Here is a 144,179-nt window from a genome sequence, read left to right as displayed (position 1 = left end):
TAGTCATGCATGGATGTGAGAGTTGGACTATAAAGAAAGCTGAGTGCCAAAGAATTGATGCTTTTGAACTGTGGTATTGGAGAAGACTCTTGCGACTCCTTTGGACTGCAAGGAGATCCAACCAGTCCATCCTAACGGAAATCAGTCCTGAATATTTGTTGGAAGAACTGATGCTGAAGCTGAAACTCCAATACTTTGGCTACCTGTCGTGAAGAACTGACTCATTGGAAAAGACCCTGATGCTGGGAAAGATCGAAGGTGGGAGGAGAAGGGGACGACAGAGGGTGAGATGGTTGGATGGCGTCACTGACTCAATGGACAAGAGTTTGAGTAAACTCTGGGAGTTGGTGATGGACAAGGTGGCCTGGCATGCTGCACTCCATGGGGTTGCAAAGAGTCAGACATGACTGAGTGACTGAACTGATACTGATATGTATTCACACATATATATGTATATAAATGTACACACACACACGCACACACATATGAGATACTGAGAGTGTTAAACAATTAACATCATCATCCCTGGCTAATCTATAATTATTCCTTGAGCATCTGTTGTATGTTTAGAACTAGTATATGAGTAGAACAAAAAAATGGCATATGCAGTTCTATTGTCTGGTAAAAATTCAAAGGGAAAAGATATTAAATGTTTTGACTGGTGACTTTTAATAAGTATTCTGACAGTTTTCATCAATACCACCCAATCCTCCACAGACAAACTTGTCATATTCAGAGAAAACCAGAGTCAGACAAAACTTTACCCCTCATCCTTCTGCTGGCCTTCCCAGGCTCCACATAATAAAGCCCACCAGCAATTCTGGAGCTTTCTCTGATGTTGTATTTTTCATAACTGAAAATTTTTGCTGGTTTTATTTCTCATGTTTCCTTACAGAAGGAAAGATATATTTGTGAAAGTTCTCTAGTCTCAGAGGGATAAACTTTTTTCCATATCTAGAGGAGTGGCCCCAAATAAGTGTTTTGTCAACATAGCATAAGGAATTTTACCCAGAGAATAATTGAATGTATCTTATGTGATAAGTGCTTTTTCTTATTCTCTGTGGGTAAGTGACCTCTTAACACAAGATTAGGATGTATTAAGAAAGATGGCACTTGCCACCATAGAGACTCACTCTACCTCAGGACAAGCCAGTAATAATTCTAAATTGTCACAGATTCCTAAATAAGATATATTTTCTTAACATAGGGTCTCTAGATGTAAAGGTGATGCACAATTATCAACAATTGGGAAAGATATGACTGCATTTCTAGAAAAACCAAGAGCTTCTGAAAAATTAAAGGTTATTTCAGATGAGAACAATATGAAAATTTTGAAGCCATAAAATGTTGATAAAATATATAAAAACTTATTAAAATAATACCATAAACAAGTCAAATGACAAGGGGCAACCTAGGAGAAGATATTTGGAAATGTATGAGGAAGACCTAACTGCAAAAGATATAGAATGTGACTATAAATCTATTAAAAGCAATTGAAACACGAATAAATAACATGGCCAGGTTTTATAGGAAAAAAATGATTTTTTAGCAAAAAACAAGACATCCAACTTTACACTTTTTAATATTAAATCAAAAACCACTTTTTTGTTTTGCCAGTTAGATTGACAAAGTTTTTAGTAATGAAATGGGTGAAAGTGTTGACAGGAGATTTACTGTTTTATTGATGGGAATGTGAGCTGGTTAAAACTCTGTGGAGAAATACTTGAAAATATCTATTAAAATTTAAAATGAATATATTCTTTTACCCAGCAATTCTGCTTTTGGATTTATTCTTACTATTTATATATCCAATGTGTGTGCAAATATCAACTTCATTAACTGAAGAATTTTTGATATAGTGAAAATTGGAAACCACTTCCCATGTAGATCATAAGTTAAATGCATTATGAAACACCATAATATGGAGTGCTAAGCCTCCATTAAATGGTAACAAAATAGTTCTATCTATGCTATATGGAATGAGCCTTAAAATATATGGTAAAATGAAAAGTTAGACCCAGAACAGGATGCATAATATACATGTTAGTATAGGATTATAGGTAGAAGCATACAGCAAAACTGATAACATTTATTGCACTTGGGAGCATGGAAAGGAAGAAAAGAAGACAAAAGACAGAGGATTTATTTTGTCTATTTTTTTTCATGCTCCCAGAATGTACGAGCTTGTGTGAATTAGAATTTATCAAACTTTGAATAGGTTATTATTTATAACACCATTATTATGTAATTTAGAAATCATATTAACAGAGAGATATTATCATGTCTGTTTTACAGATGAGGAATGAAAGGTTAGGAAAAATATGTTGCACGTGGTCAAAAAGCTTATGGAGGGAACTCTCCTACATTGTTGGTGGGAATGTGAATTGCTACAGCCACTGTGGAGAATAATATGAAGTTTTCATAAATAACTAAAAATAGAACTACCATATGAGCCAGAAATCCTACTCCTGGACATATATCCAGAGAACACCATACTGTGAGATGATATATGGACCCCAATGTCCACTGAAGCACTATTTACAATAGTCAAGGCATGGAAACAACCTAAATGTTCATCGACAGGTAAATGGTCACAGATGATGTGGTACATATATACAATGGACTGTTACTCTGCTATAAAAAAGAATGAAATAATGTCACTTGTAACAGATGGATGGACCTAGAAATCACCATACTAAATGAAGTTAAGTCAGAGAAAGACAAATATATATCACTTACATGTGGAGTCTAAAAAAGTGACACAAATGAACTTATTTACAAAACAGAAACAGATTCACAGACTTAGAAAGCACACCTCAACCCTGTCTGCATGGATAGGGTTGAGTCCTAGGGACATTGAGTTTACATTTATTTAATTTTGATTAATGAACAATGTTAATCCTGTTCTGATTTTGACTTTTACCTGTGTCAAGACTCTTAAGAACGTTTCTCTTTTCTATTCATAGCCGATTGATTCATTCGTTCATTTACCTAGTCATTTATTCACTCAGGTTCAGAACGTTTAACGTTGATGAAACGTTTCTCGATGATGAAAGGACAGTTTCTACCCTCATAATGTGGTGTTTCTGATCCTGTTGGGAATCAGTGATCATACTGACAATTATGATATGTTGATGTATATATAGAGTTATAGGCAGAGTAAAAATGTTGTGCAGAGAAATAGGAGGTCCAGTCAGCTGGGCAGAGTCCAGGAAGGTCTCCTGCAAAAGGTGAAAACTGAATCATAAAAGCAGATCATTTGTTTTTTAGCTGGTGATGGGGAAAGGCTATATACCAGGCAGAGGCACTGGCAAATGCCTGGAGATCTGTCCGGGAACAAAGGTGATTTAAAATTACTGTTGTTATTGCTGTTTTTCAGTCGCTAAGTCATTTTAAATTGCTTGAGTATTTAGGGCAGATGTGGAGCGGTGAAAAATGATGTCACGTAAATGTTAAGGACACAGGTAGTAAAGTGATCCTTTGTATAATAGGATCCGCAAAGAGTCGGACACGACTGAGCGACTGAACTGAACTGAACTTGTATAATAGTACAGAGTTTATTATGCAAAGCAATTGAAAAAGAAGGAGCAGGGTTAGATTTGTGTTAATGTAAATCACATCAATGATATTTTTCAATATGATAAATATAAGTAATTGTATATGAGTTTACATCTACATTCTTTATTCTAGTTGTCCATTTCTCTGTTTCATTCGAGTACTCTCCCTATCTTGTTTTTTTAAATTCAATACCCAGTTCAATTTAACATGATAGTGTCTCATAGCTCTTTAAAAGTAAGATAAGAAAACCCTTGAAACAGATTCCTAGAAGGGCATGGTAAGATGCCCTCATATGAGGGCATCTTTCCAATCAAGAAGCAGCAGTCCTATTTAAACTAAAGAAGCTAAAAACACATCTGCAATCCGTAGCTTGAGAAAAACAAATTTGGAAAAGGTATTCTCTACAGAAGAGTGGCCTTCTCTTTGTTCCAACAGAGCGTTTGGTTTCTCAGGGATCATCAAATAAAGGTCCAACTCCACTTTGCCTCTGGGCACAGGCTTTTTTTCTTCCAGGTTCTCCTGTCCTCATTACTGATGTAATTCCCTTTGGGAATCTTTGTATAAAGAAAGACATCTGTTTCCATTTTCTTCTTCCGAGAGAGAGAAACAAGCTCGTTCCATGTCAGGACACGGTTAATACCATGCATGTGAGCCACTCTCTGTGAGGCATAAGCTCAGAGATCAAGGGGACGCGAGCACCGGGAAGATGAAGTGCACTGTTTGACCACACCATAGATGTTTCATTGCTGCTGATGCTTAATGTGAAGGAATGCATATTTTTTCTTTTCCTCTCTCTTTCCTTCTCTCCTGGCCTCCTTTTCTTTCTTCCTTCCTTCCCTTTTCTTTTAATTTGCAGAGATAGTATAGAGACACAGAAGTATTCCACTTCCCTGCAAAGTGCAAATTTGCATTTACAGCTGGCTCTGCATCTGCTGATTGTGCATCCATGCCTTCAACAACCAGGGGTCAAAAATACTTTCAAAAAACTGTGGAACACTCCTCCAAACAAAACTTGAACTTGCTGCTTGCAGGGAACTGCATAGCATTTACACTGTGTTAAGTATTAAAAGAAATCTGGAGCTAATTTAAATTATATGGGAGGATATGTGGAAGCTATATGCAAATATTATACCATTTTATGTAAGGCACTTGAGCATCCTTGGTATTGGAGACTGAGGGACATTCTGAAGCCAATCCCCCATGGATGCTGAAGGACAACAATACATTCTAAATGAGAAAATTATGATACTTTTTTCTATAACATCTTGCAAGTAAAATGTGTCTAAAATGGTTTTACAACTCAGAAGAGAGTTATAAATCTAAAACTTTTAAAAATTATATAGGGAGAGACAGAATAATGCATGAGAAAAAAAGAGGTAGCATATTTGTATTGTAAGCCCCATGGGCTAAGTCAGGTTTTTTAGTGATTCACCTTGGGTGAAATATCTTTATGAATTATGAACATATTCAGTAATAAGGACTGATAAATTAGCTTACTATCACAAATGATTTAAATTCAAAAATATGCATAACTTCAGCTAGGTAGAAGTGATTTGCTCTTATGACATTTTTTTCTGCAAATTATTTAGTTCTATCAGCAGGCCTTGTGAAAGTTTCCTTTGTTCTACACATCAATCTAACTCTTAAATTTCATGAATATCAGGTAAGAAATATATGTTGCATAGATAATATTTAAATATTTATATAAACTATATAAATTATACATACTTATATATACAGTATATATACAATATATTCTTATATAAATTATATAAATATTAATATTTGTTGTGTTTTGAAGAGAATGTTTTTTTCTAAAAACCCATTTAGTTTGAAGCTGACAGTTAAAAGCAACAAGGAAACCAATATTTGTCAAAGGCACACAACACACTAGGCCCTATGTCTACAATATATTACCTGGTCCTTACACGGATTCTAAATTAGCTGTTGTCCCCTCCATCTTCACAGAGGAGGGTGCCCAGGCTGAGAGAGGTTCGGGGATTTGGCACTGTTTGTATCAAATCCAAATCTGGTGCTTGAAATAAGATTCAAACTTTTCTGGCTTCTATTCCATGCTCTTTGTAGAATATTGTATAAAAGTTTGAAGAGTAATGAATCTGTTGAGTAAATTAAATGTTTTGTGCTGAATTCAGATTACTTTTCATACTCCCAGAACTCATTTCCATAGTAGGCTTATCCTAAAGTATGATTCAGTTACTATCTTAAGTGGTCATTTCTTCAAGCTGAGGACTGTTTCATTTGCCCACCTGAAAACTGGTGAGAAGCCTAGAAGTTCCTGAAATAGAAGGATTTCAGGATATCTGAGTAGACCCTGGAGAAGGAAAGAGAACAGCACAACACTGTTAACTTTTATGATGGGTAGGGCCGGCCAGTGACAAAATAGCTATTTCCTCCTTTTCCAAGTCCTGAAATACTTGATGTTTGACTTGTCAACTGCTATCTGATTAGACACACCTTTACATTTTAACTAAGGTTTTCAGATGTGAGCTAAATGCTTTTGGTGCATAACTTCCAGAAAAGAATTATTAATCAATTCAGTGATTCAGGTACTGTTGCCTATGTATCTTACTAGAAGTAGCTATATAAAGGAGAAGGCAATGGCAACCCACTCCAGTACTCTTGCCTGGAAAATCCCATTCACGGAGGAGCCTGGTGGGCTGCAGTCCATGGGGTCGCGAAGAGTCGGACGCGACTGGGCAACTTCACTTTCATTTTTCACTTTCATGCATTGGAGAAGGAAATGGCAACCCACTCCAGTGTTCTTGTCTGGAGAATCCCAGGGACTGGGATTCTATGCGTCTATGGGGCTGCACAGAGTCAGACACGACTGAAGCGACTTAGCAGCAGCAGCAGCTATATAGAAATGAGAAATAACTCTTTGAATTCTAGGCTTTTTTTTTTTTTTCCTCAAAGAAATGAAGACATTTTTATTTAAAATTCCCACCTAATAATAAGTTTCACAGAAAGTCCTTTGTAAGACCCTCCCCTAGGCCTTGTTTCTTCATCTTGGCACTGGTGACATTTTGGGTGGAGTATTTCTTTTTTCCCCAGGATTTATTTATTGACTGGCTGCGCTGGGTCTTTGCTGCTGTGCATGGGCTTTCTCTAGTTGCGGTGTGTGGGCTTCTCCTTGTGGTGGCTGCTCTTGTTGCCGAGCAGAGGCTCTCAGCTGTGCCAGCCTCAGCAGTTGTGGCCTGGGGCCCTCCAGAGCTGCCACAGTAGCTGTGCTCTGTGTCTTTAGTTAATCTGCAGCACGTGGAATCTTCTGGAACCAGGGACCAAACCAGCATCCCTTGCATTGCATGTCAGATTCTTAACCACTGAGCCACCAAGGAAGCCCTAAACACTTTTTTTGTTGTGGGGGCTCTCCTGTGCATCGTAGGCTGTGAAGCAGACCCTTGGGTTCATAATGAGATGCCAGTAGCATCTTCAAGCTGTGACAGTCAGTTTCTAGGTCTTGGCACACACAAATGCCCCAAGGGGCAACTACATTGAGAAGCACTGCCATAGACCCCTTGAACTTGAGTTTTGGTCAGTTTGGGATAGGAAAGAGAAAAACAGTTCTGAAGATATAGAAGGGAGACTAAAAAAGAAAAGTGTTATAAATAAAATTAGATGCAAGACAGCAGGATTATTCCTAACATACTGAAATTGAAAAAAAGTCCAAATGTTCATCAGTTTGTTAATGGTTAAATAAGTTGTGGCACGTCCATACAACGGGAATTTAGCAATAAATAGGAAAATGAACTACTGTATAGTATTTTGTGCTATACAAAATGATTTTGGATTTTGAATGAATCTCAGAAACACCGTGCTTCATGAAAGAAATCAGATACAAAAGACTGTGTACTCTATGATTCCACTTATATGAAGTTCTAGGAAAGATAGAACTCTAGTGGGAGGAATCAGATCAGGAATGCCTGAAGCTGGGCCTGGTGAGTGCAAATGACCTCAGAAGGGTATGAGAAAATTCGTGGTGGTGAAAATGATCTATGTTTTGACTATCATGGTGGTTATGTGACAGTGTACATTGCCAATATACATGAAATGTAGGATTAAAATGGGTTAATTTTATTGTATGTAAATTATACCTCAAGAAAGCTGTTTGAAAAATAGATGTAAAGATAGTGAAGAGAATATACTATAGAGGGCAGGATGGGGAAGCTATTTCCAGACTCATTTTTGTAAACAATCTGTGACAACTGACCTCATAGAAGTGGATGTGAATACCCAGGGCTGGAGCTGATTGGCAGGTCTGACTTTGCTTCAGGAAAACCCCCTGGCATTCTCTCTTTTTGCACAGCAGCTTGTTCCTAGCGGGGCCAGTCAGAGTTGTCTCAAAGATTATCTGGCAGCCCCCAGATCCTTGGGACCTGTCATCTAGGAACTCAGAGGCTCCTTTGAGAAACTATGAATAAACGAGGTAGGAGGTTAGATCTACAACACAGAGTCAGCCAGCAATGTCTCCTTGGACTCTGAGGCGCCAAAAGCCAACTTTAGGAATGCCTTTTCGGTTCTCATTCACTAACTAAGCAGGTCTTCAACGTTTCTCTCCTCCTCAGTCTTTCTACATAAAATAACGTGAACTAACCATATGAGAACTTAATGCATGGTTAGCATAAACTTAGGAGAAGGGAATGGCAACCCATTCCAGTACTCTTGCCTGGAAAATCCCATGGATGGAGGAGCCTGGTGGGCTGCAGTCCATGGGGTCACTAAGAGTCAGACACGACTGAGCGACTTCACTTTCACTTTTCACTTTCATGCACTGGAGAAAGAAATGGCAACTCACTCCAGTGTTCTTGCCTGGAGAATCCCAGGGACGGGGGAGCCTAGTGCGCTGCCATCTACAGGGTTGCACAGAGTTGGACACGACTGAAGCAACTTAGCAGCAGCAGCATAAACTTGCTCACTTTTTTGCTAAGAAATGGTTCACAAATCGTAAGGAAAAAGCCAAAGAGAGACAGCTCCTGCTATGAAGTTAGAAGAAGGAAAGATGATTTCAAGAAAAGGTTGACTTAAAATCGACTTCTTAAAAAAAAGCCCTTAAAACTGGACAGATCTGTGTGTAAATCCTGGCTCACTCTCTCTAGCTCAGTCAATTACTTTTTTTTCAAGTCAGTTTCTTAGTATAGAAAATGGGACAGTATATTATTTACAGTTATTATGAGAATACTGAAAGTATTGTGTTTGTTTCCTATGGTTGTTGTAACAAATTACCATAAACTTGGTGGCTTAAAAAACAATATATTTTCTCAGAGTTCTGGAGACAAGAATTCCAAAATCAGTGTGTTGGCAAGGACACACTCCCTCTAGAGACCCTGGAGGAGAACACTTCCTTGCTTCTTCAGCTTTTGGTGGCTGCCAGGATTCCTGTGGCTTCATCTTTCCAATTTCTGTCTCTGTCTTCACATGGCCTTCTCCCATGTGTCTCTAACCTCCCTCTGCCTTTTATAAAATAAGGACACCTGTCATTGTACCTAGGGCCTTTCTTCATCCAAGATGATCGCATCTCAAAGTCCTTGATTATATCTTTGAAGACCCCTCTTCCAATGAAGATCAGATCCACGGGTCCTGAGTAGAATACATCTTTTGGGTGGGGTGGGTGAGGGCACAATTCACCTCACTGCAAGTCCTCCTGGAAAGCACACAGTGCCAGCTCAGTGCTTGGCAGCTATTTTTATGTTCATGATTTTACTTTTGTAATTTCACCAGAGCTAAAACAATAACTTTTGTAATAACTGTTTGAATGCCTCAAATTTCATGTAATTCTACTCCCTTAGGCACAATAATATATCAAAATAAATCATTTCTGAAATTAGTGAATATTCTATAATTAATTAGCCTTTTTTTCCAACACTGTGACTATGTTTTTGTCTTCTTTCAACCTTCTGTGTAGCCTCACGATCTCCCAGCAGGGGTGAGCGTTAGGATATACAGTCGTTATTTTTATTTTATATATTATTTTAATAACAAATATTTATTGGACAGTTATTATGGAACAGTGAATTGGAAGACAATATGCAGGGGCAGACTGGATAATCTGGGAGTTTATCTTCATGGAAGGGAAGGGAGCTAATCTGTTTAGGGTCTCTGTACACATTATCTTTTGTTTTCTTTTCCATTCTATATACATTATTTTATTTGCTCCTCTATGGAACTAGGGTGTACTATTTTTATACCACTTTATACACAGACTACTTACTCAAGGTCATATAAATTGTATGAGTGAGTTGACTGGCTTAAGGGACATCCCAACATATGGAGCTGTTACTATAACAATACACAGAATATATTAGCCCATTTCCCCACCCCCTCTTTCCAAATCAAAAAATTTAATTACCTGCCTCCAAAACTCAATAGCTTTTGAAGTTATGACTCAAATGAATCTCAGCTTTGCTTAGCAATAGGATTCTGCTCAGTAGCTTAAATAAATTCCAAAGAAGCTTTCCCCCTCTCTCCCTTTTCACAGGTTTAATAACCATCTTTTCTCCCTCACTGTCCCTTTGTAGTGATATACAGGTTCGGTATTTTCTGTAGATAACACAACACACGATCAAAATGTGCGGAAGGGATATAAACGGCGCGTGAGCATCATCTGTTGTCCGCAGGCAGCGCGTTGGCACCGATTCGTTTGCTTCACTGCGGGCTTGACAGGCATCCTGCTCCCTGACGGCGAAGCCAGCGCGCCTCGGCAGCGGCTGCAGAAGCTGCTTCGGGTGATTAAATCTCAGGCTTCTGTCAGGAAACTGCCCGTGGTGTCTTTTCTCACAACTGCCTGTGTCTCATTATAAGCCTCCTTTCTTCTCTGCAGATTCGGCTCTGGCATCGCAAAGAAAAAGTGCTCACGCGGCACGTCTTGTTTTCAGATCTGTTACCTTTATGTTTTCGGTGTCAGGATGCTTTATTTGCTCATTAATAAAGAAGCTGAAAACGGAGGAAAGTATTTCTGAAAATATTGAAGCTTGCACATGCATTTCTAATTTAAATGCTCAAGTTTTTTTTCTCCCGAGGAGATCATACATACACATTCTTGCTCTGTTTTCACTGATATTTTCTAAGCAAATATTATAGTACTTCAGTGAGTATCTTAGTGATTGTTATGTAGTGGGTTTATGCCATATATATATATGTTTTATATATACACATATGTATATGTATACACACATATGTAACAGATGAGTTTTACCAGCAAATTTAGATGTGGTCCAGCAAAAGAGTAGATTTATATTCACAGATAAATATTGTAAAAAATAGGTCTACAGTCAGTTTAATAAGAGCAGGCTTTTGGATGAAGGTGACTTGTAAAAAAAAAAAAACAAGTAAATAACCAAGAAGGTTATGAATAACGTGTGACTGAAGCATCGTCTTTGTGACTCAGTTCAGTTCAGTCGCTCAGTTGTGTCCGACTCTTGGTGACCCCATGAATTGCAGCATGCCAGGCCTCCCTGTCCATCACCAACTCCCGGAGTTCACTCAAATTCATGTCCATCGAGTCGGTGATGCCATCCAGCCATCTCATCCTCTGTCGTCCCCTTCTCCTCCTGCCTCCAATCCCTCCCAGCATCAGAGTCTTTTCCAATGAGTCAACTCTTCGCATGAGGTGGCCAAAGTACTGGAGTTTCAGCTTTAGCATCATTCCTTCCAGAGAACACCCAGGGCTGATCTCCTCTCCTTGCAGTCCAAGGGACTTTCAAGAGTCTTCTCTAACACCACACTTCAAAAGCATCAATTCTTCAGTGCTCAGCTTTCTTCAAAGTCCAACTCTCACATCCATACCTGACCACTGTAAAAACCATAGCCTTGACTAGATGGACCTTTGTTGGCAAAGTAATGTCTCTGCTTTTCAATATGCTATCTAGGTTGGTCATAACTTTTCTTCCAAGGAGTAAGTGCCTTTTAATTTCATGGCTGCAATCACCATCTGCAGTGATTTTGGAGCCCCCCAAAATAAAGTCTGACACTGTTTCCGCTGTTTCCCCATCTATTTCCCATGAAGTGATGGGACCAGATGCCATGATCTTCGTTTTCTGAATGTTGAGCTTTAAGCCAACTTTTTCACTCTCCTCTTTCACTTTCATCAAGGAATGGGTTTAATTATTTAAAGAAAAAAGATCAAAACAGTCACAGAAATTGAAGCATGCATCTCTCATCCTTTCTTCTATTTTTGCCTTCATTTCTTTATTTTAATTGACAAATGGAGATGATGTTTTTATTAAATGAGTCAGTTCAGGAATTATTGGAACTAAATGTCAGGTTGTTTTCAAAAAACCAGGTATAGTACTTTAAGTTTTGTTCCTAGAAGCAGAGCCTGAGATTCAGGCACAAGTGTTTTGTTGAGGGAGTGGTAGTGTTGAGGAAAACCTTTGAAAGGAGTGAATGAAGCAGAACAGAGGGGAGAGGTAAAGCCCAGTGTGGGCCTGGCCTACAGGGGGCGAGTTCAAGAGCGAACCTCATCCCCCAGCCCTCCTCTTGAGGCTGTGAAACTGGTGTGTCATTACTCATTGCTGTGGGTTTGCACGTGAGGCTGAATGGTGAGTGGGGACATAACCTTTCCTTAGTTCCCTTTCAATTCAGTTCAGTTCAGTCACGTCTGACTCTTTGCGACCCCATGAACCGCAGCACGCCAGGCCTCGCTATCCATCACCACCTCCCAGAATCCACCCAAACCCATGTCCATCAAGTTGGTGATGCTATCAAACCATCTCATCCTCTGTTGTTCCCTTCTTCTCCTGCCCTCAATCTTTCCCAGCATCAGAGTCTTTTCAAATGAGTCAGCTCTTTGCACCAGGTGGCCAAAGTATTGGAGTTTCAGCTTCAACATCAGTCCTTCCAATGAACACCCAGGACTGATCTCCTTTAGGATGGACTGGTTGGATCTCCTTGCGGTCCAAGGGACTCTCAAGAGTCTTCTCCAGAGGGCAATTCACTGCAGGAGCAATTCACAGCTCACAGCTGTGCAGCTGTGAGCCTTTAGGAGCCAGCATTTATCAGGGTGGCTAGAGATGAGGCCACTGGCTCAGAAAAGGGGGTTTGAACTGGCACTTCACTATCATCTACATCTAACTTACTAAGTCTGTTACTTTAAAATCGTGTGTGTATGTGTGTGTGTGGTAATTTAGCTGGAAAGGATCCCATATCTTCATATATATTGGTTAAAATTTTGCCTTTTACAATATTTCTATGTGCAAATGAACTTATCATTGTTTAAAATGCTGACTCCTTAGGATAGATAATATTGCAAACACTTTATCTCACTTTTGTATTAATTAATAGATTATTATTCTTTTAAGAGCTGGATAAACATAGTTGGAGGAAATGGATTTGAATAACAAATGAGAAATACGTTCAATTTGAACTTAAGATATTGGCATAAAAGGTAACCCAGTGGGAGTTTTGTGCAGTCAGAGGAGTGGAAACTGGCAAGGTAATATTGCTTTGGGACAGGTTGTCCTCTGCGTTTGACTTTGTGAAAATATCTGCACTGTCATTATACAGTCATAGGTCAACTTGTAGCTTATTATTCTTTTTTTTTTTTTCCAATTCCACAGAGCTGGTATTACATGCAATTAATTCAGGCTAGATTACGGTACTGTTAAAAAATTTATTTTTAATTGGAGGATAATTGCTTTACAGTGTTGTGTTGGTTTCTGCTCTACAACAACATGTATAAGCCATAAGTATACATATATCCCCTCTCTCTTGAACCTCTTTAATCGCTAAATATTAGAGAAATGCAAATCAAAACTGCAATGAAGTATCACCTCACACTAGCCAGAATGGCTATCATCAAAAAACCCACAAACAATAAATGCTGGAGAGGGGGTTGAGAGAAGAGAATCCTCCTACATTGTTGCTGCTGCTGCTGCTGCTAAGTTGCTTCAGTCGTGTCCGACTCTATGCGACCCCATAGATGGCACCCCACCAGGCTCTCCCGTCCCTGGGATTCTCCAGGCAAGATTACTGGAAGGGTTGCTTTTTCCTTCTCCAATGAAAGTGAAAAGTGAAAGTGAAGTTGCTCAGTTGTGTCCAACTCTTAGCGACCCCATGGACTGCAGCCCACCAGGCTCTCCATCCATGGGATTTTCCAGGCAAGAGTACTGGAGTGGGGTGCCATTGCCCTCTCTGCTGCGTTGTTGATGGGAATGTAAATTGGTACAGCCAGTATGGAGAAATTATGGAGATTCCTTAAAAAACTAAAAGGAGAGCTAGCATATGGCACTGCAATCTCACTCCTGGGCATATATCGCAAGAAAAACATGATCTGAAAGGATATATGCACCCCAGTGTTCCTTGCAGCACTGTTTACAATAGCCAAGATGTGGAAGCAAGCTAAATATCCATTAACAGAGGAATGGATAAAGAAAATGTGGTACATATATACAGTGGAATATTACTTAGCCATTACAAAGAATGAAATAACGCCATTTGCAGCAACATGGACCTAGAGAGTGTCATACTGAGTAAAGTAAGTCAGACAGAGAAGGAGAAATATCATATGACATTCCTTATACATGGGATCTAAAGAAATGATACAAAGGAATTTACAAAAAAGAGACAGACTCACAGACTTCTAGAACAAGCTTATGGTTGCTGAGTGGAAGAGTGGGGGAAGGGATAGTTATAGAGTTTGAGATGAACATTTACGTACTGCTATATTTAAAATGGATAACCCAGGAGAAAAACTATTAAAAAATCCAACATATGGAGGCTGAACAACACGCTGCTGAATAACCAACAAATCACAGAAGAAATCAAAAAAGAAATCAAAATTTGCATAGAAACGAATGAAAATGAAAACACAACAACCCAAAACCTGTGGGACACGGTAAAAGCAGTCCTAAGGGGAAAGTTCATAGCAATACAGGCACACCTCAAGAAACAAGAAAAAAGTCAAATAAATAACCTAACTCTACACCTAAAGCAACTAGAAAAGGAAGAAATGAAGAACCCCAGGGTTAGTAGAAGGAAAGAAATCTTAAAAATTAGAGCAGAAATAAATGCAAAAGAAACAAAAGAGACCATAGCAAAAATCAACAAAACCAAAAGCTGGTTTTTTGAAAGGATAAATAAAATTGACAAACCATTAGCCAGACTCATCAAGAAACAAAGGGAGAAAAATCAAATCAATAAAATTAGAAATGAAAATGGAGAGATCACAACAGACAACACAGAAATACAAAGGATCATAAGAGACTACTATCAACAATTATATGCCAATAAAATGGACAACGAGGAAGAAATGGACAAATTCTTAGAAAAGTACAACTTTCCAAAACTCGATCAGGAAGAAATAGAAAATCTTAACAGACCCATCACAAGCACGGAAATTGAAACTGTAATAAAAAATCTTCCAGCAAACAAAAGCCCAGGTCCAGATGGCTTCACAGCTGAATTCTACCTAAAATTTAGAGAAGAGCTAACACCTATCCTGCTCAAACTCTTCCAGAAAATTGCAGAGGATGGTAAACTTCCAAACTCATTCTATGAGGCCACCATCACCCTAATACCAAAACCTGACAAAGATCCCACAAAAAAAGAAAACTACAGGCCAATATCACTGATGAACATAGATGCAAAAATCCTTAACAAAATTCTAGCAATCAGAATCCAACAACACATTAAAAAGATCATACACCATGACCAAGTGGGCTTTATCCCAGGGATGCAAGGATTCTTCAATATCTGCAAATCAATCAATGTAATACACCACATTAACAAATTGAAAAATAAAAACCATATGATTATCTCAATAGATGCAGAGAAAGCCTTTGACAAAATTCAACATCCATTTATGATCAAAACTCTCCAGAAAGCAGGAATAGAAGGAACATACCTCAACATAATCAAAGCTATATATGACAAACCCACAGCAAACATTATCCTCAATGGTGAAAAATTGAAAGCATTTCCTCTAAAGTCAGGAACAAGACAAGGGTGCCCACTTTCACCATTACTATTCAACATAGTTTTGGAAGTTTTGGCCACAGCAATCAGAGCAGAAAAAGAAATAAAAGGAATCCAAATTGGAAAAGAAGAAGTAAAGCTCTCACTGTTTGCAGATGACATGATCCTCTACATAGAAAACCCTAAAGACTCCACCAGAAAATTACTAGAACTAATCAATGACTATAGTAAAGTTGCAGGATATAAAATCAACACACAGAAATCCCTTGCATTCCTATACACTAATAATGAGAAAACAGAAAGAGAAATTAAGGAAACAATTCCATTCACCATTGCAACGGAAAGAATAAAATACTTAGGAATATATCTACCTAAAGAAACTAAAGACCTATATATAGAAAACTATAAAACACTGGTGAAAGAAATCAAAGAGGACACTAACAGATGGAGAAATATACCATGTTCATGGATTGGAAGAATCAATGTAGTGAAAATGAGTATACTACCCAAAGCAATCTATAGATTCAATGCAATCCCTATCAAGCTACCAACAGCATTCTTCACAGAGCTAGAACAAATAATTTCACAATTTGTATGGAAAAACAAAAAACCTCGAATAGCCAAAGCGATCTTGAGAAAGAAGAATGGAACAGGAGGAATCAACCTACCTGACTTCAGGCTCTACTACAAAGCCACAGTTATCAAGACAGTATGGTACTGGCACAAAGACAGAAATATAGATCAATGGAACAAAATAGAAAGCCCAGAGATAAATCCACGCACATATGGACACCTTATCTTCGACAAAGGAGGCAAGAATATACAATGGATTAAAGACAATCTCTTTAACAAGTGGTGCTGGGAACTCTGGTCAACCACTTGTAAAAGAATGAAACTAGAACACTTTCTAACACCATACACAAAAATAAACTCAAAATGGATTAAAGATCTAAACATAAGACCAGAAACTATAAAACTCCTAGAGGAGAACATAGGCAAAACACTCTCTGACATACATCACAGCAGGATCCTCTATGACCCACCTCCCAGAATATTGGAAATAAAAGCAAAAATAAACAAATGGGACCTAATTAACCTTAAAAGCTTCTGCACATCAAAGGAAACTATTAGCAAGGTGAAAAGACAGCCTTCAGAATGGGAGAAGATAATAGCAAATGAAGCAACTGACAAACAACTAATCTCGAGAATATACAAGCAACTCCTACAGCTCAACTCCAGAAAAATAAATGACCCAATCAAAAAATGGGCCAAAGAACTAAATAGACATTTCTCCAAAGAAGACATACAGATGGCTAACAAACACATGAAAAGATGCTCAACATCACTCATTATCAGAGAAATGCAAATCAAAACCACTATGAGGTACCATTTCACACCAGTCAGAATGGCTGCAATCCAAAAGTCTACAAGTAATAAATGCTGGAGAGGGTGTGGAGAAAAGGGAACCCTCTTACACTGTTGGTGGGAATGCAAACTAGTACAGCCACTATGGAGAACAGTGTGGAGATTCCTTAAAAAACTGGAAATAGACATGCCTTATGACCCAGCAATCCCACTGCTGGGCATACACACTGAGAAAACCAGAAGGGAAAGAGACACGAGTACCCCAATGTTCATCGCAGCACTGTTTATAATAGCCAGGACATGGAAGCAACCTAGATGTCCATCAGCAGATGAATGGATAAGAAAGCTGTGGTACATATACACAATGGAGTATTATTCAGCCATTAAAAAGAATACATTTGAATCAGTTCTAATGAGGTGGATGAAACTGGAGCCTATTATACAGAGTGAAGTAAGCCAGAAAGAAAAACACCAATACAGTATACTAACGCATATATATGGAATTTAGAAAGATGGTAACAATAACCCTGTGTACGAGACAGCAAAAGAGACACTGATGTATAGAACAGTCTTATGGACTCTGTGGGAGAGGGAGAGGGTGGGAAGATTTGGGAGAATGGCATTGAAACATGTAAAATATCATGTATGAAATGAGTTGCCAGTCCAGGTTCGATGCACGATACTGGATGCTTGGGGCTGGTGCACTGGGACGACCCAGAGGGATGGAATGGGGAGGGAGGAGGGAGGAGGGTTCAGGATGGGGAACACATGTAAACCTGTGGCGGATTCATTTTGATATTTGGCAAATCTAATACAGTTATGTAAAGTTTAAAAATAAAATAAAATTAAAAAAAAAATAAATAAAAAAAAAAAATAAAATGGATAACCAACAAGGACCTACTGTATAGCATGTGAAACTCTGCTCAATGTTATGTGGCAGCCTGAATGGGAGGGGAGTTTGGGGGGAGAATGGATACATATATATGTGCGGCTGAATCCCTTTGGTGTTCACCCGAAACTATCACAGCCTTGTTAATCAGCTATACCCCAAAACAAAATAGAAAGTTTTTTTGTAAAGGTAATATATTTAGGTTGGTTCCAATTTTTATTTTTATTGTTAATAATAATGTTGTAAATGTACTTATACACCAACTTTTCCCCTTTATTTCTGATAATTGTATCCTCTTTGCTAAAGGGTATAGCAGTTAATTTTGTTTTCTATTTATTGTTTCAGGGCTTCTAGAAAAAAAATTGCAATGAAAAGATCATACCTTAATATTAACTGTTTATTTATAGTGAAATTCATTATTGTTGGTATGTGTGAATATGTATGTAGTATTAGGTTCAGTGAGAAAATAAATTAAGCAGTTTTCCATAATTTTCTAGGCTCCAGAAGTGATTACATTTTTTTTAGAATTTTCTACTACTCAAAAATTTAAAAGAACTTGTTTAAATTACTATTTATACTCAGAGCTTTGTTTGGAACTTTTAAGGTATGTTACTATATTTCACTTTTTTCCATAATTCATTTTTCCTCTACTTAGGTCAGTTTTAACAGTTTTATTCTTTCCTATCAAAATATCGGTTATATTAGAATTTTCAAGTTTGTTATCATGCCACTGTACATTATGTTCTTGTAAAAAAACAAAAAAGATAAATCTTTAACCAAACCAAAATTCTCATTTGTATCACCCATTCCCTTTCTTATTCTCAATTTTGTTTATTATTTCTCTCTCTCATGATTCTTTATTTACTTCCTTCTGCCTCAAGGATTTCAGGATTAAAACAAAATTAATGTTTAAATAAAAAATTACCAGGTTAGGTGCAAGTGTGGTTCTTTTTATAATCACAAAAATTTCCTGGAATCCAGTGAGATTTTTTGGTTTGAAGACTTATTTTAGGTGAGAAAAATTTTATTTTATTATATCTCTGAATATCATTCTTTTGTTTGAACACATAATTGCTAGCTTAAAATCATTTCTTATGTTTATTATTTTCTGTTTACATCCTGAGTTTTGTGTTTTTGTCTTCTCATTAGCAATTCAATTTTAGGCTATGTTTTTGTTTCTTTAGCCTTCAGTGGACATTTAAACTGTCACTAAATTTTAAATTCTCTCTTTTTTTTTTTTCATGCAATTCTACTTTTAGCTATGACTTTTTTTCTTATATAGTCCTTAAGGCCAAGCTTCTTGAATTTTATTAAAACCTGCTTTTAAAAAACATCAAGAATACCAGGTAAATCTTTCTTTAGAAAGATTTTTCCTATTTTTCTTGAAGAAAGTCATTTTCACAGACATGATTTTCATTTTCATCTGTGTCTTTAGGGCAGTGTTCCTTGCTGTTATGTTTAGCGTTTTTCACATTCCTTATTTCCCCGCCTCATTTCTCATCCTTGGGGTGAGAGGTACCCAGACTTAGCATTGATGATCAGCCCTGGCAAGGCAGATGAGGTGTCTTCACACATTAGCCCTCCAAGTAATAACTTGGTTAATGGCAGCCTTGCCTTCCTGTTCTAACTCTGAAAATCAGGTTGACAGCCTGTTCTTCAATATGCAATAGTTAGTAGGCATTTCTCTATTTTAGTATATTGAAACTGGGTTGTCCCCTCTTAGCAATTTGGTGGTTCTCTGACTTGTTTAGCGTGTTAGGGACTCTCACTTCTGCATTCTCCAGCCTGCTCTGCGCTCATTGCTTGTTCGTTCTTTTCCCTGGTTTACATCTTTCCTTGGGGTCTCTAAGTCTCAGAATTCTATAAAATTTTGTCCTTCTCCCCTTTGCTGGACAACTGAAAGCAAGTAATTTTTGTAGTATAAGTGATAACACTGATGAAATGACTTGAATTACTACAAACTCCTAGAATTAACCTGTGCTGCTAGAAAACAGTAACATAAGAAGTTCCTCTATCCTTTTGTGTTCTGGAAAATGTTTTTGGAAATAAAGAATGGTCCTTCCCCACACAACTTAGGTAAGCTTTGGGGATGTCCACTTAATTACCTAGGGCAAGGCCAGATACAGACCCTCCAAATTTTCATTCTTTATTTTGTTCACCTGAAAGAAATAGACTTACAGATGTTTCTCCAGCAAGGATGTGTTTATTTGGGATTAGCGGAGAACTGCAGTACAGAGTCCAAAACCATGGTGAGTCCTGTGCAAGTCTCCCAAGGAAAGGGAAGGAGGGTGCTGCTTTCAAAAGGAGGAAGAGGGAACTTGGGTGGACAATGGTAGAGAGAGGCAGTGCCAGGAAAGTTGGGTGGTGAATGGTAAAGAGAGGAAAAAGAGGAGTGTGTCTTCTTCCTTTGGGCTCTACTCTTGTTGCACGGTGGGCCAGTTCCCCCTCCTGGTTTCCCAACTCTGTTTAATTGAAAGAGAAAGTGTTAGTTGCTCAGTCCTGTCTGACCCGTTGTGACTCCGTGGACTGTTGCCTGCCAGGCGCCTGCGTCCATGGGATTCTCCAGGCAAGAAAACGAAGTGGGTTTCCATTTCCTTCTCCAGGGGATCTTTTGGACCCATGGATCAAGTTTGCATCTCCTGCATTGGCAGGCAGATTCTTTACTGTTTGAGCCACTGGGTAAACCCTATTTAATTGAAGTTTCTATTAATTAATTTTTAGCACCTTCATATATGATTAGCTGAATTATTTTATCCCTATCGATTAATCAGGATGAGATGCTTATTAACTAAATTTTGAAAAGTTTCTGTTCTTACGCTAGGCACTTGAACTTTGACCCACACTCAGCCTGAGCCATCCTCTTATGGATCTCTCTGGTGCATAGTCTGTCTTTAAGGTAAAACATTCTCTGATCTGTTGTCTGATCAGAGCAGCCTCGGTCATCCCACCCTCACACCTGATTTAGCCTTGTTAGTTTCTTGCTGTAAAGGAAAATCCCCTTTCTGCCTAACCATGAGCAAATCTGACTGAAATGTTCTACCTAATACAATAATGATTTTTTCTTGATTGAATTGTCTTGGTGCTCTTGTCAACAATTGTTGTTGTTCAGTTGCTAAGTCTTATCCAACTCTTTGCAACCTCAAGGACTGTAGCCCATCAGACTCCACTGTCCTCTACTATCTCCTGAAGTTTGCTCATATTCATGTCCATTAAGTCAGTGATGCTCTCTAACTATCTCATCCTCTGCCACCCACTTCTTTTGCCTTCAATCTTTCCCAGCATCAGAGTCTTTTCCAATAAGTCTATTCTTCCCATTAGGTGGCCAAAGTACTGGAACTTCAGCATCAGTCCTTCCAGTGAATATTCAGGTTTGATTTCCTTTAGGATTGACTGGTTTGATCTCCTTGTAGTCCAAGGGACTCTCAGGAGTGTGCTCCAGCACCACAATTCAAAAGCATCTATTCTTTGGTGCTCAGCCTCCTTTATGGTCCAACTCTCACATCTGTAGACTCTCACATCCACGACTACTGGAAAACCATAGTTTTGACTATATGGACCTTTGTCAGCAAAGTGAGGTCTCTGCTCTTTCATATGCTGTCTAGGTTTGTCATAGCTTTCCTTCCAAGGAGTAAATGTCTTTTAATTTTATGGCTGTAGTCACCATCCACAGTGATTTTGGAGCCCAGGATAAAATCTGTTACTGCTTCCACTTTGCCCTTCTATTTGCCATGAAATGATGTGACTGGATGCCATGATCTTAGTTTTTTGAATGTTGAGTTTTAAGCCAGCTTTTTCACTCTTCTCTTTCACCCTCATCAAGAGGTTCTTTAGTTCCTCCTCACTTTCTGCTATTAGATTGAGATCATCTGCATATATGAGGTTGTTATTTTTTCCAGCAGTCTTGATTCCAGCTTGTGATTCATCCAGCCTGGTATTTCACATGCTGTAACCTTGCAGGAGAACATGGCAACCCACTCCATATTTTTGCCTGGAGAATCCCATGGACAGAGGTGCCTGATGGGCTACAAAGGGTTGCAAAGAGTCAGACAAGACTGAAGAGACTTAGCACACATGCATGCAGTCTGCATATAAGTTAAATAAGAATGGTGACAATATACAGCTTTGTCATACTCCTTTCCCAATTTTGAACCAGTCAGTTGTTCCATGTCTAGTTCTAACTATTGCTTCATGACCTGCATCCATGTTTCTCAGAAGACAGATAAGGTGGTCTGGGATTCACATCTGTTTAAGACTTTCCCAAAAGTTGTTGTGATCCATACAGTCAATGCTTTTAGTGTAGTCAGTGAAGCAGAAGAAGATATTTTTCTGGAATTCCCTTGCTTTCTATATAATCCGACAAATGTTGGCAATTTGATTTCTGATTCCTCTGCCTCTTAGAAACCCAGCTTGTACATCTGGAAGTTCTCAGTTCACGTACTGCCCATAGATGTAAAGGTTTATTTCTGTGCTTAATTTTATTCTGTTGATTTATGTGTCTGTCCTTATGCCAGTACTACACTGTCTTGACTTCTGTAGCTTTGTAGTCAGTTTTGAAATCAGAAAGTATACATGCTCTAACTTTGTTCTTCTTTCTCAAAATTGTTTTCACTCTTCTGTGTCCCTTGCATTTCCATAAGGATTTTAGGATAAATTTTTCAATTTATGCAAAAAAGAAAGTCAGCCAGGGATTTGATAGGGATTGCATGACATGTATAGAAATTTGTAGATATATAGAAATGTATATAATTTGGGAAATAGTACAATCCTAACCATGTTAAGTCTTTCCAGTTACTCAATTTGAGGTTTGTTTCCATTTATTTAGAAATGTTTTCAATTCTTTCAACAATGTTTTGTAAGTTTTCAGTGTATAAGTCTTCTACCTCTTTTGTAAAATTATTCCTAAATTTTTTTGATGCAGTTATATATGAAATTTTGTTAATTTTAATTTCAAATTGTCCCCATTGTCCTTTTAACATGTATTTAGTGTGGGGTGTTTTTTTCCTACTGTGGTATGAAGGCTTCCCTGGTGGCTCATTGGTAAAGAATTTGCCTACCAAAAAAAAAAAAAAAAAAAAAGAATTTGCCTACCAATGCAGGAGATACAGGTTCCAACCCTGGGTGGGGAGGATCCCCTGGAGAAGGGCATGGCAACCCACTCTAGTATTTTTGCCTGGGAAATCCCATGTACAGAGGAGCCTGGAGGGCTATAGTTCACAGGGTTGCAGATGAGTTGAACATGACTTAGCAACTAAACAACAACAACAAAATGTATGAAAATTATTGCAGGCCCTGTATTAGTTTCCTAGAGCTGCCCTAACAAAGTATCACAGACCAAGTGCTGAGCATAACAAAAATTTGCTGTCTCATGGTTCTGGAGGTCAAAATCAAGGTTTTGGCAGGGCCATGCTTGCTCTGGAAACAGCAAGGGTATCCCCCTTCCTAGCTTCTGGTGGTTTGCTGGTAATTCTTAGCATTGTTGGCTTGTAGATCAGTTCAGTTCAGTTCAGTTGCTTGGTTGTGTCCATCTCTTCTCAATGCCATGGACTGCAGCACGCCAGGCTTCCTGTCTATTGCCAACTCCCAGAGCTTGCTCAAACTCATGTTCATCAAAGTCAGTGATGCCATCCAGCCATCTCATCCTCTGTCGTCCCCTTTTCCTTCTACCTTCAATCTTTCCCAGCATCAGGGGCTTTTCCAGTGAATCACTTCTTCACATCAGGTGGCCAAAATATTGGAGCTTCAGCATCAGTCTTTCCAATGAATATTCAGGACTGATTTCCTTTAGGATTGACTTGTTGGATCTTCTTGCAGTCCAAGGGACTGTCAAGGTTCTTCTCCAACACCACAGTTCAAAAGCATCAATTCTTTGGTGCTCAGCTTTCTTTGTGGTCCAACTCTTACATCCATACATGACTACTGGAGAAACCATAGCTTTGAACCTATGGACTTTTGTTGGTAAAGTAATGTCTTTGTTTTTTAATATGCTGTTTAGGTTTGTCATAGCTTTTCTTCCAAGGAACGAGTCTTTTAATTTCATGACTTGTAGATGCATTGCTCCAATCTCTGCTTCTGTCACCGCATGGCCATGGATCCTGTGTCTCTGTCTTCACGTGGCAGTTTCCTCTCCTTACAATGAAAGGACACTAGTCTTATTGGATTAGGGCCCATCCTGATGACCTCTTCATAACTTAATTACATCTTCAAAGTTCCTATTTCCAAATAAGGTCATGTTCATAGGATCCAGGATTTAGGGCTTCAGTCTATCTTTTGGGGACACAATTCAACCCATCACATTCCAGGAGGTTTCTAGGTTCTCTTAGGCAATGGGAAGTCCACTGGTTTCTTTAGATTACAAAACCAAGTTTTAATTTTAAAATAGAACACTCAGCCTATGTCAAAGTTATGGTGTGTAGAAGACATATATAATGTGGGTTTCCTGCCCCCCAGAGATAAGTATAAGGTAGGTTACTATTCTCTTTCTTCCTGGGCTATTTTCCTGCTTGTAAGGGGCTGTTTCTGACCTTCTATGTCCAGAAAGGAGGGAGAAATGGAAAAGGAGGGCAGAGACTCTGGACTTCGCTAGCCTGGGTTGTAAGCTGCTATCATTCTCTCTGCTGCTGCTAAGTCGCTTCAGTTGTGTCTGACTCTGTGCGACCCCATAGAAGGCAGCCCACCAGGCTCCCCCGTCCCGGGGATTCTCCAGGCAAGAACACTGGAGTGGGTTGCCATTTCCTTCTCCAATGCATTAAAGTGAAAAGTGAAAGTGAAGTCACTCAGTTATGTCTGACTCTTCACGACCTCATGGACTGCAGCCCACCAGGCTCCTCCGTCCATGGGATTTTCCAGGCAAAAGTACTGGAGTGGGGTGACATTGCCTTCTCTGTATCGTTCTCTCTAGGCCCAGGTAATACTTCAAATTGACCTTTTGTGGATTCTTTGGAGACTTCTCTGAGAGCCTCTTGACTGTCAATCTTTTGGAGTCTGTTCTGTGCTTCCTACTTGTCTGGCTGTTTGCTCCCTCTTCAGCTCCTGGTTTTCCAGTGGCAACTCCCAGCAGATGCCCCGTGTTGCAGACAATGACTCTTCTACGCTGGCAATTTTGTTGTGAAAACCTGCCTTGTGTCACCTTTCTGTACTGTGTGGTGCACAGCTGGTTAGACACACCAAAACACTTTTTTCTGAAGAGGTCAGCTTCCTCTCTCTGCAGAAAGGAACTAACTAGCTGTCACTGCTCAGTTAAGATTTCTCAGCTGGTCTGGTGCTTCTAAACTACAGAAAACACATTCCAACCTCCCAGCAATGCGGCCCTCTGTAGTCAAGAGGTGACATGGACTTTCTCCTAATCAAACTCTGGCCAGGCTCCTCTTGGCCATTTCCATTAGTGGTGCCTATAAAAGCTTGAACAAACATCAGTAGATCTTGTAACAGCTCAAGGCTGCATCACTATAATGACCCTAGTCTTCCTTCAAGTGTGTGCCTGAGAAAACTCAAGGATGCCAAAAGAATGTACTGTTTGTTCCAGTCAATACCTGAAGATAGAGCCTCTGACTCCCAGTCTTGTGGGCCTTTGTGGGAGGGAGAAGCCTAACTTCTACAAGCACCAGTTAGCAAATCTGGATGGTTTCACATGGATCAACTCCTTCCCACTCTATGGAGCCCTGGCTCAATTCCCTCCCTGCTCTTTCAGTCATCCTTTAAAGCACCCAGTAACTTCTGTAGAAATCAAAGTTGGGTTCAGTTCACACTGGACTTTTCTCTATTGCAATAGATGCTACAGATTCAAATGTGGCTTTAACGCTTCCCCTAGTGTCCAGCTTTGCTTATCTTTGCTACAGGGGATCAAACTTTTCCTCTCCTTTCCAGGAGGTAAGACTCATAGCACTCTGCTATATGCCTTCAAAGACTCTTCAAAGAGTTTCAGTGCTTTTATATACCTGCTCTGGATGAGAACTAAAAGTGAAAGTTGTTCAGTCGTGTCTGACTCTTTGCGACCCCATGGACTGTATCAGATCAGAGCAGATCAGTTGCTCAGTCGTGTCCGACTCTTTGCGACCCCATGAATTGCAGCACACCAGGCCTCCCTGTCCATCACCAACTCCCGGAGTTCACTCAGACTCACGTCCATCAAGTCAGTGATGCCATCCAGCCATCTCATCCTCTGTTGTCCCCTTCTCCTCCTGCCCCTAGTCCCTCCCAGCATCAGAGTCTTTTCCAATGAGTCAACTCTTCTCATGAGGTGGCCAAAGTACTGGAGTTTCAGCTTTAGCATCATTCCTTCCAAAGAAATCCCAGGGCTGATCTCCTTCAGAATGGACTGGTTGGATCTCCTTGTAGTCCAAGGGACTCTCAAGAGTCTTCTCCAACACCACAGTTCAAAAGCATCAATTCTTCGGTGCTCAGCCTTCTTCACAGTCCAACTCTCACATCCATACATGACCACAGGAAAAACCATAGCCTTGACTAGACGGACCTTTGTTGGCAAAGTAATGTCTATGCTTTTGAATATGCTATCTAGGTTGGTCATAACTTTCCTTCCAAGGAGTAAGTGCCTTTTAATTTCATGGCTGCAGTCACCATCTGTAGTAATTTTGGAGCCCAGAAAAATAAAGTCTGACACTGTTTCCACTGTTTCCCCATCTATTTCCCATGAAGTGATGTGACCAGATACCATGATCTTTGTTTTCTGAAAGTTGAGCTGTAAGCCAACTTTTTCACTCTCCACTTTCACCTTCATCAAGAGGCTTTTGAGTTCCTCTTCACTTTCTGCCATAAGGGTGGTGTCATCTGCATGTCTGAGGTTATTGATATTTCTCCCGGCAATCTTGATTCCAGCTTGTGTTTCTTCAAGTCCAGCATTTCTCATGATGTACTCTGCATATAAGTTAAATAAACAGGGTAACAATATACAGCCTTGATGAACTCCTTTTCCTATTTGGAACCAGTCTGTTGTTCCATGTCCAGTTCTAACTGTTGCTTCCTGATCTGCATACAAATTTCTCAAGAGGCAGATCAGGTGGTCTGCTATTCCCATCTCTTTCAGAATTTTCCACAGTATATTGGGATCCACACAGTCAAAGGCTTTGGCATAGTCAATAAAGCAGAAATAGATGTTTTTCTGGAACTCTCTTGCTTTTTTGATGATCCAGCAGGTGTTGGCAATGGGATCTCTGGTTCTTCTGCCTTTTCTAAAACCAGCTTGAACATCAGGAAGTTCATGGTTCACATATTGCTGAAGCCTGGCTTGGAGAATTTTGAGCATTACTTTACTAGTATGTGAGATGAGTGTGAGATAGGAGAGGAGGTGAGGAGATACCCCTCGTCCAAGGTAAGGAGCAATGGCTTGTGCTTTGCTGGAGCAGCTGTGAAGAGATACCCCACGCCCAAGGTAAGAGAAACCCAAGTAAGATGGTAGATGTTGCAAGAGGGCACCAGAGGGCAAACACACTGAAACCATACTCACAGAAAACTGGTCAATCTAATCACACTAGGACCACAGCCTTGTCTAACTCAATGAAACTAAGCCATGCCCGTGGGGCAACCCAAGACGGGCGGGTCATTGTGGAGAGATCTGACAGAATGTGGTCCACTGGAGAAGGGAATGGCAAACCACTTCAGTATTCTTGCCTTGAGAACCCCATGAACCGTATGAAAAGGCAAAATGATAGGATACTGAAAGAGAAACTCCCAATGTCAGTAGGTGCCCAATATGCTACTGGAGATCAGTGGAGAAATAACTCCAGAAAGAATGAAGGGATGGAGCCAAAGCAAAAAGAATACCCAGCTGTGGATGTGACTGGTGATAGAAGCAAGGTCCGATGCTGTAAAGAACAATATTGCCTAGGAACCTGGAATGTCAGGCCCATGAATCAAGGCAAATTGGAAGTGGTCAAACAAGAGATGGCAAGAGTGAATGTCGACCTTCTAGGAATCAGCGAACTGAAATGGTCTGGAATGGGTGAATTTAACTCAGATGACCATTATATCTACTACTGCGGGCAGGAACCCCTCAGAAGAAATGGAGTAGCCATCATGGTCAACAAAAGAATCCGAAATGCAGTACTTGGATGCAATCTCAAAAATGACAGAATGATCTCTGTTCGTTTCCAAGGCAAACCATTCAACATCACAGTAATCCAAGTCTATGCCCCAACCAGTAATGCTGAAGAAGCTGAAGTTGAACGGTTCTATGAAGACCTACAAGACCTTTTAGAACTAACATCCAAACAAGATGTCCTTTTCATTATAGGGGACTGGAATGAAAAAGTAGGAAGTCAAGAAACACCTGGAGTAACAGGCAAATTTGGCCTTGGAATACGGAATGAAGCAGGGCAAAGACTAATAGAGTTTTGCCAAGAAAATGCACTGGTCATAACAAACACCCTCTTCCAACAACACAAGAGAAGACTCTATATGTGGATATCTCCAGATGGTCAACACTGAAATCAGATTGATTATATTCTTTGCAGCCAAAGATGGAGAAGTCAGCAAAAATAATACCAGGAGCTGACTGTGGCTCAGACCATGAACTCCTTATTGCCAAATTCAGACTTAAATTGAAGAAAATAGGGAAAACCACTAGACCATTCCGGTATGACCTAAATCAAATCCCTTATGATTATACAGTGGAAGTGAGAAATAGATTTAAGGGCCTAGATCTGATAGATAGAGTGCCTGATGAACTATGGAATGAGGTTTGTGACATTGTATAGGAGACAGGGATCAAGACCATCCCCATGGAAAAGAAATGCAAAAAAGCAAAATGGCTGTCTGGGGAGGCCTTACAAATAGCTGTGAAAATAAGAGAAGCGAAAAGCAAAGGAGAAAAGGAATGATATAAACATCTGAATGCAGTGTTCCAAAGAATAGCAAGAAGAGATAAGAAAGCCTTCTTCAGCCATCAATGTAAAGAAATAGAGGAAAACAACAGAATGGGAAAGACTAGGGATCTCTTCAATAAAATCAGAGATACCAAAGGAATAGTTCATGCAAAGATGGGCTCGATAAAGGACAGAAATGGTATGGACCTAACAGAAGCAGAAGATATTAAGAAGAGATGGCAAGAATACACAGAAGAACTGTACAAAAAAGATCTTCACGACCCAGATAATCACAATGGTGTGATCACTGACCTAGAGCCAGACATGGACTGTATAGTCCCTGGAATTCTCCAGGCCAGAATACTGGAGTGGGTAGCCTTTCCCTTCCCCCGAGGATCTTCCCAACCCAGGGATCGCATGCAGGTCTCTTGCATTGCAGGTGGATTCTTTAGCAGCTGAGCCACAAGGGAAGCCTGAGAATACTGGAGTGGGTAGCCTATCCCTTCTTCAGTGGGTCTTCCCAACTCAAGAATCGAACTGTGGTCTCCTGCATTGCAGGTGGATTCTTTACCAACTGAGATATCAGGGAAGCCCCTAGGTGAGAAACTTGTGCTTAAAGGGCCCAGTAATCATGGAAATGAATATTAGAATTTAGATTCCCTCAGAAGCAGCCCCTGAGATAAGGATCTGAGTGCAAGGAGTGTATTTGGAAAGGGCAGAAAACATCAGCAGGGGAGTAGGGGAGTGAGAAAAGGAGGCAAAGCTTCTCTTCTAGAAAGAAGATACACTACTGAATCAGCTCTCATGGTGGAGACTTGAAGCTTAACCTCACAGCTCTGGGTGATAGTGTAAAATTCTTGCTTTAGAATGATCACAACCAGAGATGGTTGAAGGATGTCTCTAGCCTGAAAGAGAAAGAGAAAAGGTGTTGTTTTCCTGGTACTTCCAGCCTGCTATCCCTGTGAGAACTACTCTGCAGAGACTGAGACAAAGCCCTCAGACTCGCAGTGGCAGATCCCGGCGGTTGGAAGCTTTCCAGGTGACACCGAGAGAGAAGATTTGAAAAGTAATATGAATCTGTTGGCTACAGTCTACATCTCAGATTCCATGTATCAAGGCAGTGACTGGTCACAGTTTCTTAAAAAAACCTTACAATACAAAGATTGAAAGGCCACATTACAAGCTTAGTCTCTGCTAGGACTTTGGTCCCACGTTTGATTTATTATTTCACTGTTTTTCTCCCTTTTTTTCATCATTTCTCTTTTCCGTCACCAATTCTGGATTGTTCTACGCTCTCACTTATCATTTTTGCTGATCTCTACTGCTTGCCCAGTGCGGTAACCCAGATAGACTGTAGCAGATGCCTTATCCACATCTCCTTGGATCCTTTCACTATGTGTGTGTGTGTGTGTGTGTGTGTGTGTGTGTATACACTGAATTTCAGTGTTGTTTCATGTCCAACTGTTAGTACCCAAATCATTTTGGCACTGGGCTAGCATCAGGCTGCTGGAACCCACTTTGCCAACAGATAAGGAAACTCAGAATTGCATGGAGATTTCCATCCTCGAGGGGGCAACTCTTAACCAGAGACCAGTAGGATGTAGCTACTCTGATGCTCTTACTCCTTTTCAGTACCTCTGTGAGATGTCACCCACATGGTCCCCAGAGCTGTCCTGTGGGATGGAAACATTATTTCTCTGTGTTGCCCTCTGCTTGATATCATACTGTTGTTTGGCCTTCTTCCTTCTCAGTCTCATTTTGTCTACTATCCTGTTTGTTTTCCTAGGAACATTTCCCCAATAAATAATTTTTCAGATGAATCCTTGTTTCATACTCTGCTTCTGGTGAAACCAACCTTAGACACAGAGCTTGATGTGAGTGGTTGGAACCCCTGGTTACCATGCCTTTGTCATTTAGGGTTTAGAAGCACTAGTAAAATTAATAAAATTTCTGAGTTCCAGAAATATCATCCCTTCTCTGCTATGTAAGAATAGAACCATCTCCTCATTGTAACCAGGATCCATTTATCTTACTATTATAGTAAATCTGTTATTTTATTTGTTGGTTTTTACTTGCTGATATACTGGCATATAAACCCCCAATGTCCAGACAGTAGCTTAGTCCCAAGGTTAGTTTTAGTACCCTCTTAGCATGCCCTCTGTTGGTACCATTTCTCAAGTGGGTAACTGTGAGTAATGGTGAAAGTTGTTACTTCTAACGCTTTGACTTAGAATACTCTATTTTTCAGCATCATATAAAGTCTATTGGTTTAAAGTATTTATAGCATATTGACTGACAACATCCCAACAATGCATGATGTCATCTGCAACCCTAATGCCTTAGTTGAGCCTTTCAGAGGTCATTCTAAAGTTCTGGGAGGCAGTTGTTTATGGGTCCTGTGAAAAATTGTAGACCTGGAGGTCTGTGATCATGGATTCATAGTGGCAGCTCTTTAGCTGAAAAAAAAAATGGACCTCTTAGTCAGGATGATATATGCAGGATCCTAGGATGACAAATCAGACCCTAGATGATTTAAAATTCTTGAGCTAAATCAAGTTATTGCATGTGGGAAAGCTAAATCCAAATCTGGTGTAAACATTGATTCTTGTCAAAATGAATTGCTTGTTGTTTTTTACCAAGTGGCTGGTCTCCTTGAGGGGTAGTTTCATAGTGGTGGCTCAGCCTTGATCTCTATTTTTGATTGTTAGGCACTTGCAGTAGCTATGGCAGCCTTGGTGAGGTAGACCCTTACTGTTGAGCCCATCCATAACCTCCATATCTGCCACCGTGTCTGCTTAAGCATTCTCTTAGCCCATTCTTCATCTATTCTGGTTACATAGTATGAGCCCATCCAGTTTACCCGTGGCAACACTGAACTGTAACTCATCTATGGATCCCTGAGCATCAGGGTTCACTGATGCCATTCTGTCTCCGGTGCTTGTTGTGGTCTTTGTCAACTTTGCCACTAGTTACATGTTGCCAAATGGCTTCTGCTGTGGAAAAACCATGACCTCCATTGACCTTTGGAAACCCTGTTCCACTTGATTGAACTGATACATATAATCCTTTCTGATCCAGACATTACTTTGTTAATTTCATGTTTGTCTTAAATGTTTTAAATGGAGCATTTTGCTTCTTAAAAGAAAACTGTTAGTATTTTTTCCAGGTTGGATTATCCATAAACAAGTGGGCTAATAAAGTTCTTAGGTTTATCACTTTCTCTTCTTAAATATATCTAGCATTTTTGCAGCTTCTCATTTATGGAAAAAACACCAACCAAATTTAGCAGGGTAACAGAAAACTGAAAGATAAATGGAGTCTTCAGTTTGACTATTCCATTCTTCTGCTGCTGCTGCTGCTAAGTCGCTTCAGTCGTGTCCGACTCTGTGCGACCCCATAGACGGCAGCCCACTAGGCTCCCCTGTCCCTGGGATTCTTCAGGCAAGAACATTGGAGTGGGTTGCCATTTCCTTCTCCAATGCATTAAAGTGAAAAGTGAAAGTGAAGTCGCTCAGTCATGTCTGACTCTTAGCAACCCCATGGACTACAGCCCACCAGGCTCCTCTGCCCACGGGATTTTCCAGGCAAGAGTGCTGGAATGGGGTGCCATTGCCACTTTGCTTGTAGGTATCCCTTATTGGATGCCTTTCTCTGTCATAAAATGGCCAACTGTCTATGGGAAGTAAGGTTATGCCATTTTTATTTCTGTATTTCCTCTGCCAAAAAGAGCAGATATTCAATAAATGTCTATTGAGTGAATAATTACATGACTAACTGAGATTGATGTAGACAGTTGACTTTACCTTGTTTCTGATTCAGTAAACATCTTACATTCCTTTCATCTGGTTTTCTAGCCTTGAATAGAAGTTTTGGAGATTATAGATTGGAAGCAGCTTTCCTAAACATGCTCTACTCACTTTCTCACTGGCTCTTAAAAGTCTCGCTGTCTCACTTTTGTAACATATCTCATTGCCTTCCCAAATGAGCTATTTTATTTCTCTTTCACTTTTTCTTTATATTGTTAAAGCAGGACTCTTTTTTTCCCCCTCAGTTTCAACAGAGATATTAAAGACCAGGAAACATACAGTTGATGTGAAGTTGTCATGCAAAGGCACAATGCAAAGTAAGTTAACAAGGATGAATTAAGAGCCTGTGAATCAGGTTATACCAATATTACAAGTCCTCTATCTTGGCCCTGGGAAGGAGTAGACTTTGAGGAGTATCAGGAGAGGATTCCATTGGGGAGGATTTTTGGTGTGCATGATGTACCTGCACTTACCTCCTGCTCCTAACTATAGGAGAAGAGTGTATATGTGGGGCTCTTTAGCTTCACAGCTATATCATCAGAAAATGTGTTTGCTATTATTGTTATGTTTTCCACCACACTTCCTTCTCATTCCTTAGGCAGACCTGAGCTGAGTGAAGAGATGTGTTTATATTGAATTAAATGTAGAGGCATGATACTACATAAAATTGGACCGGGAATTTTAATTATTGAAGTGAGATGATACTACTCTGTGACGCAGATGAGCTATAAAGGCTAGAAGGAACTAGATTCCAGAGAGTTATTGAAGAGGCAAAGAGAGAAAGAATAAAGTAGCTCTTTGTACTGTACTGGACAAGCTCATTAACAGTTAGTTACCCATATAAGCCTTCCTATATAGCTGTGAACCCCATGCTGAAGTAATTTCTCATTCTATTGGTTCATGAGCATGCCTCTTGTTGTATTAGTTCAGTGTATTACGTGTCAGTGTGTGGGCCTAGGTTTAATAACTGGTTTTTCAGGGATAGATACCTAAGATAATATACTAAATGCAGGAATTCCCTGTTGGTAGAGACTCCAATATGATACAACACGCTTGAGATCATTTGTATAGTTAATAAGAACTATTGAACAATAATTGGATATCTTTTCAGCTTTCAGATACTTCACCGTTTTTTATTAACACCTTTATATGTTCATTGAATTCCTTACTATTATAAATATGGCAAATCAAATTCAATTTACAGGGTCTTTGAGGTAGAAGTTAAACAGAAGAAATGTTTTTGAAAACTTCTGTTAATCTTTTACTCCCTGAGCTTCATTTATTTCTAGACCAATGTCTTGTCTGAATCCTGTGCGCTAATTAACAGTTAAACTGGATGGAACAACATGGTCTCATAAGCAAAGGAAAACAAATTCCTGTTTGTTAGTTTCAGCTGTTAGGAAAACACAGTCATTGCCTCCGTACTCATTACTCTAAAAATACTGTACAAACTTATCAGTTTTATCAAATGTTTGGCTTCTGGATTTTGTTACTCTATTATTTAGTTTGTGAATCTTTGTATCTACATCAATGTTGGAGACTTATGTTTATTGTTATTAAAAAGTCTTTAGGCCATTAGTTATTTAAACTTGAATTCTGTTTTGTGTTGTATTGATAATGCCACAGTCCTCTTTTTTCTGGCATTTGTTTGATATATCTTTATCCATCCCTTTATTTTTAGCTATTGAAAAAAAATACTTTGTTTTAGACGTATTTTCTGTAAACAGCCTTTCTTTAAGTAACTCTTATGTTTTTCCAATCATGATTTTGATTAAGCATGTGCTGTATGTTGGTGAGACCCTTCTTATGTTTATCTTCCGGTATTCCAATTTGAAGTTTGCTTCTAAGTCAAACTGAGGGTCATGGATTTTGATAGCAGTGTCCAGGGTTCCTGGTTTGAAGGTACCCTTAATTATGCTTTTTTGTGCATCAGTTTATATTTATTCTTAATTTTACTTTGTTATTTTTTTCTTTCTTTACATATTTTAGTTTGACTAGGTTATATTTCACCTTCAGTAACTTTTCCCTACTTTATCCTTTTAAAATACTCTTTTGTGCCCTCCTTTCACTAAGAAGTGATGTTTTTTTCTTTCTTATTGGTTACCTTCCTGTTGTTAACTCTCAGATACATATCTGTATTTTCCAGGTCATTTTACTTACCACTTCCTCCCATCTACCCAGTAAGACTTTTAAATGTTTTTGCTTCTCTATTTCCTCACGTTACATACTTTCCTTCTGCCAACTCCTGGGTTTTCCTCAGATAATCTAGACTTCTAATTCTAAGCTATTATAACATTTTACCTTACAATATCTTTGGTTCTTAAAATCCTCACTTGTCACTTAAACATTAATTTCTACTCATATTATCATCAATTTAAATTTATTAAAAATGCAAGAGTCATTGCTCACCACTATTTTCTCTTGTATTTCTTATTCCCCCAGCTTGGGATCCCATAATTGAGTTCATTTTTATTTCATTGGAGTACCTCCTCAAGTACGCTCCATGGATAAGCACTTGGTTTTGTATGTAATCTGTAAGCCCTGAATGTCACATTGTCTTTTTTTTCTTGTAGAAGAATGATATGTTGACTGTGGAGTGTGGGATTCTTCAACCACATACTTTTCTCTCATTGCCTTAAAGTTATTTCAGTATTTTCTATGTTCCAGAGTTACAGATAAGAAATCCTATATTTGCAGACTGATCATTACTTTTCAAGTAATCTTTTGCATATATATTTTTTCATAAACTTTTTTTTAATAGCTTTAGGTTTATAACAAAACTAAACAGAAAGTACATAGGGGTTCTCATAAACCCCCATCACCACCTCAACCTCCTCTACTCTCAACATCCTATTTTAGAGTCCAGTATATTTTTAAGAGTTTTAATTCACATTTGAGAATGCTCATCAAGAGATGTCTCAGGATGCATTAAGAAATTAGTTATGCAAAAGAATTGGTGAGGTCTTTAAATGCAGGAAGTTTTCATCCATTATCATTTTGATTTCAATACTCTCTATCCTCATTCTCATTTTTGTTTTGACATTTCTATTACTTGATTATACTTTTGGTCTCCTATTTTATCTTTCAGGTATAGTATTTCATTCTTTTATTTTTCCATTTGTTTTCCCCTTTGAATTATGGTATATCTCTTCCTATTTGACTTTCCTGCATCTGTGGGAGCCATCTGCTCTGGATGTTCACTTTCTCTCATCTTCTTCAACCTACTATGTCTCCTTTAATGGTGTGTGGTTTTTATTTACCTGCTTCTGTCAACCAGGGTTTAATGTGACCCTTCAACAACCATGCCAGTCAGTGTTCAGTCTCTTTGGTAGCAGGGGACAAAAGGCAGTGAAAGTGGGAGTTGAGGTGGTGGTGGTGGTGGTGGTGTGTGTGAATGATCAGTAGGCAATCTGAGAGAGTTCTTTTGAATTATAGTGGGGAAGAACTCTGTTTTCAAGTAAAAGTGAGGGGGGCGCTTTCATAGTGAAGCACTGTTGTTTCCTGAGCGTGCAGCTTGTGTGGCGGAGAAGCAGGGCACGGAAGCAAGGAGGGCCAGGAAGGAGGCCATGCAATGTCTCTCTCTCCAGCCGCTTGGCTTATTCCTTCCACTGCTATACCGCTGCACTTCATTTCCAAAGGTGTCCAGTCTCAAAGCTCTCTCTACTAGTTACAGTGAAGTGGGGGTGTTGTAACAAAAAGACCAAAACCCAGAATGGCCTAACAAGCAAGTGTCTCTCTCTCATGTTGCTGAGATGAGTGATGTAGAGCAGGGGCCAGCTCTGCTCAACACAGATGCTTCTGTCCCTTGATGATTGTCATCAGAATGATCAAAGCTGAGTTACTGTGAGTTACACAGGGAGATTTTGGGGTATATGCATGATTCTAAGCCAGACCTGGAAGTGCTGCCCATCACCCCTTCAAACATGCTGTTCATCAGAACTCAGCCAATGGTGACGCATGGCACAGAGAATGAGGAAGTGTAGTCTCTGGCTGGCAGCCCTGAACTAGCTAAACTCTATTTCTATGGAGAAAGAAGGAATTGGACTTTTACTCCAGTGAGACACCTTGGCCATAGTATTCCAACTTTTCTAGAAATGAATCCAGTGATTCACTTGTTACTTTATTAGTTGCATCAATCACTCCAACAAGGAACTGGTAGGGAGAGAGGGTTGGTAGCACCTCACGTACGCAGAGCATTGGATGTGTGTCAGTCACTCAGTCGTGTCTGACTCTCTGCGACCCCATGGACTGTAGCCCTCCAGGCTCCCCGTCCATGGAATTCTCCAGGCAAGAATACTGGAGTGGATTGCCATTTCCTTCTCCCGAGAGCATTGGATAGTTTCTCACTAATGACTACATAAATGACCACTCACTAATGACCGCTACTTGACTATTAGTACTCTGTAGTGATGATGTGATTTATAGGCTATGTAGGACACCTTTGATAAGAAAAGGGCACTAGTCATAAGCATATACTTGAACACGGGGAAACTGCAGTGTTACCCATTAGGTTCTTTTTTTTAATATACATTTATTTATTTTAACTGGAGGTTAATTACTTTACAATATTGTATTGGTTTTGCCATACATCAATGTGAATCTGCCACAGGTGTACATGTGTTCCTCATCCTGAACCCCCCTCCCTCCTCCCTCCCTGTACCATCCCTATGGGTCTTGACTCTGAAGACTGAAAAATCATTGTTCTTATGGTGTTATTCTTTTGATGAAAAATTTAGGTTAAGAATGGGGAGATTGCTGTCAATCAAACAAGGGCCATTTCTGCAGATTTCCACTTTGCTCCTTCGTACTGACTACATGGTCTCTAGGACTAAATAGGAGAGTTCTGAACCACAGGCTTATGCACAATGGAAAGAACAAATCACGTTGCAGCTTTCAAGCTGTTTCACACACACTGTGACTTTTGACTGTCACACGAGTGCTATGTGGCGAGTGGTATTATTGTCTCTATTGAATTAATGAAGAAAAGACCCAGGCGGATTAAGATGATGAAATGGTAGAACCAGAGCCAGGCTTCACATCTTCTACTTCCAATGGCTGTGCTCTCTCACTGCAGCACACAGTTTGCTCACATTTGACATCAGACTTTCTTTTGAGTGGATTTATCAGCTAGAATGAAATTTATTCAGCTCCTTGAAGTATTAGCTGAAGAGCAGATGCTGAATGCTGGCAATATTGTTTTTGGAGTAAGAATCAAAGAGATAACCAGGTGCTCACCACTCTCCTTGCTCTCATTTTCCATTGTGGATAAATGTGTGAAATTGATTTCTAGGAAGAAATATTTCATTACCAATCCTTCTTTATTAATAGTAACTGGTCATGTCCCTTAAATAGATACTCTTTTTGTTATTCTTTTTCCTCAGAATTTTTTTTTCAAAAATTTAAACTCTTGGGAGAATATTTTGAGGCCATAATGTTATAGAATGTTGTTTAATATTTTGTGAACAGTTATAAATCAACCTGAGTATGTCACAAATACAAATATTCTGATTACATGGCTATTGGTTGTTTTTATATTCACAGTATCTAATACTATCTATTTTTTGTTCTGTTTATACAATTAGAAAATATAGCATCTGGGAGAAGATCTTAGAATAAAATAATTTATGTCCCCAAAGTCCAGTTTTATAGATGAAGGCAGTATATCCAGATTTCTTCTAAATAGGAACTGCTTCCCCACACACCCCTGAAACAAGCAAAAATCAGCTAAACCAGACCAAATAAGGATGCCCTATATTAAGTGAAAAACTGTAGCGATCATTAAATAATAATACATATTTAGTGTACTTTGTTGGAGAAGGAAATGGCAACCCACTCCAGTGTTCTTGCCTGGAGAATCCCAGGGATGGGGGAGCCTGGTGGGCTGCCATCTATGGGGTCGCACAGAGTCGGACACGACTGAAGCGACTTAGCAGCAGCAGCAGTGTACTTTGTTCATTCAGTTGATATCCAACTCTTATTTCAATTTTACTTGCTGATATTGGGGATATCCCAGATGTAGAATAATTTCTAGAAATTATGTTTTTATTTTAAATCATGTGATCACATCTCTTTTACAGCACCATCAATAGTTCTAATTTTTTCATGTCTTTAACTTTCTCAAAATGCTTACAAATTCGTATAATCCACATTACTACAAAAATAGTGTGTTAGAAAACCAGTCTTTATGTCTTGGAGACACTGTTAGTGCCTGTTCGTACCTCTTAGGCCTTCACCATTTCTGGGCACACCAGGGTCTTCGCATGCAGCTGCCCCTCTCATCCAGAGGACTTTCTCTGTTTGCAGAAATAAGCTTGAGTCCCTGAACAGGGAATGCCAGAGTTGCCAGGCAGTCAGTGGTCCTGGGAGCAGCTTTCAACTCGTTCTGGGCAGGAGTGTATACCACCCAGCTTGTTTTTGCTACTGAAAGTCCACAAACAGTGGCTCTGAGAGGAGTACGGCATGAAGGGAGATCACCTGTGCCAAGAAAATGTATGTAATCCTGTGAAGATGAAGCACTGCCTCCTACAGGAAGATTCAGTATAATCCGTCAGCTTGCCACAAGGTAGCTGGCTAGTCCTGTTAGAAATAATGTTTTAGGGGCTCAGCATTGCTCAGGCCTCTACTGTTGGCAGGTTGACCAGTCAGCTGTGATGGGATCATGTGGCTGAACTCATGTCCAGCCTCCATCCTTGAAGGCCTGCTGAATAAAGACAGGACGTAGCTGGGGGAGAGAGCTGTCTGACATCCTTAGGATGGATCAGACTGTGCTCCTGTTGTTGACAGCCTGCTCATTGATTGGGCCATCCAGAGGCATTCACTTCTCACATGGTCTTAGCATTCTGAAACCATTCTCCTCATCTACATGTCTTTCCTCAGACATCCTTGTCACAATTTTTCTACTTTTGTTTTTTTCCAAGTTCATAATTGCCCAAGTAGCCCAAAGTTTTCCTCTGCCGCCTTTCAGGGCTACCTCTGAATGTGGATGTAGCACCGTGGCTCAAAGGGTGAGTAGAGGAAGAAACAGCACAGCAAGACACTTACCAGGGACGTATGAGTCTTCTCTTCATGAGCATGCCAGTGTCTTCTCCTTTACCCCGTCAGTGAAACATTATGGAAAAACTACACTCTTCAAAAGGAACTGCCGAAAAATCATAATTTCCAAAATTTATGAACTTTCAGCAGTCCAGTTTTTATAAGTAGGCATAAACTTTCTACACATAAATATATCAAAACATAGCAAAATATGATCACTTTTTCCTAGGAAAGAACACCCACTTTAAGCAATTCAACAAATATTTATTAAGTGATTAATATATGCCTAATACTGGAGAGTGAAATAGAGGAGGGTGAAAAAGTTGGCTTAAAACTCAACATTCAGAAAACGAAGATCATGGCATCTGGTCCCATCACTTCATGGAAAATAGATGGGGAAACAGTGGAAACAGTGTCAGACTTTATTTTTCTGGGCTCCAAAATCACTGCAGATGGTGACTGCAGCCATGAAATTAAAAGACGCTTACTCCTTGGAAGAAAAGTTATGACCAACCTAGATAACATATTGAAAAGCATAGACATTACTTTGCCAACAAAGGTCCGTCTAGTCAAGGCTATGGTTTTTCCAGAGGTCATGTATGGATGCGAGAGTTGGACTGTGAAGAAAGCTGAGTGCTGAAGAATTGATGCTTTTGAAGTGTGGTGTTGGAGAAGACTCTTGAGAGTCCCTTGGACTGCAAGGAAATCCAACCAGTCCATTCTGAAGGAGATCAGCCCTGGGATTTCTTTGGAAGGAATGATGCTAAAGCTGAAACTCCAGTACTTTGGCCACCTCATCTGAAGAGTTGACTCATTGGAAAAGACTCTGATTCTGGGAGGGATTGGGGTCAGGAGGAGAAGGGGACGGCAGAGGATGAGATGGCTGGATGGCATCACTGACTCGATGGACGTGAGTCTGAGTGAACTCCGGGAGTTGGTGATGGACAGGAAGGCCTGGTGTGCTGCAATTCATGGGGTCGCAAAGAGTTGTACACAACTGAGTGACTGAACTGAACTGAACTGAATACTGGCTTAAAGCTCAACATTCAGAAAACGAAGATCATGGCATCTGGTCCCATCACTTCATGGCAAATAGATGGGGAAACAGTGGAAACAGTGTTAGACTTTATTTTTGGGGGCTCCAAAATCACTGCAGATAGTGATTGCAGCCATGAAATTAAAAGGCGCTTACTCCTTGGAAGGAAAGTTATGACCAACCTAGACAGCATATTCAAAAGCAGAGATGTTACTTTGCCAACAAAGGGCCATCTAGTCAAGGCTATGGTTTTTCCAGTGGTCATGTATGGTTGTGAAAGTTGGACTGTGAAGAAGGCTGAGCACTGAAAAATTGATGCTTTTGAACTGTGGTGTTGGAGAAGACTCTTGAGAGTCCCTTGGACTGCAAGGAGATCCAACCAGTCCATTCTAAGGGAGATCAGTCTTGGGTGTTCTTTGGAAGGAATGATGCTAAAGCTGAAACTCTAGTACTTTGGCCACCTCATGCGAAGAATTGACTCATTGGAAAAATCTCTCATGCTGGGAGGGATTGGGGGCAGGAGGAGAAGGGGACGACAGAGAATGAGATGGTTGGATGGCATCACCAACTCGATGGATGTGAGTTTGAGTGAACTCCGGGAGTTGGTTGAACTCTGGAGGCCTGGCGTGCTGCAATTCATGGGGTCACAAAGAGTCAGACATGACTGAGCAACTGAACTGAACTGAATACTCTATTGGTCTACTCTTTGAGTACAATACTGTGCAATGGAACTTTCTGCAGTGCTGCTAATGTTCTATATCTTGGCTGTCCATAATGAAAGCCACTAGCATAAGCGGCTATTGAACACTTGAAATGTGGCTGGGATGACTGAGGAATTGTATTCTAAATTTTATTTCATTTTAATGCAGTTAAAATTAAATGGTCACAAGTGGCTACTGTCTGTTATATTACAGAGCACATTCAATAGGTTAATGGTTTTAACCATTTTCCTAGTTTGCAAATATTTTTCCCATTCCTTAGGGTGTCTTTCACACTATTGATTATCTCTTTTGCTGTGCAGAAGCCTTCTAGTTCGGTATAGTACCACTTATCTTTTTCTTTCTTTCTTTCTTTTTTGCTTCTGTTGTCTGTTTTTGATGTTATCAAAGGCGGGAGGAGAAGGGGACGACAGAGGATGAGATGGTTGGATGGCATCACCGACTCAATGAACTTGAGTTTGAGTAAACTCCAGGAGTTGGTGATGGACAGGGAGGCCTGGCGTGCTGCGGTTCATGGGGTGGCAAAGAGTCGGACACGACTGAGCGACTGAACTGAATTTTGATGTTATAACCTTGAAATAGTTGTCAAGACTGATGTTATGAAGATTTCTCCTATATTTTCTTCTGAGAGTTCTAACCAAAATCCATCCATTATGAGTTGATCTTTGTGTGTGGAGTAAGAGAAGAGGACAGTTTTATTCTTTGGCATGTTGCTGTCCAGTTTTTCCAGCACTCTTTGTTAAAGTCACTGTCCTCTCCCCATTGTGTAGTACCACTTTTGTCAAAGATCTGTTGACCACATACATGTGGGTTTAATTCTGGGCTCTCTATTCTATTCTGTGACTGTCTTTACATCTATACATGGTATTTTGATTGCTATAGCTTTATAAATATATTTGGAAATAGGGAAGCTTGATGCCTATAGCGTGGTTCTTCTTTTTCAAGATTGTTTTGGCTGTTCAAAGTCTTATGTGATTCCATGTGAATTTTAGAATTGTCTTTTCTATTTCTGTAACAGTGCCATTGAGACTTAGATAGACATTGTCCATATCTTTGGGTAGTGTGTTGCTCAGTCATGTCTGATTCTTTGGGACCCCATGGACTGTGGCCCTCCAGGACCTTCTGTCCATGGGATTCTCCAGACAAGAGTACTGGAGTGGATTGCCATTCCCTTCTCCAATATCTTTGGGTAGTATGGACATTTTAATGATATTAGTTCTTCCAATTCATGAGCATGAGTTCCTGTTGCTTTTATATTATTTATTTTATCAATGTTTTGTCCTTTTCAGTGTATAAATTTTTCATTTTCTTAGTTAAGTTTATCCCTAAATAGTTTATTCTTTTTGATGTTATTGTAAATGGGATAGTTTTCCTAATTCCCCTTTTCAATAGTTTGTTAGTACTGTATAGCAACACAACTGATTTTTAAACACTGATTTTGTATCCTGTAACTTTCATGAAGATATCTGATAAGGGTTAGCTTCCAAAATATATAAGGTATTTCTACATCTCAATAGTGGGCTTTCCTGGTGGCTCAGCAGTAAAGAATCTGCCTGCCAATGCAGGAGATGTGAGTTCAGTCCCTGGGTAGGGAAGATCCCCTGGAGAATGAAGTGGCAACCCATTTGCAGTATTCTTGCCTGGAAAATCCCATGGACAGAGGAGCCTGGCAGGCTACAGCCCATGGGGTCACAAAGAATTGCACATGACTTAGCCACTAAACAACAATAACATCTCAATAAAAAGAAAACCTAATTATTCTACTAAAAATGAGCTAGAGATTTGAGTAGACATTTCTCCAAAGAAGACATACAAATGGCCAAAAAATGTATGAAAAGGTGCTTAATGCCACTAATCATCAGAAAATGCAAATCAAACTACAATAATATATCACCTCTCATCTGTTAGGACAGTTAAGGAAACAAAAAAAAAAAGCAAGTGTGGGTGAGAATGTAGAATAATTAGAACCTTCGTACACTGGTGGTGGGAATGCAAAATGGTGCAGCTACTATGGAAAACAATATGGAGGTTCCTCAGAAAATTAAAAATAGAGCCACCAACTGATCCAGCAAACCTGCTTCTAGGTATTTATCTTAAAGAACTGAAATTAGAATCCTGAAGAGATATTAGCACTCCCGCGTTCACTGCAGCATTATTCAGAATAGCCAAGATGTGGAACCAACTTACATGTTCATTGACAGATGAATGGATTGAAAATTTTGTACTATATACACACAATATACTATTATTCAGCCTTTAAAAAAAAGGAAATCCTGTCATATGCAACAATATTTATGAATCATGAGAACATTATGCGGAGTGAAATAAACTAGTCATAGAAGGACAGTTACTGTATGATTCCACTTACATTGCATCTAAATAGTCAAATTCATAGAAACAGTGCAATGGTGGTTGCCAGAGCTTGGAGGGAGGGGGGACTGGGGAGTAGCTGACCAGCTGGTACGAAATTTCAGTTATGCAGGATGAGTGATTTCTAAAGATCTGGTGTACAACCTTGTGCCTATAGATCACAATACGGCATTGTACACCTAAAAATCTGTTAAGGGGTAAATCTCATGTAGGTGTTCATATCACAATAAAAACTAAAAGAATATTTCCCATAGTAAAGGGAAAACTGAATAGCAGATTTAAAATACCCACTGTATTTCAGTGACTTAAAACTATTAATAAAGGTAAAAAGACAGGCATTTTCTGGTAAAACAATTGATTTTCTTTTTTAAAAGTTTTTAAAAAATAGACTTTACTTTTTAGAAAAGTTCTCAGTTTATGGAAAAATTAAGATAATAGTCTAAGCAAGTTACCATAAAACTGCCCTCCATTTCCCCATTTTACTAATACCAAACACTAATATGGTACATTTGTTACAATTAATGAACTGATACCAGTATATAATTATTAACCTAAGTCCATAATTTATTTATAGGCTTCCCAGGTAGAGCAGTGGTAAAGAATCTGCCTGCCAACGTAGGAGACCGAAAAGACATGGGTTCAATTCCTGGGTTGGGAAGATGCCCCAGAGTATGAAATGACAATCCACTTTAGTATTCTTGGCTGGAAAATTCCATGGGCAGAAGAGCCTGGTGGGCTACAGTCCATGGGCTTGCAAAGAATCAAACAGCACTGAGTGTCTGAGAATGCATGCATGCATACTTTATTCATATTTCCTTAGGTTTTAGTTACTATCCTTTTTCTGTTCCAGGACCCCATCCAGCACACCATATATCATTCAGATGTCATGATCCTGGAGGCTTCTCTTGGCTGTCTTTCCTTTCTCTGACTTTCCTTGATTTCTTGATATCTCTGTCTTTCCTTGTTTCAGATGACCTTGGCAGTTTTGAGGACTACTAGTCAGGTATTTTGGAGAAGGAAATGGCAACCCACTCCAGTGTTCTTGCCTGGAGAATCCCATGGACGGAGAAGCCTGGTAGGCTGCAGTCCATGGGGTCTCACAGAGTCGGACATGACTGAAGTGACTTGGCAGCAGCAGTCAGGTATTTTGCAGCTAGGCAGGTACTTTTCTTTCTTTTTTTTATTACAAAACTTTGTTTTTAATTGAAATAGAGTTGATTTACAATAGTTTCAGGTGTACAACTGCATAGTGATTCAGTACTTTTATAGATTATACTCCACTAACAGTTATTGCAACATAACAGCTATATTTACCTGTTCTGTACAATATATCCTTGCAGCACTGTTTAAGAAAACTGAGCTATGGAAGCAGTAACCCAAGTGTCCATCAACAGATAAATGAATAAAAAGAAGACGTGATACACATACACATACACACACACATTCATACAAACATGTACATACAAAGCATGTGTGCATGCTAAGTCGCTTCAGTCACGTCCGACTCTGCAACCTTATGGACTGTAGCCCGTCAGGCTCCAGGCAAGAATACTGGAGTGGGTTGCCATACTCTCCTCTATGGGATCTTCCTGACCCAGGGATCAAAATTGCGTCTCCTGCAACTCCTGCATTGCATGTTGGTTCTTTACCTCTGAGCCAGCAGGGAAAACTGTGCATACATGGAATAGTAGCAAAAGAGAAACAGACTCACAGATTTAGAAGACAAATTAGTGGTTACCAATAGGGGCTTCCCTGGTGGCTCAGATGGTAAAGAATTTGCCTGCAATGCAGGAAAACTGGGTTCAATATCTGGGTTGGGGAGATCCCCTAGAGAAGAAAATGGCACCCCACTCCAGTATTCTTGCCTAGAGAATTCTGTGGACAGAGGAGCCTGGCGGACTACAGTCCATGGGGTCCCAAAGAGTAGGACCCAACTAAGCAACTAACACTTTCACTTTTCAGTAGGGAGAAAGAAGTGGAGAGGGGCAAGATAGAGGTATGAAATTAAGAGATACAAACTACTAAATATAAAATAAACTCATTGATTTTCAAATGTGAAGAAAGCAACTTGCAAATATCCAAGGGAAAGAAAGAGAAGGCAACACATAGAAAGTGAGATGACTTTAGATTTCTCAGAAATTGTTGATGTCAGATAACAACAGAGAAACCTGTACAATGTATAAAAAAGAAATACATATAACAACATTCTTCTGACCAGTTGACTTGTCTCTACTGCAAAAACAAAATGAAGATGAATTTGATAGACCCAAAGATCAGGAAGTAAAGCATTTTATCTTCTCACTGGTAAAAGATATACTGTTGGATAATGTCCATTCAATAGAATTATATTTAAATAACCATGGAAAATCAAAATATAAAACAAAAAGGCTATAATTTTTAAAATAAAAATGCTTAACATGAATAATAATTTAAAAACAAAACAAAAATAATTCTTAACTATAACAAGATTTGGAAAAATGAGGAAGTAGCTAATAAGTGAAAAAATTAGAAAATGAATAAATATCAGATATAATAAACATTATCTCTTGTCTCTGGGCTGAGATAGAATAGTCTAGCAGCCACTCTACCACCCATCACTTCAGCTACCCACCTTAGGCTGAGACCCAGCCCTCCTTGGAGAGGGCAGGGCTCACCTCACTAAGTGATGGAGAAATCACTGAGGTTCTACACCAGTGAGACACGCTGGGGATCTGTCTAGAGTTCTGTGGACGCCATTGGCATGGATGTGCTATGGCTCAGGACCTGCTGTAAAGTCACTGGAGGAGATGCCATGACAAGCAGCTGATTAGTGGCCACTGCAGGCTGCATGGAGGTGGAGAAGTTGTCCTCTGCAGAAGCTGGGTGTCAGAGAAAGTCACCCCGTGCAGGTGCCCAGAGCTTGAGAAATAGTATTCTACAGGAACTTGGCTTTGGGCACAAGAAGTTCTGCAGGGGACAGCAGCAGGGAGAGCTGTGCCCTGCAGCATCCAGCACTGGAGAAACTCTGCTCTGTGGGACCTGAGTGCTTGCAGGGAGACCTAGAGGGATTCATGGCATCAGAAGCTTGCCTGCTGACAGAGCAGCACAAAAACAGGCAGGTGAGGTGTTCATGTCAGAAGGGACAAAAGGTGGTCACCAAGCTGGGCCTGAGACTATGATCTCACTGAGGGACTGTACCTTCTGGGAATGGTGTTGGAGCAGAGACACTGGTGGGCCTGATATATACAGCTGATGCCAGCAATGAAGTTGGTGCAAGAAACCCCAAAATAGCAGCACCCTGGACCTGGGAAATGTGAAATGCCAGGATGGAGGAAGCACAAGCTGGAATCAAGATTGCTAGGAGAAATATCAATAATCTCAGATATGCAGATGACACCACCCTAACTGCAGGAGCAAAGAGGAATTAAAGAGTCTGTTTATGAAGATGAAAGAGGAGAATGAAAAAGCTGGCTTAAAACTCGGCATTCAAAAAACTAAGATCATGGCATCTGGTTCCATCACTTCATGACAAATAGATGGGGGAGAAAATGGAAGTAGTAACAGGCTTTATTTTTTTGGGCTCCAAAATCACTGTGGGTGGTGACTGCAGCCATGAAATTAAAAGATGTTTGATCCTTGAAAGGAAAGCTATGACAGACCTAGATAGCATATTAAAAAGCAGAGACATCACTTTGCCAACAAAAATTCATATAGTTAAAGCTATGGTTTTTCCAGTGGTCAAGTATGGATGTGAGAGTTGGACCATAAAGAAGGCTGACCACCAAAGAATTGATGCTTTTGAATTGTGGTGATGGAGAAGCCTCTTGAGAGTCCCTTGGACAGGAAGGAGATCCAACCAGTCAGTCCTAGAGGAAATCAACCATGAATATTCATTGGAAAGACTGATGCTGAAGCTGAAGCTCCAATACTTTGGTTACCTGATGCAAAGAGCCTACTCATTGGAAAAGACCTTGATGCTGGGAAAGATTGAGGGCAAGAAGAGAAGGGGCAACAGAGGATGAAATTGTTGGATGGCATCATCAGCTCAATGGACCTGAGTTTGAGCAAACTCGGGGAGATAGTGAAGGACAGGGAAGCATGGTGTGCTGTAGTCTATGGGGTTGCGAAGAGTTGGACATGACTGAGTGATTGAACAACAGAACTGAGAAGGGCTTCTTCCTTTTGCAATATTCCTCCTGTTCCCCCTAATGATAATGTCTGATGTCATGCTTGCTGCAAAAGAAGGATGCATGAAAGACCTTTCATAGTATCCTATTTCACAGGACAACGATAAGTCCATTATCACAGAACAGATAATGAAGGGTAAATTTGGAGCTGGAAAGCAATAGATTGATAACTGGCATGCAGGTGTAGTTTAATTTTAGCATTAACATAAATCTTCAAATCATAAATCTTCAATAAATCCTCAAATCAATAAATCTTCAAATCATAAATCTTTAAATGTATCTAATGTTATCTAAATAGAATTGTGATTTTCTGTCATTTTCATCCTTTGGTAAATCATATGAACAAATGCTTCAATAGTCAGATATGTTGTTATTCTTTTTTCTTTTATTTAAGCTAGTGTTTCCACTTTGCTTCTGGATAACTTCACTTGATTTTATTCACAAAATACATTTGTGAATTGATGCAAGCTATTTAGAGTCCTTATCACCATGACAGCGAATATGAAACTCCGAGGCGCCTTGTATCAGGGATGTCACTCAGTTCTTTTCAGTCTTTCCTCATGAAATACTGAACACCACCTAGCAACTTATACACTATTTTTAATACTTTCCCACCTGACTACTTGCCTGGGTTCTTCTTCATTTTGTTAAAACAAAGAGCTGGAAATCACTACTTTTGCAAAAGAATGTGTAACCTAGTCATTAGAGTCGTTCACTTTCTCAATTTTGCTGAAGTATCCCAAAAGTCTTTACAATAGATAGCAAAAGGCCCCCGTTTTACCTGTCACTCTTTAACTTAGATTCTTATATTAAAAAACTGGGATAAAATCAATCCTATAAAAATTGAAATTGTATCTTCTTATGGACAAGCACATGTATAGTCATGTAAATTTTCAAACTTTCAAAGTGCCATAAAAAGGCATAACAAATGGGCAAAGAAGAGGCTCAAGAATTTTTACAAGATAAATTAATTATTTTATGGTTTTAAATATTTGAGATGATTAGGCATATGAAATAATCAGAACAGCATAATAATTGGGAAGTACAGCATACTACTTATGTTGTAGTGAAGGTGATTTTCTGAAGTGCCTCTACATTACAGATAGATCTTTGGAATATTGTGTGCCAGAACTGTACATAAATAGATGTTCTGACACCTATAGGTTCACATTTTGGTTCAGGTTTTCATAAATCTTGACCCTGAAGCTATTAGAGATAAAACTTTAGAAAGTCATAAAATCTTTCAGGTATTTTTGCCTGTATCAGAGATACCAGAAGAAAGGTAAGTTGTCTTACAGGTAGATCAATAAAACTTATCCTACTGAAAGATATAAAGAGAAGATGATTCAGGAAAAATAAACAGGGTTTCAGTGATCTGAGCAACATGTCAGAAGTCTTACATATGAGTAAAGTCCCCAAAATGAGATATTTGAAAAAGTAATAGCATACATTTTCCTAAGTTTGATGAAGAAATAAATTTGTAGATCCCATATGCTCAGCAAACCCTAACAGGATAAATCAACTAGGCATATCATAGTATATGATATATATATATATATATATATATTTCAATCATTATTGAAAACCAAAGATAAAGAGGAAGTGTTAAGAGCAGCCAGAGGAGAAAAGAAATATTACACAGTTGAACAATTTTGTAGACAGTATTTGACTTCATATCAGAAACAATGGAAAGAAAAGATGATAGAACCAATTTATTTAAAGTACTGCAAATAACCCATCTAGATTTCTCTATCCAGAAAAAATGTCTATCAAAACTGAGGAAAAATAAACTCATTTTTATACAAATGAAAGCAGGGAGAATTCAATTCCACTGGACTTGCACCACAAGAAATGTAAAAGGAAGTTAGTTTGCTGTGATCCACACAGTCAAAAGCTTTAGCATAGTCCTTGAAGCAGAAGTAGATGTTTTTTCTGGAATTCCCTTGCTTTCTCTATAATCCAACAAATGTTGGCAATTTGGTCTCTGGTTCCTCTGCCTTTTCTAAACCCAGCTTGTACATCAGGAAGTTCTCGGTTCATGTACTGCTGGAGGCTAGCTTGAAGGATTTTGAGCATAACTTTATGGTAGTTTGAACATTGTTTGGCATTGCCCTTCTTTTGGATTGGAATGAAAACTGATCTTTGTCAGTCCTGTGACCACAGAACTGAGCAAAAATAGCCAAGTTAAAAAAGTTGCTTAATGTATGATGGCACGCATATAAAGTTCTAGAATAGGCAAAACTATGTTGATAAAAGATCCATGGTTTTCTAGGGGTGAGAACGGGGAAATAGATTCAAATGGAGAAGAGAACCTTCTCAGCTAATAGAATTATTTTGTATTTCATTTGGGAAAGTTGGCACATGTGTGTATACATTTGTCAAAACTCATTAAACACTGCACTTAAAAATATATGCTTTTGAGTGTATTGGGCTTCCTTGCTGGCTCAGTTGGTAAAGAATCCACCTGTAGTGCAGGAGAGCCTGATTTGATTCCTGGGTTGGGAAGATCCTCTGGAGAAGGGATAGGCTCCCACTCCAGTATTCTGGCCTGGAGAATTCCATGGACTGTATAGTCCATGGGGTGGCAAAGAGTTGGACATGACTGAGCAACCCACTTTTGAATGTGTTAAGTGATACCCTAATAAAGCTGAAGAGTCAGGGGACTCTGCTTCAGTCTTGTTTCTGTAGGTCCATAACCACGGTCTGAGGGTGGGCTTGGGGCACAGCTGGCGAGTAAGGCTGGCAGTGGTAAGAAGAGCTGGACATGGATTTGGGAAAGGGAGAGAGGACAAGGGAGGACCTGTGGGACCAGTGCTCCTTTCTGTCATAAATGTAAGCGTAGCTCCTGCAGCGGTTAATGGCTGTTTTTCAAACCTTGTACAAGTTCCTCTAGCTCAGAGCCCTGCAGGGAATTCTGGGAAAGCAGGTTCCCAATTAACTAAGCTGACAAAGAACCCTCGGAAACCGTGAATCACTATAGTTCTATTTTTAGAAGTGAGAAAAATTCAAGCCTTACAATTTCACCCACCAAAGCTTGAGAAAATTGTGTGTGTGGCGGGGGGAATCTAAATGCATTGCAGTTCTGTAAAGGGTAAAATTTTTACTTGATATTGTTAGCTGTCAAATTAACTTTTCTTACTTCATTCACACACATGAAATTTATTCATAAAGACTGTGCATGGTACACTGAGCAGCAGGATATATCTAAAGTCTCTTTGAATTCACTACTCAGTTTTTTTCTCATTTTACTACTTTAGTGTTTACCATCCAGCTATTATTATGTATATCTTGTAAATATATAATTACACACCAGGTTTGCATATAGTGGAACAAACCTCTTTCAGCTGGAGAGGGAAATTTATAAGCCCAGCTGCTGTTGTTACTGTGTTACTCCCACCTAGGGAGGAGGCAAAGACAAACAAAAAACCCAAGTCCCCCTCTCAAAACGAAGCCAAAACTCCCAAAACGCCCACCCCCCCACCGCCAAAAAAAAAAAAAAAGCCCAAAAAAGGGCACACCTCTTTTCATAATTCTTCTGGAGCAATGAATTTATGACTGGAAAGCACAACTTTCTACCAGGTTTAGATACTGAGTACTTCTCTTAGGCCACTAATGAGCCGCTTTGCCACATGTGAGTGAACTGCTGAAAAGCTTAATATTTATACCCCTCCTGGTGTCCAGAAACTTTCATTCTTTCTAAATTGCTTTCACTTTTCAGCGTTCTCCTTTGCCATTAACCTAGATAGTATCTTGGTTTAGGAAACTTTTTAAAACATGAAATTTATTTTCTTTCTTCCTTTATTCAGTTATCAAATTCCATAGACCTTTATTCATTTTCTATTTCACATTTGTTAAACATTTGCTAGGTGCTGGGAAAGAAAATGAGCACAGAGGAGAGGTGAGCAAAAATGAATTTAATGTGGCCACAGCCCTCCCTTCCACCCATTCCCTTGGCTGCCAGCCTCCTCCATGCTCCATGAGGTCAAGTGTGGAGCGTGCTCTGAATGACTCATGAAAAGGGCTCCTATGCCAGTCAATCCTGCTCAAGCTCTGTTGCTTGCATCTTGAAGTGTCATTTCCCTCTCCTTCCCTCTCCTGGCCCTTGGCTTCCTCTGCAACACCTTACCTGCAAATTTATTTCCCATTACTCCCCCTCCCAAATTTATTTCACACTGTGTGTTCATGTCTGACTCTTTGTGACCTCATGGACTGTAGCCCACCAGGCTCCTCTATCCATGGAATTTTCCAGGCAAGAATACTGGAGTGGGTTGCCATTTCTTTCTCCAGGGGATCTTCCGAGCCCAGGGATTGAACCCCCGTCTCTTGCATCTCCTGCATTGGCAAGCAGATTCTTTACCACTAGTGCCATCTCATCCAAATTCAACCTCACTTCACCCTGTCACATCCCTTACTCTTCCTGGAGCATTATGTTTAAGCCCATCTCCCAGACTTTGCTTCTGCTATCCTACCCACCCGCCCCCCACCACCCCACCGGGGAGCTGTCTTCTCTTCTCTTTACATCTTCTCCATGCTTAATCCATTTTGAAAATTCTTTATCCTATATATGAATTTCCAATTAGGAAACATTTTGTGTTTATAGAATTACATTAATCTGTTTTTCTCACTCTTTGTTTTATTGGTATATATTTTCCTAACTCATTCATTAATTAAACCTTATCTGCTTTTTATGCTGTATCCCTGCTGGCAGGCCATTTAATTCACAGACCATTGCAGGGAGATGATCGGAGCCCAGATTCTGAAACCTCCCTCATCCTGGATTTATATCTCAGTCAGTTACTGTCTGGTCCCCTGCAAGTTTTAGTTTCTCTGTGTCTCAGTGCCTTCATCTGGAAAGAGTGGACGTTACCTTTCTCATAGGATTGATGCAAAGATTAAGTGATAAAACTACTGGCAAACTGCTTAGAAAGATGCCTGCAACACAGTAAACATTAGCTATGATTAGTGTTTGTCTGCTCAGTTGCTTCTGTTGTGTCTGATTCTTTGCAACCCTATAGTCTAGCCCATTAGGCTCCTCTGTCCATGGGCTTCTCCAGGCAAGAATACTGGAGTGGGTTGCCATGCCCTCCTCCAGGGGACCTTCCCAACCCAGGGACCCAACCCTTGTCTCTTTTGTCTCATGCATTGGCAGGTGGGTTATTTACCACTAGTGCCACCAGGGAAGTCCAGCTATTATTAGTGGTACTAAGTAAATATTTGTTATTTGAAAACAGAAAAGCGCATACACTGCTGCTGCTGCTGCTAAGTTGCTTCAGTAGTGTCGGACTCTGTGCGACCCCATAGACGGCCTCCTACCAGGCTCCCCCATCCCTGGGATTCTCCAGGCAAGAACACTGGAGTGGGTTGCCATTTCCTTCTCCAATGCATGAAAGTGAAAAGTGAAAGTGAAGGCTCTCAGTCGTGTCCGACTCTTAGCGACTTCATGGACTGCAGCTTACCAGGCTCCTTGGTCCATGGGATTTTCCAGGCAAGAGTACTGGAGTGGGGTGCCATTGCCTTCTCCAGCACATACACTACAATTAACAAAATACTTAATAAGAGCAAAAGAATGTATTGACTACTGGAGGAGCTACTTATTCTGTATATAGTAAAAAAATACATAATCTTCAACATTTCTCTTTTTGTCATACTTATCTGGTAACCCCCCCATCCTGGTCAAATTATATTCTCCACTGACTATAATCACATCTTCTCAACTGAATTTGTTTTGAGAAAACAGTCATGTTGACTTATTGTAGTTTAAATCCATGGGCACTAATATTTAGTTCACTATCAGTACTTCCTGGGAAATCCATGTTTTCTAATCTATTAATGCTTCCCAACTATCCGATACCCTCTCCTTGCTTCTTAATCCTTTACCAATTTCTCCCCTGTCCATATGCCTAGCTGAAAACTTAGCTTCCTAGTACAGTAAACAGAAGAGAGCTTGGGGTTCCCTGGTGGTCTAGTTAGTGGTTAAGAGAGAGAACAGCTTCTCAAGAAAGCATCTTCCTGCTCTCCTGATCCTGAATCAAAACCTCAGTCTTCCTACTATTTCTTTGATAAACAGTTAGTGCTCCTATATAAGATCAACCCATTAAATTGGGCACCAAATCTTATTCCTCTTGATTATTAAAGAAAATCCCTCCAGCATTATGCCTCTCTCTTGCCTGCAGAGTTAATATTTCCCTCTTTACTGGATCAGTCTCATCAATATACAAACATGACTTTTTTGTATCATCTAAAGTATCTTCCCTTTACCACAGTTTCTCCCTCCAGCTATCGTTCTCTGCCCCCTTTACCACAAAATTCTTCAAGGATTGTCTATATTCTCTGTCTCTATCTTCTCCTGTCCTGAACCTAATCTGATTAGTCCCCATGCTCCCAATACTCCACCCAAACTGTTATTGCCAAGGTCGTTTGTGACATATCAGTAATATTGGTGTAATTGATCACTCTCTCTTGACAAACTTTGTGGTTGTTTTCCTACCATATTGCCTACGGTTTCTCAGTCTCATTTGCTTGTTTCTTCTTATAAAATTTATCTTTAAAGATAAGACTGACTCCAGACCCAATCCTTCAGTTTAGTCCAGTCACTCAGTTGTGTCTGATTCTTTGTGACTCCATGGACTGTAGCATGCCAGGCCTCCCTGTCTATCACCAACTCTGAGAGCTTGCTCAAACTCATGTCCATTGAGTCGGTGATGTCATCCAACCATCTCATTCCCTTCTCCTCCTGCCTTCAATCTTTCCCAGCATCAGGGTCTTTTCCAATGAGTCAACTCTTCACATGAGGTGGCCAAAGTATCGGAGTTTCAGCTTTAGCATCAGGCCTTCCAATGAACACCCAGGACTGATCTCCTTTAGGATGGACTGGTTGGATCTCCTTGCAGTCCAAGGGACTCTCAAGAGTCTTCTCCAACACCACAGTTCAAAAGCATCAATTCTTTGAGGCTCAGCTTTCCTTATAGTCCAACTCTCACATCCATACATGACTACTGGAAAAACCATAGCTTTGACTAGATGGATTCTTGTCAGCAAAGCAATGTCTCTGCTTTTTAATATGCTGTCTATGTTGGTCATAGCTTTCCTTCCAAGGAGTAAGTGTCTTTTAATTTCATGGCTGCAGTCACCATCTGCAGTGAATTTGGAGCCCAAGAAAATAAAGTCTGTCACTGTTTCCATTGTTTCCCCATCTATTTGCCATGAAGTGATGGGACCAGATGCCATGATCTTAGTTTTATTTATTTATTTATTTTTTTTTTTAAATTTTTATTTTTTAAATTTTATTTTATTTTTAAACTTTACATAATTGTATTAGTTTTGAATGCTGAGTTTTAAGCTAGGTTTTTCACTCTCCTCTTTCACTTTCATGAAGGGCCTTTCTAAAGAACTGATTTGATCCTAAAAAACTGATCCTCTTTGCTTTCTGCCGTAAGGGTGGTGTCATCTGCATATCTGAGGTTATTGATCTCTCTCCCTGAAATCTTGATTCCAGCTTGTGCTTCATCCAACCCAGCATTTTGCATGATGTACTCTGTATATAAGTTATATAAGCAAGGTGATAATATACAGCCTTGACGTACTCCTTTCCCAATTTTGAACCAGTCCATTCTTCCATGCCCAGTTCTAAAGTGTTGCTTGTTAACCTACACACGGATTTCTCTGGAGGCGGGTAAGGTGGTCTGCTATTCCCTTCTCTTTATGAATTTCCCACAGTTTGTTGTGATCCACAGAGTCCAAGGCTTTAGCGTAGTCAATGAAGCACATGTTTTTCTGGAACTCTCTTGCTTTTTCGATGATCCAATGGATGTTGGCAATTTGTTCTCTTGTTCCTCTGCTTTTTCCATCTTGAACATCTGAAAGTTCTTGGTTCACGTACTGTTGAAGCCTAGCATGGAGAATTTTGAACATTAATTTGCTAGCATGTGAGATGAGTGCAATTGTGTGATAGGTTGAACTTTCTTTGGGATTGAAATGAAAACTGATCTTTTCCAGTCCTGTGGCCACTGCTGAGTTTTCCAAATTTGCTGACATATTGAGTGCAGTATTTAACAGCATCATCTATTAGACTTTTAAATAGCTCAATTCGAATTCCATCACCTCCACTAACTTTGCTCATAGTGATGCTTCCTCCCTTTATTTTTTTTTTAATTTAATTTTATTTTTAAACTTTACGTAACTGTATTAGTTTTGCCAAACTTCCTAAGGCCCACTTGACTTCAAACTCCAGGATGTCTGGCTCTAGATGAGTGATCACACCATCGTGGTTATCTGGGTCATTAAGAGCTTTTTTGTTTAGTTCTTACATGTATTTTTGCCATCTTTTCTTCATATCTTATGGTCCTGTTAGGTCCATACCATTTCTGTCCTTTGTCGAGCCCATCTTTGCATGAAATATTCCCTTGGTATCTCTAATTTTCTTAAAGAGATCTCTAGTCTTTCCCATTCTATTGTTATCCTCTATTTCTTTGCACTGATCACTGAGGGAGGCTATCTTACCTTTCCTTGCTATTCATTGGAACTCTGCATTCAGATGTATCTTTCCTTTTCTCCTTTGCCTTTTACTTCTTTTCTCAGCTATTTGTAAGGCCTCCTCAGACAACCATTTTTTCTTTTTGCATTTCTTTTTCTTGGGGATGGTTTTGATCAGTGCCACCTGTACAATGTTATGAACCTCTGTCCACAGTTCTTCAGACACTCTATCAGATCTAATCCCTTGAATCTATTTGTCACTTCCACTGTATAATCATAAGGGATTTGATTTAGGTAGTACCTAGATTTTTGTAGATCTAGTGGTTTTCCCTACTTTCTTCAATTTAAGTCTGAACTTTGCAATAAGGAGTTCATGATCTGAGCTACAGTCAGCTTCTGGTCCTTTTTTTGCTGACTGTATAAAGCTTCTCCATCTTTGGCTGCAATGAATATAATCAATCTGATTTTGGTATTGACCATCTGGTGATATCCATGTGTAGAGTCTTCTCTTGTGTTGTTGGAAGAGAGTGTTTGCTATGACCAGTGCATTCTCTTGGCAAAACTCTGTTAGCCTTTTCCCTGCTTCATTTTGTGCTCCAATGCCAAGCTTGCTTGTTACTCCAGGTATCTCTTGACTTCCTACTTTTGCATTCCAGTCCCCTATGATGAAAAGGACAACTTTTTTTTTTTTTTTTGGTGTTCATTCTAGAAGGTCTTGTAGGCCTTCATAGAAGTGTTCAACATCAGCTTCTTTGGCATTTGTGGTTGGGGCATAGGCTTGGATTACTGTGATATTGAATGATTTGCCTTGGAAAGGAACAGAGATCATTCTGTCACTTTTGAGACTGCATCCAAGACTGCATTTTGGAATCTTTTGTTGACTATGAGGGATACTCTATTCCTTCTAAGGAATTCTTGCCCACAGTAGTAGATGTAATTGTCATGTGAATTAAATTCACCCAGTCCAGTCCATTTTAGTTCACTGATTCCTAAAATGTCGATGTTCACACTTGCATCTCCTGTTTGACTGCTTCCAATTTACCCTGATTTATGGACCCAATCCTTTGACCTTTTATTTTCTATGGTTATACTATAATTCCTCAGTAATTTCATGTAGTTCCATGGCTTTAAGTAACATATTTATCAGTTAGAGTTCAAAGCAGAATCCACATGATATGGAATAAGGGATTTATTACAGGTATTAGATCTTTTGTGGTTGCTGCTGAACTTCTATGAAAGCCTGTTGGCTCTGCATCTGGTATGTTTTAAGGTCACTATAAATCAGCTAGGGGTGGCAGTCTAGAGTAAAATGTGGACATAAAGCCTGAGAGAGTGAGGACCACACAGATCCAGAGAGTAAGGGAAAACTGGAATCCGCTGGGACAAACTGGAACCTGCCTCCTGCTTGGACATCTGGAACAAGCTGCACCTATGCTGGCCCAGGACTTGGAGAAGCTAAAGGAAGAAATTCAGTGTGAGCTGGGGCAACTGCATGCCTGAGTGTGGCCTGTGCCATTAAGGTGCACAAGCAGACCGTGCACGAGTAGACAGCCTGGCCTGGTGCCCGCCCTTTGAAGCTTTAGGTCTGCTGGTATACTTCCACCTTCCAAATTGTCCATAAACATCTCATGTGGTAAACCCTAACAGAGAACTCACAGGGAAGGAGATTTGGGGAAACGCTTAAGTAGCTAATCTGCAGTGTTTCAAGATGACCACATCTTTCAATTACTGACAATTCCAAATTTTGTATCTATCACTTAGACTTCTCCCCTGAAGTCCACATTTTTGTATCTGCCACTGACTTTTCCACTCAGACATCTAGCAAACATCTCCAACTCAACATGCTCTCTCTGCAGTTATTTGCATCTCAGTAAATCCAAGATATTTCCGGTTGCTCAGACAACAGGAGTTATCCTTGCCTCCTCTCAACTGTCCATATCCGATCCATCAGAAAGCAGGGCTACCTTCAAAATAGAGGTAACCATTGGTAAGTGAACTCTCACTTTCCAAATCTCAATAACTTAATGGATTTGGACAAGCACTATCTTTTGTTATCTAAACAAAATCAGTGACTGTGATTTGAATGCAGGAACTAAATAGAATAGCCTACTGAGGCCTGTAAGTACATTCAGAATCTAATAGTTCTCACCATCTCCATCAATGAGGATAATGGTAACCTCCTTCAAAAGGTCCATACCTGCACTGCCACACTCAGTGCCCCCAACCCTGCAGCAGCCCATCGCTGACCCATGCCTCTGCCGGAGACTCCTAGACACTCATGGGCAAGTCTGGGTCAGTCTCTTGTGGGGTCACTGCTCCTTTCTCCTGGGTCCTGGTTCACACAGGGTTTTGTTTGTGCCCTGCAAGAGTCTGTTTCCCCAGTCCTGTGTAAGTTCTGGCAGCTCTATAGTGCTGGGGTTAATAGTGACCTCCTCCAAGAGGGCTTATGCCACACCCAGGGCTGTTGCACCCAGAGTCCCTGCCCCTGTGGCAGGCCAGTGCTGACCTGTACCTTTGCAGGAGACACTCAAACACTCATAGGCAGGTCTGGCTCAGTCTTTGTGGGGTCTTCTGGTGTGCACAAGGTTTTGTTTAAGTCCCCTGAGCATCTCTGGTGGGTATGGGGTTTGATTCTAAATGCGATTTCACCCCTCCTACCACCTTGCCCTTGGGCATAGGGTATCTTTTTTGGTGGGATCATTCTTCTGTCAATGGCTGTTCAGCAGAACTATACAGTAAAGATCTTCATGACCCAGATAACCACGATGCTGTGATCACTCATCTAGAGCCAGACATTCTGGAATGCGAAGTTAAGTGGGCCTTAGGAAGCATCATTACAAACAAAGCTAGTGGAGGTGATGGAATTCCAGTTGAGCTATTTAAAATCTTAAAAGATGATGCTGTGAAAGTGCTGCACTCAATATGCCAGCAAATTTGGAAAACTCAGCAGTGGCCACAAGACTGGAAAAGGTCAATTTTCATTCCAATCCCAAAGAAAGGCAATGTCAAAGAATGTTCAAACTGCTACACAATAGCACTCATTTCACAGGCTAGCAAAGTAACGCTCAAGATTCTCTAAGCCAGGCTTCAACAGTATGTGAATGGTGAACTTCCAAATATTCAAGAGGAATTTAGAAAAGGCAGAGGAACAGGAGATTAAGTTGCTGACATCCATTGGATCATCAGAAAAACAAGAGAGTTCCAGAAAAGCATCTGCTTTATTGACTATGCCAAATCCTTTGACTGTGTAGATCACAACAAACTGTGGAAAATTCTGAAAGAGATGGGAATACCAGACCACCTGACCTGCCTCCTGAGAAATCTATAAACAGGTCAAGAAGCAACAGTTAGAACTGGATGTGGAACCACAGATTGGTTCCAAATCAGGAAAGGAGTATGTCAAGGTTGTATATTGTCACCCTGCTTATTTAACTTATGTGCAGAGTACATCATGCAAAATGCCAGGCTTGATGAAGCACAAGCTGGAATCAGGATTTCAGGGAGAAATATCAGTAACCTCAGATGTGCAGATGACACCACCCTTATGGCAGAAAGCAAAGAGGAACTAAAGAGCCTCTTGATGAAAGTGAAAGAGGAAAGTGATAAAGTTGGCTTAAAACGCAACATTCAGAAAGTTAAGATCATGTCATCAGTCCCATCACTTCATGGCAAATAGATGGGAAAACAGTGGAAACAGTGAGAGACTTTATTTTTGGGGCTCCAAAATTACTGCAGATGGTGACTGCGACCATGAAATTAAATGACACTTGCTCCTTGGAGGAAAAGCTATGACCAACCTAGATGGCATACTAAAAAGCAGAAACATTACTTTGCCAACAAAGGTCCGTCTATTCAAAGCTGTGGTTTTTCCAGTAGTCATGTATGGATGTGAGAGTTTGACCATGAAGAAGCCTAAGTGTAGAAGAACTGATGCTTTTGAACTGTGGTGTTGAAGAAGACTCTTGAGAGTTCCTTGAACAGCAAGGAGATCCAACCAGTCCATCCTAAAGGAGATCAGTCCTGAGCATTCATTGGAAGGATTGATGCTGAAGCTGATACTCCAATAGTTTGGCCACCTGATGCAAAGAAGTGACTCATTGGAAAAGCCCCTGGTGCTTGGAAAGATTGAAGGCAGGAAGAGAAGTGGACAACAGAGGATAAGATGGTTGAATGGCATCACCGACTCGATGGACATGAGTTTGAGTAAGCTCTGGGAGCTGGTGATGGGCAGGGAATCTTGGTGTGCTGCAGTCCATGGGGTGGCAAAGAGTGAGACATGACAGGGACTGAACTGAACTGATCCTCTATCAAAACCACAGAAATCTCTCTCCTGGATTCCTTGCCCTTCCCCACACTTGTTTCTCTATAGTCTGTTTGCTTAACCTCACATTCAGAATGATCCTTAAAAATAACTCAAGTCATGTTATCCCTTTGATCACAACCCAGGTTAAAACCCAAAGTCTAAAATCCAAGATCCAGTCCCATAAAATAAATCTATCTTATGAATTTTGATTCTGGTAAGTATAAAACATTCAAGACAGGCCAGCATGCTGGAAATTCCTGTAGGAGCTGATGCTATAGTCTTGAATCCCAAGGCAGTCTGGATGGGATGGGGAGGGAGGTGGGAGGGGGCTTCAGGATGGGTGACACATGTACACTCATGGCTGATTCATGTCAATGTATGGCAAACACCACTAAAATATTGTAAAGTAATTGGCCTCAAATTAAAATGAATAAATATATTAAAACAAACAAACAAACAAAACTCAAGGCAGTCTGAAAGCAGAATTTCTTCCTTCTCAGGAGACTTCAGGTTTTTTCTCATATAAACTTCAATAGATTGAATGTTGCCTGACCATAATATGGAGAATCAGATCAGATCAGTCGCTCAGTTGTGTCCGACTCTTTGTGACTCCATGAATTGCAGCACGCCAGGCCTCCCTGTCCATCACCAACTCCCGGAGTTCACTCAGACTCACGTCCATCGAGTCGGTAATGCCATCCAGCCATCTCATCCTCTGTCGTCCCCTTCTCCTCTTGCCCCCAATCCCTCCCAGGATCAGAGTCTTTTCCAATGAATCAACTCTTCGCATGAGGTGGTCAAAGTACTGGAGTTTCAGCTTTAGCATCATTCCTTCCAAAGAAATCCCAGGGCTGATCTCCTTCAGAATGGACTGGTTGGATCTCCTTTCAATCCAAGGGACTCTCAAGAGTCTTCTCCAACACCACAGTTCAAAAGCATCAATTCTTCCGTGCTCAGCCTTCTTCACAGTCCAACTCTCACATCCATACATGACCACAGGAAAAACCATAGCCTTGACTAGACGAACCTTTGTTGGCAAAGTAATGTCTCTGCTTTTGAATATGCTCTCTAGGTTGGTTATAACTTTCCTTCCAAGGAGTAAGCGTCTTTTAATTTCATGGCTGCAGTCACCATCTGCAGTGATTTTGGAGCCCAGAAAAATAAAGTCTGACACTGTTTCCAATGTTTCCCCATCTATTTCCCATGAAGTGATGGGACTGGATGCCATGATCTTTGTTTTCTGAATGTTGAGCTTTAAGCCAACTTTTTCACTCTCCACTTTCACTTTCCTCAAGAGGCTTTTGAGTTCCTCTTCACTTTCTGCCATAAGGGTGGTGTCATCTGCATATCTGAGGTTATTGATATTTCTCCCAGCAATCTTGATTCCAGCTTGTGTTTCTTCCAGTCCAGCATTTCTCATGATGAACTCTGCATATAAGTTAAATAAACAGGGTGACAATATACAGCCTTGACGAACTCCTTTTCCTATTTGGAACCAGTTTGTTGTTCCATGTCCAGTTCTAACTGTTGCTTCCTGACCTGCATACAGGTTTCTCAAGAGGCAGGTCAGGTTGTCTGGTATTCCCATCTCTTTCAGAATTTTCCACAGTTTATTGTGATCCACACAGTCAAAGGCTTTGGCATAGTCAATAAAGCAGAAATAGATGCTTTTCTGGAACTCTCTTGCTTTTTCCATGACCCAGCGGATGTTGGCAATTTGATCTCTGATTCCTCTACCTTTTCTAAAACCAGCTTGAACATCAGGAAGTTCATGGTTCACATATTGCTGAAGCCTAGCTTGGAGAATTTTGAGCATTACTTTACTAGCGTGTGAGATGAGTGCAATTGTGCAGTAGTTTTAGCATTCTTTGGCATTGCCTTTCTTTGAGATTGGAATGAAAACTGACCTTTTCCAGTCCTGTGGCCACTGCTGAGTTTTCCAAATTTGCTGGCATATTGAGTGCAGCACTTTCACAGCATCATCTTTCAGGATTTGGAATAGCTCAACTGGAATTCCAACACCTCCACCTTTCTTTTCTATGGGAATGGTCTTGATCCCTGTCTCCTGTACAGTGTCACGAACCTCATTCCATAGTTCCATATCAGGCACTCTATTTATCAGATCTAGGTCCTTAAATCTATTTCTCACTTCCACTGTGTAATCATAAGGGATTTGATTTAGGTCATACTGGAATGGTCTAGTGGTTTTCCCTACTTTCTTCAATTTAAGTCTGAATTTGGCAATAAGGAGTTAATGGTCTGAGCCACAGTCAGCTCCTGGTCTTGTTTTTGCTGACTGTATAGCGCTTCTCCATCTTTGGCTGCAAAGAATATAATCAATCTGATTTCGGTGTTGACCATCTGGCAATGTCCATGTATAGAGTCTTCTCTTGTGTTGTTGGAAGAGGGTGTTTGTTATGACCAGTGCATTTTCTTGGCAAAACTCTATCAGTCTTTGCCCTGCTTCATTCCGTATTCCAAGGCCAAATTTGCCTGTTACTCCAGGTGTTTCTTGGCTTCCTACTTTTGCATTCCAGTCCCCTATAATGAAAAGGACATCTTGTTTGGGTGTTAGTTCTAAAAGGTCTTGTATGTCTTCATAGAACCGTTCAACTTCAGCTTCTTCAGCGTTACTGGTTGGGGCATAGACTTGGATTACTGTGATATTGAATGGTTTGCCTTGGAAATGAACAGAGATCATTCTGTCGTTTTTGATATTGCATCCAAGTACTGCATTTCAGACTCTTTTGTTGACCATGATGGCCACTCCATTTCTTCTGAGGGATTCCTGCCCACAGTAGTAGATATAATGGTCATCTGAGTTAAATTCACCCATTGCAGTCCATTTCAGTTCGCTGATTCCTAGAATGTCGACATTCACCCTTGCCATCTCCTGTTTGACCACTTCCAATTTGCCTTGGTTCATGGACCTGACATTCCATGTTCCTATGCAATATTGCTCTTTGCAGCGTCAGACCTTGCTTCTATCACCAGTCACATCCACAGCTGGGTATTCTTTTTGCTTTGGCTCCATCCCTTCATTCTTCCTGGAGTTTTTCTTCACTGATCTCCAGTAGCATATTGGGTACCTACTGACCTGGGGAGTTTCTCTTTTAGTATCCTATCATTTTGCCTTTTCATACTGTTCATGGGGTCCTCAAGGCAAGAATACTGAAGTGGTTTGCCATTCCCTTCTCCAGTGGACCACATTCTGTCAGATCTCTCCACCATGACCCGCCCGTCTTGGGTTGCCCCATGGGCATGGCTTAGTTTCATTGAGTTAGACAAGGCTGTGGTCCTAGTGTGATTAGATTGACTAGTTTTCTGTGAGTATGGTTTCAGTGTGTTTGCCCTCTGATGACCTCTTGCAACACCTACCGTCTTACTTGGGTTTCTCTTACCTTGGGCGTGGGGTATCTCTTCATGGCTGCTCCAGCAAAGCGCAGCCATTGCTCCTTACCTCGGACGAGGGGTATCTCCTCACCGCTGCCCTTCCTGACCTTCAACATGGGATAGCCCCTCTAGGCCCTCCTGCGCCCGTGTAGCCACGGCACCTTGGACGTGGGGTTGGTCCTCCTGGCACCGCCCCTGGCCTCGGGTGTGGGGTTGCTCCTCCAGAATACTCTATTATGAAACAAAGACACACACACACACACATACACACTCACACTCACTCACTCACTCATTGATTCTGTGACGCTGTGTGTTTGGTAACCCTGGCTAATAGTCACATTTTCATTGAAGTCTTCACTTGCCACTGTGTTCAAAATGGGAACCATCCCTATAAAATTGCCCCATGGCACTGCTATTCCACTTACCCTGTTTTATTTTTCTCCAGAGTCCATTTATAATATTATACTTCTATAATTATTTATGCTATCTTAACTTATGCTAGAACATCTAAACTTCATTAAGATGAGGACTTCCTTCTGTCCTCTACTGAATCCCTAAAAGAGTGTTTGGCTTCTAGTAGGTACTTAGTGAATATTTTTGAATGAATAAATGGATGAATGAGTTTATAATGATAAATAGATTGAGTTTCTGATTTACCTGGAAAGTCTTTGGCAATGATTGAGTCTTTGCAATGGCATAGAAAAGTGATTAATTCAGCATTGTTGGGAGAGAGAGAAAAATATGATGGCACAGAGATACCAAATTTATTAGAAATTAAAGGAGAAAGGAAAAAATAAAGAGTTATAAAAAATAAGGAATTAATGATTTCTTGATTTGCATTGTGCAATTTTAAAATTAATAATGATAGTTCTTGTCTCTGCCTAGAAAAGAAAAGCATCCCAAAGAATAATTAGCATAGAGGTATGAAACCAAAAGAGAGGACAAAAATTTAGGAAAAGCAAAAGGAAGACAAATGGTTTTAATGAATGGCAGTGCTTGGCTGCGATTATAAACCATAAATGCTAATGCTACCTATTTACATAGATTCTAATGCAGCTTATCTGTTTGCAGAGAAGAGAAATTAGCTTATGCTAGAAAATATGAAACTGAATAAAGCACTAAATATTTATAGCCTGCAGAATAAAACTGAGGAGAAAAGCTTATTTGTGGAATTTAAATATTTTATGCATTGCATTTAAAAAGATATCCTGTACCACAGTCCTGACAAAAACAGATAAAATAAAATCAAAAGCATGCTTACTCCCTTTCTATGAGATATGCACTCCAGACAATGCATCACAAGACTAAGGTGGCTTTGAAAGTTCCACTCATTCATTTCCTTCTTTATTCATCTATTTGTCAAATATGCATTGATTACTTTCCATCTGCCAGACATGGCAAAAGGCCCTCTGTTTAAGAACTTATCAAATATGATCCTTGACTTGTGAGTTTAGAGGCTTTCATGGTAGCAGATGCTAAGAACGAATCAGATACATACATAATTGCAAATTGTGACAAGAGATAAAAAGGGAAAATATAAGATGTTATGAGCTACTATAATTGGGAGACTTAATTCTGCTGGAGTGTTAGGGCAGACCATTCTGGAGCCTATTTACAATAAGATCTGAAGAATCTGTAGGGCTCAACTAAGCAATGCATGGGAAGGTTTAAGGCTGAGATGAAGGGACAAAATATCTTAAGCAGGAAGAAAAGGCTTGGTGCATTTGTAGAATTAAGATCAGTACAGAGTATCTGGGAGAAAATTTTGCTAAAGAGAAGGGCACAAGCCAAGCTCTGTATACCATTGTAGTCTTTGTTAAGGATTTGTGATTCATATTTGGTAATTAAAATATCAGCACTGCTGTGTGGAGTTGAAGACTACTACCAGAAAATTTTACATAAGGGGGCAAGACTACTGGCAGATATTTTATTGCTATAATCAAAGGAGAGAAGCTTTGTAAAAGACACCACCAAAAAAATAATGGTGGTTGTTGTTTAGTTGCTAAGTCATGTTCAGCTCTTATACAACCCCATGGACTCCTCTGTCCATGGGATTTCCCAGGCAAGAAAACTGAAGTGGGTTGCCATTTCCTTCTCCACAAAAATAATGGTAGCTATTCTAATATCTGATAGACTCTGGGATTAGCATTTAAGTACAAGTAGTTTATTTGAGAACTGATTCCATGTTGCCAATTGGCTGTTTGAAATGTAATCCCATTTTAAGAAAGAGACTGCTGCCTAACACCACTTGTAGCTCTAGAAATTGACCCTAGGACTAAGATGGTTTGAATAAAAGTAGTACTTGAGAGGTCATTCTAGGGGGCACTGGTAAGGGAAGAAGTAAGTAAGACACTGGTAGGGGAAGGAGTAAGGGAAGAAATTCAGTACAGATTGTGTTAATGAACAGGTTATTGCTGTCAGTAGTGGGGCTCATTTCTCCTGCTAGCTTCCAGGAGAACATGCCTTAACTGCCCTCTGTTTTACTCAATGATCTTAGGGGTGGATTGATCAAGGTGTCAGGAATGGAGACTGTGTGGGTTCAGTAATATCATCGGTACTGCCACTGGTGAGTACTGCCGAGAGGAGAGGCCAGTATCTCCTGGCAGAATCAGTCAGCTCCCTTTTGGGTATTTGATTACCTGGAATACTTCAGATCATGTAGGGTGTGGTGCTTTGTCCTCACAGGAGTAACCACATTTTTTCAATATAGACCTGTCTTCCCTGCCTGCAATACTTCTGCCAGCATCACTGCTCCCATACTTTCAAAATGCCGTGTCCGTGCCACGGTAGCTCGTACTACATTGACTCTAAGAAGAGGTCAGATATGATCGCAGAGGAAATGGGCTGGGGCTTACTACCAAAGATTTCACTGGTTTTTACCACATTTTATGTTGCAAAGAAGCAGTTGACATGGTAGAATAATAGAGTAAACTGCCAAAATTCAGTTTTCGAAGTGAGCTGAGATGCAGGCATTTTGAAAGTTGGGGACTGTTGTGTAGCATGCGGTGTATGTCTTCAACAAGTAAGTAGCACGTGGTGCTGTCTCAGTCTAAGAAAGTATGTACAGGTATGTCAAACAAAGTAAAGAGGTGGAGATTTCCATAGCTCACCATTAGACTTTTTGATTCTTTTTCATGACCTTGAGTTGTGGATTTGGTCATCCTACTCCTCAAGATAGGACTTCTTCCACTAGAAAAAAATAGTCATGGTTCCAACAAATTAGAAGATGAGGTTTCCCCTTGGACATCTGGGACCCTTAATAGTGAGAATTCAACTTGCAAGGTGATTAATCCTAATAACTAGAAACATGTTGGTTTATTGCTAAAGAATGGGTGAGAGAAGACTATTTTCAGAATTCAGGGGATTCACTGGAGGGCCTCTTACTAGTCTTTCACCCCAGAATTGTAGCCACTGTAAAACAGTGGTAACGGAAAAAAAGATAATATCTCCAAAGACCAACCCTGCAGAGAGAAAGATTTGGGTCACCCTAGTAAGCAAAGACTCTTGTGTAGCCATAGTGCTAGTGAAAGATAAGCAGAATGTCAGATATCTGTTGAAAGAAGAGTTCATATTAACAAATTTGTCGTCATGAAAATGATAGAGTTGTGGACCATAACAACTTTCTTTACTGTTGGCCTATAGGAAGAATATCAATCGTATCTCATGTCCTAGAATTTACATGAACTTATGATCAAATTGGTAACACTTTGTAGTGCACATTAAGTGGTGGAACTTCTTGAATTTCTTGTGTTAGTGTTTTTCTCCTGACAAAGGATAAGAGTGGATGTTAAGGAGTAAAGGGATGCATTGTGCTGCATATCTTCTGCTTGCTCCTCCAGATCCACTCCCTGTCCTCCTTCCTCTCCCACAGGGTTGACCTGTATGGATGTGAATACACATCAGTGTTCTCATCATTATATAGATTTTCTCCTTTCAGTTCTCATGGTTTTATAAACCTTTCCTCAGTTCTTTTCACCTTGGGTAGTGAGGTTGGTATTACTGGACTGTGTTTTTTGGTCCCCCTATATAAACATATTTGTAAACTATGTATGTATCATTCAGTTCAGTTCAGTTCAGTCGCTCAGTCGTGTCCAACTCTTTGCGATCCCATGAATCACAGCATGCCAGGCCTCCCTGTCCATCACCAACTCCCAGAGTTCACTCAGACTCACGTCCATTGAGTCAGTGATGCCATCCAGCCACCTCATCCTCTGTCATCCCCTTCTCCTCCTGCCCCCAATCCCTTCCAGCATCAGAGTCTTTTCCAATGAGTCAACTCTTCACATGAGGTGGCCAAAGTACTGGAGTTTCAGCTTTAGCATCATTCCTACAAAGAAATCCCAGGGCTGATCTCCTTCAGAATGGACTGGCTGGATCTCCTTGCAGTCCAAGGGACTCTCAAGAGTCTTCTCCAACACCACAGTTCAAAAGCATCAATTCTTCGACGCTCAGCTTTCTTCACAGTCCAATTCTCATATCCATACATGACCACTGGAAAAACCATAGCCTTGACTAGATGGACCTTTGTTGGCAAAGTAATATCTCTGCTTTTGAATATGCTGTCTAGGTTGGTCATAACTTTCCTTCCAAGGAGTAAGCGTCTTTTAATTTCATGGCTGCAGTCACCATCTGTAGTGATTTTGGAGCCCCCAAAAATAGAGTCTGACACTGTTTCCACTGTTTCCCCATCTATTTCCCATGAAGTGATGGGACTGGATGCAATTTATTGTATTTCAAATGTATCAGCAGTTTTCTGTGGGGAACCTGAATTTATTATTGTTTGGGATATGCTGACTCTGAGATTTCTCGAGATTAACATTGGTAAAATTTCCAAAGAGAGTAGATAAGGAGTGATCTAGACTGGTGACATCTTTCTGGGAAATTATTAACAGATAAGTAGAAGATTAGATCACCCATATGGGCCACCAGGCTGATGACAGAATACTAGTAGAGACAGACACTGAAGTGGCGGACATAGGACGGAGATCTCAAAAAGGAGGGAAGGATGGCACAGACGTCAGTTATTAAGAGAAGCAGGAATACGGAGATAGTGGGGACGAATAGGGTGAAGGCGTTCCAACAGGAGAATGTTGCTATCAGTGCCAGGATGAGCAGAAAGCACTACTAAGATGATAATTTTAAAAAAGAGTGCAGTGGTGCATGGTAACTGCAAAGTCACAATTTTGGAGTAAATTGAAAAGTCTTTAAAGACCCAGTAATTTTTAGGGGAGAAGATAGCCTGAAGTTAGTTGGAAAATGGTTTGGGAATGAAGAAATAGAGTTATCTTCAAAAAAGATGTTCATAAAGAAAGGAAGAAAAGTCACTGTGTGTGACTGGATGCAGTAAGACACACAGAGTCTTGAAGGAGATTATGTTTTAGGTGCTAAGAAGCACTTCAATATGCTCTTTAGACTTGAGGATACGATAGAAAGGGAGTGAGTAAAGATACAAGGAGGAAGCAGGGTACTGCACTGGTTTCCTGCCCACCACACCACCTAAGGGGTGGGCGAACTGCCTAAGCCACCTTCCAGCCTGACCCCAGGACACAGCCCTGTCCTCACCCCATATAAGGAAAAGACTCATCCCCCTTCCTCAGGGAGGAGCAAGCGAGGGGAGCTGCTGCTTGTTCTTGCTCCCCTGTGCTGCAGCAGGTGCCCCAATGAAATCTTGCCTGAAAAAAAAGATACGTGGAGAGAGAGGACAAAATAAGGAAAGACCCAGAATATGGCAATAAGGCCAAGGAGCATGGAGACAAGTTGAACTTGATTAGAAGGAGACATGCCTCAGCTTCCAGACCCTAAAGTTAAGCATATATGTGGATATAGATTTATTTATAGATGGCAGGGAAGAACACCATAAAGAAGACTTTTATGGTTTCAATTTTCTAATTAAGTTTCTGTGGTGAGTAAAAAGTGAGCTAGCAAGAAGACAAAGTAAGAAACAGATATTGGAGGAAATGGGATTTGATATTGACCACAGACAAATAAAAAGGTAAATAGTACTGAGGTCTCAGGTGGTGCTAGAGGGTATGAATTTATTGAGGGAATTATTTGTCTATATGTGTTTTCTCTAGCAGGTCTCAGATGTCCTCATTATAGGAGTGAAAAAGGCAATAGGTATCCCTGATCCAGTTACTAAGTATTAAGAAAGAGAAATATTTGTTTCTTCCTTTTGTCTTCCTTTCCCTCCTTACCTCTTTCCTTCATTGCCCCTTTCCATCTTTTCTTGACAACTTTTTACCCTCCTTCCCTTTTGCTTTCCTTCCTATCCTTTTCTTTTTTCCCCTTCTTCTTTGCGCTGACATTGATTGTATACTTTTATGTACTAGATATTGTGAAAGCTGTAGAAGACACATTTCACTGTTATTTATAGTAAAAAAATCCCCCAAAGAAGTTGAAAATGTCAGCAGATTAATAATGGTTATTATTCTTTGCACAATACCAGGTGGGAAGATAAGAGTATTTGTTTGTGCATTTTAAGCTTTTGTTAAGTCTTGTTCTTTGGGGAGTACAGGAACTAAGGTGTGGATTATACTGAACGTTTCATTTTTGGTATTTTTTTGTAAGGCCTCCAGGCCCTTCTCATTCTCCACACTGGCACACTTGAAAAGTTATGAGCCCCCTGCATACCACTTACAGCAAACGGGGCCTGAGCACCGTCTCTTCTGGGTTATCACATCAGCGCCTTCCTCAGCCAGAGCTGCCCTGTTGCCGTGCGGACGTACATGGACGTGCTGGCCTCCGCTGTGAGGTCCACGGCCTCTCCCGGGCCTGCTTTTCCCAATAGTCTCGATTGTATTCGTAAAAAGTTATGGAGGCTTGTAGCCAGAGAACTACAACTTGGAGAGAGGGTGTAAATAAGAAAGAAGACAAGAAAACAAATTTGGATTGAGGTACAAATGTCATCCAGTTTTCCCAAGTATGGAATTGAGGATGAAAGGAAAGCAAAGAAACTTCCCTTTGACCATTCAGAATGTATCTTGTGACTAGATTTATTTTTTTTCCTATTGCAAAGTTGAAAATGACATGAACATTAGTGAAAGATTTCATCTACATTTCACAAAGTTAAATTGTTGCAAAGTAATTTCTAGGTTAATAATCTAAGGGTAAAGGATGACTTTTAGTGATTTGAACGTATAGAAGGCTAAATAATTTATTAACCAAATTGGTATTGGAAGTTTCAAAGCTGACTCTCTTCATGACCCAAATGTCACAGCTAATTTCTTAGTTCTGTTTCTTACTGGTTTGGTTACCTGGCAAGTGAACAGTGTTTCAAGGAAAAAGAATCTGGTAATTGCCTCTGCACCTGTTTTGGGCCATGGTCTCCCACCCATTGACTTCAGTGACTTCAAAGACATCTTTAAGTGAAAGAAACAGAGACTGTCTCTTTGGACTGAGCTGAAATATCACTTTCATTGTCACAATCCCTTCTTTTACTCTTTCCTCTTCTTCATCTCACTAACTGAAATGTTTAGATAGTTAATGCTAAGGGCTGAGAGTGTATTTTTCCAGTGAAATGACAGACACCATATTTTATATTTTTTGTTTCCACCTGACCAAAGTGAGAGCTATTATGGAGGGGGACAAGGCAACAATCAGGGTGCATTATTATAAAAATACTTAAATTATTATTTTCCTTATTGTTTTCCTATAAAGTAGATACAGTTTTCTTTGTCAGAGTAGAATATTTGTTTAAACTGTGCTGGCAGATACAAGCTGAGCCTTGTTTATGGATTTAGTGCTGCTTCAGAGAAGCCTGACTCGTGGAAGAATCTAAAGCCCAAACAATAGGAATCTAGTCTGTATGCAGTCCTTTTCTAGGCATTTTTTTTTTTTCTTTAGGAAATAGCTGCAAAGCTACACAAATCAAGCTAGTGCGTTGATAGAAGAGCGATTGTTTGGATGTGCTACCAGTTCATAGTGTTGAGGCAGTAAACGTGATATATAATTGATTCATGAAGCCTTAGCTGGCTTCCAGCATCATTATGTATATTGCTATATTTCTATGTGAATAACAATCAAGCAAGCGAATGACACTGACACATTCCTCGCTCTATTTTCTTGTATTGGTTTCCTTCCTGTGCCCTCATTTTTTTGGCTTGGGTCTGTATGTCATTTCCTGTACAAGCTGCCACGGCTGCTTGTCAGTTCTCTCTAATAGCCTTTTCTTTCTGTGAGAAGACTAGATTGTTCTGGATACTTGGTTCCTCACAGACATCCAGAAAATCCATCCAAGGCTCCCTGTCTTGGTGATGAATGGTTTTTGTTTCAATTTGTTGAAATATATTTTTGGAAAGTGACTAGTTTCAGGAGAGACATCTCAGTGAGTCATTCAAGGTTTGGATATTCGGCCTTGAGTAACTTTACAGATACACAATATAAACAATTAGCAGGCATCACACATGTCAAATTTCTATTCATGAAACAGCAAGTATTTCTATTCAGTATAAAACAGCAAGAGATTTTCTAATGTGCATCAAATATTGTTATGTTCTTAATTGGGAGGGTAAGGGAATTTTTGGAAGACTATTTTACCTAGAATGTAGTTTCTTTAGATATATTACTTTAATTAGGAAGACCTAGAAAAAACAAGCCAGGCTGTATTCATGTTTTGAAGTCTGCAGCACACAGTTAATATATAACTATGTTTGGATAATAAGTGTTAAACATGACAGAATGCCTGCTTTTATATCCACTCCCTCTTGCGACCACACTACAGCAACAGAAATTCTGGGCTTAAAACTATGAGAAAAAAATAGAACAGAAGAGGAGAAATAGGAATCCAATTTTGAACATTAAAAGTAAGTGGACAAGTGGTAATTAGTGGACCAAAAAAAATGGACATGAAGTTGGCTGTGAAAAAAAATTAGGATGAGCAGTGCCAGGAAATTTCTAGAATTGGGAACGACAACAATCTCTGAAAAAAGGAGATGGCGGAGAGGCTGAAAACAAGTCTCTTTGAAAATCCACGTAAAAAAAAGTGTTTGACTTTGCCTGTCACAGTTGTGACCCTGAAAAACTGGGTGAATGCACATGCCCCGTGCCTGCAGAAGACTCTGGAAAGAAGGAACCTGTGGGACAACGAATTTAGGGGCACAAGTCACATGTTCCTAAGTAGATGCGAAGGCAGTGGGAAGGGTAGTCCTTCACTGTCGGGAATGAGAGCTTCATTGTGGGAATCGGTAGAAGCTGTGGTTTAGGCAGCATCTCTGCCTCATTAAGGTGAATGCTGACCTAACGGAACTCCATGAATAAGACTGTTTGGTGTGGAAATAATCTTAACTTTTGGTTTAATTGTATTCAGCAGAAATTCCAAAATAAAAGTGTTTTACCTTGGGCATTTTATCTGGTGACCCTCAGAAATCTCAGTTAACATCTGAATTGTCAAACATATCCCCCAATACAAGGGGTTATTAACTTAGTTCTATAAAATCACTAGACCCTGGCCACTGAAATCCTGCCTGATAATATGACTATCTTCCTACAAGAAACATTAGAAGCCCATTAGATTTTGGTATGACCTAAATGTGTTTATAGATGGGGAAACAGTGGAAACAGTGTCAGACTTTATTTTTTTTGGCTCCAAAATCACTGCAGATGGTGATTGCAGTCGTGAAATTAAAAGATGCTTACTCCTTGGAAGGAAAGTTATGACCAACCTAGACAGCACATTCAAAAGCAGAGACATTACTTTGCCAACAAAGGTCCATCTAGTCAAGGCTATGGTTTTTCCAGTAGTCATGTATGGATGTGAGAGTTGGACTGTGAAGAAGGCTGAGCGCCGAAGAATTTATGCTTTTGAACTGTGGTGTTGGAGAAGACTCTTGAGAGTCCCTTGGACTGCAAGGAGATCCAGCCAGTCCATTCTAAAGGAGATCAGTCCTGGAATTTCTTTGGAAGGAATGATGCTGAAGCTGAAACTCCAGTACTTTGGCCACCTCATGCGAAGAGTTGACTCATTGGAAAAGACTCTGATGCTGGGAGGGATTGGGGGCAGGAGGAGAAGGGGACGACAGAGGATGAGATGGCTGGATGGGATCACTGACTCGATGGACGTGAGTCTCAGTGAACTCCGGGAGTTGGTGATGACAGGGAGGCCTGGCGTGCTGCGATTCATGGGGTCGCAGAGTCGGACACAACTGAGCGACTGAACTGAACTGAACTGAAATGTGTTTATGCAGTTAGTCTTCTCAGCTCCATCTTTAACTTCATCTCTTTACCCTTGCAGCAGATACTTTTTTTTTTTTTTTGCTTGCACCTCATCCCTTTGGCTCACTGGGACTTTGGTAGCAGTTATGGTGGGATGTTTCTATAACGTTGACAAGCATTCTACCTCAAGTGCTTGTGTCTCTTGGTGTTTTCTGAAGGTTTGGGCCACTTAGCCCCAAACGCAGCAGCCTGAAAGTGCAGGGCGTTAGTGCTCCTGGAGGGGTAACACTGATAGATGAACATCTCAACCTCCCAGCCACCAGAGAACAGCGAAGGGTGTGGTCTACGCAGTTTCTCAGAGGATCTCAGTTGGGATTGAATCTCAGCTCGGAGAAGTGATAACCAGCTCAGTAATTCAGCATTAATTGGCTTCCTTCCCTTCCCTGTGTCCTTCTTCAAAGTCCCTCACTTCTTCCTGAGAGCCCCACCCAAGTCAGCCAACCACACGCAGGTCCTGGCCTCAGGCCCTGCTTTCAGAAGGAAAACAAACCTAGATGACTCTCATACCAATATTTAGCTGACCTCATGAAGATCTTCTCCATCACCCTTGTTCCTCCCTGTGGAGGAAAGGGAAACCAAGTGTTTAGAATTCTACAAATACATTGTTTAGATTTTCATTTGACTTGCTTGCCTTAGGACTGATATGAATGACCTGCTTATTAGTATTTATGAAAGATAAAACTTTTATGTTTGACTATTGATTCATAGTAAAACAAGAATTTCAGCAGCTAGCACTTCCTATTAATTTAAAGGCTGTTATTAAGCCAAATAGGAAAAGGAGTTCGTCAAGGCTGTATATTGTCACCCTGTTTATTTAACTTATATGCAGAGTACATCATGAGAAACGCTGGACTGGAAGAAACACAAGCTGGAATCAAGATTGCCGGGAGAAATATCAATAACCTCAGATATGCAGATGACACCACCCTTATGGCAGAAAGTGAAGAGGAACTCAAAAGCCTCTTGATGAAAGTCAAAGTGGAGGGTGAAAAAGTTGGCTTAAAGCTCAACATTCAGAAAACGAAGATCATGGCATCCGGTCCCACCACTTCATGGGGAATAGATGGGGAAACAGTGGAAACAGTGTCAGACTTTATTTTTCTGGGCTCCAAAATCACTACAGATGGTGACTGCAGCCATGAAATTAAAAGACGCTTACTCCTTGGAAGGAAAGCTATGACCAACCTAGATAGCATATTGAAAAGCAGAGACATTACTTTGCCAACAAAGGTTCATCTAGTCAAGGCTATGGTTTTTCCTGTGGTCATGTATGGATGTGAGAGTTGGACTGTGAAGAAGGCTGAGCGTCGAAGAATTGATGCTTTTGAACTGTGGTGTTGGAGAAGACTCTTGAGGGTCCCTTGTACTGCAAGGAGATCCAACCAGTCCATTCTGAAGGAGATCAGCCCTGGGATTTCTTTGGAAGGAATGATGCTAAAGCTGGAACTCCAGTACTTTGGCCACCTCATGCGAAGAGTTGATTCATTGCTGGGAGGGATTGGGGGCAGGAGGAGAAGGGGACAACAGAGGGTGAGATGGCTGGATGGCATCACTGACTCGATGGACATGAGTCTGAGTGAACTCCGGGAGTTGGTGATGGACAGGGAGGCCTGGCGTGCTCCGATTCATGGGGTCGCAAAGAGTCGGACACGACCGAGGGACTGATCTGATCTGATCTGATCTGATTAAGCTAAATTGCAATTTGGGCTTACAGTAATAAAGGAGAATAACAAGAGATACAGTCACCCCCATAGAGATGCCTGCAGGACCAGATTCTGGAATGAAGGGCCCACCTTCTTCTCTTTCTTCATAAATGAAGGCAGTTTGGCTTGGGAAGTATTGCTGATGTGTGCAGGTTTCAGCTTAAAGAACCAGAGAAATTAAAAAAGGAGCCGTACCAAACATAAATTTCCCAGCAGTTTTTCCTTTTCTGTGTCTTATCCTGACCTTGGAGTCTGGAACACCTTTCATTTTTTTTTTTTTTTTTTTAATATACGGATTGGCAGACTGCTAGCCAGGAAATATTTCAAATTTTATGGCTCTATTTTTTTTCTGAATCTGATCTTTTTCTACCTAAGAGAGACTATTTGTCATCCCAACCAGCTTCACTTTTCTCTACTCACTTCATGCACAGAGGAAAGAGTACAGGAACCCAAGAAAGAGAAATCAAAGGGAAGAGAGCTTTCATCAGTGATATTTGTTTAATTAAAACTGTAAATTTGTAACTAAAAATTCATCTAATTATTTGTGGCATTGGTAATACAAATAGTACAAAATACTTCTTTCAAAGGCAACCAGTAGCAACTGTTGTTTTGCATATACTAATGATATTGTGTGTGCATATAGAATACATATATGTACATATGTATCACTATGAATACATCAAATATATAACTATTTACATAACTTACCTATAATATATTATATATAATGTGATCATATAGATATAATATTACATATACAATAAGTATACATTATTGTATTATGTATACAGTAAGAATACATACAATAAATTACAACCAGTAATAGTAACAATGTGCAATACAACCTTGTTTTCCAGACCAAATGTTTAATAGAATCAATGTTTTAAATGTCTGCATTGTATACATTTTAGGAATATGCCAGCAATTATTTAACCAACCTTCAGGATAGAGATTTGGTATAGATTTTGGCAATTTTTGTCAATCTTATACAATAAATGTTATAATAAACATCGTGCAACATGTTCCATTGCTCTCCTATGTCACAAAGTCAGTAGGATAGACTCCTAGTAGAATTGTTGAAATAAAGGGTCTGAAAATTTATAATTTTGATAAAGGTTGTGAAATTACTACTAGACAAAAATATAATTAGATGAGACTATACATAAATAAAATATATGGTACTTTGGATCTATAGTTTACTTTGTTTTTTCTTGTTATTAAATAAGTTGAGTGCCTTTTGTATGTTGAGAGCCATTTGTGTTTTCTTTCCATAAACTGCCTAATTCTTTTTTACGTTGCTCATTTCTATTAGATTATTATTTTATTGATTGGCAAAATTCATATATAAAAGTAAATTAGTTTTTTGTAAGTTATTTTTTTCTGCGTTTCATTTGTCTTTTGATTTTTACAATTTTTGCATGCAGAAAATTTAAATTTTCATGCAGTTATTTTGTTTATAGCTTCTGAGTTTTGCAACACACTCAGAAAGTCTTCCTTTTTCTGAGATTATTAATTATTTTATGCTGTTTTTAGTATTTTTAGGTATCTTTGGGCTTTCCTGGTGGCTCAACTGGGAAGAACCTGCAATGAAGAAACACAGGAGACATGAGTTGGATCCTGGGTTGGGAAGATTTCATGGAGGAAGAAATGGCAACCCACTCCAATATTCTTGCCTGGAGAATCCCATGAACAGAGGAGACTGGCAGGCTACAGTCCATGGGATCGCAAAGAGATGGATGTGACTGAGCAGGAGCAAGGTAATTTCATTTTTAAATCTTTGATATATTTGGAATTTATTTTGTGTAATACATGGGTTATGGATAAATCTCGATTTTTTTCTATGTATCTGCCAAGTTGTCTGAAAATCCTTCATTAAATAACCCATCTTCCCCATTTGAAATCCTATTTTTATCATACTACATTCATGTACATATTAGATCTAATTCTAATATGTAGTTTTCATCTCTGTTTTATTGATTTATTTTTTCCAGTCATGGATAAATATCACACATTCTTAAGGTTTTATGAAAATGGTATGGTTTTTATGAAATATTTCAGTATCTGGACAGCTAGTTTCCATTCTGTTCTTATTATTGACATTATCCTGTTTATTCTTTTTCTTTATATATATTTTTTGATTGATGTATAGTTAATGTATAATGTGTTAGTTTCAGGTGTACAGTGAAGTGAATCAGTTATATATATATATATATATTTAAGTTTATTTTCCATTATAAATTATTATAAAATATATAGTTCCCTGGGCCATACAGTAAATTCTTGTTATATATTTTATGTACAAGAGTTTATATCTGTTAATCCCATACTCCTAATTTATTCCTTCCCTTCCTTTCTCCTTTAGTTTTCTATGTCTGTGAGTCTCTTTTTGTTTTGTATATCATTTGTATTGTTTTTTAGATTCTACATATGAGTACTATCATACAATATTTGTCTTCCTTTATCTGACTTTCTTCACTCAGTATGATAGTCTCTAGGTCCATCCATGTTGCTGCAAGTGGCAAAATTATAACTTTAAATAAATTTATGATGTAATGTGATAACAATTGGGGGCTAATATATTTTGCTTGATTTTTCTATTTCCTTTCTTCCCTAATCTTCTAATCTTCATACTAGATCTACTCTGCTTTCTCTTTAATTAATACTCTCTTTTGAATGAGATAAATATTTATGAATCAGCTCTTTGCAAAATGTCTGTGTGGAGATGAGGCCAAGACTGTACAAGTAGAAATTCTCCCATGATATGCAGTTATGTTTGTAAGTAATTTTTTTTTCACTTTTATTTTTCCTCAATTCTCCTGTCCAACTGACTGATGCCTTTTTGCACATCTGGTTGGCTATGTAGATCCTCATTTAGTGCCATCTTCTCTGCTTCTCAAAATTTTATGGTAAACTGGGTCTAGGCTTCCTCAGGGCTTCCCTGTGGCTCAGCTGGTAAAGAATCCACCTGCAATGCAGGAGACCTGGGTTTGATCCCTGGTTTGGGAAGATCCCCTGGAGAAGGGAACAGCTCCACACTCCAGTATTCTGGCCTGGAGAATTCCATGGACTGTGTAGTCCATGGGGTCACAAAGAGTCAGATAGGACTGAATGACTCTCACTTTCAGGCTCCCCCACATCCTTGTGTCTCTGTTCTTGTTCCAAACAAGCCATTGTTGATCTTATATGTCAAACACTCTTCTTACTTAAAGTCTTGTGGTCTGAGACATTCTCTCATGAGTCACCGTGTACCCCAGTTGGCCTTCTCTGCGTTTAAGAACGCTTTATCAAATTGTGTAGTTCTGGTTTGTAGAAATCTTTTATTGTAGATGGAATTTGCATTCATTTACTTTTCTTCTTATTTTGGGTGGTTTCTAGGGAGAAGAGGGAAGAAATTATCTTTTTAATGTGTTATTTAAAAAAAAAATCTGGACCACTTTTGAAATTCAATTTTAAATGTCTATTAAATTCAATTTCACTTGTTCTTTAGTTTTGAATCTTGACTGGAAAGAACTTTTGAGGACCAGATATCTGTTCAGTTCAGTTCAATCGCTCAGTCGTGTCCAACTCTTTGTGACCCCATGAATCGCAGCACACCAGGCCTCCCTGTCCATCACCAACTCCAGGAGTTCACACAAACTCATGTGCATCGAGTTGGTGATGCCATCCAGCCATCTCATCCTCTGTCGCCCCCTTCTCCTCCAGCCCCCAATCCCTCCCAGCATCAGGGTCTTTTCCAATGAGTCAACTCTTCGCATGAGGTGGCCAAAGTATTGGAGTTTCAGCCTCAGCATCAGTCCTTCCAATGAACACCCAGGACTGGTCTCCTTTAGGATGGACTGGTTGGATCTCCTTGCAGTCCAAGGGACTCTCAAGAGTCTTGTCCAACACCACGGTTCAAACGCATAAATTCTTCGGCGCTCAGCTTTCTTCACAGGCTTCAGGTGAGGGGTGGTGGGACAACTTTGAGGAGAAGTGCTGGGATTGGGAGAAATTAATGTGATAAAAAGAGAATAAAATAAGAGGTTTAGATTTTAATTTTTTGATTTAAATTTTCATTCTAGGATTAAAGTATAACTGTTGTGTGTGTGATTTATTTGATAAGTTGGTTTTATAACTTTGTAATGTTAATTAATATTCAATGATAGGTGTGTACAAATAAGAATAAAAACTAATAGTCCTTACATTCAGTTAAAGAAAAATCAAAAATAGTATGTTTAAAAGTCACTATTAAATAATAATATTAAATACAATTGCCAGTGTCTTATAAATTCATTTCTTCAGTCTGAGGACACATATTATCAGGAAATATTCTGATGAGGTTATCAAGTTAATTTTGTTATTTTCTTTGTTGTTCTTTCTAAATTAGTAAATTAGAATGTTTATTTAAGAGCAAATAAAATTAATTAGGAGATTTTATGGAGGCGTAACAAACATTTCATTCAAAATTGAATCTGAATGATTCTTCTTTCTATTCTAGACTGAAGTCCTTGGTACATTTGATAACACAGGGATACATTTTTTGCTCATTTGGTATAGCAGTTTAATCTTATTAAATATGTAAGATCAACTTGTGGTAATTAAGATTTTTAAATATTAAAATAAAATACATTTGATAAAAATACTTTTCAGGAGTTAGTTGATAAATAATAAACATTAGAATTAATTGATAATTGATACATTATATTTATATATTTTATTTATTTATTATATATTAAATTAAATATATATAATTGATAAATTATATTTATTTCAAAGAATTTCCCAATTCCCCACTTACTATTGACCACTTGATTTTAAAGTGTGTGCTGAGCTGAGTAGAAAAAAAGTAAAAATTTATTTTTACAGGAAATTATAGATAGAATTTGTTAGTATTTCATCTGGATAAGAAGTAAATTATAAAATATATGATACATTCCCTTCCAAAGTATTAATAAACTGTTTTATAATAGCAGCATCCATTATATACAAAGAACCAAAAGAAATATTGATAGTTTATAAGTTGGAAAGGACATGGGCTTTGAATTCAGTCATATTTACATTCAAAACCTCAAATCATGTTTCCCTTCTTATAGTGAATGTTACATTGGCCAAGTTAGATGAGTGTCTCATCTTTCAATTAGTGTTAGTAGACTCATCTAACATCATTCTGAGGAGGTGGGCAAGCTTTAGACCCTCTCAATCCAAAAGCAAATTTTAGGCAAGGGAGAGAGCCAAAAAACATTCATATGTCCTATATTCACAATATCATGGGTCACAGCATATCAGGGTTTTACAGTAATCAATTTCCCATTTGTCTTTACTATTTTATTTTCTACTGGTTCAGGACTCAGACAAAAAGAGGTGGTATCTGAAAAGCTCACCCATAACAAGCGAAACAATTTCCTAAAATTAAAGGAAGGGGATGAGAGACTCAAATTCTCGCTCTCCCACTCACCGTTTGGTCAAACCAGTTTGCCCAAATGGGCCCTATGTAACCAGCCTGTGCCCTAGTGCCTTCATCTGTCAAATAGAGAGAATAATAGTAGGTGGCTTTCTTCTTGTGTCTTATAACATACAGTAGCAAACAATCGTCACTCACTACTATTTTTGTTCTTGGCAAAAATAGGGAAAATCATTAATTGTACTATGAGTTCAGAGGACTTTAGTCTTAAAGAGAGGAATTTAGTCACAGAATCTCAAGTGATAATTGTATGAATGGTCTTTGATGTTTGAGGTTTGTAGCACCAGAAAGTAGTCTTTTAGGTTAGAGCAGATTTGGAGCCTTAGTGACAGGAAAACTGTTCAAGCAGTAGATTCCTGCTTAACTAACAGTCTGATACTACTAGGAGATGATTGCTGAAAATGTTTAAATGAACGCTTATGTAAGTTAAAAAATGTAACTATTAAAAACAAAAGACTTACTGAGAATGCAGGGTTAGAGTATGTTAACAGCCATCATAAAAGGTAATAGTCCAAGAAACAAAAGGAAGAGCAATTCAGGCAAAACTAATGGTTCTTCTCACCTATATTCCATCTGAACATCTTGTGTCTGAATTGCACTTACTAAGAAAGGTAATAATAATCGTTTTGAATAAAATATCCTAGAATTGTACTGTGTTATAGCAACAGGAAAAGTGTAGCAATTATTCCACTTGGTAAGTATCTTTTTTTCATCTAAAATAGTAAATACATGTGCCAAGTGTGACACTGTAATATTTCACTAGGATTCAAACCTAAAGGCCAGATAATGCCCTTTAGTTTCTGCTGATAATGTGGTCTTCATGATCACTCTGTTCTTGTGGAACAGAGGTAACTCCACTTGAATCTTCATTTAAATATAAAGATCACACTCTATGGATGATGAGATATGCCATCTTAGAAAAGCTTGCCTTTTCATTTTGAGCTGTTTAGCAGGACAAGAGTCCCTTGCATAATTTTGTATATATTGTAGAAGATTTTGTAAATATCTTCTTTTAATGTGTGGCTTGTCTTTTCAATCTCTCAATGGTATTTTTGATGAACAGAACCTCACTATTTAAAAGGTTCTCAACTTTAATGACATTTAATACAGCATTATTTTCTTTATGATTAATGCTGTTTTGTATGCTAAGAAATTATTGCCTCCTCAAGGTAAAGGAAAAGAAAATGCTAATATGAATTCATAATTTTATCTGATATTTGTGTTGTTCAATCACTCAGTCAAGTCCAAGTCTTTGTGACCCAGTGGACTGCAGCACACCAGGCCTCCCTGTTCTTCACCATCTCCCAGAGCTTGTTCAAACTCATATCCATTGAGTTGGTGATGCCATCCAACCATTTGATATATGACATATCTGATATATGACATATAAGTTAAAGGTATTGTCATTTAATTAATCTTATTGAGACTACAATATTTCAATTTTATTAGAAACAAATTATTGATGCAATAAAAAGTCACAAATTCTGTAAGTTTAATGGCAGCAATAGGTATATCCTTAATTAAACATCTAATACAAATTACCAGACAAGGCAACGGCACCTACGCCAGTACCCTTGCCTGGAAAATCCCGTGGATGGAGGAGCCTGGTAGGCTGCAGTCCATGGGGTTGCGAAGAGTCGGACATGACTGAGCGACTTCACTTTCACTTTTCACTTTCATGCATTGGAGAAGGAAATGGCAACCCACTCCAGTGTTCTTGCCTGGAGAATCCCAGGGACAGGGGAGCCTGGTGGGCTGCCATCTGTGGGTCGCACAGGGTCGGACACGACTGAAGTGATTTAGCAGCAATACAAATTACTCTAAAATTTCTTATAAAACCTTCCATTTTTAGACTGATAAGTTTTATAAAGCTTTTAAATAAAGCAACTGAAAATGTACCTCACTGAGACTTCAAGTCATTTGTACAGGTGCCCTCCTGTGATATTTCATATGGTGTCTAGTTTTTCCTCTATACACTGGTTCTCTAAATACTTAGAGATAACTCGCATCTTCCCATGGAGATTTTGCTTTTAAAGGACATCATGTACTTAAGGAGGAGAGACCATGTGGTTTTGAAGTGAAGGAGGAAGAGAGCCAGCAGGCACTGAAGCCATGGACCTGGAGATTAGAAGGGATTTCAGGAATCTAGGTAGAACTCTGGGATTCATCTGACATGGGACCATATGAGCCCTGAGCATGAATGTTTGGAGAATGCTGTCTTGAGGGTTTCCCACTTTTAAGGAAGGGTCAAAGAGTTAGGGGAAATTAAGAATGTGGAATTATTGAATTCATATAAGATAATTTATAGGGAATAATATCAATGACTACAGAATCAATTGAATTAAGGTTTGACAAAAGGTCTTAATATTTGTTATTTTAAATTCATTGGTGTAGGTAAAAAATTTTAGGACCTAAAGGGACAAAAAATCATGTATTGGGAAGATTAAGGATAAAGTAGTATAATTAGTTTGGATAAAACCAAGTTTTCTTTTCAAAGGCAACTGAAAAACATTGAAGCTTGGACTATCTCAAGTGGTGATGTGAGGGCTGTTAGCTTACTAGTGAGAGATAAAAATGTTGAGATATGTTGTCATATTGAGAAAAAGTGATACTTAAATTCTAGAAAGAGATTCCAATGCTAAGAAGTGTTTTTATATTCACTTGAGGGTGCTGTCTACTTCATGGAAGATTGCCACTTTATATCTTGCTAATTATATGAGTAGTTACCCACAGAAACCTGAGCTAACTTTTGCAATAAATACTTCTAATTGTTCAGGCAATGCCTTGCTGTCTTTAGAGATCAGTTTGGCTGGAAGTTCCGTTAAGTATTCTCTGGACCTTTGAAAACATGAGTAAACAAGAGACAAAGTACTCCAGGAAAGGAAAAGATAATTGAAAGGAAGAGGTTCATGAAAATATGGGAGGGTATCTAGGACCCAGAAAGAGTAGAACTTAATCTTGGAAAGAAAAGAAACTTTAACTCAGAAAGAAAAAAATGAAAGCAAGAGAAGATGGAGCCAAGAAAGATATAGAGGTACTATCACTACAGTGACATTGCAATATACAAATGCATCAAACTAACATATCATATACCTTAAACTTTCACACTGTTACATGTCCAATATATTTCAATTAAAAGAAAAATAATTACAGAGATATATGTAAAGGCAAAGGGGAAAATGTAATTAACAATAACATCAATCTCCTGGTAGAGTAAGGAAGCTTGACGGTTGAGAGGAAATAAAGACTTAATTATCTTTAGTTTTGAGAAGAGTAAATAAAAATGTACAAATTTTGGTAGTCATTTTAAGGATCATAATAGTCATTATGATATGCTATAAATAGAAGGATTTAGGTGAAGCTTATATTACTGACTGAAACAAAGTGTGTTAACACCATGAACTTGTACAGAAAATATCAATGCACACACAAGTAGGAAGTAATAATAATATTATTCTGATTAAAACTGGGCCCTAGGAATGAAAGCATTCTATAGTCTGTCTGCTAACCTGAGTTAGGATTTTCTCTGAAACACAACCAATCCAAGACTGATTGTTGGTTGATGTATTCTAGAGAAGCCCAATTTTCCTCTCATCAGGAGCTATTACTGTCCCCTAAATATGGTGAAGTTTCTGGAAGGATTCCTCTTCTTGCCAGCCAATTCACTTACATTTGGAGACTTTCTGAAATGCCACCAATCCAGACTAAGAACCAGTCCTTCCAAGAGGTCTTAGTCTTCCTTAGCAAATATGGTGGTAATTCTTAAAACGTGGATCTCCTCTCTTTCTTACACACCCTACATCTAGAACTCTTTGCAAAGTCATTTGGTTTCCTAAGCTTCTAAACATTATATCTTTTCAAATTTACACTTTCCTCTTTCAGGAATCACTTAGGATAATTTTCATTCTTTTGCATTCTAGTTAGAGGATAACTTTCTGTAATTTAAAGAGTTTCTGAATGCTAGAAAGACTCTGGTTTATTTTATGTAGGCCTCTGTGATATCACCCAGAGAAGGCAATGGCATCCCACTCCAGTACTCTTGCCTGGAAAATCCCATGGACGGAGTAGCCTGGTGAGCTGCAGTCCATGGGGTCGCTGAGAGTCGGACACGGCTGAGCAACTTCACTTTCACTTTTCACTTTCATGCACTGGAGAAGGAAATGGCAACCCACTCCAGTGTTCTTGCCTGGATAATCCCAGGGACGGTGGAGCCTGGTGGGCTGCCGTCTATGGGGTTGCACAGAGTTAGATGCTACTGGAGCATCTTAGCAGCAGCAGCAGCAACTGTGATATCATGGAGTTGGTTTATAAGTTAAACCATTTTCTATCGTCAGTGAACTTTGGAAATCAGAATAATGTTGGCTAATATTTTTCTCAAATATAAAGGGATACAGCTTCCCTTCTCCTCAGATCTTAGTAGTAAGTGCTGGTTTTCCCTAGTTTTAATTTGCCATTCTGAACTCTGGCTGTCCCCATGCCTGTTGCAGAAGAGAGTCCCATCTCCACAGAGGAATGAGAAGTTTTGTCATATACTGTGCTACCTCCCAGACAGCATGACCCCAGGTAAATCTACATCTGGGATTCTAAGCACTTATTTAAATGTTTGTGGCTGTTTGCCAAGAATTCAATCTAGCATACAACAGACATTTATGGAGTGTGTACTGTAGCTCAAGATGAGCTGCTAGATGTGGAGGAGAGGATGCCAAACCAATCATTGCTTTCTTGGAATTAATAGGAAATAAGCTGGAGAATTTCAAATGGTGAGGTTGCAATAAAGATAATAAACAGGGTGATGGGATACAGAGTGGGAAGGAAATCAGATTTGGAAATTAGAGACCATTCTATGAAACTGCTGAAAGCTGAATGATCAGATGACAGCTCTGTGAATATCTTCAGCAGAGGGAAAGTGAGGGCCCTAATGTGGGGTCAGGTTGGTATGTCCTAAGAAAATGACGAGGCGAGTGTGTGTGGAGGACCATTGACAAAGGGTAAAGATATGAGAAGGTTAGATAGGTGAGCAGAACTAGTTCAAGCAGAGGATAAGAGACTGGGATTTTATTGGTGGTGTAACTGAATACTGCTATAGGACTTTGGGCAAGAAAGTTTTACAGTTTAATATTGATTGTAAGATAACCATTCTGGATATTATGCAGAGTATGAGTGAAATAGCTGATCCAGAATGATCAGTTAAGAGGCTCTGTCCATAGCCCAGATGAAAAATTATGGAGGATGCTGGTGGCAGAGATGATGAAAAATGGTAGATGCAGGATTTATTTCAGAGGTAGATTGACTGATGTGTTAATTGATTGGATACAGAGAATGAGCAAGAAGAGAGAACTCGAGGTTGATTCCTAGGATTTGGGATAAAGAAAGTAAGAGGATGATGGTGATATTTATGGGTTAAAACATATTCTTGGAGACAAGAATTCCAGGATGACTTTCTGATTATCCGAAGTCCTGAGTGTGATGACTCTGAAGCATTATTCTGGGATTCATCTCAGGACTTAGAGAGAACCCAATCCTCCAACCTCTCCATCATTTGGACAGCACCTACTTTCCTGTATTACATCCGTTTATCTTTTACGTGCCAAAGTGATTTCTATTTTTTTCAACTGAACCCTGATAGTGTGTGCCTGGAGAAAATCAAAAAGGATACTGTTTCATTGAAGATGGGGAGAAAAATATTTTGTGATAGAACTGTTGATTGTGTTGAATTCTGGAATGCAGTTGAGAAATCAAGCGAAATGAATCAAAAGAAGTGATCTTTGGATTTCATATGGAGTAATTGGTGCTGATGGTAACTACAGTTCAGAAGAATATTAAAGGGGAGCCCAAGTAGCTGACATTGAGGAGCAAAACTACAGGGGTACAAGAGGTCATGGAAAGATGCATTTGAATTGGAGATACTTTATGCACCAGTTACCTTGCTTTTGGCTGTAAGTGGCAGAAATTCCAATTCAAATTGGCTTAAACTCTAAAAGCAAAAATTGGAATGATTCATGTAATTGAAAACATCCAGAATTAAGGATTCCAACTGTATTTTTCTGCATCTCTCAGTTCTATAGTTCTTGACATTTTTCTTTATACTCGGTTTTAGCTTTTATTATAATAGCAAAATATCAGTAGTTCTGGCTTTCATGTCTTTAGAGCATGCAGACCAGAGTGGTAGGAAACAGAAGTCCTGCCATTCACTCTGATTGGATCAGCATAATCAATCACAATGTGCAGGGAAATTTCTAAATGGCCAGAGTCAGAGTTCCTGCCTCTGTCCAAATCAGTAGCTGTGTGTAGGGGAAGAACATTACTCGAGTTGCTTCCACCTTGAAGCTGAAGGTGAGGATCAGTCTCATCCAGCAGTTGGCTGATGGACAGTGCGGGGGTGGGGAAAGGAAAGGTCAAGTTCATAACCCAGCGCGTTGTCTCTGTGCAGCAGGAAAGAAGCCAGAGGAGATCAATAACAGAGTGAGAGGAGGGGTAATTTCACTTTGAGTGAGTAGGAGGGGGGCTCCAGAGCTAGCCTTGGAGAGGAGGAGGGTCACTTTCTTCACTGAGAAGGAAAAAGGAAGCCAGTGGCTGGGGCATAAAGCAGCTGGCTGCCTGTGGGAGGAAGGAGGAGATCCCACATAACATCTTCTATTTTCCCAGAAAAGTGAGAGACAAGATCATCAGTTGATGGAGAAGGATGCAGAGGCAGAGGAATGTCAATACAAGAGGGGAGGCGTGAAATCATCACTTTGGAAGGTGTGAAAGTGAAGTGTGGGGGCTCATGGGCTCTACAGAGGGAGTGAAGGACTGAGAACCACTAGCATATTCCTACATCTGTGTTGAAAGCTTACAGTTCTCCTAGACGCTTGTTGACAAACTTGAAGTGATCGTGTATGACCTCTCCCCACTCCCAATTTCTAGAGATTACTTTTCTTAAGAATTAAAAAGCATTTATCCTTTCCTCCCATTTACTGTCACTCCTCTGGTGTAAACCATCATCTTTGCACAGGGAGGTTATGGGGGCAGCCCCAGAAGAAATCTCCGGATCTTTAGATGCTGCCTTCCCTGATCCAGTCACGCTGCTGTCTGAACCATCATCCTTGAATACAGCTTCTGTCACGGTGTTTCCTTGTTCCCTGAATCTGTCTGCCTTTAGGTGACGTCTTTCTAGTATTTTTTTCCCCTCCACTTTCCAATATAGAAATTTCTCTTCCTGTCAATCTAGTCTTCTCCTTTGCTCAGGAACTTAATGTCAATTCCTTTCCACTGTTCTGTGTTTACATAGTTCCCATGCTAGAGAGTGCAAACCTGGCCTTTTCACTACATCAAATCAAACCCATCCTTTAGGATTCTGCTGTGGAACTTTCTGGCATGATGGAAATGTTCTGTAGCTACATAGCCACACGTTGTGAGTGAGGAACTTATATTTAAATTTTATTTTTACTTATATGTAAATTTAAATGTAAATAGTCAAGTATGTGGACACACAGCTTTAGGCCCTATGCCTTATCCCATTACTGCCTTGAAGCCGCTGAATCAGTTCAACCTTGACAGACATTCCCCCATATGGGAAGTCCTGTAGCTCTGGATGATCTATACAGCACAGCTGTACATTTAGTTCTAGATTTTCCTGCTTTCAAGTTTTCACACTTGTTTCTCCCTTTGTCTTATTTTTCTCTTTTACCTGCAACACAGCTCACAGCATAGCCTTCAATACATACTTGACCAAAGTTCTGAATTATTTATGTGTAAGAGGATGCTTCTTTCTTAGTAACACAAGATAGAAAACGAAAGATAAAAATGGATGATCACTCTGCTAGGACTTCCTTCTGGCAGGAAGGGAATTCAAAATGGCATCTTCTCGAGTTCCTTTCTTTCCCTTGGATGGCGCCTACTTTCCTTCCTGCCTGGCGAAATGAAAGCATCATGTTGCTGTATACTTTGCAAAGCAGTTTTCTGAAATATGGTACAATAGCAGTTTATCACTATTAAGAGAGTAGTATTTTAGCTGCTGCTCTGTGGTTGATATATTGTTAGTTTTACTAAGGAGTTACTCGTGTATAACCATTTTCCTTGAAGTTGTGGGACCATCCAGTTTCCACAGTTTACCAGTCTAATTTGTCCTATAGCAATGAAACCTAAAAGTCTCTTAATTTGACGACATTGGACTGTTTGAGTAGGAAGTAAACAGAGACTGATCTGTAGGGAGGTTAAATAGATGACTCAGTACTTCTGTACCTCCCTTCTCCTCCAGGGTTATTCAAATCCACTCACATAATCCATGGATTTTTCTGTGGTGATTAGCCCACAGGCATTTAGTTGACAGACATGTAGCTTTCTCCTTTTCCCTCCAATGGGAAGAGGGCCTTCACTTATGCAAATGGTGGCAGTCATGCTGGGGACCCACAGGACAGTGCCTGACACAATCCTATCGACAGAGATATAAATCCCTCCACTTGCCGGCCTTCCCTATTCATGAAGTTGCTTGCGGTCAGTATGTTTATTTGAATGTTAACACTAGCAAAAAGTATGCAAAATGTGAATGCCCAGCTTTTCAAAGGGGAGGAGTAAAAGCACAGGGCAGACAGACAGTTGAATTTGGTTCTGCTTTCTAGACAATGAAAGCCTAGGAACCAAATCAACTTGCCAATCCATTTTCCTGAAGAATAAAAATAGTCATTTCTGTTTGCTCCTGCCAGATCAGGCAACTTGATTTTCTAACACCATTTTTAGAAACTTAGATTTAAACTTTTAAACTTGGATGTAAGCTATATGAGTTTAAATACTCACTGTGACTAGCCCATATCAGTCTTGCCCTTAAGAATAAGATTTTTTTTTAAGACAGTAACTTAGTTTTAAGCTTTTATTTATTTATTTATTGGCAATGCCACGTGGCATGTGGAATCCTAACTTCTCAACCAGGGATTGAATCTGTGTCCCTTGCAGTGGAGGGGCCACATTCCAATCCCCTGGACTGCAGGGAAGTCAAGAATAAGATTTTTGACTTTCTCATTTGCCTTTTCATGGATATTTCCTTATTTCTCTCTATCTCTCTCATACACACACGCACACTCTATCAAGTAAATAATGGAATACACCATATGCCATATAGTAGCATTTGTGTAATGATAGCTAATGTGGTTAAATTCTGTTATTTCTAGTGACTAACCCTACTTGGCTGTGTTTGGATACCTCTGTATGATTTAAATGCTTTCACTTCTGTTACATCATGTAAATATGGGTGCAATGAAGCAATGATCACTCACTTAAATGCAAAATTTTTTTTGTCTTTTGGGGAATAAAAAAAGATACTTCAAGAATACTAAAACAAAAAAATGTTTATTTAAATCCTGAAAAAAATAAGGTGGAGGAGAAAACAGAGTAACAAAGAAAAAATGCTAAAAAGACAGTAGTTGAAGAGAAATCTGACATTTAAACTGAGGCCCCCACTGGTGCCCATGGCAACTCCTCTGACAACTTGGTTAAAAAAAAAAAAAAAAAGACAAAAAATCTATTCTCTTCTTTGCTTTCAAGGATAATCCTTGCTTTTTATTTTTTCTCCCTGGGAACCATGACAATTTTTTTTTTCTTTTTGGGGTCCATGCAGGAATTTCTTTTATTATAGACCCAATAAATAATGGAGGGTTAATGTCCTTTAGACAACTAGATGGGAAATTTGATCTTCCCAGAACACATTTTCATGCTTATATGTGATCTGAGTGCTGAGAAGCATAAGTGGGGTTGGTTGTTTTTATATTTAGGATTTATGCTATTTTACAATTCTCAAGTTGAATACAGTATTAAATACAATTCATGTAAGATGAGGAATGTATTTTAATTGTTCTGTTGAACCAGCGTGGGATAATCATTCTCTCTAAATTTGAATCAAGTTTCTATCTATTTTGTCATTTGGGTATCTGGAAATATTATTGCCCATGGCTAGATAAAAATAGTAAATAAACATTAAAGCTATGACATTCACCCTTTCTTTCAAATGTAATTTCCAAATTGAGAGTCATTTTTCAAAAGTTCTATCACAGAATCTGGATGTAATTCTAATTTTAGAGCTAATTCCTCATGAGTCTAAACACTGGGTGAGAACCATTGTTTTTAGGAAGAAGACACTGTTACTGCCTGACAGACCTTGCTGCTGTTTTACACATAATTTGCTCAAGATAGTTTTTCATTTTTTTTCTTAAAGTGGGGAATGAAAGGAATAGTTCCATTTCAACTGTCTGGTTTGCAAACCATAAGTCTGAATGCTAATATGTGCTTAAATATTTCTGTTGTTTTTGCTATTAAGATAAAAATGTTCATAAATAACAAAATTAGCATGGACTAAGAATACAGATGGACTTTTTTAATGTTTCTGAGAAAAATTTCCAAGAAGGTGTCATGTCTTTAAGTGTTACTTACTATTCATATGGTCCCATAATTTTGAAATCATTTCATGAAAAAATTGATAATCTTTTAACAGAAAGTTTACTGAGTACTTACTCAAAATGTGGTAATGTGCCAGGTAATGTGCCATTTGCATAAATTATTTCTTATCCCCTTGACACTTCTATAGGTAATATTTTATGCCCATCTTACAGGTGAAGAAAGATAATAAGAAACTTGTCCCGTGTCACATAATTCATATGCCACTGAGCTGGCATTCAAACCTAAGCCTATTTAAATCCAAATTCTAGTGCTGATATTTACCACTTCATGCAACACGTTGGAATCAGCAGCATAAATCTCATCTCTCTTCTTTGACAGATAAATTAAAGCAGACTGAAAATAGATTAAAAAGGCGGTTTCTTTCAAAAGTTCTTTTCCTCCACATTTTTTTTAAGGGGGTGGGTAATAGGCTTAGAGTACTTTTATTTCTGCCAAAGAATGAAATGGAAGTAATAGAAAGAAGAGGAGAGGGGAATCTAGAGCTCCGAGTTCATGCCTGAAGGACCTGCCTAAGCATGGAGTGAAGATGGCAGTTTTCTCCAGGAAAATGTCAGTGACCGAGTTGCTTCTTCATCTGTGATGTCAGTTGCACCCAACATTCTGTGGCAGAAATTTGAAAATTAGTCACAACCATGAAAACGAGGCTTTGAAAAGGGCTTCCCTCATGGCTCAGTCGGTAAAGAATCTGCCTGCAATACAGGAGACCCGGGTTTGATTCCTGGGTTGGGAGGATCCCTTGGAGAAGGTCATGGCAACCCACTCCGGTATTCTTGCCTGGAAAATCCCATGGACAGAGGAGCCCGATGGGCTACAGTCCATGGGGTTGCAAGAGTCGGAAATGACTTAGCGACTAAACCACCAGCCATGAAAAAGAGAAAGATGGAGTGTCATGAGAGTTTGAGCCCTGTAAACAGAACTAGTCTTAATGATTATACTTTTGTTTTAATGTGTGTGTGCTCAGTTGCTCAGTCGTGTCTGACTCTTTGTGACCCCATTGACTATAGCCTGCCAGGCTCCTCTGTCCAAGGAATTTTCCAGGCAAGATTACTGGAGTGGGTAGCCATTTCCTACTCCAGGGGATCTTCCTGACCCAGGGATTGGACCAGCATCTCTTGTGACTCCTACTTTTTAGTGAAATTCTAGATGTTCAACCTGGTTTTAGAAAAGGCAGAGGAACCACAGATCAAATTGCCAACATCTGCTGGATCATTGAAAAAGCAAGAGAGTTCCAGAAAAACATCTATTTCTGCTTTCTTGACTATGCCAAAGCCTTTGACTGTGTGGATCACAACAAACTGGAAAATTCTTCAAGAGATGGGAATACCAGACCACCTGAACTGCCTCTTGAGCAACTTATACACAGGTCAGGAAGCAACAGTTAGAACTGGACATGGAACAACTTTCCAAATAGGAAAAGGAGTACATCAAGGCTGTATATTGTCACCCTGCTTATTTAACTTATATGCAGAGTACATCATGAGAAACGCTGGGCTGGAAGAAACACAAGCTGGAATCAAGATTGCCGGGAGAAATACTAATAACCTCAGACATGCAGATGACACCACCCTTATGGCAGAAAGTGAAGAGGAACTAAAAAGCCTCTTGATGAAAGTGAAAGAGGAGAGTGAAAAATTTGGCCTAAAGCTCAACATTCAGAAAATGAAGATCATGGCATCTGGTCCCATCACTTCATGGGAAATAGATGGGGAAACAGTGGAAACAGTGGCAGACTTTATTTTTTGGAGCTCCAAAATCACTGCAGTTGGTGATTGCAGCCATGAAATTAAAAGACGCTTGCTTACTCCTTGGAAGGAAAGTTATGACCAACCTAGAAAGCATATTCAAAAGCAGAGACATTACTTTGCCAACAAAGGTTCGTCTAGTCAAGGCTGTGGTTTTTCCTGTGGTCATGTATGGATGTTAGAGTTGGACTGTGAAGAAAGCTGAGCGCCGAAGAACTGATGCTTTTGAACGTGGTGGAGAAGACTCTTGAGAGTCCCTTGGACTGCAAGGAGATCCAACCAGTTCATTCTAAGGGAGATCAGTCCTGGGTATTCATTGGAAGGACTGATTTTGAAGCTGAAACTCCAGTACTTAGGCCACCTCATGCGAAAAGTTGACTTATTTTAAAAGACTCTGATGCTGGGAGGGATTGGGAGCAGGAGGAGAAGGGGACGACAGAGGATGAGATGGTATCACCGACTCGGACATGAGTCTGGGTAAATTCTGGGAGTTGGTGATGGACAGGGAGGCCTGACATGCTGAGATTCAGTCAGACATGACTGAGCAACTGAACTGAACTGAACTGAATTATGTATATAATTATTAGATAATTATGTGTATATACACATATATATATAATGTAAAAACACAATGAAAAACAGTTATATATATAAATATATATATACCTGTATGCATATTTATATAAATGTTTATATTTATATGAATGTTTATATTTATATAAATGTTTATATTTATATAAATATTTAAGTAAGGGAAAGTTGCTCAGTCATGTCAGACTCTTTTGCGACCCCATGGACAATATACAGTTATGGAATTCTCCAGGCCAGAATACTGTAGTATTCTGGAGTATTCGAACCCCTGTTTCCTGCATTGCAGACAGATTCTTTACCAACTGAGATGTTTATATTTATGTAAATGTTGCATTTGAAACAGCCATAGAAACAGGCAGCTCAGCTCCTGGTTGACAGACAGCCTTGGCTTGGCCCTCTGTATTCCCTACTCCATTCCTGCTGAAACTGCCTGTTCTCTAGGTGTTCTCAACTGATAAGTGGACGCTCTGCAGGTACTAGTGCAGGTCTGTTCCTCCAGGACATGGGATTCCTCTAAGTCATGGCTTCAGTTCCGCATCAGCCTGGTGGAAACATTCTTAGGACTGCTCTGAGGCTCCTCCTAAACAGTCCTCCTTCTGAAGACTGCCTGTCTGCTCTACCTCCTCTTCTTTGTCCATGATAGGTTCTTCCTCTGCTAAATCTCTTCAGCATATAATTGCTTCTCCAAGGACTTGTGCTGATATGTGCTCAAGTAGTTCACCTGGAAGGCCAACCACTTATATTGAAGATGTGGTCATGTCTCAAAACACTACTCTCTCTACGTGTTGTCAGTGTTAGCTTAATGACCTAAAGAATTATATATATTTTATAACTAAAGATGTATCAATGAATTTGAATACATCTTCATCAGTATCTGTCTTTAAATAATTGTCTGTCTATAAAATTGAATTTTGTGTAAAGACTTTAAGATTTCTTAGACGAACATACAACAGAACTCTCAAAATTCTCTATAGATGATTTGTATAGTCAAAGATGGCCATAATGGACAAAATACAAGTTCTGGAATTAGTTCTAGAATTATTTGAACAATCTACTGAGATGTTCTCCATTTAAACTTCAGAGTCAATATTCCTTTTTGCCCAAGCATCACCTTAAGTGCCTTCCCTATTGGGAACCATATTTCTAATTAATCTAGTTTATACTCTTAATACTAGCCTGTTAGTCCAAAGTGTAATTTTTCTGCTAAATTCCTTTTAAATGGTATCCTTAAATCTAACGATCCTTTTCTACACTTATTGTTCTAAACTGTCACTACCTTTACCGCTAGCTAATTTTTCAACTAGTGTCTCTTCCTCTTGAAGGCCGAGGATAGAAAGACATAAATTTTCCCATCATGAGAAATTGGTGGGTTAAATTGTACATCAGCCAAGATAAGGCAGTATGTATAATTCTACAGCTGTATGTTTATAAGAGTTATACCAAAACATGATGGGTACTAAAGAGTGGTGTCTTTAAAGTTAACACTAACTGATAATTCTCGCTGTGCTGTTCACTGGTTTTATGACTTCAGGCAAGTTAATAATTCTTTAAGTCTTAGATTCTATTTGCAAATATCTACTGTTAATAGCACCTACTCAGAGAGTTGTGGTAATGGTTACATAATGATCATAGTTTATTTAAATAATTCTTATGCAGAGAAAGTCCTTGATATGTTATTATTATTATATGCTATAACTCATAATTTATAAAGATATAAATTAGGTTTTATCTGCTTCAGATTTTTAAAAATTGAAGTATAATTGATTTACAATGTTGTACTAATTTCTGCTGTTCAGCACAGTAGTTCAGTTCAGTTGGTCAGTTGTATCTGACTCTGTGACACCATGGACTGCAGCACGCCAGGCTTCCGTGTCCATCACCAACTCCTGGAGCTTACTCAAACTCATGTCCATTGAGTCTGTAATGCCATCTAACCATCTCATCCTCTGTCGTTCCCTTCTCCTCCTACCTTCAGTCTTTCCCAGCATCAGGGTCTTGTCCAATGATTCAGTTCTTTGCATTAGGAGGCACAAGTATTGGAGTTTCAGCTTCAGCATTAGTCCTTCCAATGAACACCCAGGACTGATTTCCTTTAGGATTAACTGGTTGGGTCTCCTTGCAGTCCAAGGGACTCTCAGGAATCTTCTCCAACACCACAGTTCAAAAACATCAATTCTTTGGTGCTCAGCCTTCTTTATAGTGCAACTCTCACATCCATATATGACTACTGGAAAACCCATAGCTTTAACTAGATGGATATTTATTGGCAAAATAATGTCTCTGCTTTTAAATATGCTGTCTAGGTTGATCATGCTTTTCTTCCAAGGAGTAAGCATCTTTTAATTTCATGGCTGCAGTCACCATCTGCAGTGATTTTGGAGCCCAAGAAAATAAAGTCTCTCACCATTTCCATTGTTTCCCCATCTATTTGCCATGAAGGTGACGAGACTGAATGCCATGATCTTAGTTTTTTGAATGTTGAGTTTTAACCAACTTTTTCAGTGTCTTCTTTCACCTTCATCAAGAGGCTCTTTAGTTATTCTTCACTTTCTGCCATAAGGGTGGTGTCATCTGCATATCTGTGGTTATTAATATTTCTCCTGGCAATCTTGATTCCAGCTTGTGCTTCATCCAGCCTGGCATTTTGCATGATGTACTCTGCACATAAGTTAAATAAGCAGGATGACAATATACAGCCTTGATATACTCCTTTCCCAATTTGGAACCAGTCTATTATTCCATATCCAGTTCTAACTGTTGCTTCTTGACCTGCTTATAGATTTCTCAGGAGGTAGGTAAGGTGGTCTGATATTCCAGTCTCTTTCGGAATTTGCCACGGTTTGTTGTGATCCACAGTCAAATCTTTTCATAGTCAATAAAGCAGGAGTAGATGTTTTTCTGGAACTCTCTTGCTTTTTTTATGACCCAATGGATGTTGACAATTTGAGTTCTGGTTCCTCTGCCTTCTCTAAATCCAGCTTGAACATCTGGAAGTTCACATTTTTTGTATTGTTGAAGCCTGGCTTGGAGAATTTTGAGCATTACTTTGCTAGCGTGTGAGATGAGTGCAATTGTGAGGTAGTTTGAACATTCTTTGGCATTGCCTTTATTTGGGATTGAAATGAAAACTGACCTTTTCCAGTCCTGTGACTACTGCTGAGTTTTCCAGATTTGTTGGGAAATTGAGTGCAGCACTTTGACATCATCATCTTTTAGGATTTTAAATAGCTCAGCTGGAATTCCATCACCTCCACTAGCTTTGTTTGTAGTGATGCTTCCTAAGGCCCATTTGACTTCACATTCCAGGATGTCTGGCTCTAGGTGAGTGATCACACCATCGTGGTTATCTGGGTCATTATCTTTTTTTGTACCGTTCTCTGTATTCTTGCCACCTCTTCTTACTATCTCCTGCTTTTGTTAAGAGGAGCTGGATGATGGTGGAGTACAAGGACATGTGCTCATCTTCTGTGAGAACTCCAAAACTGCAATTCGCTGCTGAACAACCATTGAACTGGAGAATGTTGGATCCCACCAAAAAAAGATACCCCATGTCCAAGGGCAAAGTAGAAGCCCTAGCAAGACAGTAGGAGGGGAAAATCGCATTTAGAATCAAACCCCTTACCCGCCAGAGATGCTTAGAGGACTCAAACAAACTTTGTGTGTACCGGAACCCAGAGACCCCCACAGAGACTGAGCACAGTGGTTCACTTATATGTATATATATATATATGAATTCTTTTTTAATATTATTTTCATTATGGATTGGCACAGGATATTGGATATAGTTTCCTGTGCAATAAGTAGGACCTTGTTATTTATCCATTCTTTCCGATCCAGATTTCTTTCTTTGAATACCCTTAAATAATAACACAACTGCTATAAATCAGTAAATTCAATAAACTAATTTGAAAATGTAAGTTTAACATGTTACTCCTTCAAGTTCTAGATTTACACTGAAGTTTTTCTTTTTTTGCTCTTGTTTATAAGTATATAAACCTGAAATGTATGTGCATTTAATTTATAAAATAAATTTCAACTATTTTAGTGAAAGAAGATGAACGAGTGCATTATAATATGGCAAACTGTTGGTCTGGAGGTTGTTCTACGGAAAAGTTAGGCTGAAGATGAGAAGGTACCTGGAATTCTCTAGTTCTCAAATCGACACATTGCAATTTCTTTCAGTAATTATTCTCATAGTGGAATTTGAGACTACTTAGTACTTCTCTTAAAATATTGAGAAATATAAGATTTGCCTCTCATTTGAATATTTTATGGCTTTTATAATGTACCTTTTCCTATTGCACTCAAATTTGGAGAGTTAAATGGTGACTAGAGTTGATAATACTGTATTGTATAATTGAAATTTGCCAAGGGAGTAGAACTTGTGTTCTCACCAAAAAATAGGAAACAAGTGAAGTGATGGATGTATCAAAGGTGGGAATCCTTTCATGGTGTATACATATATCAAAATTATGTACATTTTAAATATATTGAAATTTTGTCAATTATACCTCAAAAAATGCTGGAAAAAATTTGGAGAGCTAAGGTTCTAAATTTTCTCAAAGCAAATTCATTTTTAGATATCTGAAAAAAAAAAAAACAAAACACAAAAAACAAAAAACACCCAGAGACCAGCTTGATTTTGCAAAGCTTCCTGGGCACAGTATTTATGCCATTTGAGGATATACTAGGCTGAATGGAACTTCCACTGATTTATTTATTACACTTTGTGTAGGGGGCTAATGATGTCTTTTTATACCAGCCACAACAAAGGCATCCAAGTGCCTTCTCTTCTTTCAGCTTCCTTTCTGTTGGATAGCAAAGATGGGTGAAAAGAGGTTGAATTTTCAAGGGCAGTTTACAGCTTAGGTTCTCCCTTCCCATTTTGCTTTGAAGATCCCATTTCTTTTGCATAGTCCTATTCTCATCTCAATTTTCCCCCATTTTTTTCTTTCCATTTCCATTATTACCTCATATTTGGGATGGAAAATAAATCTGCAAGCAGAATCAGAATATTTCTGTGCTGTAGTCAGTCCAAAAGTTTTCCTGAGATTTTATTTTTACTTCTGTATGAATTGGAGTTGTCCTCAGGGTTCCAGTGAGAAAGCTAAAAGGAAGGGAATTGAACAGAAAATATAGGCATATTAACACTTTACTCTTTTTATTGTTTGTTATGGAAGTATTCAAACTTCATACAGAGTAAAGAACAATATAATACATTCTCGTATTGTCATCTCTTAGCCTCAACAGTCATCAACATGAATATTTTTTACTTCATTTATTTCCCTATACTTTATCTCTGTTTTTTATCCTGAAGTATTTTAAGGTAAAACCCAGACATCATACATTTCACCCATAAATAGTTCAGTAAATGTTTTAGTGGGTAAGGACTTTTGCTTCCATTGTTGATGTGTGTTAAGTTGCTTCAGTTGTGTTCAACTCTTTGCAATCCTATGAACTGTTGCCCACAAGGTTCCTGTGTCCATGGGATTCTCCAGGCAAGAATACTGGAATGGGTTGCCATGCCCTCCTCCAGGGGATCTTCCTGACCCAGGAACTGAACCGGTAACTCTATGTCTCCTGCATTGGAAGGCGGATTCCTTACCACTAGTGCCACCTGGGAATGCAAGTACCCAAAATGGGAAATAGTATAATACTCTTGCATACTCTGGTAACCTAGGGTAACTTGCTTTTTTTTTTCTATCATAATGATGTTAACATTTTGGGACTGCTTATCATGCTAACTGTACTGACTATTTATTTTTTTATTTTTATTTTTTTTTCTTAATTATTTTCTAATGTTTCCTTCTTTTTTTTAAATTTTATTTTATTTTTAAACTTTACATAATTGCATTAGTTTTGCCAAATATCAAAATGAATCCGCCACAGTTATACATGCACATGTATAACTGTACTGACTATTTAACGAGAAATCTTTTAGAGGATTTGAAATTCATACTGCTAAATCCCCTATAGGATAGATACAGCTTTCTTGTTTTCCAGTGATACATATTACAGTGGTGGTTCTAGCAAATGTAATAACGCTGGTATGAAATGCAGCACACAGCAGGCTTTCAGTTCTTAACTCCTAAGGGGATTGGTAAGTAGATCTTTAAAAAAAATCCTTCTAAATATTTGAAATTCAATAGGTGAAATATAAAAAAAAAAACAAGTAGGGCAGATTCTGTGCCCAGAGATACATGATTGCATTGGGAGGGTGAAGAGTTCTTGTTTTCCTCCTACAGGTGGGGCAGGAGAGCAGACTGAAAGTCAGTCCAGAGACCCATGTCACTATCTCACCTACTTTAGGCGCAGTTAGCACAGCGGACTAATTCGTAACAATTGTAGAAGTAGTCACTGATTGCACAGCAGAAGACACAAAAGAGATTTTGCTTTCTATGTTTTCTTTCTTAGATATCGACAGGATGTACTGGCGGGTCAGTAAATTGACTTTTGACCATTGTGCTCACTGCGGAAAGAGCTTTAGTACTTACAGCCTCTGCGCTGGCACGTGTCAACCACAGTGAAAGTGCTGGTATTTATGTGTCTGCTCAGAATCATGTCTTTTTTTTTTTTTTTTTTTTTTGAAGCCAAGGGTTTTGTCTGTTTTTGGTACATTTGTCTACTGAGTACCTTCTGTATGCATATGCTTTCATGGTTACTTCTTGATTTAACTCTTGATCTTAGATCTGACTTCCCTTCGTGTCTCTTTAAAGGATGATTGGGAGTCTATCCTATGGTTCTACTTTTCCTGTTACCTGTTGATAATTTGTTTAGTTGGCCATTAACAGTTATAGACCAGGTAGCATGTCTTTTTACTATTTTATTCATTCCAAATTCTACTCAAGGGTCTTTCTCACAAACCTGTTTAGAATAATAAAATCTGATGCAGGAGACATTCAACTGTTTATGAGGTGCTTATCTCTTTTGCTAAAATATTTCAGATAGGCCTTTGCTTTATAAACTCAGTAATGAGAAGCTTTTAAAAATAGTCTGTCGTGTTACTGAAAAACTCATTTTGCTAGAAAGTCATTGTTTTTGTTGTATAAAATTCTGCCTCTCTGTTTAGCTTATACCCATTCATGCTTGCCATGGGAAAACCCCTCAGACATCAGAAGGCATTTATAGCATTAATTTCTTAACTCAAATCCAGACTAGAACTCCCACTAACTTTAGTTACTACAAATAATCTTTTTAAACAGCTTAATCTCATAGTTGAAGTGCAACTTATATTTTTTAAGCATTAAAAAAGTAAAAAGTATTCTTAAATTTTAAAAAGAGGGAGAGAAAGAGGGAGAGAGAAAAATGTAAATTGTATTTCCCAATATGAATCTCTGCGTAATGTTACCTGAGCATATTTATAATTAAAGATTCCAGTATAAACATCATATGCAAAGTACATTTAAGTCTTTGGAAAGTTGAAACATGAAAGTGGATTTAAAATGCTAAGAAGTTTAACAAAAAAACTAGAAAGCTGGTTTTGTGTAAAAGTTTATTATTTATTTTGTAAAGATAAAAAGTTGGTAAGATTTAATGACTATTTATTTAGCTTTACTTTGTGTCTTTGCAGAATTATATAACAGCATAGGATAGAGTCAGTTATATTTTTTACAATTCACACATCTACTGTCTTTTTTCTTTCTACTTCCTGAGACTTCAGAACTTTTGACTATTTTAATGTCTTACAATCTTTATATTTTTTCACAATATCTTCTACAGAATCTAAAACAATGATATTCTAAAAATGTTTTGCAATTGATTAGTGATGGAACACTGCCCAGCAATCAAAACACAGGTTATATTTATTACAGCAAATCATGAGAGTGTTACATTTTGATTTCTAATTTAAGAATAGCTATATTTGTTTTCAAAGGCAAAAGCTAGATTTAATAAAAAATTTTTTCAAGAGTTCTAGATCTTTAATAAATAGAAGCATTCTTCAATATTTGGAACATGCTTTGAAAGAATTTGATCTACAATTTTAAGGGATATAATTGAATAAGGAAAAGATTTAATAAAACCTAGGTTTTTCTTTTTCTTCTCTTTCTTACTGTTTTGTTTTAAATTGAAGAGGGGATTTTAAACTACATCTTAAAGTCAAGATGTGATTCAAAGTGCCAGCCAAAAAATTTATAATACTTGAAAAATAATGTTATCTGCACTTATCTAACTTCTGATACAATCAGGAAATGATTTAATATGTTCTTGTCATTAATAATATAACAGGTTATAACTAGAATATACTGAACCACAATCAATTTATTTTGTTTTCTTATCAAATAGGAAGGAGAGTGAAATATAGAGCTCTCCAACTTGTCTGGTAAGATAACTATCTTTCCAACTAGCAGCTTCAATTAATTTGGTACACTGGCCCCATGGAATTGTGGTCACATTTACTAGCTCATTACCTTTCTTGGAAATCAGTTTATTTGAAATATAAAAGAGGAAAGGAGAAAAAATAGTGAAGTTGTGTTTGTATGCTTTTTCACTTGATAAGCAAGATATTTTTCAGTGTAAATTCTTCACAATACAAATACATCTCTGTCACCTTCATTTACTTTTGCACACTCATATTATTTATTTATATACATTTTCTTAAAATCTCAATATTTTCTAGACCAGATTTATCAAATTTAGGGACTCAGCACTTCATCTTTTATTAAAGCATACATACTTTTAAAACCTGGGAGGAAAGATAATTTATGCTGTGTCAGAGTGATTGTTAATAATAATCTCTCTAATTTTTAAACAAAATTTCATCACTATTTGTATTTGTCTCTGGGCAGAATTGTAAAATGGCATAAGATAAAGTCAGTGACCACTTATCTCTTTCAACTTGACTGTGTTTGTCTTGAAAAATTTTCCATTCTAAGGGAGACTGCCTTTTTCATTACGTTATACAGTGCACAGTGTTTAACAATATTCATAGAATAGGTAAAAAATGCCTTTGTCAAGCAAGTGATAAAAATGCTGTTTACATATATTTCATTTACAAAGGAACCAGGGCCCAAGAAGTAGAAAAACAGAATAGGAATTCCTCCTTAGAGCTCATCCTTTGAAAACATTAGTTATGGCTTCCCGTGATGTGTTCGATGCTTCCTCAGTCAGATAAAGTGTTCCGTCTTCAGTGAAGTCAAGGACTGATTGAATAGTTCTCTGTAACAATAGTCTTCTTAAGTTACCTCTTTGTAAACTGGAGCTATGAATAATTTAAGTTCTTCAGCAGATCACAATAGCTCTTTAACAATAAACAATGTCTCCCGTATCACTCATGCATATACATCTGCATGGAAATACTAAGAGGAATGTGTTTTTCAAACTCTTTACAGATTCAACTCACATTCTACTTGGAAAAATTTAATGAGACCACATCTTACAAATAACAAATAACTTCTGAAAAATGATGGTGTTCTAGCTTTTTATCTAGAGAGAATCTTCCTATATGGATTTTTCTTAAAGCTATTCCAGGAGCTGTCTCAATATGTTTTTTAGATAATATATCAATTTTATTGCATTGTAGTAAAAGTAGTTTAAAATGGATTTAAATGTGACTACAATGGAAGAGGTTTACATGAATGTTCCTTGCTCTGCTAACTAAAGATACAGGTTAAAATTTCAAAGTTTAAATGTGAATGTTTAAAACTAAATCAATTAAGTGAATCAAGATGATTGAAATAGGTAAATTTCTTAAAGATATTAGAAAAGAAAGAAAAGAAAGTGAAGTTGCTCAGTCGTGTCCAACTCTTTGCGACCCCGTGGCCTGTAGCCTACCAGGCTCCTCTGTCCATGGGATTCTCCAGGCAAGAATACTGGAGTGGGTTGCCATTTAAATGTATATTTTCATCATAGCATTTACTCTTCCCCTTTACTTTCCATAAGACTTCCAGGGAATTTATTTTCTTTTTCATATAACTCATTGTAAGGTATAGTTTGAAACGAGGCAATGAAGAAAGGCAGATGACCTCAGAGGAGACAGATTACCTTTGTTCAGGCAAGGAGGGGTGACAGTTAGTCTAACGACCAGGCTGAGTGCGTGCGGGATAAGGGATAGTTCATATTTAAGGGGAGGTTTTGCAGAAACCATATGAGAAGATTTAGTCAGGCGGATAAACAGGGGTGGGGGGTCCTGGGCTGACGCAATCTGCCTAGAGCATCGGGGTGGGACTTAAAGTTCAATTTTGTTATCCCAGAAGACAGGTGGTTGAGCAAGGGCCCTTGAGGTCCTTATCTTCTTTTTCCAGGCCTGAGGCCTTTGAGATCTTTATCTTCTTTTCTAGGCCTGAGGACTCCTTCACTCATCTTACTAATTTTTTAATTCTTTCCCAATGTTTGTGTGGAGTATGCAGATTCTGGATGCTGAGCTTAAAAATAGTATTTTTGATCAATTGTGCTGGATGATGTAGGTATCTACAGTCTCCACCCTACTCCTCTATTTCACTTGTATCTTTTCAACAAAGGTAGCTCTCTCTCTACTCAGAACAGTTTGTGTCAGCTGTTGAAAAGATAACGTGCTCTCCGTGATATATTCTAATATTTTAAACTATTAATGCATCGGTAGCATTCATCTCTTACATGAATCTTTAAATCTGTCTCTGATTCTATTCAGAATAATAGAATTTGAATTATTAGGTTAATGGCATGCAAAAATATGAGCAAGCCTCTTCAGAAAAGTTGAACCAATTTGCCCTGCCAGTAGCAGAGGTGGAATGTACCTGTTTGCACACCCTGATTAACACTGGTTGCTGCTGCTAAGTCGCTTCAGTCGTGTCCGACTTTGTGCGACCCCATAGACGGCAGCTCACCAGGCTCCCCTGTCCCTGGGATTCTAACACTGGTTAATCATTTAAATATTTTCCAATTGGTGGATTAGAAATGGTATTTACTTATTTAGAATTTAGGTTTTGAGCCCATTTAAATTTGTAAAATTTTATTTTTATAGTATTTTCTCCTTTTTCTCTTGAATAGCTATTTCTTACTGACTGAATTTATACATGAACACACATACGTACTCATGCTTATACATACATATGCATGTTAAGGATACAAACTCTTGTCTGTCACATATGTTGCAAATACCTTTTTCAAATCCCTAGCTGCTTTTTCATTTGTTGGTCTGTTGTGTCTTACAAAAATTTAAAATTTTTTACACTATTAAATGGATAGGATATTTAAAGATCTTGACAACCACCCCAAAATTTATCTTTATGTGCTTGGCAAATTACATGAAAATCAAGTCACAGGGATTGGTATATCTCCATAGATTCCTCATGAAATATTCCTAACATATCTATTTATGAATATGAGATATATAAAACTAGGATATTATGCTAGTTTTTAAAGTAATATTTTATTGAAAATAATAAACATATTGTTATTATATAAATCATTAATGTACTAATTGATAAAGTACCATCCACATTAAGAAAAAGCACCTTTCATATTTTTCTGAGCTTTAGGAGCCCTATTTGTACCTCTTTCAATCATTACCCCCAAGGAATCGCCACTATCCTGGTTTATGACACCAAAGACTGGTTTTCCTGGCTTTGAGCTTTGGATATAGAATCAATGTGTAATCTTGTATTGGGTTTCTTTCATTTGATATTATGAATGCAAGATTCATCCATGTTCTTGCTTAGAGTTGTAGTTCTTTGGGCTTCCCTGATAGCTAGGTTGGTAAAGAATCTGCCTGCAATGCAGGAGACCCCAGTTCAATCCCTGGGTCAGGAAGATCTGCTGGAGAAGGGATAGGCTACCCACTCCAGTATTCTTGGGCTTCCACTGTGGCTCAGCTGGTAATGAATCTGCCTACAATGCAGGAGACCTTGGTTTGACCCCTGGGTTGGGAAGATCCCCTGGAGAAGGGAAAGGCTACCCACTCCAGTGTTCTGGCCTGGAGAATTCCTTGGGCTGTATAGACCATGGGGTGGCAAAGAGTTGGACATGACTGAGTGACTTTCACTTTTTTCACAGCATTCAACTGGATTATTATAACACATTTATTTATCCATTATGTAGACTAGAATAATCAGCAGGTTCCAGTTTGTGTTGTATGAGAGTACTTGTAGGAACATTGTGGATCCTGTTTTGTGGTAAACATGTGCAAACATTTGAGATGATCTATACTTAGGAGTTACATTGCTGAGTCATAGCATGGGTGTAGATACTTGGCATTTGTTCAGTTCAGTTCAGTCACTCAGTCATGTCCGACTCTTTGCAACCCCATGGACTTCAGCATGCCAGGCCTCCCTGTCCATTGCCAACTCCTGGAGTTTACTCAAACTCATATCCATTGAGTCGGTGATGCCATCTAACCATCTCATCTTCTGTTGTCCCCTTCTCCTCCTGCCTTCAATTTTTCCCAGCATCGGGGTCTTTTCAAATGAGTCAGTTCTTTGCATCAGGTAGTCAAAGCATTGGAGTTTAAGCTTCAGCATTAGTCCATCCAATAAACACTCAGGACTGATCTCCTTCAGAATGGACTGGTTGGATCTCCTTGCAGTCCAAGGGACTCTCAAGCGTCTTCTCCAACACCACAGTTCTAAAGTATCAATTCTTTGGTGCTCAGCTTTCTTTATAGTCCAACTGTCACATCCATACATGACTACTGGAAAAACCATAGCTTTGACTAGACGGACCTTTGTTGGGAAAGTAATGTCTCTGCTTTTTAATATGCTGTCTAGGTTGGTCAGTACTTTTTGTTGTTGTTGTTGTTGGTCATAACTTTTGGTATTTGTAGATACTGCCAAATAGTTTTCTAAAGAGGTTGTATCAGTTAACAGTCCCTCAAGCAACATATTGGAGATCTAATTTTCCATGTTTTTCTAGTAACTTGGCATATTAATTTTTTGTTTGATAAAAAATTACCACAAAGTTAATGTTTTAAGACCACATATATTACTTTGCAGTTTTTGTCGTTCAGAAATCATGATGTGACTTAGCTGAATTCTCTGCCTAGGGGTTCGGAGTTAGAAATCAAAGTGTTGGACAGGCTGTTTTCTTACTGGAGCTTTGACTAGGGAGGGATCCTCTTCCAAGACCCTCAGATTATTGACAGAATTCATTTCCTTGTGGTCACACCACAGAGGGGCCTGGCTTTTTGCTGACTGAAAGCTACTCTTGAGTCCTGGAGACCGCTTGCACTTCTCTGCCATGTGACTCTGTGGACTGGCAGTTCACAGCATGGTATCTGCTACTTCATGAAGGGAGGATAGTCTCTTTAGTTGGCTAAGATGGAGTCTTACATAACAAAATGTTGTCACGGGAGTGCCATCCTATCACCTTTGCCGTATACTTGGTTCTATGAAGACCTACAAGACCTTTTAGAACTAACACCCCAAAAAGATGTCCTTTTCATTATAGGGGACTGGAATGCAAAAGTAGGAAGTCAAGAAACACCTGGAGTAACAGGCAAATTTGGCCTTGGAATACGCAATGAAGCAGGGCAAAGACCAATAGAGTTTTGCCAAGAAAATGCACTGGTCATAACAAACACCCTCTTCCAACAACACAAGGGAAGACTCTACACATGGACATCACCAGACGGTCAACACTGATCAGATTGATTATATTCTTTGCAGCCAAAGATGGAGAAGCGCTATACAGTCAGCAAAAACAAGACCAGGAGCTGACTGTGGCTCAGACCATGAACTCCTTATTGCCAAATTCAGACTTAAATTGAAGAAAGTAGGGAAAACCACTAGACCATTCAGGTATGACCTAAATCAAATCCCTTATGATTATACAGTGGAAGTGAGAAATAGATTTAAGGGCCTCGATCTGATAGATAGAGTGCCTGATGAACTATGGAATGAGGTTCGTGACATTGTACAGGAGACAGGGATCAAGACCATCCCCATGGAAAAGAAATGCAAAAAAGAAAAATGGCTGTCTGGGAAGGCCTTACAAAGAGCTGTGAAAAGAAGAGAAGCAAAAAGCAAAGGAGAAAAGGAAAGATATAAACATCTGAATGCAGAGTTCCAAAGAATAGCAAGAAGAGATAAGAAAGCCTTCTTCAGCGATCAATGCAAAGAAATAGAGGAAAACAACAGAATGGGAAAGACTAGAGATCTCTTCAAGAAAATCAGAGATACCAAAGGAACATTTCATGCAAAGATGGGCTCGATAAAGGACAGAAATGGTATGGACCTAACAGAAGCAGAAGATATCAAGAAGAGGTGGCAAGAATACACAGAAGAACTGTACAAAAAAGATCTTCATGCCCCAGATAATCACAATGGTGTGATCACTGACCTAGAGCCAGACATCCTGAAATGTGAAGTCAAGTGGGCCTTAGAAAGCATCACTACGAACAAAGCTAGTGGAGGTGATGGAATTCCAGATGAGCTATTCCAAATCCTGAAAGATGCTGCTGTGAAAGTGCTGCACTCAATATGCCAGCAAATTTGGAAAACTCAGCAGTGGCCACAGGACTGGAAAAGGTCAATTTTCATTCCAATCCCAAAGAAAGGCAATGCCAAAGAATGCTCAAACTACCGCACAATTGCACTCATCTCACACGCAAGTAAAGTAATGCTCAAAATTCTACAAGCTAGGCTTCAGCAATATGTGAACTGTGAACTTCCTGATGTTCAAGCTGGTTTTAGAAAAGGCAGAGGAACCAGAGATCAAATTGCCAACATCTGCTGGATCATGGAAAAAGCAAGAGTTCCAGAAAAGCATCTATTTCTGCTTTATTGACTATGCCAAAGCCTTTGACTGTGTGGATCACAATAAACTGTGGAAAATTCTGAAAGAGATGGGAATACCAGACCACCTGATCTGCCTCTTGAGAAATTTGTATGCAGGTCAGGAAGCAACAGTTAGAACTGGACATGGGACACCAGACTGGTTCCAAATAGGAAAGGAGTTCGTCAAGGCTGTATATTGTCACCCTGTTTATTTAACTTCTATGCAGAGTACATCATGAGAAACGCTGGACTGGAAGAAACACAAGCTGGGATCAAGATTGCCGGGAGAAATATCAATAACCTCAGATATACAGATGACACCACTCTTATGGCAGAAAGTGAAGAGGAACTCAAAAGCCTCTTGATGAAGGTGAAAGTGGAGAGTGAAAAAGTTGGCTTAAAGCTCAACATTCAGAAAACGAAGATCATGGCATCCGGTCCCACCACTTCATGGGAAATAGATGGGGAAACAGTGGAAACAGTGTCAGACTTTATTTTTCTGGGCTCCAAAATCACTGCAGATGGTTAGTGCAGCCATGAAATTAAAAGACGCTTACTCCTTGGAAGGAAAGTTATGACCAACCTAGACAGCATATTCAAAAGCAGAGACATTACTTTGCCAGCAAAGGTTCATCTAGTCAAGGCTATGGTTTTTCCTGTGGTCATGTATGGATGTGAGAGTTGGACTGTGAAGAAGGCTGAGCGCCAAAGAATTGATGCTTTTGAACTGTGGTGTTGGAGAAGACTCTTGAGAGTCCCTTGGGCTGCAAGGAGATCCAACCAGTCCATTCTGAAGGAGATCGGCCCTGGGATTTCTTAGGAAGGAATGATGCTAAAGCTGAAACTCCAGTACTTTGGCCACCTCATGAGAAGAGTCGACTCATTGGAAAAGACTCTGATGCTGGGAGGGATTGGGGGCCAGAGGAGAAGGGGACAACAGAGGATGAGATGGCTGGATGGCATCACTGACTCGATGGACGTGAGTCTGAGTGAACTCCGGGAGTTGGTTATGGACAGGGAGGCCTGGCGTGCTGCGATTCATGGGGTCGCAGAATCGGACAAGACTGAGCGACTGATCTGATCTGATCTGATATGATTGGCTAGCAGAAAATCACTGGTCCCCTCAGACCCAAGGGAGGAGATTATGCATGGCATGACGGCAGGGAGTGGAGATCCTGAAGTCATCTTAGAATTTGTCTGCCACAGCTCCCTAGGTCATTGCTGCTGTTGTTCAGTTGCTAAGTCACATCCAATTTTGTGGCCCCATGGACTGCAGCCCACCAGGCTCCTTTGTCCTCCACTGTCTCCAGGAGTTTTCTCAAATTCATATTCATTGAGTCAGTGATGCTATTTAACCATCTCATCCTCTGCTGCCCTCTTCTCCTTTTGCCTTCAAGCTTCCCCAGCATCATAGGTCATAAGTACTATATAAACTTCAGTGGAATTTATGCTGAAATTTCACTTCTGTGTGGGACTTCCCTGGTGGTCCAGTGGTGGTAAGACTCTGTTCTTCCACTGTAGTGGGTGTCGGTTTGAAGCTGGTTATTCCAATGGCTCAGCAGGTAAAGAATCTCCCTGCAATGCAGGAGACCTGGGTTTGATTCCTAGGTAGGGAAGTCCCCCTGAAGGAGGAAATGGCAACCCACTTCAGTATTCTTACCTAGAGAATTCCACGGACATAGGAGCCTAGCGGGCTACAGTCCAAAGGGTCAGAAAGAGTCAGACACATCTGTGTGACTAAGCACACACACATACATGGAACTAAGATGCCATGTACTATGAGACATAACAAAAAAAATTTAACTTCTGTGTATAAAAATTTTGACTAGAATGTATACATCTAGTTTTAATATTTATTTTCTCTTCTTAGCACCTTGTGGCCCTCATCAGTTTGTTTATTAACTGCTTACTTGGACTTCATGCAGGATAGAATATTTTATTTTTTAATTCTGTGTTATGACCCCAAAGTAGATTTTGTTGTCTCATCCAGTTCCCTCAAGGGCACTCATACCTCTGGCCCAATAAGAGCTAACGTGCCCCAAGATTATACACTCCCCATCTTCACCTGCTCTTAGGCCAAGCATCAATGACTGGATGACATGTATATATAAAGAGCTGATCCCTTGTCTCAAGCAAAAACGAACTCAGTGCAATTTGTGCTTCACAGTCCCTCTTGGGATCAGCCTAGACTCCGTCCTGCTGAACTTTTGTTTCCTTGGTCTACCCTGCTTCACACATCCCAGTTCTCCTGAAATACTCCTCAGTAACTCAATCTGACTTTCAGGTACTTAGGGGAACCTCCTAACTTTTCCTTAGCATGTTGTTGCTGTTTGAATTACAGAAGTTGTATGATGATCTTGAAAAACTAATGAAATTAAATATCACAGAACCACCAAATAGGGACATTGCAATTCTACTTACTAGTTTTTCACAAACACACATGGGTATTTCTTTTAAAACTGCATTTTTCTTTTACTTTCCTTAAAAATCTTTTTAAGTGGAGGATAATTGCTTTACAATATTGTGTTGACCTCTGCTCTACAACAGTGTGGACCAACCATAAGTATACACGTCTCCTCCCTCTTGAACCTTCCCTCTACCCCCGACCCCATCCCACCCTTCTAGATCATCACGGGGCAACAGGTTGGCCTCCTGTGAATATACAGCAGCTTCCTGCAGGCTGTTTTACACATGATAATGTCTATATTTAATGCTACTCTCAATTTGTCCCATCTCTCCTTTAGATATGATTTTATGCATGCTTAATAAGAAAGACATTCTTCTGGTTTATTAGAAACGTATTTGCAGAGTGCTGTTTGATCCTTCTATAGATTTTTGTTAAATTCAGTTGCCACATTAATTCGCCTCAGCTTTCTCCTAGTTTGTGCAGTAGGCTGTGGTGATATTCATGGTACCAGCAACCAGCGCAGTGTGGACACCAACCCATCACAGCAGCCATGATCCGCGAACAGCCAGTATCCCTGTTCTGGTGGAAAACAGCTATCTGTCTTAGCAATAGGTACATATATCAATTGATTTTTTTCCATCCCAGTGTAATCTTACTTTAAAATCATCAAGCAACACTCTATTTAAGATAATGCTAAAGAAATTTTCATGTTGAGGTCAATAATTCATTTTTAAAAAGAAAACGGTAACATTAATCATTTAAATAAATTCCAATTTTATTGTAGCAAGTTTACACTTAAAGCAAGGAAACTTTTTATTAATTATACATATCTGTATAATACAACTAATGAACTAGAAAGTAAAATTTAAACCATACCATATGATCTTAAATCCACCTTAATTTTTCTTTACCTGCCGATATGTGTATCCCCAGGATAAGCTTGAGTAAATGATTTAGACTTGGAAACTTAATTTTCAAGTTGATAGCAGATACTGTATAGCTATGACCATGATATATTCTTTGTTTCTATAAAAACACCCACCAAGCTCTTAGTCACCCAAACCTGTCACCTGGAAACCAATTTTCACTTTTTTTATTCTCCATCTCATACCATATTATTACTAAGCTCTGCTGATTTAATATCCAAACATTGCTGTCCTTTTATTTATTCCTCTTGACTTCAGGAAAAATTCTTGTCTTTACTGAATAGACTATTTTGTCTATTTAATATCATATGTGGTTTCCCTTGTGGCTCAAATGGTAAAGAGTATGCCTGCAATGCAGGAGGCCTGGGTTCAGTCCCTGGGTCAGGATGATCCCCTGGAGGAGGGCATGTCTACCCACTCCAGTATTCTTGCCTGGAGATTCCAATGAACAGAGGAGCCTGGCAGGCTACAGTCCATAGGGTCACATAGAGTTGGACATGACTGAGGGACTAACACATATCCATGCATTTATATGTGTGTGTATATAGTCACTCAGCCATGTCCAACTGTCCAACTCTTTGCGATCCCATGAACTGTAGCCCTCCAGGCTCCTCTGTCTATGGAATTCTCCAGGCCAGAATACTGGAGTGGGTAGCCATGCCCATCTCCAGGGGATCTTCCCAACCCATGGATCAAACCTTGGTCTCCTGCATTGCAGGCAGATTCTCTACCATCTGAACCACCAAGGATGCTCTCCATCACTCTATGTTTCAGTGAAAAATTTTTTGTCTACATTATAAATGTGGATATGCTACTCACTTGCTTAAGACACATAAAGAGTTTCATTCTATTCAGAATGTATCAAAGACCAGAATCCTATGTGCCACATAAGACCCTTCACAGTCTGGTCCTGCCCCTCGCCTGTATTCATGCTTTGTTCCAGTTTAACGACCTTTTGTTCATAAAACATGTCATACTTTCTGATTCCTCTATGCCGTAGTGCATGCAGTTACCTCTGACTGCAATTTCTCTCTTCTATTCCTTTAACAAGCGAGGCACTGCTTATCCATCATGATGCCTTCTAAAGGTTAACTCCTGAGTGAGTTCTTTGTCATCTTCTGGGCAGAGTTAAGGGCTTCTTTATGCTTTCCTTGCACATTGCGAATGCATCTCTTATGGGACAGAATTACAAGTTCCTTTAGCATCTGGACTGAATTTTCTTTATATTACCAGTGCCAGCCTGGCAAATTACTTGTCACACAACACTCAATAAGTCATTTGATTTTTGAACACTGAATGATTATATATTCATAGACTACTTTAAATCACTAAGCTGTTGTACAGGTCTAATTTTTTAACACTTTAAGAAATGGATCGTTTTCTCAGTCATCTTTAATATATGGTAGGTCCTTACTATATAATATCTGACAAGTACTAAATAATCAATAAATATTTTTTGAATGAATGAATGAATGAATTACTAAATGTGTTTCCAGAACCTTGAAAGCAAAAGAAGTCTGTTAGACTTCTTCTTTTGTGACTACTTCTGTTGTACCATTCCTTGTGGATTTAATCACTTTTAAGAATCCTAAACAATTTTTGTAATTTATGTTTTACTGATTTAATTACTGCCTCATTTAAATAACTGGCTGTTGACCTCAAATAAATCTGCTATTTTAAAGTCAAAAGCTGTTCCTATTCAGCTCTTCTTTTCTGATTTTTACTTTTTTAAGAGTAACAGATTTAAAGTTAGGTTATAAAATATTTTGCTCAACTTGAAGTTAGCATAAGTATTAGCACAGCGAATCTTGCAGTATGTATTCTGATTTAGAGATATGGTCTCTAAATGTGCAAACTATGCCCGAGACTATCAAAGACAACTGAACAGTAATACTACCTGCCCCACCCCCAGAAAGAGGACAAGGAAGAAAATATACCAATTTGTGTTCAAAAGGTCTGCTGAAGCCATGACACTGATATTTTCCTACATATCTTAACATCTACTTATTTGCATTGCTTTCTTATTGATGCTATGGTGGATTCAAAGAGAAGGATTTAATCCCAAACTTTCAAAAGTTTCCAATGTCTTAGGAAAATTTGGATTAGGATGGTAACTATATTGAAAGTCTGTATGTTAAAAATGTATTAGAAAATAAATCAAGAATAATGGCCAGTGAGAGCAAAGAAACTAACTTTTGAGGTAGGAAATCATAGAGACAGTGAATTTTAATCATATCTTGAAAAGTGAATAGGATTTCAATTTTTAGAGATAAACAGATTTTTAATGGCTGAAAGTATGTTGTACTTTCAGAGTATAGAAGTACGGCCCAGAGTATAGAAGTGTTTTCAATTAATGTCTGAGGGTTCTGTCTCCATCACACACAACCCATCACCCAGATTATGGACATATTTCTCATCTCTTCTGGCCCCCTGTCCTAATAGAAATTCTGTTTTTGTTTTTCTGAAGAACATGTTGGACAATGCCAGTGAAAGGAAATATCTTGTTATTACACAGCTTTTCTTACACAGAGAAGGTACCTAATAAGATGAGGAACAATGGAGAATAAAGAGAGAAAGACATATTTCATGGACTAAAGTGGGGAGGGTTATTGAGGGTTTGGTATATAAGAAACTCCAGAGCATTTGTGAGACACGAGAATTGGGTATTAGTGAGAGAAGTTGAGATGAATTTGTGTAGATGAGAAATTGATCCCCTTTAATATTCCTAAAGTCATGCAAGTAGACTGGATTTCCATTAAGACTTGTTTTTGGTTGTTAAAATGAGCTTCCATAAATATGAATCTGTATATTTATTATTATTTAGCTCTTTGCATGAAGGCCTGGCTTTTATTAGGTTTATACATTCATAGAACTATAGAGTCACTGCTATATTTTAGATAATGACAGATGGTTTAATTTCATTGGAATGATAAGATTATGAAAATAGGAATAAAAGTTATGGCTGGAAAAATAATGTGTGTTTTTGTGTGTTTGTTTGGAGAAGGGGTCTGATCAGCATGTGATTGACCTTGAGTGCCATGATCCTGACACTGGGTTTCAATGAGGAGGTAATGGCTGCTGCTGCTGCTGCTAAGTCGTTCAGTCGTGTCTGACTCTGTGTGACCCCATAGACGGCAGCCCACTAGGCTTCTCTGTCCCTGGGATTCTCCAGGCATGAACTCTGGAGTGGGTTGCCATTTCCCTCTCCAATGCATGAAAGTGAAAAGTGAAAGTGAAGTTGCTCAGTCGTGCCCGACTCTTAGTGACCCATTGACTGCAGCCTACCAGGCTCCTCCGTCCATGGGATTTTCCAGGCAAGAGTACTGGAGTGGGTTGCCATTGCCTTCTCTGGGAGGCAATAGAGAGCCCCTGAAAAACTGTTCAGATAGTGAGGGGACATTGTTAGGCCTGGGAAACACTTATCTGGCAGCCATGTGCTCATGAGGTGGAGGGTAAATGCGCAGAGTAGGAAAGTTAACCTGTGTGTGCGTGCTTAGTCACTCAGTCGTGTCCGACTCTTTGGGACCCCATGGACTGTAGCTCACCAGGCTCCTCTTTCCATAGGATTCTCCAGGTGAGAATACTGGAGTGGGTTACCACTTCCTCCTCCAGGGGATAGTTCTGATCCAGAGAGTGAACCTGTGGCTCCTGGTCTCCTGCATTTTGGGCAGATTCTCTACCTTTTAGGGGGCTTTTAAAATATTCTTTCAGAAATATCCAAACTTTTTTGATTGTATATTCCTTTCATTAAAAAATTTGGAGAACGTACTACCATATGTGTTTGTTTATAAACTGTGTATATTAATATCTTATAGGTATTATAAGATTTTAGTAAATTTAGAAATACAGATGCCCAAGTGATTGATGTATTACTCTTTTGAATATACTCAGGCCATTTTGAATACTGCTGGTATAGAGAGAGGATGAAAAAGATCTTCACTGTTTTTGTGGGGGTAGAAATGGCCAGGATGGGGACAATGTAAAGGCTGTGATATTTGACCAATTGGATTTTGGACATTAAGGAGAGTGGTGGAGAAGATGGCTCTTCAACATTTCAGACTTGTTAAGTATTAATAGATAGAAAATCAGAGTGCTAGTGAATAATAAAATGGAACAATCTGGCAGAAAATTAAAATTTCAGCATTAGAACCCCAAAGTGAGATTATGTCTGGAAATGCAAATTTGTAAGCACTCACAATAAATGTGAGCTTCCCCAGAGGCACTAATGGTAAAGAACCCACCTGCCAATGCAAGAGATAAGAGGCAGGGGTTCAGTCCTTGGGTTGAGAAGATCCCCTGGAGGAGGGCATGGCAACCCACATCTGTATCCTCGCCTGGAGAATTTCATGGACAGAAGAGCCTGGATGGCTACAATCTATAAGAAGCCCCCTGGAGGGTCGAAAAGACACAACTGCAGCAATTTAACACACAGGCACAATAAATGTAGTAGGTAAAGCTAGAGAAGAGATATGTAAGAGAAAATATCTGAGGGGAGAAGGCGAATCTGGGAAGACTGTTTCCACTTACGGAGCAGGTTTTGGTTTAAGGGTCTAAGTAAGGAGAAAAGTATAATAAAGTAAAGATCCAAGGGAGAAGATGAACTCCTAGGGAAGATAGTTTTTTTTTTTTCTTTAAAGACTGGTGTGTTAGACAACATGAAGGGTTGCAGGAAATCTATAAACAAGAAAGAAAAATTTACTGGATTAGGGATTAAAGGCAGCTTTGGTGTGATTAAAAACTGTAATCTTTTGTAAACCATGGCACAGAAGATACATCAAAATATCAAGACGGTAAAGACTTAATTTTCTGTAAAGGAAATGAATATTTTATTAAATGAAGATTTGATTAAAAAGACACATTTCTAGAAAATTATTAAATATCACCTTTAGTCATAAACAATATTTATGTATTAAGGAAATTTAAATAAAATGTAAGCTATAAGCATGTCATTCTAACATGACTTTTTATTTTAATTGCTCTCATACTTGTATGTTAAAAGGATACATATATAAAAATAAATATATGTTTATTAGTATTTTATTATTTGATTTTGTATGTTTTTGTGTTCATAATTCCCCATGCTTTAATAGTAATTGTATTTACTGTTATAATGGATATCTGACAATTCATCTAGAGACTTACTATCATTTTCCTGAACCTTGAAGTAATTTTCTGTGCATAAGAGTAAAGGACCATCTGTCAAGAGGGACTGCTGAGGGGAAATGTTAATTTTGCTTATTTTCTTTGGGTACACTGAGATTTAGTTTGTACCTCAAGCTTGCAATATTTGTTTTCTCTGCTGAGACTTGTTTATTTTCTAGTTACATTGGATGAAATAACATTTTCCCCTAAAGTCCTTCATGATTTATTTCTGCTTGATTGAAACACTGCCTTTAGAACTTTTTAATCACATGCTGACATTTTGTTTAAAAGCAACAAGATGCATTTCAAAAACAAATTCTAACACATTTAAAGATGTTAGTATTTGTTCCACCTCTGTGTTTTGCATATGTGGGCAATTACTTTATATTAGTGTTCCTCATTTTGTTTGATTTTGAGATGGATATCAAATTATATACCTAGAAACAAAATTTCATAGACTCTTAAAACTTTGACAAAACTTGTAGGGTTATTTACTTTTTCTGTCTTATGAATCAGTCACATGAGAATCTAGTACCAATAAAGATCAACAATGGACAGATTCTCTATCAAACTGTTGATGTCTCCATTTAACATGCCAATCAGTTCAGTTCAGTTCAGTCGCTCATTTGTGTCCGACTCTTTTGTGTGCGACCCCATGAATTGCAGCACACCAGGCCTCCCTGTACATCACCGACTCCTGGAGTTCACTCAAACTCACGTCCATCGAGTCAGTGATGCCATCCAGCCATCTCATCCTCTGTCGTCCCCTTTTCCTCCTGCCCCCAATCCCTCCCAGCATCAGAGTCTTTTCCAATGAGTCAACTCTTCACATGAGGTGGCCAAAGTACTGGAGTTTCAGCTTTAGCATCATTCCTTCCAAAGAAATCCCAGGGCTGACCTCCTTTAGAATGGACTGGTTGGATCTCCTTGCAGTCCAAGGAACTCTCAAGAGTCTTCTCCAGCACCACAGTTCAAAAGCATCAATTCTTCGGAGCTCAGCTTTCTTCACAGTCCAACTCTCACATCCATACATGACCACTGGAAAAACCATAGCCTTGACTATACGAACCTTTGTTGGCAAAGTAATGTCTCTGCTTTTCAATATGCTATCTAGTTTGGTCATAACTTTCCTTCCAAGGAGTAAGTGTCTTTTAATTTCATGGCTGCAGTCACCATCTACAGTGATTTTGGAGCCCCCCAAAAATAAAGTCTGACACTGTTTCCCCATCTATTTCCCATGAAGTGATGGGACCAGATGCCATGATCTTCATTTTCTGAATGTTGAGCTTTAAGCCAACATTTCACTCTCCTCTTTCACTTTAATCAAGAGGCTTTTTAGTTTCTCTTCACTTTCTGCCAGAAGGGTGGTGTCATTTGCATATCTGAGGTTATTGGCATTTCTCCCGGCAATCTTGATTCCAGCTTGTGCTTCTACCATCCCAGCGTTTCTCATGATGTACTCTGCATATAAGTTAAATAAGCAGGGTGACAATATACAGCCTTGACGTACTCCTTTTCCTATTTGGAACCAGTCTGTTGTTCAATGTCCAGTTCTAACTGTTGCCTCCTGACCTGCATATAGGTTTCTCAAGAGGCAGGTCAGTAAAAGTATATAAATCTTTTGCATTAAATTTTTCATTCCATATCAATTCTGATTGCTGTAAGCTATCAAACTGACCATATGGATGAAGGAAATCACCAAGCTAATGGTGAATGATATAGTTTTTTAAGATCATGTCAGAATAAATGTACTCTTAGGAAACTGATGTCAAAAATCTCCTTTGTTATAATTCAAACCCATTTCCTCTTGTTTGATTTTCAAGGAGTAACTTCCCCAGTTTGTGGAAGTGTTTTGTGTGTAGTAGGAGCATAAAATGTACTGGCAAAAAAAGTAAAATCTATCACTTTGTTTTGATCCATCGGTCCTGTCCCTTTGTTATAGAACTAGAATGAATAGTCACAATACTATTTATTGATTAGGTGTTGTGTTTGGGTATCAGTGTCTTTACATATGCATAAAGAACTTTAAAATAGATGTTAGAGAATCTGCACTTTCTGCCTTTAAAGACTTACAAGTTCATTTGGAGATAAGATACAAAGACATATAACAGGACTTCATTGCCACGAACCACACTATCTGGTACAAATCACAGAAGTGCCTAAGGCACTGAGAAGAATAGAGGGGCTTGGAGATCAAGGAAGGCTTTGTAGGGGCAAGTTTGGTTCTAATTTTGGAAAGGATGTTATATGCATATAAACATACAGGAAATAGAGCAGAGGGAGAGAGTGGAAAAGGAAGAGAGAAGGAGAAAAGAGATGCTGAAGAACAGATTACATGTCTACTGTGTTCCAGACCCTGTGTTTTATATTGTTTTAGTTTTTTTGTTTTATTTTGACCCACACAAGTAGGCTCACAAGTTTACAAATCATTTAGAAAGGTTTAAAATGCTATGGCTCTCCTAAAATAATAGCAAATGAAACAACTTGCCAAGTATTAACTTACAAAATATACAAGCAGCTCTTGCAACTCAATAGCAGAAAAATAAGCAACGCAATCAAATAGTGGACAGAAGATCTAAACAGACATGTCTCCAAAGAAGACATATAGATGGCTAATAAACACATGAAAAGATGCTCAGCATTGCTCATTATTAAAGAAGTTCAAATTAAAACTATAATGATATATCACCTCAGAATGGTCAGAATGGCCCTCATCAAGAAGTCTACAAACAGTAAATGCTGGAGAGGATGTGGAGAAAAGAAAACCCTCTTGCATTGCTGGTAGGAATGTAAATTGATACAGCCACTATGGAAGATAGTATGGAGATTCCTTAAAAAATTAGGAATAAAACTACCTTAAGACCCAACAATCCCACTATTGGGCATATACCCTGAGGAAACCATAACTGAAAAAGACACATGTTTCCCAATGTTCATTGCGGTACTATTTGCAATAGCTAGGACATGGAAGCAACCTAGATGTCCACTGACAGATGAATGGAAAAAGAAGCTGTGGTCCATATACACAATGAAAATACATTTGAGTCAGTTCTGATGAGCCTATTATTTAGAGTGAAATAAGTCAGAAAGAGAAAAACAAATATTGTCTATTAACACATTTATATGGAATCTAGAAAGATGGTGCTGATGAACCTATTTGCAGGGCAGCAGTGGAAATGCAGGTATAAACAGACTTGTGGGCATGGGCCGGGAGTGGGGAAGGAGAGAGTGGAGCGAATGAAGGAAGTAGCAGGGAAACATATACACTACAGTGTGGAAAATAGGTAGCCAATGGGAGTTTGCTGTATGACCCAGGGAACTCATACCAGGGCTCTGTGACATTCTAGAGGGAGGGGATAGGGTGGGAGGTCAGAGGGAAGTTCAAGAGGGAGGGGACATATGTAAACCTGTGGCTGATTCATGTTGATACATGGCAGAAACCAACACAATATTGTAAAGCAATTATCCTCCAATTAAAAATAAATTTAAAAAGCAACACTATGGCTCTCGTTTGGATTTCAGAACTTGGCAACTTAACCGAGATTTCTTAAATATCTAAATGCTGTCACCCAATCATTATTGCATAAGCATATGAATGTATGTAATCAGTTCAGTTCAGTCGCTCGGTCGTGTCCGACTCTTTGCGACCCCATGAATCGCAGCATGCCAGGCCTCCCTGTCCATCACCAACTCCCGGAGTTCACACAGACTCACGTCCATCGAGTCAGTGATGCCATCCAGCCATCTCACCCTCTGTCGTCCCCTTCTCCTCCCGCCCCTGATCCCTCCCAGCATCAGAGTCTTTTCCAATGAGTCAACTCTTTGCATGAGGTGGCCAAAGTACTGGAGTTTCAGCTTTAGCATCATTCCCTCCAAAGAAATCCCAGGGCTGATCTCCTTCAGAATGGACTGGCTGGATCTCCTTGCAGTCCAAGGGACTCTCAAGAGTCTTCTCCAACACACATCAGTAATATTCCCCTTTCACTTATGAAGAATGGGGATACCAGAAAGACATTGTCTAGATTATTCAGTAAAGCACTGGGAAAGCCTGTAAGTATATCTTTTAATTTTTGAACACTCCAAATTTCTACCCAAAATATTTTTAAAAGAGTTTTTAGATTCATGATGGCTGTACTATGTTGTGTATTTTCAGGAGTAAAGGATTTTTGATTGTTAATTAGTTTGATGTTTCATGATTGCCTTGTAAAGTACGTTAAAGGCAAGGTCAGTTAAGCAATGCAATTTTCTAACTCCCCAGACTGTCCCTGATTATTGAAGAACATTAAGTGGGGAAGGAAGCCAGATTGTAGTTGCCACAAAGATGCTAGAACTAGTCAGTATGTTTTAATTTGACAATGGAATTGTGTGAAAAAAAAAAAAGACAGACATTCTTTTTTGGTTGCTTGTTTATTTTTATGAGTAGATAACATTTTAAAAGAAATAGAAGAGAATTAGAGGAGTCACATGAGAGCTAAGGAGAACATGAGAAGTTTGGGTAGAATTTCAAGAAGTTTACTGAAGAGGTGGATGCTGTTCATTTTATAGGGAATGATGGAGAATGTCTTTAAATATTCTTGCATTAATTGCCATTGAATCTAGAAATCTTTGCTGAGATTTTTGCTATTTAATGCTAAAGGATAATGCCTTTATATATATATATATATATAAATATATATATATATAAAATGTCATTATAATGTCTCTACCAAAATGTGAAGCCTGCTTTCCTTTATGATCTGTAAGACACCGTAGTAGTTGATAGTCAAGTTTTCAGTACTGAATGACTTATCCTGGGAGCCTGTGTACTTGGTTTGCATTTTGCTCACTTTATATAGTTTTCACACTGTCATTAAGACAGACATTGTCTAAATATTGTTATATGTTCTAAAAACCTTTTCTTTTCCATTTAGTGCTAATTTGTGTTCATATTAGTTTTCAAAAAATGAAACTTCATTTGTAGTTCTGTACTTTTAACTTGTAATTCCAGTAGTTTTTCTATTTGTAATGCTCTCTGCCATTATTGCTAAGAAAATCCCAAGAGCTTTGCTACTTTGATATTCCAAAACAAAAATTTTGAAAAACTTTTTGAATGTTTATGCACAAAGTTTGTAATTTTTTGTAATAGAAAAAAATCTCACAGCTCCTGAGAGGATTTCTATTTATTAAATATTCCAGGGAGGATAATGGTAACTTACTGATATTTTCATAAAGAAAAATCATATGAGTTGAATACTGATCTGTTTCCTTTTCTTTCGCTTATACTGAGATGACAGTATTTGTTTAAAATCTGTAACTACTCAGCTGTTTAGTGTTGTGTTCTATGTAACCACATGTATGTGCTTCAGTAGAATTTCTATTCAAGTTTACTTTTGAGACTGCTAAAAAGAATAGATAAATCGTTTCTATTTAATTTATATTTCTTGTCTAAAATGTTAGCATATTAAAATACAAACCATCTCACCAATTTTTTATACTTAATGCTTATTATGAAAGTTACAGTCCTGAGATGGGGATAATTACTTATATAAACACATAGATTAAAGGTATTTAAATAAGACACGTTAAATCTTAACCTGTCACAACAGTGGTCACAGTGACTTGTTTCTTGAAAATCTTGAGGCTTTTTGGTTGAATTTTAACCATTGCAACATGCTTCCATATGAATCATATTTGATTTCTGCAGTTAAATATCTATTTAGTCCCATGATTTTATCATAGCTGGCTTCCTGGCTGATTTCTTCATTTTCTATGACATAATAGGTGTGGATATTTCACTTGTCTGTAGCTTCCTTATGGGTCCTTGGAGACATGGGTGGTAAAGAAAATTTCTCACTTTTGAGATTCTCACTCTTCATGGATAATGTTAATTCTATCTTCTCAAGCAGCAATTTCACTAAAAGTGACAGGTTTCTTCTTTGTTCCCTGTTATTTGTGTCTTTTCAGATTCCTAGGGAGTGTGACTTCCAAAGCATGGTCACTCTCTAGGTCACTATTGTTCCTAAAGTAGAAATTATGAAGACTGTTAGAATTTTCTTATAATTTCCACCTCTTCATTTATTTTGATTAAAAAAGCATTTAACAAATGCCAAATGATATGCCATATGTAGTTCCAGGTCTTTGCGCTGCGAAAATGAACACAGTGATCTCAGTATCAAAATCGTATCCCTGCTTTAGCAGAAGACCCAGAAGTTAGAGGTTGATGATTCAACCCTTGATGACCACAGAAGCATCTCCCCACTGATCATCACCATCTTAGAGAATTACATGCTGTCAGTTTAAATTTTACCTAAAGATGTAGAGATGTACCTTTTTTTCTTAAAGCAGTTGATCACTTGAATGGAAAGAGATAGCATATAAAAGATTGCTCTGTTTTTTAGGATAACCTCTAATAATACACTTAACTCTTGTCTGTGATTAAGTTTTGGGCCCTAGGATATATTAGGTTTACAAAGTATTTTTGTTTAATTACTCTATTTATAAGTTATTTAATTACTCTAAGATATCTAATTACTCTATTCATAAGACCATTGAAAGTAGAATGTGATTCTGTGCTATACTGCAAATTGTGATTTCTGACATTTTGAGAATGCACACCAATTCAAACCAAAGGCCCTTCTCTGGTTAATCTCACAAGTTATATATCAAGTTTCTTCTTCCTTTCTGCTTCATTATTTTCTATTTATTCTCTGTAGACTTGTTTGTACTTCTTAAGCGTTTTTAATATTTATTTATTTATTTTCAGTCACGTTGGGTCCTCCTTGTTGCACGTGGGCTTTTCTCCAGTTGCAGAGAGCGGGGCCTGTGTTTCATTCTGGGTGTGGGTTTCTCACTGCGGTGGCTTCAAGAGTTGCAGCACATGTACTTGGTAGTTGAGGCACACAGGGTGTCACTGCTCCATGGCATGTGGGGTTCTCCCCGACCTGGGATTGAACCCATGTCCCCTGCACGGCAGGTGACTTCTTATCTGCTCGACCACCAGGCAAGTCCACACTTGTTTTTATATATACTTCCATCTTTTAAAAAGAGAATATGATCTGTAATGGTTACTTTTCTGTATCAGCATGGCTAGGCCACAGGGTGCCAAGATATTTTTTGAGACATTTTTCTAGGTATGTCTGTGAAGATAATTCTGGATGCGGTTACCATTTGAGTTGGTAGACTGAATAAAGCAGATTGCTCTCCACAGTAGGGCTGGCCTTTTCCAATCCACGGAAGGCTTGAGTAGAACAAGAGGTCTGAGGTAGAGAGAATGTGCTCTCTCTCTCTCTGTCTGCACTGAACCATAGCCTTCTACTGTCCTTGGACTCAGACCTGCAGCGGACAAAAATTTATTCTTCCTCTATCCTTCTAGGTTCAAAGAGGTATATTTTTCAATGGCATATTTGCTCCCCTTAGACTTGTCAACTAAAAAATGATGCACAACACGAGAGTTGCAAGTTAAATTTTATTGGGGACAAAATAAGAACTGCAGCCTGGGAGACAGCACCTCAGATAGCTCTGAGAGACAGCTCCAAAGAGACAGTGGTAAGGGCAATATATAAAGGGTGATATATAAAATTCTGGTGAAGGGCATGTTCAGTGCAATCAAGTTCTTACTTTACAGAAGATTTTCTGCTAGTCATAAAGAGCTGATGCCACCATGAAGGGATTTAGTGCTTTCTAGATATGAGGAGATGCAAGGATTGGGAACATGAAATCAGTTTCTGAAAATATCTACCTATCTAAAGACCTGTTCCCCCAGTCTCCCTGGAGCACAGAGTGCCTTGCTCTCCATCCTGAATTTTCAAGGAGTGTCAAAGGTCAGCAGCTGCAGCAGCACAGGCAGGTGACAAATGCCCCTGTTGCTGTTCAGTCACTGGCAAATGCTCTTGGCAACTGATAATTTGTAGTTGAGAGGCTCATATTGCAATTACACCATTGGCTTTCCTGGTTCTCAGAGCTTCAAATTGACACCATACCACGGGCTTTCCTGAGTTTCCAGCTTGCCCACTGCAGTTCCTGGAATGTGTATATTCAGTCTCCTATTGATTCTGCTTCTCTGGAGAACTCACACTGATGCATAGTCATTTCCTTTAGACTGTGTTCCTAGGCAGCTTAGTCAGAGTGCAGTAGGGTAAACCTAAAATCCAAGCCCTTCCATCTCAATACATCCCTTCACACATTTTTTGTCACCAGGTTTCCCTCAGTATAAAACAGTCACATGTCCAGAGAAGGGTTAAAAACATACAACATCTTCATGAGGAGTCCTCATCCCTCATCTACACTCTAGATCATCACCATCTGCTATTAACATTTAAAATTAGACACTGGACATATTTTCACCCTTCCCCTCTTTCTCTAAGTTGCTTGTTTAAGATGGATATACAAACAGCTTTAGAAGACATGAACTGGTAATACACAATCAATTCTCATTATTAGTGGCCTTTTATATGGACAAATTTGCCCACTCACTAAATGGATTGTTGCTGTTCAGTTGCTAAGTCATGTCTGATTCTGTGACCTCATGGACTGCAGCACACCAGGCTTCCAGATCTTTCATATCTCTCAGAGTTTGCTCAAATTCATGTCCATTCAGTTGGTGAAGCCATCCAACCATCTTGTCCTCTGTTGCCCCCTTCTCTTCCTGCCCTCAATCTTTCCTGGCATCAGGGTCTTTTCCAATGAGTTGGCTCTTCACATCAGGTGGTCAAAGTATTGGAACTTCAGCTTCAGCATCAGTCCTCCCAATTCAAGGTTGATTTCCTTTAGGATTGACTGGTTTGATTTCCTAGCTGTCTAAGGGGCTCTCAAAAGTCTTCTCCAGCACCAGAATTTGAAACCATCAATTCTTTATGATTCTTTTTGAAAGCACTCAGCCTTCTTTATGGTCTAACTCTCACATCTGTACATAACTACTGGAAAAACAATAGTTTTGACTATATGGACCTTTGTCGGCAAAATGATGTCTGTTTTTTAGTATGCTGTCTAGGTTTGTCATAGCTTTTCTTGCAAGGGGCAAGTGTCTTTTAATTTCATGGCTGCAGTCACCGTCTGCAGTGATTTTTGAGCCCAAGAGTATAAAATCTATCACTGTTTCAATTTTTCCCCATCTATTTGCCATGAAGTGATAGGACTGGATGCCATGATCTTAGATTTTTGAATGTTGAGTTTTAAACCAGATTTTCACTCTCCTCTTTCATACTCATCAAGAAACTCTTTAGTTCCTCTTTGCTTTCTGCCATTAGAATAGTATTATCTACATATCTGAGATTGTTGATGTTTCTCTTGGCAATATTGATTCCAGCTTCTGATTCATCCAGCCCAGCATTTTGCATGATGTACTCTGCATATTAGTTAAATACACAAGGTGACCATATATGGCCTGATATACTCCTTTCCCAATTTTGAACCAGTTCATTGTTCCATGTCTGGTTCTAAATGTTGCTTCTTGACCTGCATATAGGTTTCTTGGGAGGCAGGTAAGGCAGTTTGGTAATCCCATCTCTTAAAAAATTTTTTCCAACTTGTGATCCACACAGTCAAAGGCTTTAGCATAGTCAATGAAGCAGAAGTAGATGTTTTTCTGGAATTCCCTTGGTTTTTTTTGTGATCCAGTGTATGTTGGCAATTTGATCTCTACTTCATTTGGATTTTCTAAATCCAGCTTGTACATCTGAAAGTTCTTGGTTCACATACTCCTGAAGCCTGGCTTGAAGGATTTTGAGAATTACCTTGCTAGCATGTGAAATGAGTGCAGTTGTACAGTAGTGAGCATTCTTTGGCATTGCCTTTCTTTGGGATTGGAATGAAAATTGACCTTTTCCTTTACAAAATGAATTCGTAAACCCCAAATCAGTACTCACAGTGCTTTATGAATCATTTGAAGACAGGTGTAGATATGTGGAGAATGGCAAACAATTTTGGTCACCCAACCAGTACACGTGTTCTGAGGTTGAACAAAAACGTGCTTTACCTTGTTTCTAGTCTCATATGTAGCATCCTGTGGGGCCCTTCTGGGTACCATCCCCTCTGTGTTCTTGCTTGTTTGTAGAAAGAGCTGTTGTATCCTAGGCCTTCCTCAAGTTTCAAAGAACAGACTCAAACAATTAATCCTTAGAGAAGTAGAAAATGCACAAAGGAAAGTAGTCAAGTAAGCAAAGTAATAATAACTTGAACAATAGAGTCAGACTCCTAATTCTTCCTGAAGGTGTATGGATAACAATCTGATGCATATCTTTGAGCTGTTTTGCAGAAAATAAGACCCCCATCCAGTTAGGATGTTGATTACATGCAATCCACAAGCACGTAGACCTCAGACTGGTTGGAACCTGAAGTTTAATAATTAAGATTCCCAAAACCATCACCCTATTACCTCACCACCAGCCAGTCAGAAGGATATCCATGAGCTGATCACACATCCTGAATACTCTCCCCTAATGTTGCCTTTAAAAACCCTACCTGAAAGCCATTGGGAAGTTTTCAGCATTAGCTGCTTATTCTTCTTGTTTGGCATCGGCAAATAAACACTGTACTTTCCTTCACCATAGTCTGTTGTCAGTAGATGAGCTTTGTTGCATGTCTGGTGAGATAACCTGTTAGGTTCAGCAACAGCATGGTAAACAAGTGTTCTTTTGTGATCTGTGTAGCGCCATGTTTTATTTTTGCTTTTGAGTTTTTGTGCTCTTTGTTGATTTCACTGTTTACAATGCCCCCCAAGTATAGTTCCAAAGTGTTCTCCAGTGTTTCTAAGTACAAGGAGGATGTGATGTGCCTTATGGAGGATGTAAGTATGTTACATATGTTTATTCAGGCATGGATTGGTCATGGGTTCAGTCAACTATATGTATGTGTGTGTGTGCGCGCTTGTGTGTGTAATATATATATATAGAATAAGGTGGCTTTAAACAAGAACTCATGTGAAACAAGATTGTGTATTCATTGACTGATGAAACTTTTGTTACTAGAGGCTCACAGGAACTTAATCCTATATTTCCCCTAAGAGTAGTGGCTCAGTATTTGTGAATTCCATGTTTATGGCAACTTTATAGAACATAATTACCATGATTAATGAGAATTGACTATATGGGGTCAAGAATAAGAAGAAAAAAAGAATTTTTATCTAGCCTCTCAATGCAATTCTTAGGTTTGTTATATTGGATTTAACTTCTAGGCTACAGTTTCTCCATTTGTTTAACAAGAATAATAATTCTTATCTGAAAAGTATTGTTTTAAAGATTAAATGAGGTAATATGTATGAAATTCCTTTGTAAACTGAAATGCTGTAACAGGAACAGTAAGTATAATTTACTTAAGGAGTGGAAAATATGCTAGGAATTTTATAATTACTACTGTTTACCAATGTTTAATAAGGGTATGCAATTTTTTCTTGATTTAATATGACTACAAATCACATTGTTCAGCTGTTTAAACAGTTTACATCTAAAATTCAAATTTCATTTTAACTAGGATCATTGTCTTTTCTCTATGTTTTTCAACTTGCTAAAATATATTACATTTATGGGAGCAAAACTGAATATTAAAGAACACTGTGGGTTTGCATGTATTTGTATCTTTTGTTTTCTCTGGGCTGCCGCTGCTTAATTTACTAACACATAAATCTTTCCTACTCTTAGAGCTGCAAAGCCAATTTAGCAGAGAAAGAATGAAGCTGAATTCTGTTCTGCCTCATGCATCACCAAGAAAATTGCTAGGCTGGTTAAGTTTTGATTGCAGAATATTTATTTTTGGTGACAGATGTTGCTGATGTAAGAACCTAGGCGATCACAGTTTGAATTAGTCCTGGGTTGTGATTGAAAAAAAAAAAAAGGAAATGGAAAATCTTAATGAAGGCAAATATGCAACATCAAGATGGCATTTTTGGTATTAGATTTCTGATGATATTTGTATGATGGGTGCAGTGTGACTACATTTGCATGTAAGCAGTGACTTAGGGGCAGAACAGTGGACCCAGCCTTGTATGAAATCCTGTTCCCAAGGTTACAGTGACTTCTCAGATGGTTAAGAATCTGCCTGCAATGCAGGAGACCCAGGTTCAATCCCTAGGTCAGGAAGATTCCCTTGGAGAAGAGAATGGCACCCCACTCTAGTACTCTTGCCTGGAAAATCCCATGGATGAAGGAGCCTGGTAGGCTGCAGTTCATGGGGTCGCTGAGGGTCGGACACGACTGATGGACTTCACTTTCACTTTTCACTTTCATGCATTGGAGAAGGAAATGGCAACCCACTCCAGTGTTCTTGCCTGGAGAGTCCCAGGGACAGGGGAGCCTGGTAGGCTGCAGTTTATGGGGTTGCTGAGGGTCGGACATGACTGATTGACTTCACTTTCACTCAGCCACTCCAGTATTGTTGCCTGGAGAATTCCATGGGCAGAGGAGCCTGTCGGGCTATAGTACATGGGGTTGCAAAGAGTCAGACACGACTGAGTGACCAACACGCACACACACAGCGTAAGAGAGGTAAGTTTGCTACATTCCAAGTGCTTGTTTGGACTGAAGCAGGGTCTAGAGTGGAACTAAGACTACAAACAGATAATTTCTGAGAGGAACGGACTGCTTTATTATCCCTAAGCTTATATCTATCAAAACACTTATCACAGCATATTATAATGATTTTTTTCCCTATCTTTGTGTCACAATCATTCACAGATGACTAATATGTGCAAAGATGCTCACAAAGTGAGCACATAATAGATTTTCAATAACTTTTGGGTGAAAAAGTCTGTATGAGAACAGATTCCCCATCTCTGTACTGAATGCACATACAACTTCACACAAGAGAAAAGAGTCATTGATATTCTTGTCTCCTGGGCAGTCTAGCATAGTGCTATGTATACTGGTTTTGTGGTCCCCAAATGAATCGCTGATGGGACATATGTTAGGGATATGTCAGAGGGAGCCCCACTAAGAAGACCCTGGGAGTAATTTTCTCATTACAATCCCATCTTCCCCCTTTAAAACTAGCAAAAGGTAAATTTGTCCAAACCCATAGCATGTACAACACTAAGAATGAATGGCAATGAGCTCTATAGACTCTGGGTGATAACGATGTGTTAAAATAGGTCCATCAGTTGTAATAAATGCATCACTCTGGTGGAAGATGCACATAATGGGGGAGGCTGTACATGTGTGGGTAGAGGTTTATGGGAAATCTCTGGCTTTCTGCTTAATTTTGCTTTGAAGCTAAAACTACTCTAAAAAGTAAGATCTGTTTAAAAAAAAAATAGCAACTTGTTGGCCAAAAATGATCTTCAATTCTTGGTCTGCAGTTTTTGAATATGTGAAAAGGTCACCAGAAATCCTGTTTCTTACTCATTCCCAAGATGAATCAAGGGATGATTCCTATGAAGGAAATTAGTAAAGGAGAAAAATCAGTAAGTTAGCTTAATTATTTTTATCTGTCCCAACAGTACATTAGCTTTTTGTGTACTAAAGTGAAGATTCAGTTTTAATATGAATTTCTCATGTTTCAAGTTAAATAAAAATTCAGTTGCTTTATTTATTTATTTTGGCTGTAGTAGGTCTTAGTTGTTGCATGATCTTTATCTTTTTGCAGGGAGAAGGAGCTCCTCCCTAATTGCCTTGTGCAGGCTTCTCCTCGTGGTGGCTCCTCTTGCTGCGGAGCTCAGGCCTCAGTGGCTGCAGCACGTGGGCTCAGTAGTTCTAGATGCAGCTCAGTAATTGTGGCACATGGTCTGTAGTTGCTCCGTGGCAGTTGGGATCTTCCTGGACCAGGGATTGAAACCATGTCCCCTGCATTAGTAGGCAGATTCTCCACCACTGAGCCACCAGGGAAGCCCAGTGCTAATGTTTTGAGGTATATTAGAAGGAAGCATGATTGGGAATATCTAGTAAACTGTATTTTAATTTTACAAAGTGTATTTTAGTAGCCATTCATACCTGTCCATTTCATTACCATATGGCAGGTAACTTTGCCAACAGCTTTTATTGTTTTTCTTGGTAAAGGATGTTCACCCATTTGTTCCTGGAAACCTAACTAAATGATTATGAATCACGAACAAAAAAGCACAACGAGTTGTTTCTCTGCCAAGGACAATTTTTGCCCTGTAGTGTTTTTTTTTTTTTAATTTTATTTTATTTTTAAACTTTACATAATTGTATTAGTTTTGCCAAATATCAAAATGAATCCGCCACAGGTATACATGTGTTCCCCATCCTGAACCCTCCTCCCTCCTCCCTCCCCATTCCCTCTGGGTCGTCCCAGTGCACCAGCCCCAAGCATCCAGTATCGTGCATCGAACCTGGACTGGCAACTCGTTTCATACATGATATTACACATGTTTCAATGCCATTCTCCCAAATCTTCCCACCCTCTCCCTCTCTCTCAGAGTCCATAAGACTGTTCTATACATCAGTGTCTCTTTTGCTGTCTTGTACACAGGGTTATTGTTACCATCTTCCTGTAGTGTTTTTCATTAGGTACTTTCCTTTTGCTGAGATGTGGGACATTTTTCTTTTGAACTTTGAGAGTGAACTTCTAAACATGGAAACACAAACACATACACACAGAGGAGCACACATACTCAGAGAGGAAAGTCCGGAATGAAGGAGTGGATAGTCATTGTGACGAAACCTGGCCTCATGTTAAATGGTCCAGGAAAGGGATGGGTGGCACCCTTCTTGGTGACCTCAGGCTGCAGGTCATTGTCAGGTGAGCAAAGCCACTGATGTGATATAACGCTTCTTGCCTAATGAATGGCCAAGTCCCAGATGTCTGACAACTCCACATGGCTCTCACTTCCTTCAGTGTGAGAAAGGAGAAGGATAATGTGTAATTTAGTGAAATGAATAGGCAACACAGAGCTGTCAGATGGTCCAGCTCAGCCTCTTTTCCACAAGAAGCACCAGGCTGAGTTGGTTCTAACTGCCCTGAGGTTATTGATTTTATGTTGCCAGACAGACTGGTGATCTCAGCCCAGGCAGCAGGTTCTACCTGCAGAGATAGAAAGGCAATTCCTAATATTCAGGTATAATTATGTTTTATACACATTTCTTTTTTCCTATTGTGAGATGCTACTGATATAAATCCAAGGCCAAGAGTCATTTTCCGGAGCATGATTAAAAGCTAGGATTTAGATTCATAGTTAGTCCCAGCTGCATATGCCGATGGTTTCATAGTAATTTTTGTAATGTCAGTAAATGGTCACTGTGTACTGCAGAAACCAAATCTGTTTATTAAAGCTGTGGCTGATGGCAAATATTTAATTGCATTGAACCAAACTAGTGGAGATGATGGAATTCCAGTTGAGCTATTTCAAATCCTAAAAGATGATGGTGTTAAAGTGCTACACCCAATATGCCAGAAAATTTGGAAAACTCAGCAGTGGCCACAGGATTGGAAAAGGTCAGCTTTCGTTCCAATCCCAAAGAAAGGCAATGCTAAGAATGTTCAAACTACCACACAATTGCACTCATCTCATAGGCTAGCAAAATAATGCTGAAAATTCTCCAAGTCAGGCTTCAACAGTACATGACCTGAGAACTTCCAGACGTTCAAGCTGGATTTAGAAAAGCCAGAGATTAAATTGCCAACATCCACTGGATCATTGAAAAAGCAAGAGAATTCCAGAAAAACATCTACTTCTGCTTCATTGACTATGCCAAAGCCTTTGACTGTGTGGATCACAACAAACTGTGAAAAATTCTTCAAGAGATGGGAATACCAGACCACCTTACCTGCCTCCTGAGAAATCTGTATGCAGGTCAAGAAGCAATAGTTAGAACCAGACATTGATCAACAGACTGGTTCCAAATTGAGAAAGGAGTACATCAAGGCTGTATATTGTCACCCTGCTTATTTAACTTTTATGCAGAGTACATCATGAGAAATGCTGGGCTGGAGGAAGCACAAGCTGGAATCAAGACCAGGAGAAATCTCAATAACCTCAGATATGCAGATGACACCACCCTTATGGCAGTAAGTGAAGAGGAACTAAAGAGCCTCTTGATAAAAGTGAAAGAGGAGAGTGAAAAAGCTGGCTTAAAACTCAACATTCATAAAACAAGATCATGGCATCTGGTCCCATCACTTCATGGCAAATAGATGGGCAAACAATGGAAACAGTGACAGACTTTATTTACTTGGGCTCCAAAATCACTGCAGATGGTGACTGCAGCTATGAAATTAAAAGATGCTTGCTCCTTGGAAGAAAAGTTATGACCAACCTAGACAGCATATTAAAAAGCAGAGACATTACTTTGCCAACTAGGTCCATCTAGTCAAAGCTTTGTATATATGTGTATATATACATATACATATATATGTATATATATGTATATATACATATATATACATATGTATATATGTGAGAGTTGGACCATAAAGAAGACTGAGCACCAAAGAATTGATGCTTTTGATTGTGGTGTTGGAGAAGACTCTTGAGAGTCCCTTGGATAGCAAAGAGATCAGACCAGTCAATCCTAAAGGATATCAGTCCTGAATATTCATTGGAAGGACTGATACTGAAGCTCCAATACTTTGATCACCTGATGTGAAGAACTGACTCATTAGAAAAGACCCTGATGCTGGGAAAAATTGAAGGTGGGAGGAGAAGGGGATGATAGAGGATGAGATGGTTGGATGGCATCACCAACTTGATGGACATGAGTTTGAGCAAGCTCCAGGAGTTGGTGATGGACAGACAAGACTGGTGTGCTGCAGTCCATGGGGTCACAAATGGTTGGACACAACTGAGTGACTGAACTGAACTGAATATGGCAAGTATCTCAGAAGCAGAGAACTTTAAAGTGTAGTTCTTGCCAGCTTTGTGCATGTGTGTATGCAGCCCATTAATCCTTGTCTCTTCATTCACTTATAAAAGGTGTTAATTCATCAATACTGAGTAGATACAATCTACACACCATAAGTCAGAGACAAAGAAACAGTTCATTTCAGATGTCAAATAACTTATTAGCTGTTTTACATAGCTTTATTCTTTAATGGATTGTGTAGGTTCATTCTTCATTGTGTTGACACTTGAGAAAAAATTAAAGGGAAGTGAACAGTTGTTAAATATTTGGAGTAAATAGCAATAGCATGAGGGGGTGAGTATTGTAAAAGGTGCATCAGATGAATGCCAGGCAGATGAGGAATGAGTGGAAACATCATCGGGCTGGTATCAAAGGGGCAGCAGTGTCAAACATTTTGGTCCTTCCCAGCCCCTGGAGTTTTGTTTCATCTTTTCTCCCTCTCTCTAAGAAAATGAATGAAAATAGAAATGCTTGCTTTAGCTGACTGGAAATTCAGAAAAATCAGAAATTAATATTTTAAGACTGGTATTCATATATGGAAAACAGAAATGCTATGACCTGCTGTCAAGGGAAAATTCTTCCAAATCAGAAAAACTCTCCACAAAGGTACAAGAGAAGGAAGGAACTTTTTAAAAAATTGAATAAGGTTTTAACTGGGTTTTGATGTGCATCATAGGGAATTTACTAAGAGATTACAGACAGAAAGAGACTTTACCCTTTTATTAATACATAGGCAGGCAGATACAGTTATTGCTTCTCTGGTCTCAAGATAAACATTAACTAGTTTTCAAGTAAAAGGACTTAATAGTACCATTTGTCACACAGCGCTCATTCTAGTTTCACCTGGTACCTGGGGTGACCATTTCTGTTAGCTAATTGACTTTAACCAGAGGAAAAACAAATGTCTTGTATGTTTATGACAAGCTTGGAGAAAGATGCCCATTTAGTTAGGCTCCTGCCTCACAGAAACTGGAGACAGGGGCGCTCTCCCTCTCTTGATGTTTACATTTCAAAATGGTTCCTGGGTCCTTGAGAAACTCTTACCTGCGTCTTAAAGCTCCCAAGAGGCTTATTTAGCTTTTAAAGAGATTTACATACATTTAAAAAGGAACAGAAAAAGACATTACAAGTTTTCTAAAGTAAATGCCCTAAAGAAAGGAGGGAAGGGAAAATCTCTTATTTTCAGAAAGAAAGAATTGAGTGTCTTTAAGTTTATATTTGCTCTTACAATCTCTTCCCTGTATAACTATAAAGAAGCAACACTATAATTTTCTAATTATCTCCATTACTTTTTCTACCTTTCTCTGGGCAAGTTGCAGTTGTCTAAATATCCACCATGTTCATAGTCACGTAGTGTGAGCTGCCAGCTAGTATCAAAATCTTATTTCAAGGCACCCATTAAAAGGTACAGAAACATTCAGTGTTCACCGTATATGGCTTTAAGTGTTTTAAGTCTTGAGGACAAAGCCATTCTATAGGCCATTTCTCTTTTGTGCATTGGTTCTAAATCTAATTACACAATTATAGTCAACTATATCTATAGGCATTCATCTTTGTTTATTTATCTACCCTGGGACTGGACAAAATTTGTCACCCCAAAATTAATAGGGTAACATTAGACCTGTCTTTTGCAATCACTGTCTGTAAATTCCAAATTTCTGTTTTTCTACTACTTAGGTGTCTTTGCTCTTCTATATTACCCTTCCAATCAAGCTATCTAACAAAACATTTTTGCTTGACATTTGGGATCTGAGTACCTGGATGTACATTAATTATTTTTACTTTGTTAGTATAAAATTTGGAAAATGGAAAATGGCTCCACTTTAACTCTGTCAATAACAATTAGATTGTTGAAATTGTAGATCAGATCATGTTTATATGGGAAATACAATCTAGAGCTGATTGGAAATCAGATTGTTGGGAACAACTGCTGAGAGTACAGAAAAAAGGAGAAATGCAACAAATAACATGTTTTTTCCTATTAAAATGTGATTCTTAAAGTAATAGAAATAGCCCTACTAGGAGATGTGTTAACTTTAGGAAGCTATTAATCTTTATGAATCTAGGTTTATTATCTATAATGTGAAAGCCATAATACCTGTATTATGAGAGTAAATTAGTGATGAATTGAGATATTGTGTGTGTAGGTGCTAAGAACAGGTTCGAGCACAAACTGAATGGTGACTGAAGAGATTGCTCGTATAAAGTGAACCCATCTGCCTTTGGTTTTGAACTTTCCCATCAAATCCAAGACCACGCTCCATCAGTTTTCCCTCCGTTAGCTCATACCAGCATGTTTCCTAGTAGTAGTTTTCCTTTGGTCTTTAAATATATTTACATATCCTCTGTCACAAAACAAACACATATTGTGTGATATATAACTTAATCTGACCTATTTTTTTAAAATTTACATTACTGAAGTATAATTTATGCATAATAAAATGCACTCATTTTATTTGCAGCTTAGTTTTTGTGACAGGCATGTATGTCTATAGGAATGTATGTTCCTATATTCAAAATGTACATTACCACCACCACCATACTCAAGATGTACATTACCACATAAAAAAGTCCCTCATGCTTTGCCAGAGGCAGTACCATATATCTGCTTCTGTCTCCATAGTGTTAGTCCCTCAGTCATGTCCAGTTCTTTGTGACCCCACAGACAGCAGCCCATCAGGCTCCTCTGTCCATGGAGTTCTCCAGGCAAGAATACTGGCATGGGTTTCATTTTCCTTCTCCAGTCTGTAGAGTAGTCCTGCCTTTAAAAAAATTGTCACTTAAATGGAATCACATAATATATACTGTTTTGTCTTCCCTCTTTTTCTTAGTATATTTTTGAGATTCATCCATTCAGTCATGTGTGTTGTTAGCAGACTCCCTTTTATTACTATTATTCCACTGTATTATTATATCATAGTTTGTTTATACATTGAATTGTTGTATATTTGAGTTGTCTCCAGGTTGGGCTATTGTGAACAAAACTACTACAAATATTCTTATGCAAGGGTTTGTGTGGATATATGTTTTTATTTCTTTTGGGTAAATATTTAGGGGTAGAATAGCTGGGGCATAGTCAAAGAGCACGGAGAAGGCAATGGCACCCCACTCCAGTACTCTTGCCTGCAAAATCCCATGGATGGAGGAGCTTGGAAAGCTACAGTCCATGGGGTCGCTGAGGGTCGGACACAACTGAGCGACTTCACTTTCACTTTTCACTTTCACGCATTGGAGAAGGAAATGGCAACCCACTCCAGTGTTCTTGCCTGGAGAATCCCAGGGACAGGGGAGCCTGGTGGGCTGCCATCTATGGGGTCGCACAGAGTCGGACACGACTGAAGTGACTTAGTAGTAGTAGTAGTAGTAGTCAAATAGCATATTAAATTTATAGAAACAATCAAATTGTTTCTCAAAGTTGTAAAATTAAATGCTCCCATAATGTCTGAGAGCTCCGGGTTCCTCAACAACACATGATATCCTCAGTCCTTTTTGACTTGTTCTAATTGATGTGTCCTGAAAACACATTGTAGCTTTAATTTGTGTTTCTTTTTGAGTGTTTCTGAGACTTGGAGCTTTTGTTTTGTTTTTGCTGGGGAATAAACCCTCCCTCTCTTGCTTGATTGGGGAGTGATATTTGTTGTCTGTGGAGGATGAGAGAGGGAGTTGAGTGACCTAACTTCTATGCAGACTTCAAACTGAGCTTACTTACATTCATCCCTTGCCATTCCTGTGGCTCAAAATCGGAACTTTGAGGAGGCTCTCTGCAGCCTGGACAGTGTTCTTCACCTTGTCACCCCTTTCCCCGGGCACTTCTGTCTCAGCTTTCTCTGCACTATCAGTCCCCCCTCCTCCATTTGCTTTCTCTTGTCTAAAAGGTTGTCTTTGTGAGTTAATTCACTTAAAAATTTCTTCAGAGGAAACAGAGGAACACACACTCAGTTCTCCACATTGATAGTCAATCTCTCTCCTTTAGTTTTCACCTTACTTCCTCATGTATTTATTCACTGTTTCACACAAAAGTTATTGATGACAAAGCTAATAATCTCTTAAAGCTTACTTTTAATTTGATTTAACTTGTCTTAACCAAACTTTCTTTCCCTCGCCAAAACACCTTTTGCCCTTGATGTCCACAGTCCAAATCTGTATGTTTCCTCATATTTATTTTTCATTCCATTTGGCCTCACTGGCTGGTTCCCCTTTCTCCAGTGTCCCTTCAATTAAGTGAAAGGCTAGGAATGGGGAGATGTCAGCGTATTTTTATTTCCAGCGGCACTATGACACAAGTTATTTCAGTAAAAGTCCATGAGGATTTGGCATTGCTACTGTTCAATAGCAGCCTAACTCTCTAAGGGAAGAGAGTTATTGCTCTATATGCGTTGTTGCCTGAGCTTCATAAGATAAAACGTGGAGAGAATCTTCATGATAATTCTCTCTAAGGTTCTCCAGTTTCTTTGATTCCAGGAAACTGTCTCTTACATATAATGTGTTGACAGTAAGAAAATTGACCATTTCAAGCAAGATCTAAACCTGGGAATAATAAAAACAAAAAAGACAGGCAAAATGGGTCTTTTTTCCACTTTCTTTTAAGAAAGCACAATTTTGAAACTCTCCCCAGCTAGAAAAAGATTTGGTCACATCAATCTCACAAAGCTCCATTCAGTTTTGCTTTGAACCTAAACCTGCTGTAAAATTAGTTTATTAAAAAGCAAAAAAATAGGAAATGTTGCCAGAATGATACTATAACTTGAAAATATGCTATAGGAAATAACGAAGCAATTAGATTGCCAGTCAGTTTTTAAAATATCTAGTATGTCATCAAAAAAAATTGTCTTAAAATTTATTTTCTGAATTTTTTCTTCATTTGCAAGTTGGGAACATTATAGAGGCATAAGACAAATCTAAAATAATCTCAAAAATTTTTGAATCTGGATTGTTTAGCAATATGTTTGTGTGGTATGATAATTTCAGAGGAATTATTATGTTTTTTTAGTTTTTATTCACCAGTCTTTTTTTTTTTCTATTTTTTTCCAAAATATTTTTTCTCCCCCCCCTCAAAAATATGAAACTTAATAATTGGACTATTAAGACATTGAATACAAAGATCTTGCTTATTTGTATCTGTAGTAAGCTTTCCTGACTGACACTAAGGATAAAAGGTACTTTATAATTAATATTTCTTATCATAGATGTCAGATGACCGAGTTATACCAAGCTATGCTGTACTTGGGAAGAACAGACTGTGCTACAAAGAATGAAGAGAGACCAGAATGCTCAAGAGCCTGGGAACAGTATATGGAAGCTTTCACCCTTAGAATTCAAGCATAAGTGTCAATGTTTATTAGAAACTAAATGCTAGTCTCTAAATTATGCTCTTCCCAAAAGGAGGGTAAAAACTATCTTTATTTTAATAATAATGTACTAGTCTTTAGGGTGAAAGTTCTGGTTTTTAGAATTTGTAGTACAGGAAGATATATCAATGTGGTTTTCTGTATCATACATAGTAGTACTCCAATTTTTATATAGCTGCATTTCTAAATAAGACATTCTTGTCTACAAAATATGAAACTTAATAATTAGAGTAATTTTATACATTTGTCTAGCAGAACCAATTTTTCTGATCAAGGATAATTCCCTACGAGGATTTACCATTGTGTTGTGGTTTTTCCACTTATCTTCTCCAGGGAGATTATAATGCTGTCACATATAAAGAAAATGATCACATTACCTTTATAAAGTACTATTTATAATCATGTATATATTTAGACTTATGAATAAATAAGTGAAGTTTTAAGTAAATTTACCTTTCAGTTCAGTATAGTTCAGTCGCTCTGTTGTGTTCGACTCTTTGTGACCCCATGTAAGACAGGATACCAGCCCCTCCTGTCCATGACCAACTCCTGGAGTTTACCCAAACTCATGTTCATTGAGTTGATGATGCCGTCCAACCATCTTATCCTCTGTCATCCCCTTCTCCTCCTGCCTTCAATTTATCCCGGCATCCCAGTCTTTTCAAATCAGTCAGCTCTTTGCATCAGGTGGCCAAAATATTGGAGTTTCAGCTTCAACATCAGTCCTTCCAATGAACACTAAGGACTGATCTCCTTTAGAATGGACTGGTTGGATCTCCCTGCAGTCCAAGGGACTCTCAAGAGTCTTCTCCAACACCACAGTTTAAAAGCATCAATTTCTCGGTGCTCAGCTTTCTTTATAGTCCAACTCTCACATCCATATATGACCACTGGAAAAACCATAGCCTTGATTAGACGGACCTTTGTTGACAAAGTAATGTCTCTGCTTTTTAATATGCTGTCTAGGTTGTTCATAACATTCCTTCCAAGGAATAAGCATCTTTTAATTTCATGGCTGCAATCACCATCTGCAGTGATTTTGGAGCCCAAGTAAATAAAATCTGCCACTGTTTCCATTGTTCCCCAATCTATTTGCCATGAAGTGATGGGATCAGATGCCATGATCTTAGTTTTCTGAATGTTGAGCTTTAAGCCAACTTTTTCACTCTTCTCTTTCACTGTCATCAAGAGGTTCTTTAGTTTTTCTTCACTTTCTGCCATAAAGATGGTGTCATCTGCATGTCTAAAGTTATTGATATTTCTCCCAGCAATCTTGATTTCAGCTTGTGTTTCCTCCAGTCCAGCATTTCTCATGCTGTACTCTGCATGTAAGTTAAATAAGCAGGGTGACAATATACAGCCTTGATGAACTCCTTTTCCTATTTGGAACCAGTCTGTTGTTCCATGTCCAGTTCTAACTGTTGCTTCCTGACCTGCATACAGGTTTCTCAAGAGGCAGGTCAGGTGGGCTGGTATTCCCATTTCTTTCAGAATTTTCCACAGTTTATTGTGATCCACATAGTCAAAGGCTTTGGCATACTCATTAAAGCAGAAATAGATGTTTTTCTGGAACTCTCTTGCTTTTTCGATGATCCGGTGGATGCTGGCAATTTGATCTCTGGTTCCTCTGCCTTTTCTAAACCCAGTTTGAACATCTGGAAGTTCACAGTTCATGTATTGTTGAAGTCTGGCTTGGAGAATTTTGAGCATTACTTGACTATCGTGTTAGATGAGTGCAATTGTGTGGTAGTTTGAGCATTCTTTGACATAGCCTTTCTCTGGGATTGGAATGAAAATGGACCTTTTCCAGTCCTGTGGCCACTGCTGAGTTTTCCAAATTTGTGTTCAATTAGCTCTTCATAAATATTCCTGTTTTCTAAATACAAAATATCCTTTGTAGCTGTGGTACTGTACTTTAGTAGTAGTATTAGTTTTTATTTTATTTTTAAAACTAATGAATTTGAACTTAGTGAATAATAATGATGATGAATAGACTTTTCTTGGGATAGTAGTCCCCATAGTTAAGGAATGTGTCCAGGAACACTGTCGGACATATTGAAGCTCCATCTTCTTCTAATACTTACTTGTTGTTTAGTTTGTCTGACTCTTTTGTGACCCCATGGACTGTAGCCTGTGAGGCTCCTCTGTCCATGAAATTTCCCAGGGAAGAATACTGGAGTAGGGACTTCCCTAGTAGTCCAGTGGTTAAGACTCTGTGCTCTCAATGAATGGATATGGATTAGATCCCTGATAGGATCTAAATTAAAAGATGCTTGCTCCTTGGAGGGAAAGCTATGATAAACCTATTCAGCATATTAAAAATCAGAGACATTACTTTGCCAACAAAGGTCCATATAGTCAAAGCTATGGTTTTTTTGGTAGTCATGTGTGGATGTGAGAGTTGGACCATGAAGAAGGCTGAGTGTCGAAGAACTGATGATTTTGAACTGTGGTGTTGGAGAAGAAGACACTTAAGGGTCCCTTGAACTTCAGTGAGAGAAATCAATCCTGAATATTCACTGGGAGGACTGATGCTGAAGCTGAAGCTCCAATAGTTTTGCCACGTGATGTGAAGAGCCAACTCATTAGAAAAGACCCTGATGATGGGAAAAATTGAAGGCAGAAGGAGAAGGGGATGGCAGAGGATGGGATGGTTGGATGGCATCACCAGCTCAGTGGACCGCAAGCTTGAGTTACCGCAAGCTCCGGAGATGGTGAAGGACAGGGCAGCCTGGAGTGTTGCAGTTCATGGATTCACAGAGTCAGACACAACTGAGCGATTGAACAACAATGGGAACTAGATCCTGCATGCTGCAACTAACAACAACAATAACAATAAAAAAACTTTTAAAATTGGCCCTCCTGTTCCAAGATACTGGTGCTGCAAACATCAATTGCCTTTGCCCCTCGAAGTAAACCAAGGCTATTAAACATGATCAGTGTCCCTATTTGGGGCCTATTTTTGAATTTCCCTATTTTCTTAATTTTCTTTCTTTTTCTTTTACCTGCTTTCCAAAGCATTTGACAGTGTTTACTTTTCTGCTTTCAAACTCTAATATCCCACAGTTGTGTTCTTTCCTGCGTCTCTACTGACTTTGTGTCTGACTCTTTGTGATCATATGGACTATACAGTCCATGGAATTCTCCAGGCCAGAATACTGGAGTGGTAGCCAGTCCCTTCTCCAGGGGAATCTTCCCAACCCAGGGATCGTATCCAGGTTTCCCCCTTTGTGGGCAGATTCTTTACCAGCTGAGCCACAAGGGAAGCCCAAGAATACTGGAGTGGTTAGACTATCCCTTCTCTAGCAGATCTTCCTGACCCAGGAATTGAACTTGGGTGTCCTGCATTGCAGGCAGATTCTTTACCACCTGAGCTACCTGGGAAACCACTTAATTCTTTAAGGGCTCTTTTTTGATCAACTTAGGCTTTTTTTTCTTCTCTGTTCAGTTCAGTCCCCAGTCATGTCTGACTTTTTGTGACCCCATGGACTACAGTAGAGCAGACCTCCCTGCAGCTCCAGCTCCAAGATCTTGCCCAAACTCATGTCCATTGAGTCGGTGATGCCATCCAACCATCTCATTCTCTGTCGTCCCCTTCTCCTCCTGCCATCAATCTTTCCCAGCCTTAGAGTCTTTTCCAATGAGTCAGCTCTTTGTATCAGGTGACCAAAATATTGGAGTTACAGCTTCAGCATCAGTCCATCCAATGAATATTCAGGACTGATTTCCTTTAGGATTGACTGGTTTGATCTCCTTGCAGTCCAAGGGACTCTCAAGAGTCTTCTCTAACACCACAGTTCAAAAGCATCAGTTCTTCGGCACTCAGCCTTCTTTATGGCACAACTCTCACATTCATACATGACTACTGGAAAAACCATAGCTTTGACTAGATGGACCTTTGTTAGCAAAGTAATGTCTCTGCTTTTTAATATGCTATCTAGGTTTGTCATAGCTTTTCTCCCAAGGAGAAAGTGTCTTTTAATTTAATGGCTGCAGTCACCATCTGCAGTGATTTTGGAGCCCAAGTAAATAAAGTCTGTCACTGTTTTCATTGTTTCCCTATCTATTTGCCATGAAGTGATGGGACCGTATGCCATGATCTTAGTTTTTTGAATGTTGAGTTTTAAGCCAGTTTTTTTCACTCTCCTCTTTCACTTTGATCAAGAGGTTCTTCAGTTCCTCTTCGCTTTCTGTCATAAGAGTGTTGTCCTCTGCATATTTGAGGTTATTGATATTTCTCTCAGAAATGTTTCCAGGTGTGCTTCATCCAGCCCAGGATTTCTCATGATGTACTCTGCATCTAAGTTAAATAAGCAGGGTGACAATATACAGTCTTGATGTACTACTTTCCCAATTTAAACCAGTCCATTGTTTCATGTCTGGTTCTAACTGTTGCTTCTTGACCTCCTTATAGAATTCTCAGGAGGCAGGTAAGGTGGTCTGGTATTCCCATCTCTTTCAAAATTTTCCATAGTTTGTTGTGATCCACACAGTCAAAGGTTTTGACTGTGATTCCATCACCTCCACTAGCTTTGTTCGTAGTGATGCCCACTTGACTTCACATTCCAGGATGCCTGGCTCTAGCTGAATGATCACACCATCATGGTATTCTGGTCATTAAGGTCTTTTTTGTATAGTTTTTCTTCTCTACATTTCCTTTAAATGTAGGTGCTTAAATAGCTTGTTTTCTTGACCCTCTTTCTTTATTACTCTCCTTTCCAATTAAATCACAAAGCATTTATGAAAACTTGCATTATCTTAAGCACTGTTATCAGAGGCAAAAGAGATAGCCCTGCCTTCCAAGAGTCACAGTCCAATGAGGGAGATAGACAAGGCATTAATACAATAGGACAGAGTGCAAAGTTGCCTGACTGGAAGAACTTTCCTTAGCTATGACTATCCAGGAGGAGTGCTTTATCCCATCTGTATTCCAGCG

General features: G+C 39.0%; 2 long non-coding RNA genes across 3 annotated transcripts; both read left to right on the top strand.

The window, feature by feature from the left end:
- The first annotated feature begins 32,604 nt into the window (after positions 1 to 32,604).
- LOC129657656 (uncharacterized) lies at positions 32,605 to 139,681 on the top strand. Of its 2 annotated transcripts, none has more exons than XR_008716953.1 (3): positions 32,605 to 32,680; positions 77,300 to 77,523; positions 139,082 to 139,681. It is a non-coding gene; the product is annotated as an uncharacterized LOC129657656 (long non-coding RNA). The 2 variants fall into 2 exon arrangements; XR_008716954.1 differs by lacking the exon at positions 32,605 to 32,680 and adding an exon at positions 66,360 to 66,420.
- LOC129657657 (uncharacterized) lies at positions 88,971 to 100,861 on the top strand. Its single transcript, XR_008716955.1, has 4 exons — positions 88,971 to 89,681; positions 98,013 to 98,099; positions 99,440 to 99,532; positions 100,382 to 100,861. It is a non-coding gene; the product is annotated as an uncharacterized LOC129657657 (long non-coding RNA).
- Positions 139,682 to 144,179: the final 4,498 nt, after the last annotated feature.

The sequence above is a fragment of the Bubalus kerabau genome, chromosome 7 (genome assembly GCF_029407905.1).
Source record: "Bubalus kerabau isolate K-KA32 ecotype Philippines breed swamp buffalo chromosome 7, PCC_UOA_SB_1v2, whole genome shotgun sequence".
Classification (NCBI taxonomy): Eukaryota; Metazoa; Chordata; class Mammalia; order Artiodactyla; family Bovidae; genus Bubalus; species Bubalus kerabau.
Note: the sequence above shows the minus strand (reverse complement) of the source record. Positions and strands in the feature narration are given on the sequence as shown.